This window comes from Liolophura sinensis, chromosome 10, assembly GCF_032854445.1.
Source record: "Liolophura sinensis isolate JHLJ2023 chromosome 10, CUHK_Ljap_v2, whole genome shotgun sequence".
Classification (NCBI taxonomy): Eukaryota; Metazoa; Mollusca; class Polyplacophora; order Chitonida; family Chitonidae; genus Liolophura; species Liolophura sinensis.
This window is the reverse complement of record NC_088304.1, coordinates 18,853,594-18,997,772: the sequence shown is the minus strand read 5'-3', so window position 1 is coordinate 18,997,772 and position 144,179 is coordinate 18,853,594. Positions and strand designations below refer to the sequence as shown.

General features: G+C 39.7%; 8 protein-coding genes and 1 long non-coding RNA gene across 9 annotated transcripts; 5 read left to right on the top strand and 4 right to left on the bottom strand.

The window, feature by feature from the left end:
* Positions 1–6,665: 6,665 nt before the first annotated feature.
* Positions 6,666–9,054, bottom strand: LOC135477255 (heat shock protein 70 B2-like). The gene has a single exon (XM_064757439.1). The coding sequence runs from the start codon at positions 9,003–9,005 to the stop codon at positions 7,092–7,094; it is 1,914 nt and encodes a 637-aa protein (XP_064613509.1). The 5' UTR covers positions 9,006–9,054; the 3' UTR covers positions 6,666–7,091.
* Positions 9,055–11,912: 2,858 nt separating this feature from the next.
* On the bottom strand, positions 11,913–14,427 carry LOC135476153 (heat shock protein 70 B2-like). The gene has a single exon (XM_064756076.1). It carries the CDS (start codon positions 14,250–14,252, stop codon positions 12,339–12,341), a length of 1,914 nt encoding a protein of 637 aa, XP_064612146.1. The 5' UTR covers positions 14,253–14,427; the 3' UTR covers positions 11,913–12,338.
* Positions 14,428–17,835: 3,408 nt separating this feature from the next.
* On the top strand, positions 17,836–39,247 carry LOC135476957 (glycosyltransferase 1 domain-containing protein 1-like). Its single transcript, XM_064757104.1, has 12 exons — positions 17,836–17,901; positions 19,232–19,464; positions 22,788–22,936; positions 23,752–23,857; positions 26,170–26,230; positions 26,651–26,690; positions 27,197–27,442; positions 30,830–30,882; positions 32,309–32,352; positions 34,667–34,787; positions 35,966–36,064; positions 36,401–39,247. Exons 2-12 carry the CDS (start codon positions 19,316–19,318, stop codon positions 36,548–36,550), a joined length of 1,218 nt encoding a protein of 405 aa, XP_064613174.1. The 5' UTR covers positions 17,836–17,901; positions 19,232–19,315; the 3' UTR covers positions 36,551–39,247.
* Positions 39,248–72,305: 33,058 nt separating this feature from the next.
* LOC135476956 (alpha-2A adrenergic receptor-like) lies at positions 72,306–73,544 on the top strand. Its single transcript, XM_064757103.1, has one exon. The coding sequence runs from the start codon at positions 72,306–72,308 to the stop codon at positions 73,542–73,544; it is 1,239 nt and encodes a 412-aa protein (XP_064613173.1).
* A 7,324-nt stretch (positions 73,545–80,868) lies between these two features.
* LOC135476567 (uncharacterized) lies at positions 80,869–91,034 on the bottom strand. The gene is made up of 6 exons (XM_064756631.1): positions 90,787–91,034; positions 88,484–88,630; positions 86,437–86,505; positions 84,152–84,346; positions 83,795–83,938; positions 80,869–82,625 (listed from the first exon to the last, which is right to left on the bottom strand). Exons 1-6 carry the CDS (start codon positions 90,988–90,990, stop codon positions 82,404–82,406), a joined length of 981 nt encoding a protein of 326 aa, XP_064612701.1. The 5' UTR covers positions 90,991–91,034; the 3' UTR covers positions 80,869–82,403.
* A 2,205-nt stretch (positions 91,035–93,239) lies between these two features.
* On the bottom strand, positions 93,240–102,834 carry LOC135476955 (splicing factor ESS-2 homolog). The gene is made up of 8 exons (XM_064757102.1): positions 102,676–102,834; positions 101,143–101,325; positions 99,835–99,973; positions 98,170–98,306; positions 96,980–97,103; positions 96,023–96,381; positions 95,252–95,367; positions 93,240–93,567 (listed from the first exon to the last, which is right to left on the bottom strand). Exons 1-8 carry the CDS (start codon positions 102,778–102,780, stop codon positions 93,240–93,242), a joined length of 1,491 nt encoding a protein of 496 aa, XP_064613172.1. The 5' UTR covers positions 102,781–102,834.
* Positions 102,835–103,185: 351 nt separating this feature from the next.
* LOC135476954 (uncharacterized) lies at positions 103,186–105,453 on the top strand. Its single transcript, XM_064757101.1, has 5 exons — positions 103,186–103,344; positions 103,834–103,968; positions 104,301–104,450; positions 105,119–105,134; positions 105,440–105,453. Exons 1-5 carry the CDS (start codon positions 103,336–103,338, stop codon positions 105,451–105,453), a joined length of 324 nt encoding a protein of 107 aa, XP_064613171.1. The 5' UTR covers positions 103,186–103,335.
* Positions 105,454–105,732: 279 nt separating this feature from the next.
* On the top strand, positions 105,733–117,642 carry LOC135476637 (uncharacterized). Its single transcript, XR_010445118.1, has 3 exons — positions 105,733–105,803; positions 109,574–109,672; positions 115,400–117,642. It is a non-coding gene; the product is annotated as an uncharacterized LOC135476637 (long non-coding RNA).
* A 5,513-nt stretch (positions 117,643–123,155) lies between these two features.
* LOC135476802 (uncharacterized) lies at positions 123,156–127,960 on the top strand. Its single transcript, XM_064756934.1, has 4 exons — positions 123,156–123,613; positions 124,462–124,733; positions 125,891–125,997; positions 126,490–127,960. The coding sequence occupies exons 1-4, from the start codon at positions 123,437–123,439 to the stop codon at positions 126,990–126,992; spliced, it is 1,059 nt and encodes a 352-aa protein (XP_064613004.1). The 5' UTR covers positions 123,156–123,436; the 3' UTR covers positions 126,993–127,960.
* The last annotated feature ends 16,219 nt before the right edge of the window (positions 127,961–144,179 follow it).

Here is a 144,179-nt window from a genome sequence, read left to right as displayed (position 1 = left end):
GGAATAATGAAAATCCTGTTAGCACCTTATTTGTTTATCGTCGTTGGAATAATGAAAATCCTGTTAGCACCGTATTTGTTTATCGTCGTTGGAATAATGAAAATCCTGTTAGCACCGTATTTGTTTATCGTCGTTGAAAAAATGAAAATCCTGTTAGCACCGTATTCGTTTAATGTCGTTGGGATAACAAAAATCTTGTTAACACCGTATTCGTTTATCGTCGTTGGAATAATGAAACTCTTGTTAGCACCAAATTCGAATAAGCGCCTTATTAAGAGATTATAATAACGAAAAACCTGTTTGTATTATATTCGAGTCAGTATACATAAAAAAAACATAAAAAGACATAAATTCAATTAAACGACGAAACGTGCTGAATTCTGTACGTTCAGCAATTTATTTCAGATCTGAATATCGAATTGGGTGCTAGCACGATATATTTGTTATTTGAATAACGAATGCCAAGCTATAGCGGCTAATTCGATATTAATAAGTGCTAAATCAATCAGGTAACCAACTTTCTGTAGAGGTTCTGACGAAAGGATCGGACTGCATAAATGAGAGCATCATCATAGATATATGTGGTGTATTTATTTATTTATTTATTTATTTGGCTGGTGTTTTGCGCCGTACTCAAGAATATTTCACTTATACCAGGGCGAACAGCATTATGGAGGGAGGAAATCGGGAAAACCCACGACCACCCGGAGGTTGTTGGCAGACCTTCACACGTACGGTCGGAGAAGCCAGTATGAGCTGGACTTGAACTCGCAACGACCACATTGGTGAGGGGCTCCTGTGTCATTGCGCCAGGGTGGTGCGCGAAGCATGCACCTCGGTTACGCAGGCCCCATAATTGTTATAATTTTAGGTTATATCTCCTGACGATTTCAGCAAAATATTGGTTGAAACCCACCAGATTTTATGTCCTGATGAAATGTGAATGGATGAGACCTCGTCTCTGGTGTCTTCGGCATGGCGTTCCTGTGAGGCAGCACAATAAATACGTTGCTATACAAGGGGACAACGTCGTGTTATGTCCGAAATAATGTAGAAAGTGGCGCTAAACCTCATCGCGAAAAACAAAAACAATGATCGCTTTTATGAATCACTTGTGTTAGCACTACATGCAGCCGAGAAAATCAGGGAAGTCCCCAAAAGCTGGATTCCATCATCGGAGACTACATGCGTTACATGGCCAATTAAGCCTAAAATATAAAATCACAACAAAACGTTTCGGATAAATCTGATATAAACTGACGTCCAAAAGAAACTTTACAAAGAGTTCAAATCAATTTATTTTGCCAAAGCAAAAAACAGAATAACTGAAGTTTAATATATTGAAAAGACCAAGGGTAAGAACATAATGATGCCTTGTTCACAGGCTATGCGCAGGAGAATGCTACAGTTATCCTAGAAAGCAGAATTTAGCACAAGGAAAGAGCAACGCGGAGAAGAGACTAGGTCACGCTTCCCTAACCCTACACAGCTGTTTTAACATATTCTGGAAGTGATACCGATGTATATACAATAAACATAGTCAAACAATTAACGTTACATAAATAACGAACAAATCATTCACTCTACACACAAAACAGCGGAAAACACATCCTCTCCTTCGTTTTTATCAGTTTTAACTAGCAGTGTTGAGGAGCTGCATCACGGTATGTCACGTTCATCGTACTTTGTCAGTATACTAGTATAAGGCTACTCAGACGAGCAAATGTTTGAATGACATACATTTCCCGATTCTCTCTTTAAGTCTTACAACTTCTTACACACAAGTTTACACTTTCAAATCATTTTTTTCCTTTTTACCGCCCCCCTCCTCCACCCCACCTCCCAAAGAAAAAAAAAACGGTATTAATGCACAAATATTACAAAATATGACACATTCCAAAAAACAGTGTCCTTCTACACAGCATAAAGCGCATGTCCACAGCTTGAATATTTAAAACCATTTAGACAAATCTATCTCAACACACTTACAACTCACTCAAGGACAATGGAGTTTGCCCCAGGCTCTGTCCGGTTTCCTCCCACCATAATTCTGACCGCCAGCGTGAAAGTGAAATATTCTTGAGTACGGCGTAAAACACCAATCAAATAAATAGATAAATCAAGGAAAATGTAGATCTTTTTCACATCACCTTATGACAATATTCACATAGTATTTTTTTTTTGTTTTTTGATACGCAAACAGAGATAATTGTCATTGTACTCACAATACTGTTTCGAACTCTTAACCAAAAATACGACAAAGAGGAGCTGTGTAACACGCCAAACATTCACATACGAGGACGACAGAAAAAGAGACACAGCTGAAAATAATACGCACTGATCACATCAATCGTTATTTGAATCTTGGAAAATACTGACTCTTTCGTCAAATCGTACGAGCCTTCTGCGTATACACGTACTACAAAACAACAAAACGTACCTATCACAACGTTTACAAAGTTGCTGATTACAAACGTATTGTGACCTTACAAAACAGAAAACCTTACCAACCATACCCCTTACCACGTTTCAATTACCGAAGTATTTACCCCAAATAAATTTCAGACCTAAGCACCAAAAATGTTTCACTGAACTCAGTTTTCCCAAAGCTGCAGATTACAGAAGTATTGTAATCTCACAAAACAGAAAACCTTACCACAAAACAGAAAACCGTACCACCCAAATCTTTCCACCAGTTCAGTTGGCGCACAAGTTTGTGGGTACATGTGGGTTTGTGGATAATTACAAAAGTTGACTGCAAACAATAACAAACCTTACCATAGAGGTCCTTCCACGCTTTTTAAAAAGTTTGGTAAAGTTGTTGACTTATTTATTCAGTCAGACGCTATAATTACAAGGCCGTTCTCCTGGTGAACGGTTACCATTACACGTAGCTTATCCATCTCTCCCAAAATCGTGATTGAATAATCAGAAAAACAATCTGCATCTGCATGGAATTTGTTTAGAGTAAAAACTTGGCATTATTTGCGCCTATAATTCTAAGGGAGACTTCAAATGAAGCAGGTCTTGTAAATTTGCCAGAAATGTTTGCAGCTTTTTTGTAATTGTGTTGTATTTTATCAAAGACAATGTCATTTATGATTTCCAAAAAAAAGTATACGAAAATGGCTTTACGAAGTTCTGTATCAGTAGGTCTGGGAATGATACTGGACATCAGTTGTAAAGTTCTCAACGAATACTGGCGTCCAGGAAATTCTGCACAACTCGATCTGTAAGGGGTCTGGCGTTGTCATGCTGGTACAGGACAGCACGTGGCTGCTGTTGAAGGAATGGCAAGGCAACAGGACGTCAAATTTCATCCACGTAAGGTTCCTGTAGATGATGACCAGTGGTGTTCGTTCCTCTCCACAAACCCCACCCCACACCATCACGCTGCTGGAACCAAGCGGTACCACCTCCTGGACGCATGATACAGCCGTTCGTTCGCCTCTTCGACGGTAAACCCGCTGTCTGCCATCGGCTCGGAGCAGACAGAAGCGGCTTTCATCCGTGAAAAAACGACGTTGCCAATCACGTCAAGGCCAACGGCGTACGATTCGAGCCCATCGCAACCTCTGGTGACGATGTTGGGCTGTCAACAACTGCCCTCTGAATGGTCGTTAGGCCCTAATTCCCTGAGCCATGTGTCTCCTGGACACGATCCGCCGACAACCCGTTGACCTAAGGCATTGATTGACGATGACGTCACTGTCAAGAAGCGGTTAATCACGTGTAAGGTACGCATGTACCCGTCTTCTCAGGGCGTAGTTACCGCATGCCTGCCTGTTCTTGGCCTGTCCGATGTCTGCCCTGTCTGTCTGTAACGTTGCATCAAGTTTGACACAGTTACACGAGAGCAGCCGAAGGTCCTTGCAATGTGGGCATGGGTGGCTCCCATGGATACCATACCCAGGGCCCTCTGGTGTTGTTCTGGAGTCAATCGAGGCATTACTATGGTGGTTTTTAGTCAGTGTGCAAGTCCAGCACACTGTGTGTAACGTTTTTATACACTTATTACATGTGAACTTGCAGCCATGCATGGGTAATGTGATTTTTTAACTTTCTTTGTTGTCTCAAAACTAATTCATGTGGGCGTATATGACGCTTGTCGCATATGGGAATATGCTTCGTATAATGTTTTCCTACACTAATTTGGTATTAATTTGCTGAAAAGGCTGGTTAAATTTTATTCACGTTCAATCTTACTCGCAACAACATTGGTGAACGGCTATTTGCATAAGGCAGTCTCTGACACACCGATGAAATTTCTACCTGTGACGCAGAGATATGCACACCATGTTGGTGGAACACAAGTGGTCTTCAACGAACGTTTGACTGTGTAAACGGCCACACAATCGTCGTCGGTAGTTTATTGTCACAGTACACAAGCGTCGTCGACTGGTTATTATCACAGTATGTAAGCGTCGTCGGTCGGTTATTGTCACAGTACACAAGCGTCGTCGGCCCGTTATTGTCACAGTACACAAGAGTTGTCGGCGGTTAACTGTCACCGTACACAAGCGTCGTCGGCCGGTTATTGTCACAGTACATAAGCGTCGTTTGCCGAATATTGTCACAGTACACAAGCGTCGTCGGTCAGTTATTGTCACAGTACATAAGCATCGTCGGTCGGTTATTGTTACAGCACGCAAGCGTAGTCGGTCGGTTATCTTCGGTCGGTTATTGCCACAGTACACAAGCCTCGTCGGTCGGTTATTGTCACAGTACACAAGCGTCGTTTGCCGAATATAGTCATAGTACACAAACGTCGTCGGTCGGTTATTGTCACAGTACACAAGCGTGGTCGACTGGTTACTGTCACAGTACACAGGGGTCGTCCGTCGGTTATTGTCACAGTACATAAGCGTCGTCGGTCGGTTATTGTCACAGTACACAAGCGTTGTTGTCATATTTAATTGGTGTACCGTTTTATGCTGTACAGAAGAAACATTTTACCATTAAATGTATGATGGTTATCACTTTTATGCATGGAGAAAAGTGCCTTAAAACCTGGACAAAACCTATTACCCTACTTCCATGTACTTCAAGGCTTGGCCAAACACTGGTTTTGAACCTGTAGCCATATAAAATTCCAGGGTCAATGACCTCCTAGAAACCATCAGATCCACTGGGCAGATGGAGCCTTCAAAAATCCATGTTATATATGTATGTCAAATGATGCACTGTGATGGATGAGGGGCTAGAGTGTCTGCTGTGTTGGCTGGAGATCAGAGTTCAATCCTTCGTCCATCGAAAGATATGTCAGCCATTTTTGTTTCTCCTTTTTTGGTTCTTTTAAAACTCACTTTGCACATAATATAATTAAGTGACACACCAGTTACTGGTCACACAAGTGTCACGACACTGTTACAGAATGAAGCATCATGTCAGGCGTCTTCTCCATGGTTGTTCAGTGAGGCAGCACTATATTTAATAGATTTACTTATTTCATTGGAGCTTTACACCATACTCAAATGTATTTCACTGATACTATGCCAGCCATTATAATGAATGGAAATTGGGCAGAGCCATCGGCAGGTTGCTAGCAGACCTTCCCACCTATGACTGGAGGCAAAGCCCGCATGACCTGGACTTGAAGTCAAGCCACCACATTGGTGCGGGGACTCCTGAATCATTGTGCTATACCAGCACACTAACCAAGCTAACCGCTCGCCAAAAAAGACTGTTTACTATTTATTGGGTGTCATTATAGCCAACCTGATTTTAGGAGATACTGCTGTGATATCATTGAAATAATATTGAATTGATTTATTTATGTAATTGATTGGTGTTTTATGCCATATGCAAGAATATTTCACTTATATAGCAATGACTAGCATTACTGTAGGAGGAAACCGGGCAAAGAAGGGAAAACCCATGACCATCCGTAAGTTGCCGCCAGATATTCCCTAGAATGTCGAAGTGAAAATAATGTTGAAAGCAGCTGAACAAAAAAAAAATCTTGTTCGAGAACGAAGTGACTTACAAGAGCAGATAAGAAAGATGAGGTTGTGGTCGAGTTGCCAAATTCAAGGAGGCAGTTTTTCTACTGCCAAGTTTAATTTTCCAGTGTACATGTTTATATGTGTCTGAGCTTAGCAGCTGGGAATTTCAACCAGCAATCTCTGGATTACGAATGCACACATCTTCTACTACACTTCTGGGCAGTTCCCTCTTGGAGGTAGAAAGAGTTACATAAACTACCCTGCAATATTCATCTTAATCAGGTGTATACCTGACTCAGGAATATTTCACTTACTGAGAGCTGGTCAGGAGATAGGGTGGAGGAAACCAGCGATGTCAACTTCATGGCAGCTAGTAGATTTGGAGCAGACCCTACTACTTGCAGAAGTTGGTGGTCTGCAGGCAGAAAGCATGAAAATAGATCTCAGCCAACTAAATTCTTCCATCTCTTATCACACAAGGGCTACTCTCATTTCTCAACATTGTGACATACATGTATACAGTGGTATTTTAAGAGATATATCAATTTAAAGCCAAACTGCAACTTCACAACACAACCAAAAGGTATATCATAACACTCTAAAGATACACTTTTCTGCATACTTATATGAAAAAATGTCAAGACACCAAAGAGATGTCAAAGAAAGCTTTGTTCCTTATATACACAAACACAAAAAGGCTTTAGAAATACACACCAACAGTTCTTGTAACTTCATTGAGAATGTTTATTTATTCTCAACAATAAAGTAAATAAATACACACATTTAAACATTTCATATCACAAACAATGAGATCTTTTAGTCCTGGTTCAGTGGCACAACTGGATGGAACTTGAGCTTTTCTTAATACTGAACATAAAAATGCATGATGAACATTTACACATCCACACTAAATACTACAGTAAGTTTAACTTCAACAGTAGCATTTTCATAATGTCTCTTCTACACAATCAAACAACAGACACATGCATCTCATTGTATATTGCACTAAGGAATAACTCTGCCATGTTCTATATGTTCACGCAAAGTTAAATGTAATATCACAATAACATAAAAATTTTACAAAAATATGTAATTCACAAAAACATTAGTTGTGTCTGTAACAAAATGAATTCTCAAATTATATCATTAATCAACTTCCTCTACTGTGGGTCCATTATGTGCAGTGCTACTGTTACCAGGGTTACCAGAATTTGACTCCCCATGTAACTTTGATATGATCGGAGAGCAAACGTTCTGAACCTCCTTAAGTTTGTATTCTAACTCCTCCTTTTCAGCCAAGGAATTACCATCCATCCACTTCAGAGTCTCATCACACGTACTTATCACAGTGTTTCTGTCATTCTCAGAGAGCTTACTGCCATGCTCACTCACCACCTGTTTCACATTGAAGACATATCCCTCCAGCTGATTCCTGGCAGAAACACGTTCTCTGTGTTTTGCATCATCGTCTTTGTATTTCTCTGCCTCAGCCAACATTCTCTCAATGTCCTCTTTACTCAGCCTGCCCTTGTCATTTGTGATGGTGATTTTGTTTTGCTTTCCAGTGCTCTTATCCTGCGCAGACACATTCAAAATGCCATTGGCGTCGATATCAAAGGTAACCTCTATCTGAGGCACCCCTCTTGGTGCAGGTGGGATGCCATTCAACTCGAAGGTGCCAAGTTTGTTGTTGTCCTTGGTCATGGCTCGCTCTCCCTCGTACACCTGGATGGTCACAGCTGGCTGGTTATCTGCATAAGTGGTGAAGATCTGGGAGGTTTTCATCGGGATTCTGGTGTTCCTTTCAATCAGGTTAGTCATGACTCCACCAGCTGTTTCAATTCCCAATGACAATGGCGCCACATCCACAAGTAGGACATCTTTGATCACCTCGCTCTGTTCTCCGGTCAAAATTGCAGCCTGGACAGCAGCGCCATAGGCCACAGCCTCGTCAGGGTTGATCGACTTGTTCAGCTCTTTCCCATTCATAAAGTCCTTCAACAGTTTCTGGATTTTTGGAATCCTGGTAGAGCCCCCAACAAGGACAATTTCGTGGATTTGTGACTTGTCCATCTTGGCATCTCGCAAAGCTTTCTCCACAGGTTCCAGGGTTCCCCTGAACAAATCTGAACACAACTCCTCAAACCTTGCCCGTGTGATTTTGGTGTAATAGTCAATGCCCTCAAACAGGGAGTCGATCTCGATGTTGGCATCGGCACTGCTGGACAGCGTTCTCTTGGCTCGTTCGCATGCCGTACGCAGACGGCGAAGTGAGCGTTTATTACCACTGATGTCTTTGTGGTGTTTTCTCTTGAACTCCTGAACAAAATGGTTCACAAGTCGGTTGTCGAAGTCTTCCCCTCCCAAGTGAGTGTCTCCAGCTGTTGACCGAACCTCAAACATGGATCCTTCGTCTATGGTGAGGATGGACACATCAAACGTTCCACCTCCTAAATCAAAAATAAGTACATTTTTCTCACCTTTAAGGTTTTTATCCAGTCCGTAAGCCAGAGCCGCTGCCGTGGGCTCATTGATAATCCTCAGCACATTAAGGCCTGCGATGGCACCGGCATCTTTGGTGGCTTGTCTCTGGGAATCGTTGAAGTACGCAGGAACTGTTATCACCGCATCCTTCACTTTCTGACCCAGGTAAGCCTCGGCCGTCTCCTTCATTTTGGTGAGCACCATGGAACTGATTTCTTCAGGTGCAAATGTCTTTTCTTCTGATTTGTACTCCACCTGGATCCGTGGCTTGCCCAATTTGTTCACTACAGTAAACGGCCAGTGTTTTTTATCCGCCTGAACGACAGGGTCGTTAAAATCCCGACCGATCAATCGCTTGGCGTCAAACACGGTATTTTTAGGGTTGACAGCCACCTGATTTTTGGCCGCATCGCCGATCAGTCTCTCGCTGTCTGTAAAGGCCACATAACTAGGCGTTGTTCTGTTTCCCTGGTCGTTGGCGATGATTTCCACCTTACCATGCTGGAAAACACCTACACAGGAATATGTTGTGCCCAAATCTATGCCAATGGCTGGTGATTTCGTTGAAACTCCCATATTTTTGTCGCGTTGTTGTTGTACACAGTAAAATTTTCTAGTACTATCGCTGTTAAAGGCGAATAAAGTTTACGAATAATGTGGATTTATCTCTCGCTATGAGCTTGTGTAACGTTGAACTTCTCTGATTCTGACAGGCATTGGCGGTGCGAGTCATATTTATACCCATCTGCAGAAATTTCTCGATTTCATAGAACGTGCTCGATCTGCGCAAACAACGCTGTTGTGGATAGTTGTTTACATCACGTGGTAGAAAACGAGGTCAAATCGTCGTTCGGGAGATTCCGGGACCCGTGGAATGTTCCGGAAAAATACGAGTGGCTATTTTGGAGCACCGTTTAACGCTTTTAAATATACATACATGATCTTCAGGACATCGCGTTTATTCATCAAAAATGCACATACCTGTTGTTTTTATTTTTTTTAGGAAAATATCATGATTTTGTGTAAATATTCAGGCAGGCTTTTGCAGTAAACATGTACATGGAAAAGGGAACTCATTGCACAGCGTGTGTACGTTCACTATCTGTCAGAACTCATCCCGTGCTCAGTTATATTTATGACCGAAACAGATTAGTCACAGTTTTTGTTTGTCGTATTGTTATACCTTTCATTTGCCTGTATTGACTGCGTAGTATAAATACGTGCGGAAGACAACATCCCTTTCTACATTTACCTGTGGTGCGCTAATGATATATTGAACATTTAACCGTAGGCTACATACAAGTACTTAAGTGATTAGACTGTAGACAGATAATGGATTTACAAATATAATGCATCGGCCTACTCATGATGACAGACTTTTCAGTCTTACTGGTAATGATGACAAAGGTGCAAAGATTCGTTTTCAATATACCGTTACGCAGGGTTTATTATGGCCAATACCTGGGCTAGATCCAAAGTTGCTGAAAAACTCCCCATATTACAAATGAAATAATAACATAACAATATAACAGTTTAGGCCTAATGTACCACTTGCATACAAAGTTTGATGAAACTGACTTGGATATTTTTAAATGAAGAAGAGCATAACTTTGACATGGAAATGTAGACATGCATGTGTGAACTAAAGGATAATAACGGGCATCTTAACTGAGTAAAAAAAAAAATTAACCAATAATTTCAGCTTTTTATCGACAACCACCACAACTGCTAGGCATATATGTACTGAATTTCATCTTATATCCACAGTTTTTGGGTACATATAAGTATTGAATTTGAGTTTACATCCACAGCCACTGGGTTTAGCCTATAAGTAAAGGATTCTAGTTACATCCACAGCCGCTGGGTATATGTTGTCTGCTTTATTTCATTGGTGTACCGTTTTATGTTGTACAGAAGAATCATGTTACCGTTAAATGTATAATGGTTGTCACTTTTATGCATGGAGAAAACCGCTTTAAAACCTGGACAATCCACCTTACCGTACTTTCATGTACTTCAAGGCTTGGCCAAACACTGGTTTTGAACCTGCAGCCATATACAATTCCAGGGTCAGTGAGCTGCTAGAAACCATCAGACCCATTGGGCAGGTGAAGCCTTGAAAAATCCATGTTATACATGTATGACAAATGATGCACTGTCATAGTTGAGGGGCTAGTATGTCTGCTTTGTTGGCAGAAGATGAGAGTTCAATCTTTATCTTTCAAGGGAAACTGGGAAGAGCCATCGGCAGGTTGCTAGAAGACCTTCCCACGTACGACTGGAGACAATGCCAGCCTGACCTGGACTTCAAGTCACAGCCACCACATTGGTGAGGGATTCCCGAATCATTGTGCTACACCAGTAAACTAACCAAGCTAACCGCTTGGCCAACAAAGACTGTTTGCTATTATATGGGTCTCATTAAAGCCCACCTGATTTCAGGAGATACTGCTGTGATATCACTGAAATAATGTTGAATTTAGTTACGTATTTAATTGATTGCTGTTTTATGCTGTATGGAAGAATATTTCACTTACACAAAAATGACCAGCATTCTTGTGGGAGGAAACCGGGCAGGGAAGGGCAAACCATGACAATTGGTTACTTGTCACCAGCTTGATAAACCTCAAGAACATATGCCATAAATAAGACATCCACAATAAATACTATGACTATATTGAAGTGACTTATAAGAGTAGATAAGAAAGATGACGCTGTGGTCGAGTTGCCAAATTCAAGGTGCTTGCCTTTCTACTGCCAAGTTTGATTGCCCAGTGTACATGTTTATGTGTCTGAACTTACCAGCTGGCAATTTATACCCGGGATCTCTGGATTACGAATCCACACGTTTTCTGTTACACTACAGGACAGTTTCCTCTTTGAGGTTGATAGTGTTACATAAACTACCCTGCTATATTCATCGTAATGGAGTTTATACTTGACTTATTTCACTTACTTAGAGCTGGTCAGGAAATAGGGTGGAGGAAACCAGCGATGTCAACTTCATGGTAGCTAGTACATCTGGAGCAGACCCTACTACTTGCAGAAGTTGTTTATAATTGACTCCGAATTATTTCACTTACTGAGAGCTGGTCAGGAAATAGAGTGGAGGAAACCAGCGATGTCAACTTCATGGCAGCTAGTACATCTGGAGCAGACCCTACTACTTGTAGAAGTTGGTGGTCTGCAGGCAGAAAGCATGAAAATAGATCTCAGCCAACAAAATTCTTCCATCTCTTATCACACAAGGGCTACTCTCATTTCTCAACATTGTGACATACATGTATACAGTGGTATTTTAAGAGATATATCAATTTAAAGCCAAACTGCAACTTCACAACACAACCAAAAGGTATATCATAACACTCTAAAGATACACTTTTCTGTATATGGAAAAATGTCAAGACACCAAAGAGATGTCAAAGAAAGCTTTGTTCCTTATATACACAAACACAAAAAGGCTTTAGAAATACACACCAACAGTTCTTGTAACTTCATTGAGAATGTTTATTTATTCTCAACAATAAAGTAAATAAATACACACATTTAAACATTTCATATCACAAACAATGAGATCTTTTAGTCCTGGTTCAGTGGCACAACTGGATGGAACTTGAGCTTTTCTTAATACTGAACATAAAAATAAATGATGAACATATACACATCCACACTAAATACTACAGTAAGTTTGACTTAAATAGTAGCATTTTCATAATGTCTCTTCTACACGATCAAACAACAGACACATGCATCTCATTGTATATTGCACTAAGGCATAACTCTGCCATGTTCTATATGTTCACGCAAAGTTAAATGTAATATCACAATAGCATAAAAATTTTACAAAAATATGTAATTCACAAAAACATTAGTTGTGTCTGTAACAAAATGAATTCTCAAATTATATCATTAATCAACTTCTTCTACTGTGGGACCATTATGTGCAGAGCCACTACTACTAGGGTTACCAGATTTTGGCTCCCCATGTAACTTTGACATGATCGGAGAGCAAATGTTCTGAACCTCCTTGAGTTTGTATTCTAACTCCTCCTTTTCAGCCAAGGAATTACCATCCATCCACTTCAGAGTCTCATCACATGTGCTTATCACAGTGTTTCTGTCATTTTCAGAGAGTTTACTGCCATGCTCACTCATCACCTGTTTCACATTGAAGACATATCCCTCCAGCTGATTCCTGGCAGAAACGCGTTCTCTGTGTTTTGCATCATCGTCTTTGTATTTCTCTGCCTCAGCCAACATTCTCTCTATGTCCTCTTTACTCAGCCTGCCCTTGTCATTTGTGATGGTGATTTTGTTTTGCTTTCCAGTGCTCTTATCCTGCGCAGACACGTTCAAAATGCCGTTGGCATCGATATCAAAGGTAACCTCTATCTGAGGCACCCCTCTTGGTGCAGGTGGGATACCATTCAGCTCGAAAGTGCCAAGTTTGTTGTTGTCCTTGGTCATGGCTCGCTCTCCCTCATACACCTGGATGGTCACAGCTGGCTGGTTATCTGCATAAGTGGTGAAGATCTGGGAGGTCTTCATCGGGATTCTGGTGTTCCTTTCAATCAGGTTAGTCATGACTCCACCAGCTGTCTCAATTCCCAATGACAATGGCGCCACATCCACAAGTAGCACATCTTTGATCACCTCGCTCTGTTCTCCGGTCAAAATTGCAGCCTGGACAGCAGCGCCATAAGCCACAGCCTCGTCAGGGTTGATCGACTTGTTCAGCTCCTTTCCATTCATAAAGTCCTTCAACAGTTTCTGGATTTTTGGAATCCTGGTAGAGCCCCCAACAAGGACAATTTCGTGGATTTGTGACTTGTCCATCTTGGCATCTCGCAAAGCTTTCTCCACAGGTTCCAGGGTTCCCCTGAACAAATCTGAACACAACTCCTCAAACCTTGCCCGTGTGATTTTGGTGTAATAGTCAATGCCCTCAAACAGGGAGTCGATCTCGATGTTGGCATCGGCACTGCTGGACAGCGTTCTCTTGGCTCGTTCGCATGCTGTACGCAGACGGCGAAGTGAGCGTTTATTACCACTGATGTCTTTGTGGTGTTTTCTCTTGAACTCCTGGACAAAATGGTTCACAAGTCGGTTGTCGAAGTCTTCCCCTCCCAAGTGAGTGTCTCCAGCTGTTGACCGAACCTCAAACATGGATCCTTCGTCTATGGTGAGGATGGACACATCAAACGTTCCACCTCCTAAATCAAAAATGAGTACATTTTTCTCACCTTTCAGATTTTTATCCAGTCCGTAAGCCAGAGCCGCTGCGGTGGGTTCATTGATAATCCTCAGCACATTAAGTCCTGCGATGGCACCAGCATCTTTGGTGGCTTGTCTCTGGGAATCGTTGAAGTATGCGGGAACTGTTATCACCGCATCCTTCACCTTCTGACCAAGGAAAGCCTCGGCCGTTTCTTTCATTTTGGTGAGCACCATGGAACTGATTTCTTCAGGTGCAAATGTCTTTTCTTCTGATTTGTACTCCACCTGGATCCGTGGCTTGCCCAATTTGTTCACTACAGTAAACGGCCAGTGTTTTTTATCCGCCTGAACGACAGGGTCGTTAAAATCCCGACCGATCAATCGCTTGGCGTCAAACACGGTGTTTTTAGGGTTGAGAGCCACCTGATTTTTGGCCGCATCGCCAATTAGTCTCTCACTGTCTGTAAAGGCCACATAACTTGGCGTTGTTCTGTTTCCCTGGTCGTTGGCGATGATTTCCACCTTACCATGCTGGAAAACACCTACACAGGAATATGTTGTGCCCAAATCTATGCCAATCGCTGGTGATTTCGTTGAAACTCCCATATTTCTGTCGCGTTGTTGTTGTACACAGTCAAATTTTCTAGCACTATCGCTGTTAAAGGCGAATAAAGTTTACGAATAATGTGGATTTATCTCTCGCTATGAGCTTGTGTAACGTTGAACTTCTCTGATTCTGACAGGCATTGGCGGTGCGAGACATATTTATACCCATCTGCAGAAATTTCTCGATTTCATCGAACGTGACCGATCTACGGTGCTGTGGAGAGTTGTTTACATCACGTGGTAGAAAACGAGGTCAAATCGTCGTTCGGGAGATTTCGGGACCCGTGGAATGTTCCGGAAAAATACGAGTGGCTATTTTTGAGCACCGTTTAATGCTTTCAAATACGTACACAAGGTCTTCAGGGCATCGCGTTTATTCATCAAAAAAATGCAGATACCTGTTGTTTTTATTCCTTAGGAAAATATTAAGAATATCGTGTTTTGTGTAAATATTCAGACAGGCTTTTGCAGTAAACATGTACATGGAAAAGGTACCTCAATGCACAGCGTGTTCATGTTCACTATCTGTCAGAACTCATCCAGTGCTCAGTTATATTTGTTACCAAAACAGATCAGTCACAATTTTTGTCTGTCTTATTTTCATACGTGTCATTTGCATGTTTTGATAGCGCAATATAAATACGTGGAGAATAGAGCATCTCCGTCTACGTTTACCTGTGGTGCGCTAATGATATGGTGAAAATTTAACAGTAAGCTTCATAAAGTACTGAAGTTATTAGACTGTAGATAGATAATGGATTTACAAATATATTACATTGACATGATGATGGTATCAGATTTTTTTTGCTTACTGGTAATGATGGCAAAGTTGCAAAGACTAGTTTGCAATCAAGGAGGGTATATTATTAACAATACCTGGGCTATATCCAAAGCCACTGAAAGGCTCCAAAATCGTGCTAAAATTACAGCACAAATTACAAATTATATAATAACATAATAATATAACATTTTAGGCCTAATGTACCACTTGTATACAAAATTTGATGAAACTGACTTGGATATATTTAAATGAAGAAGAGCATAGCTTTAACATGACAGTGTAGACTAACGTGTGAACTAAAGGAGAATTCACAACCACCACAACTGCTGAGCATATATGTACTGAATTTCATGTTATGTTCAGAGCTGTTGGGTATATATATATATGTACTGAATTTAAGCTGATATCCACAGCCACTGGGTTTGGAATATAAGTAATGGACTCTAGTTACATTCATAGCCGCTGGGTATATGTTGTCTGCTTTATTTCATTGGTGTACCGTTTTAATGCTGTAAAGAAGAAACGTTTTACGATTAAATGTATGATGGTTGTCACTTTTATGCATGGAGAAAAGTGCCTTAAAACCTGGACAAACTCCATTACTCTACTTCCATGTACTTCAAGGCTAGACCAAACACTGCTTTTGCGCTTGCAGCCATATACAACTCATGTTATGCATGTATGCTAAATGATGCACTGTGATGGCTGAGGGGCTAGAGTGTCTGCTGTGTTGGCAGGAGATCAGAGTTCAATCCTTAATCCAATCACGGATATGTCAGCCATTTTTGTTTCTCCTTTTTGATTCTTTCAATCGTCGCTTTGCACTTAGCATAATTAAGTGACACACCAGTAATTGGTCACACAAGTGTCACGAGACTGTGACAGAATGAAGCATCATTTCAGGCATCTTCTCCATGGTTGTCCAGTGAGGCAGCACTAAATTTAATTGATTTATTTATTAGATTGGAGCTTTACACTATACTCAAAAGTATTTCACTGATACTGTGCCAGCCATTATAATGGAGGGAAACTAGCCAGAGCCGTCAGCGGGTTGCTAGAAGACCTTCCCATGTACAGCTGGAGAGGAAGCCAGCATGCCCTGGACTTGAAGTCACAGCCACCACAGTGGTGAGGGACTCCCGAATCATTGTGCTACAGCAGCACACTAACCAAGCTAACTGCTCTGCCAAGAAAGATTGTTTACTATTTGTATTTTGTATTACTATTTTAAATAATGTTGAGTTTATTTCTTTCTTTTATTGATTGATATTTCATGCCGCATGCAAGAATATTTCATTGACACGGCAATGACCAGCATTACTGTGGGAGGAAATCGGGCAGAGAAGGGAAAATCGATGACGCTAGATGCAAAACACAGAGAACGTGTGTCTGCCAGGAATCAGCTGGAATGATATGTCTTCATTGTGAAACAGGTGGTGGGTGAGCATGGCAGTAAGCCCTCTGAGAATGACAAAAACACTGTGATAAGCACGTGTGATGAGCCTCTCAAGTGGATGGATGGTAATTCCTTGGCTGAAAAGGAGGAGTTAGGATACAAACAAGGATACATGTCAAAGTTACACGGGAAGTCAAAGTCTGGTAACCGGGGGGAGCAATGGCTCTAAACATGATAGTTCTCCTGTAGAGGAAGGTGATAAATGATGTAACTTGTTACAGACATTTTGGAATTTACATGGAAACTTTTTGTTAATGTAATTTCATGTAATATTATTGTGGAAATCGTGTGAAACAGGTGGAGGAATTCCTGCTGTTTGTCTTTTTCATTTTATGTTAGATTTGTACTCAAGAATAATTCAGTAAAGCTCATGATATTCATGTGGACATGAAGTATTGGAATGTATTAAAAATATCAGGGCTCAAAAGATCTCATAGTGTCTGTGATCTTACAGCTGTAAATTATTGTAAATATTTATATTGTATTGTTATTTGTAAATTGAAAAGTTGTTGAAAATGAATAAAGATTGACAATTGTGTTACATTACAAGACTTGTGTTTATTTCTGTGAAAAGCAGTGTATTGTATTGCTCATCAGGATTGTGTGACCACCTTAATTTCTTGACTTTGTTGCATAATGATGTCATAGTCAGCTAGCAATTTGAAAACCGGTTTTCTTTGAGTGGATCATTACATAGTTTTTGTTTCACTGGCTTATGTAAATCAGACTTTCATTGCATTATCATTTCATTCATTGCAATGATAACTGTGTGTACAGTGATTTATTTATTTTATTTACTGATTTATTTATTTATTAGATTTGTGTTTTACGCCGCACTCAAGAATATTTTACTTATACGGTGGCGGCCAGCATTACGGTGGGTGGAAACCGGGCAGAGCCTGGGGGAAACCCACAACCATCCGCAGGCTGATGCCTGACCTTTCCACGTACGACCGTAGAGGAAGCCAGCATGAGCTGGACGACCTCACAGCGACCTCACTGGTGAGAGGCTCCTGGGTCATTACGCTGCGCTAGCGCGCTAACGAACTGAGCCACGGAGGCCCCCTTGTGCACAGTAAATATATACTGTCAAATAAGTGTAGTCATTTAGGAGGTGTACATGCGTGTATTTTACACCTGCGTTTGTTTGGAAGATATGAGGATTTTCTGGCTGAGCGGTCTGATTAATGCTTTCTGCCTGCAGGGTTGTTATGTGGCCACTGAAAACAGTGCTGCCTTATTGGAAAACTGTGGAGAAGGTAACACACAGGATGCCTCATGCCTTCATGGTATCATCACAATACACAGATAGATAGGTCAAGGGAGTTAATTCTTGCACGTTGCGACTCCGACGAAACATAACGAGCACGTTTTGTAGATGGATTGAAACGATCGGTTGACATGACACGTTCGTAAGTAGGGGAAAACTGTCCTTTCAACATTTCTACCCGTTTGTTTAGGTCATTTTCAAGGATCTGAGGTGACTTATGTTAACTTAACTATTCATTATTTGTAGTTTGTCGGCCTTTGCATTTGTTAAGTTCGCGATGCTGTTGTTGTTGTTGTAGGAAGGTACATGATTATGTGAGAAATCGCTGACAGTTGTACATTTAGACTGTCGTGGGGGAATAATCATTTTGACTTGCCTGCGTCGTTTGAAACCTCCTTTGCTATCCTCATCAGTCGAATGTAATACACCGATTAATACAGATATTCGAAATTAATAAAAAAAACTATCTATTACATGTAGGCCTACCCGGTACATTGATTATAATAGGATTAATGGTTTATATTTGTTACCGTTAGGGTAAGATTATCTAAACGGTGAACGAAACGGTCAGCAGACTTGTGGCTGTTATAACTCTTCTTCTTGTACTTGGCCACAGCAGGTTTAAAGCTGTACTTTAAAGCTGTGTCTTCTTGTACTTGGCCACAGCAGCAAACTATGTTAAGTCCTACACCGTTTCACAAGCCTGATAAGTCATTTGTAAACGATGGCTGCAGTCCACAAAAGGTGTCAACTGTAGGTCATACGTTCAGCCTGCACATATATACACCCTACCCACATATATTTCACTAAGTGTAAATGGCATGACATGGCCCTCACAAAAGCAGCAGCCATTTTTCCTTCATCACAGTCATGACAGTTCCTTGACAGCATGCGCGCTTTAAACCTGATACGTCTAATGGCATTTTTTTTTTTTTCAAATAGTTTACCTTGTCATGAATTTGGGTCTGGTTGGCCATATGCATTCATGTTGAAGGGTACAAGACTCTATAAAGAGCCAAAGTGGCACTTGTTTTGGGCTGGAGACAATGTTTAGAAAGAAGTTTTGTAGCTAGGTGTGAAATAACGTATGGTTTACTGTACGTCAGAGGTTGTCACTGAGTCTGTGATGCTCTGCCAGCGCAGTATGAAGAGATGAGTAGAAATATCTGCCTACGCCTTACAACAGGTGACAGCTCTTTCAGATGCGAATTCTTTACATTTGGTGGTGTGAGTTTCACCAATGTGGTACACATGGGGTAGTTGGTAAGTAACACTGGAAAAGCCAAAAGTTGATGGCTTAAGCCACTCACTCTGGGTTCCTGACATTTGTAACTCAGTTACAGTTTTTGTATGATTGAAACAACAGTCAAATGCAGGAAAAAATAAATGATATGCATAGAAAGTAACATCTCGTCATGGTATCTCGTCGTAAAAAATTTTTTTACACCTGTTTGTGTTTTAACTTATCGAAGGTCCTGTACTATCCAGGTGAAGTTGACTGTGGAAAGACCTGTGACTGTGAATTCAGGATGCGTTGGTCTTAGTGGGCTGTGGTGATGCAGAGGGAGGGAGGGGTGAGTCCAGCCTCCATCAGGGGCCCCCTATCACCCCCACAGTCAGCCATGACACCCAGACGCACTACCATTCTGTTGCTGGCTCCCCTCAAGAAGATGAGTGGGAATTACTCCACAGCTGTGAGGCTCAGGTAAGTGTGGTTGTGTTAGGCTTTAGGAGGTGTGGCTCTATTAGGCTTTGGGAAGTGTGGTTCTGTTAGACTTTGGGAGATGTGGCTCTGTTAGGCTTTGGGAGGTGTGGTTCTGTTAGGCTTTGGGAGATGTGGCTCTGTTAGGCTTTGGGAGGTGTGGCTCTCTTTGGCCTATGGGAGGTGTGGTTCTGTTCGGCTTTGGGAGATGTGGCTCTGTTAGGCTTTGGGAGGTGTGGTTCTGTTCGGCTTTGGGAGATGTGGTTCTGTTAGGCTTTGGGAGGTGTGGTTCTGTTAGGCTTTGGGAGATGTACATGTAGCTATGTTCGGCTTTGGGAGGTTTGGCTCTCTTTGGCCTATGGGGGGTGTGACCCTGTTAGGCTTTGGAAAGTGTGACTCTCTTTGGCCTATGGAGGGTGTGAGTCTGTTAGGCTTTGGGAAGTGTGGCTCTCTTTTGCCTATGGGAGGTGTTGCTCTATTAGGCTTTGGGAAGTGTGGTTCTGTTAGCCTATGGGAGGTGTGGTTCAGTTAGGCTCAGGTAGATATGGTTCTGTTAATTTTTGGTTTTGTTTATCTAGTTATGCACCTTTGCCATTAGGCATAGCGTAGTTTATAGCAATTTTGTCTGTCCACATTTGTGTCCGGGCTATCTCCAGTTGTTTCCCACAGAGTTTTTGAAGTTTGGTGGATACATAGGTACACAAATGACAATGTGTGGCGACTCACCTTTGTTCATTTCTGTGGTTGTTATGGTGACCACATAGCCATTTTCCTTATTTTATAAATGTATAATTAGATACGGTTTCATGCCCGGGCTACAACTCCAACTGTTATTTGCATAAAATTTTAGCTTTTGGTGGATTCATTGATACATAGATACTCCCATAATTTGCCTATTTGAGCGGTTGTCATGGTTACCTGATTGCCATTTTTTTATACACTATATACATGTAAATAGATATGAATTGGTGTCCAGGCTATAAATCAGGGCCCAGTTTCACACAGCGATGTACAACATTTTTTATGGTACATAAGTGGTACCATAGTTTGCACACCACTATTTCTGTACCGTTGTTCTATATGCGTGATTAACGTTCATGTATGACCTCTTTGTGTAACTGGGCCCTGGGCTAGTTTTCATTTTTTGCGGATACATACACAGATGACAACGCTATGCGATTCACATTTGTCCATTTTGGCGGTTGTCATGGTTACTAGATTGCTATTTCCGTATGTATACTACAGTTCCACAAATAATTTTTTGATGACAACCCTACGCGATTCACATTTGTCCATTTTGGCGGTTGTCATGGTTACCAGATTGCTATTTCCATATGTATACTACAGTTCCACAAATAATTTTTTGATGACAACGCTACGCGATTCATATTTGTCCATTTTGGAGGTTGTCATGGTTACCAGATTGCTGTTTCCGTATGTAAACTACAGTTCCACAAATAATTTTTTGATGACAACGCTACGCGATTCACATTTGTCCATTTTGGAGGTTGTCATGGTTACCAGATTGCTATTTCCATATGTATACTACAGTTCCACAAATAATTTTTTGGCAGAGGGAGTACGGTACTCCCAACATTGAACCAAAGGGATGCAAAATACTCAACACTTCAATATTTTGTCCACCAGTAATACACGTTGAAAATGTGAAGTTGATCGAGTGAAAGGTGATGAAGAAAAGATATAGACCTACATGTGCATGCATGTATAGATAGGCCGACATGTACAGAGATTCTTTCCTTTGTAGACAGGACTACCCAGTACACCAGTAGATGTGTCGGTTACTCAAAAACATTCTATAATACTGTAATTTTTTCTGCTCTTCTGCAGGAGGAATGAAATTAATACATTTATTTCGCATCAACCTGTGTGGGGTTTATTAGACAGGTAAATTTTCTTTTACCCGTCTAAAAATTTCTTGGCCCGCACAAACTTATCGTCTTTGGGTCAAAATATGATAAAGCAATTGTTGATATGGGCTAAATCCAAATGTAAGGGCCAACGTTTTCCCGATTGACTGACGATTCTTGGTGAATTGAAATCGGACATTTGGGAGCAATATTAGGATGATTTTGTGCAGCTTTGAAGCAGAACTTGCAGTATAGTAACCAAAAAGACCATTTTTAACCCATTGCTACATCTTCTTCATGGTAAGCACTTGATAATGTCACAAAGACAAATATCATATAGGCAATCTCCACTGCTGTGGGTGGTGGCACAGGAGCTTTTGCTATAGCCTAGAGTGTCTGAAAACACTTCGTCAAAACGTCGAGCACATGGTTCGCTGCGAAGAGTTACTTTTGATTTTGGCAGGGCTATCTACTTTAAATCTTGCACTTACACAAGCTTTCGGAAACTTAGGCGTATACACACAAATCTTCAGGCCTATACAATACGCTCTGTTTTAATTTTAGAAGCATTTCATCAGATTTTTTAAGGGTATTAACGCCTGGACGCCTCTTACCTGTAGCAATGATACTATATAAATAGATATGATTTTGTATCCAGGCTATAACTCCAACAGTTTTCTACATAGGGTTTTAATTTTTGGTGGATACATATATACACAGATGACTATGTGTTGCAACTTACATTTGTCCATTTTCACGGTTGTCCTGGTAACCAGATAGCCATTTTCCTTGTATGCTATATAAATAGATATGATTTTGTGTCTGGGCTACAACTCCAACTATTTTCCATGCAGAGTTTTACTTTTTGGTGGATACATAGATACACAGATGTGTCACAACTCACATTTGTCCATTTCTGCAGTTGTCATGGTAACCAGATAACCATTTTCCTTTTACATGTATATGTATATATATATATATAGAAATGATTTTGTGTCCCGGCTGCAACTCCAACTGTTTTCCATATAAAGTTTTCATTTTTGGTGGACACATTTGTCCACTTATGTGGTTGTCATGGTAACAACATATCCATCAGCAACATCCATGAAGATTCCCCTCAGGGGCTGTACTCACCACATTGCTGCTGGTATTCCTTTATACATTTCAAACAAATGCATTTCATACATGTGATAGGTGTCCAAAGTAATGAAGGAGAAATTTGTATCTAACTTGTTCTGTTTTATGCATGTAAGTATTATTTTTATGCTGTGTGGTTAAATTTGTTGTGAGTTCAGTGGAATCCTGGGTGAAAGTTTTCTCTCACATGACGTCTTATATTTATTTCTTGCGTTTATTTATATTTATTTCAGAAACTATGCTAACCAAGCTAACAACATTTATAACATACCACTATTTCTTAAATTCACTAACTTAAAGAATCTTTTGATCTTTGGACAGATATCACTTTGAGAATGCTGGTTACCAGTGCCTTATGGAAGAGACTAAGACATTTTTGAACAATCAGTCTTTCCAGGAGTACATATCAACCAGACATGTGAAGTTTGTTCTTAGTCTGCATGCCTACCACTCAGGTATCATACTCACAGGTAAGTTATCACATGGAAGTAATAGTGGGATGGATGGGGGTGACATGCTACTGGACTGACTGCAGGGGCCTTACAAAAAACTGTATGTGGTTTAAAGCCATTTTTATGTCCCAAGAAGAAAGTTGAAAACCTTTTTTGTGCTTCTTTAAGTAAGAATACATTCCAAACTGCATATTAATTAAGGGATATACCAGCCTTGCTAGCACAGTTGGTAGAGCATCTGGTTTGGGAGCGGTAGATCCAGGGTAAATCCTGGGTCGAGTCACACCATAGACTTTAAAAGAGGCAGTTGCAGCTTCAGCAGGAAGAAGATAGTACAGCTGCTGGTTGACCCGTATCAGTATAGTGGCTCGGGTGAAGCAGCTCATTTGCCTTAGGTATAGTCATCTCCGTGAAGCAGCACTAGATAAAAGAGCGGTGAAAATCCGTCCTGCAACAAGGAGGTACATTGCATGCATTGTAAGTATTGTTTTGTCAGCATATGACTGAAAAATTGTTAAGTACGATGTTAAACCCAAAGCACACACTCACTCACTAATTAAGGGATAAAATAAACTGCTTCATATATCCTTTAAAACATTAAACTCACAGTTTTGTATTAAAGAAAAATTCTTGAATATTGTTTTACAGTGAGGCAGCAGCACAATTGTCCATGTTGCGGTGATTTGATACAAGAAAACATCCTCGTGATATGACTGAAATCATGTTAAATGCATCACGTTAATTCCCTAAATAAAGAACAGCTGCTAACCAGTTGAATGATTGTCATGATCGTGTATACATTTATCTCCCTTGTGCCTGCGTCTCCCCTTCAGGCTGCCCCGTCCCTTATGCTGTGATTCTGGGAGGTACAGATGTTCATGACTATAGTAAAGATCCAGAGAAGTTTGAGCTGATGAGGACAGTTCTGCATAGAGCCAGGTATGTACCTTAAGTCTTCAATATGATGGCATGTAAAAATAGGGCTAAATCTTCCATGTATGCCCATAGGTGGGAAGGTCTGCCAGCAACCTGCAGATGGTCGTGGGTTTCCCCTGGGTTGTACCCGGTTTCCACCCACCATAATGCTGGCCGCCGTTGTATAAGTGAAATATTTTTGGGTACGGCGTATAACACCAATCAAATCAAAAATCCATGTATGATTTGATTTTTAACATTATATTGGATGCTAGGACAAAAGCCTTCATAAACGCAGGTGAATTGTGTAAAGAGTGAGTGAGTGCTTGGGGTTTAACATACTTAATAATTTTTCAGTCATATGACGACAAAATTGTGTAAAGAAGGCAAGAGTGAACAATGTCACGTCGGTCGCCTTGACAGGGAATACAAACTAGGAATGACTGGCTGTTGACATATAGAGTACTTGTATTTCGGCTCCTCTGTATCAGGTTAGGATGATCTGAGAGGGCTGACTCTCAGCTGTTTACTAAGCTGCAAAACTTTTGTTTTCTGTCCCTCGCAGGTCTGTATTCCAAGACAAAGCGCTTTTTTCTTTTATGGAAAGTGCAGAAAGTGTTAGGGACCGTCTTCAGCCTTCGTTTTCGGTTCAGTCGTGGCACGATGACTGTTAACATGGTAGCACCCTGCACCAGTCGTGCCATGATAGATTGATAAGTCAGCGCTTGACGAGAGTTGGTATACCACCTGCGGCCTTTTTAGTTGACTTCGTTTGTCTTCATGGAGTGTTCAGCAGGAGTGACCACATACAACTGGCGTATTGATATCAGCTGTTGTGGCGAGTCGGACAAATCGTGCCTGAGGTAGTAAACCTCCGATACTGAACGCGTGTTGTAAATTACTGTATTAATATTAGGAATTGTCCCAACAAAATCATAGCACTCTGCGATTGACGTGTTTGATTTAAACTTACACCCAGTCCAGTTACAGTGATAAATATTGAAGATTGTAAAACTTTCCACTTGTCTGCACCTAACGTACTTCCTTCCAGAGCCATGTTTTTCTCGGGCTATCATCATGCGGTTTCTCGTTTCGGCCAGTATTGTAGTTTTATAATTCCCATGCATACAAATAATTAAGTAAGGCAGCAAATAATTCACTTGGCCCGTGGGCGGCCATACTCCACACTAAACAAGCCACTTTATTTAATATTTTCTTTTTGTCAGCTGATGTTGCAGACATCAGTGTGTTACCTTGAAAAGGATATTGGAAGCCAGGAAACAGATGAAGCCATTCCATTTAATGCTTTGCTTTTGTCAGCTATTATTGAATTCTGTTCTCAGAGCTAAAAACTGGCATGGTTTCAACTCCACCCCCTTTTCCTTTAAGGATTCAAATCTTTATTTGGCCACAGTGCCTATCCAAATGTTGTTCTTGCTGAAAGATCGGAACTATTTTTCAGTTTGAGCAAGCCGCGTGGAGTCTAGCCGATTTTCACAGCGGGAGACTACGCTGGACTGCCCAATGTAGGACACCCAGTGACTTACACCCGCCGTGTTGCCATCTTAGGCAAGATATCGCAACCGCGTCTAGCCCTCGAACGATGACTGAATACGGTCCCTTAATAAACCTGACAGTACATATCCAGGCATTCACACCTATATAACTTTGCCTCATCCCAGCCATGTGGTCAACATTGGTTTGTCATCATGCCTTCCTTGTTTACCAATCACCTGATATTTACTCTTTCTTTGTTGTTTGACCTCAAGAAAGATTGTCGCATTTGGAAGGTCTCTTGTGACTGAAGTTCTCAAAAATGGGTAAGATTCTGGTGTAGCTATAAATCCAGGGGTTTGTTAGGTTTTGGGGTGGTTTCTATATACTGTGGGTATCCATGGCTTAGTGCAGGACAGTGACCAAGGAGCCTAGCTCTCTTCAATGCAGTCGCTGTGAGTTCAAATCCAGTTCATGCTGGCTTCGTCTCCATCATACGTAGGAAGGTCTGTGGGCAACCAGTGGATGGTTGTGGGTTTCCCCCGGGCTCTGCCTGGTTTTCTCCCGTCATAATGCTGTGCGCCATTGTAGAATAGAAATATTCTTGAGTATGGCGTAAAAAACTGTAAACCTTCACGGAAGTGAAATATCTTGAGCACAGCAAATTCTTAAAACCAGCAATGAAATAAATACATGTGAATTAATTAAGCACAGCATGAAATACAAATCAAGTGAACTTGGTAAATAAATACCCTAAATGACCTAAAATTTCCCCCACAAAAGTGCATTTTTAGAGGCAAAGAAATGTCTGAAAATGTTATTTTTGGTGCTGAAATTTACAGTTGTCCAGTACAATACCTTCCTATGTTCCAAAGAAACCCTGAAACACCTAAAATCAGTAGAGTAACTGTCAGAATCATGAAAATGAGCAAGTTAGTCCTAGAAGAATTCCCATTTAAAGTATATTATGTACGTATTCTTTGGTGTTATCTATATCCTGGGTTTAAGGAAAAGCATTTTGTCAACTTTTTCAAAACTTTTTATTCAGTTACATGTACCTTACATTTAACAGTGTAACTGTCTGGCAGATCAATGCATGTAAAATGTTGCTTTGAGATTCAAAAGTTCCATAGTAGTTTTTTTTATAAATCTCACATATTGTCCAAAATCCTGCACTGTAGAACCTCTTAAGCCCGAACCATAGTCATATAACTGCTGTCAACTCTCACTGGCTCAGGTTAAGTTAATTATGTGTGTCATTTTTCAAAGTTGTTTTATATATAAAAAAATACTTTGACATTTCTCTTTTCTGTTTTTTGCCAGCCAGAAATTTCTTGTTCAGATATTGCCATTATTCCACAAGGTAAAGCTTTCTCACCTGTACAGTTACTTAGTACATAGCTTCATTATGGCAACAGACATGTACTTTTTTTTGTGAATTAGTGGAATCCATCATTTTTTTTGTTTACTAATCTATGGTTCACAACTACAAAAGTTTCATTTTTGTTTGAAGAAGAATAATGAATTCAGAGAAGTTTACACCTTCAGTAATGTCCATCTCTTATTGGTGGTAATAATGATTTTAGCAATGATATAGCCAATAATCGTCAGGAAAATTGGATCCTGTATTGTACTTGTATCGTGAACATAGTGAACAAAAATCTGATTGTTTTCATGACCATAAATCAATGACACATCCCTGTGTCAAGTTAGAGATCAGATTTGACAAACTTTCACATTGTTTCATACATTTTCTTGGACAGTAATGGCTGTTTTTGTCCTGTCAGCCTGACAACTCTAAAAGGTAGGGAGCTTGTTTTACGGTGTCTCCATAATGCATGAGTAATCAAGCTGTCTTTTTTTTCCCAGCTGTCTGCACCTGCCCATCCAGTTTTTCCCTGCAGAACTACTTCAGGCGTATGGGTGTCATGACCTTCAAGGGTCAAACTGATGTGGTGACCTCTGGAGGTCAGACTGATGTGGTGACCTCTGGAACTCAGACTGATGTGGTGACCTCTGGAGGTCCGACAGGCATCTCAGAGGTCAGCATCTTCCTAGTGGTGGGAGGAATTCGGGCTGTCAAGGACCCTCTGTTTCTGATCCAGGCTTTCTCAGGTAAGGTCAGGTGAGGAGCTTATAGTCTTCATTTCAAACTCCTGTGATGATATGGCTGAAATATTGCCAACTTGGCGTGAAGCGTTAATCATTCATTCATTGATTCATTCTTCTATCTCCACACATGAACAGGGAATTATCTAAGTTACTGTATTTCCCCTCAAGTGAAAATGCACTTTCAGAAGCACACAAAGTCATTGAACGTAAATAAATAAATCAAACTTCAGAGAAAAGCCTTAAGTGCCCTTAAAAGATGTATGAATAAAATCAGATGTATCACCTGAGAAATGTTAAACTTTAGTTGGAATACAGTAAATCAGACTCTTGTATCTGACATATTTGTAGCTTGACTCCACATAGGGAGTGTTGTATGATGATGTGTTTTATTCTTGTGTTACATGGAGTAGGAGGTTTTTTTTTTCTCTCAACATATGGGTGGGATATACCAAAAAAAGTGTATACTTTTGATATGTGTGGTTTTGAATTATTTTTCAGTGATTATCATTTGCCAAATGTTATACATTTTAAGCAACAGCAGTTTTCTACTTCAGAGACTGGTAAAGGTTCATTAGGCTCATCAGCTGTTTTCTGCTTCTGAGGCTGGTAAAGGTTCATTAGGCTCATCAGCAGTTTTCTACTTCAGAGACTGGTAAAGGTTCATTAGGCTCATCAGCAGTTTTCTACTTCAGAGGCTGGTAAAGGTTCATTAGGCTCATCAGCAGTTTTCTGCTTCTGAGACTGGAGAAGGTGCATTAGGCCCATCAGCAGTTTTCTGCTTCTGAGACTGGTAAAGGTTCATTAGGCTCATCAGCAGTTTTCTGCTTCTGAGACTGGTAAAGATTCATTAGGCTCATCAGCAGTTTTCTGCTTCTGAGACTGGTAAAGGTTCATTAGGCTCATCAGCAGTTTTCTGCTTCAGAGACTGGTAAAGGTTCATTAGGCTCATCAGCAGTTTTCTGCTTCTGAAACTGGTAAAGGTTCATTAGGCTCACCAGCAGTTTTTTGCTTCTGAGACTGGTAAAGGTTCATTAGGCTCACCAGCAGTTTTCTGCTTATGAGACTGGTAAAGGTTCATTAGGCTCACCAGCAGTTTTCTACTTCTGAGACTGGTAAAGGTTCATTAGGCTCATCAGCAGTTTTCTGCTTCTGAGACTGGTAAAGGTGCATTAGGCTCACCAGCAGTTTTCTGCTTATGAGACTGGTAAAGGTTCATTAGGCTCACCAGCAGTTTTCTGCTTCTGAGACTGGTAAAGGTTCATTAGGCTCATCAGCAGTTTTCTGCTTATGAGACTGGTAAAGGTTCATTAGGCTCACCAGCAGTTTTCTGCTTCAGAGACTGGTAAAGGTTCATTAGGCTCATCTGCAGTTTTCTGCTTCTGAGACTGGTAAAGGTTCATTAGGCTCACCAGCAGTTTTCTGCTTCAGAGACTGGTAAAGGTTCATTAGACTCATCAGCAGTTTTCTGCTTCAGAGACTGGTAAAGGTTCATTAGGCTCATCAGCAGTTTTCTGCTTCAGAGACTGGTAAAGGTTCATTAGACTCATCAGCAGTTTTCTGCTTCTGAGACTGGTAAAGGTTCATTAGGCTCACCAGCAGTTTTCTGCTTATGAGACTGGTAAAGGTGCATTAGGTTCATCAGCAGTTTTCTGCTTCAGAGACTGGTAAAGGTTCATTAGGCTCATCAGCAGTTTTCTACTTCAGAGACTGGTAAAGGTTCATTAGGCTCACCAGCAGTTTTCTGCTTCAGAGGCTGGTAAAGGTTCATTAGGCTCACCAGCAGTTTTCTGCTTCAGAGACTGGAGAAGGTGCATTAGGCTCATCAGCAGTTTTCTGCTTCTGAGACTGGTAAAGGTTCATTAGGCTCACCAGCAGTTTTCTACTTCAGAGACTGGTAAAGGTGCATTAGGCTCATCAGCAGTTTTCTACTTCAGAGACTGGTAAAGGTTCATTAGGCTCACCAGCAGTTTTCTGCTTCAGAGGCTGGTAAAGGTTCATTAGGCTCACCAGCAGTTTTCTGCTTCTGAGACTGGAGAAGGTGCATTAGGCTCATCAGCAGTTTTCTGCTTCTGAGACTGGTAAAGGTTCATTAGGCTCACCAGCAGTTTTCTGCTTCTGAGACTGGTAAAGGTTCATTAGGCTCACCAGCAGTTTTCTACTTCAGAGACTGGTAAAGGTTCATTAGGCTCATCAGCAGTTTTCTACTTCAGAGACTGGTAAAGGTTCATTAGGCTCACCAGCAGTTTTCTGCTTCAGAGGCTGGTAAAGGTTCATTAGGCTCACCAGCAGTTTTCTGCTTCTGAGACTGGAGAAGGTGCATAAGGCTCATCAGCAGTTTTCTGCTTATGAGACTGGTAAAGGTTCATTAGGCTCATCAGCAGATTTCTGATTCTGAGACTGGAGAAGGTGCATTAGGCCCATCAGCAGTTTTCTGCTTCTGAGACTGGTAAAGGTTCTAGGCTCATCAGCAGTTTTCTGCTTCTGAGACTGGTAAAGGTTCATTAGGCTCATCAGCAGTTTTCTGCTTATGAGACTGGTAAAGGTTCATTAGGCCCATCAGCAGTTTTCTGCTTCAGAGACTGGTAAAGGTTCATTAGGCCCATCAGCAGTTTTCTGCTTATGAGACTGGTAAAGGTTCATTAGGCTCACCAGCAGTTTTCTGCTTATGAGACTGGTAAAGGTTCATTAGGCCCATCAGCAGTTTTCTGCTTCAGAGACTGGTAAAGGTTCATTAGGCTCATCAGCAGTTTTCTACTTCAGAGACTGGTAAAGGTTCATTAGGCCCATCAGCAGTTTTCTGCTTCAGAGACTGGTAAAGGTTCATTAGGCTCATCAGCAGTTTTCTGCTTCTGAGACTGGTAAAGGTGCATAAGGCTCATCAGCAGTTTTCTGCTTCTGAGACTGGTAAAGGTTCATTAGGCTCATCAGCAGTTTTCTGCTTCTGAAACTGGTAAAGGTGCATAAGGCTCATCAGCAGTTTTCTGCTTCTGAGACTGGTAAAGGTTCATTAGGCTCATCAGCAGTTTTCAGCTTCTGAGGCTTTTGAAGGTGCATTAGGCTCATGAACAGAACAAGCTTCAGTTTTCTCAAACTTCTGGATAAAGCATTATTTTTTCCTTTCACTGATCCTAGTCCGGTGTTCACAGCATTATAGAAAACATGTTATAGAACCTGAGAGGTGTTTCTCAGAGCGGTCGTAATGTTACATCGGTCACAATTACCAAGGTGACGTATGCTGTCAGAATGCATCGTCATGGTGATTAGGTCAGCGTAACCTTACAACCCCTTTGAGAAACAGCCCCCGGGCAGACATTATGTCATTGACAGCTTTCAGCTTGCAGTGTTTCAGACGGGCACGTGATTGACAGCTTTCACCTTGCTGTGTTTCAGACTGGCATGTGAACAATGAACAGTCTGCCTACCTGGTTTTCCTTGGTCCTAAGGTATGACTCTAAGAGGGTAAATATTCTGCACTGCTCATGCTCTTGCTTCAGGATGAAATCTTCATGTTCATGTAGAAATTACACTCATACTTGGGCTAGCTCAGATGGTTAAAGCGCTGGCAGGTGTATTTGATACAAGCTCTTCTGTGTTTGACTGACTGGCCCCGATAGCACAGTTGGGAGAGTGTCCACTTCGGGAGCGGTAGATCCAGAGTCAGTGCTGGGTTGAGTCACACCTGAGAGGAAGTTGTAACTTTCTAGCTTGCTGTTCAGCATGAAGGGGACTGGTTGACCCGTATCAGTATAATGGCTCAGGCTGGGCGCCTTGCTTGCCTTCGGTAAGGCATCTCAGAAAGCAGCACTAGATAAAAGAGCAGTGGAAATCTGTCCTGCAACAAGGAGGCACATTACATGCACTCCAAGGATTCCTTCATCGTCATATGACTGATAAATTGTTAAGTATGACGTTAAACCTCAAGCACTAACTCACTCACTGTGTGTTTGACTGTGCTTTAAGTCAGGGGGTTCGTCAGTAACTTGCTGAAGGTCTGTGGTTTACTCCAGACTCTTCCACCTGTTTCTCCCACCTGACTGCTGCCATGTACATATACATTAAAGATTGTCTTCTAACTATGTTTAAAGAATTTTTTGATAAAATCCAACTCTAAATGATGCTTTCCGAGGGCTTTGAAGTCTGTGAGTGAAACTGGGTGGGGTTTCATGTCTAGTGTTTTCAGCATGATTCTTCAGTGGCGACAGTTGCCAGCACTGTGGTGGCAATACACACTATATATACACACACACACCAAATTACTCCTTGTCGTCGTATGGCTGAAAGAATACCCAAGCCTGCATACATACATGCACACATACACGCACACATACATGCACACATACATGCACACATACACGCACACATACATGCACACATACATGCACACATACATGCACACATACAAGCATATGCATGTATTAATATTATTTTCTTACTTTTCTTACTTTTCCGTACTTTTCTTACTTTCCTCTAATAACAACCATAAAAGATTACTGTCTGCAAATTGGTCATTAATTGATTCTTTTGCTCATTGTTCCTGAAACCTATTCAGCGAATTCAGTCCACTACTTCTAGTGCAGTATCCTGTGAAAATATTAAAATGAATTATTTCATATATGCCACACAGTGTAAATGCCGTGCCTCTGTTTCATATTGTATTAATTCCATAGCTACATGTAAGAAAGAAGCCCCCTTTGGAGAATTTAGGTTTTGTAAACGAACAGAGCATGTCAAAAGTAATTCCCAGTGAAAAAGATTTGTGATGTCGCCATTGCCTAATTTACTTCTGACATTTTTTGAAACTTGAACTGTTCTCTTCGTAGTATGCCCAATATTCTCATTAGACTTTCTTATCTCTGACATCCCAAGCAGATTGAGGAGGACTACTGTCAAAAGTTCATTCAGGAAGTTGACAGGTGAGTTCAGTGTTATATTTATTTATAATTGTATGCCATGCTCAGGTTAAGGATATTTCCCTTATATGACAGTGGTCATCCTTTTTAGTGTTAAGAAACCAGGTTCACTGTTATAGATTAGTGTTCTAACATTCCAGTCCCTTATTGCTTTATAAGAACACTCGTGACAAGAATCGTTCTAAAGCAACAAAGTGCGTGAACGAACAGATTTGTATTAATTACAATTAATTTATTTCACATACATGTAAGTATTAAAAGATTGTTGTCATAGGCAAGGAAAAAAATACTTGTGCTCACTGCACTGACTTTATTCTGTATTTTGTAAACATCCAGTAACAGTGTATGGAAATTTGATAACAAACTTCAGGTGGAGGTTAAGCATTTGAAATGTTTCGATTGGATAAAATTTCCTGTTAAGCAACTGGCCAAAATGGATCTGGTAACCGTGCCAATCCAGTGTATGCTCTCTGCTGACCATTCACATATTGAAGTTAAAATTTTAATCAATGAATTTTACGCCTGCAACTACAAAGGAATATCTGTACAAAAGTCAAACTAGTTAGGGGGGAGGGGGGGGGGCATTCAACAAAATCTGAAACTTTGACCTTTGTTGAGGACTTGTTTATATTTCATTTTAGATGACGTACATTTGTTTTTGTGTAAATGTATTTTCGCGTACACGTGTGCACATACATGTATACAAGTACGTGTGTTTTGTTATATACATGTATTCTCACATATTTTGGTGTGTAAGTATACCTGTTGATTACCATACTAATACGCCATCTACAACTTAGCTCTGTTGTTCTCTAAATACATTTACTTATAGAATTTATTTGGTGTCTTTTCCTGTTTCTTTTTTTTGTTTCTGTCTGTTGTCATTATTGACAGTACTTACATGTAGTGTCTCATGGGTGATGATTATGGGGAACTGGAGCATACATGTAGTGTCTCATGGGTGATGATTATGGGGAACTGGAGCATACATGTAGTGTCTCATGGGTGATGATTATGGGGAACTGGAGCATACATGTAGTGTCTCATGGGTGATGATTATGGGGAACTGGAGCATACATGTAGTGCCTCGTGGAGGATGATTATAGGGAACTGGAGCATACATGTAGTGCCTCATGGATGATGATTATGGGGAACTGTAGCATACATGTAGTGCCTCATGGATGATGATTATGGGCAACTGGAGCATACATGTAGTGCCTCATGGATGATGATTATGGGCAACTGGAGCATACATGTAGTGCCTCATGGAGGATGATTATGGGCAACTGGAGCTAACCCATTTTTAACTAACTTTTAATGCACTGTGAGACTTTGCTCCAGCAGGTGGAAAGCTTCTTGTTCTGTCTGCAAAATACCTGAAAATGTGTTAAGTTGATGAACACAGTCACATTTTTTGTAGTGACCATTTGATTTCCAAGGCACAGATATTACATAGGGTCATTAGCTGTAGGTGGTGTGTGTGTGTGTACATTGTCACACTGGCCATGTGAGTTCTTAAGCAGAGACAATACATTAATCGCTAACTAGGTAGTGGGTGTGGTAGCTGTGTGATCAGTGTTAATGGCAAACAGCATGTGAACACTAACAATCTAACACCTCCACAACGCGATCTTCCATTCTTTCTGTATGTCCATGGAACTTGCTCATAATATGATGTAAATGGTCAGATAGGAGACATGGTACTCATTGTGGGAGACATGGCACTTATTGTGGGAGACATGGCACTTATTGTAGGAGACATGGCACTCATTGTGGGAGACATGGCACTTATTGTGGGAGACATGGCACTCATTGTGGGAGACATGGCACTCATTGTGGGAGGCATGGCACTCATTGTGGGAGACATGGCACTCATTGTGGGAGACATGGCACTTATTGTAGGAGACATGGCACTCATTGTGGGAGACATGGCACTCATTGTGGGAGACATGGCACTTATTGTGGGAGACATGGCACTCATTGTAGGAGACATGGCACTCATGTGAAAATGACAAGAAAGTAGTGTTTACTGTATTTCACATATAATTTAGCAGATAATTCCTCAGAGTTTATCCCATGATTACTTGTGTCTGGTTGTGATATGGTACATCTAAGTATGGTTTTGCAAAAATGGTAATATAATATTTGACTGGAGTCCTAGCCTGATTCATTTATCGTGAATCCAGGTAAACTGTTGATGATTTACAGTTGACACTAAATGACATTGTCAGGGTCAGATGCCCTTTTGATATGTCTGTCCATGTGTCTTACTTTGTGGACATTGAGTTAAATTAGTCCTGTACTCTTTTCCTCCCAGGTCCCCAGGTGTGGCATACATTGATGGGGTGCAGTTAGAGGACACCCACGCCGCCATCAGGGATAGTGTAGCACTGGTCAACTCGTCTAGGAGCGAGGGCATGGCGTCCGCCATACTGGAGGTCAGTTCATCACACGTAAAACTCACGAGGCTTCATTAGGTAAACACATGAGGTTTTCATTTTGTTTAAATCTGTGACTAGCTAGTGACCTAATGACTGATCGTTGCACTCACAGAGTATCTACCTCTGTGTACTTGGCGATGCAATCATGAAATGACCCAAGTCATGTTGAAAGTTGGGTTAAAGAAGCTACCAAACGAACTGATCTGATGAATCATTTTGTGACAGGTGTGTTACCTCTACATTGCATATTTGTCCTTGTTGCTGTAAACCTACTCTAGTCATGTAGCAAGCAACCTGCAAGTGGTCATGGGGCCCTGGACTCTGCCTGATTTCCTCCCACTATAATGCTGGCCACTGTCATATAAGTTAAATATTATTCAGTGCTGTGTAAAATGCCAATCAAATGAAAATAAATGAAATCTTCCTGTAAACAAATGTGAAAGCACAGATATGTTTGAGAAGTTTATTTTGGAATTTTTTGGCTGAAATGTTGAGTTAGAGTGGAGCTTTCATCTTCTTGTGAACAGTTATGTAATACCAGAGATTATGTTTTCATGAGGTTACTAGGGCCATATTTAGTCCCTGAAAGCTGGAATCACCTGACATATCATACTCAGAACAAACTAGTATAAAGAAGGCAAATTTATGTATTCTTGAATAAGAACTATGTTTTTTTGAAAGAGATGTTTGTTGTGTGTGTCTTACATATAATAGGATGAAGAAAGTTATGTTTTTTTTGGCTGTAAAATTAGCAGTAAAATTCATCTGGCAGCCCAAGCGGAAATTTCCTTGTACATTGTCTAGCAAAGTCACTGTTTAACAATCAAACAGATCTGCGACAGTGAGACTAATTTTGTTTACAAGTGAAGTTTTCAGATTCATTCATACACGCTTTCACAAACATTCATTCATTCATTCATGTTTGTGAAAGTCTGATTATGTGGATTTATAATTTTTCAACTCTACCAGCTGGGGATTTGAACCAGCGATCTCTGGGTTAGGAGTCCAAGCTTCTACCACTAGGCTAAAGGAAAATTCCCCTTTTTCTCGGGAAATCATAATCTCTGGTATTACGTAACTGTTCACATTCTGCTCCGCACCATCTTTTCCGTCCGCTGTTTTTTTGCCTGTATGACTCTCACCTGTATTTTGTTTACCTGTGGTTGTTGTTGCAGGCCATGGATGTCGGTACAGTTGTAATTGCCCGGGACATACCCGCTAACTGTGACCTAATTGAGCATGGGCATAACGGACTTCTCTTCCACAGTCCACAGGTAACAAGATGGGTGAGTGGTGGGGAATTAAAATAGTGTTTAGTTCACCACCCTCTCTGTTTATATGTATGTGGGTCACACTATGAACAGCCTCTAACACTCTAAATTTATGTAATCTCCAGTCACTGTATTTATCCTTGGGTGTGTGGGCTCATGTTATTCTTCATTCTTTATTGCCATTGTCACTGCCTAAATAACACACAGCCCTTGTTGGGAAATACAGGACTTCCTAATTGGCAATCTAGAGTACCTGATGGGTTTAAACAGTCAGGGTACCACTGTTCAGTTTTATGTGCTAAAGTCTCGTACAGTGCGTCTGCTTGTCTCTGTTGACAGGACTTTGTAAAGCTGGCTGAACTCTTGCTTACTTCCCCTGATGTGAGAGCTCGCTTGACAAAGAGGGCAAAAGAGCAAGTAGTTAGCAGACATTCCATGGCAACTGAGCAATCAGCCTACCTCTCACTGGTGCAGAAATTTGCAGTATAAGTCAAGGAAATTACAAACTCGTAAGAAGAGGGATTAAGAAGGATTAAAGTCCAGAATTTGAAGTGCACATATTTTGTAATTTATTGACAGATGAGACCATAAAATATGCTTGTATTTATCAATGTTCATATTTACTGTTACAATATTTTAAGCGATAAAATTTTTACAAAGTTCTGAAAAAATATGGTGCATATGTTTACACAGATGTATATATTACAATATCTCCACAAATATTTAAGCATGTGAGATGACTGGGTCATGAGGGTTGAAGCCTTTAGTTCCAGAAACACATGCCTTGTTGAAGTGACAAATGAGACTGACAATAATTTTGATCCCAGTTTCAGAGAAATCAAAAATTTGCTATGTTCACATATTGCATGTAAATGTCAGCAAATCTTCATAAACTGTTCACAACATCAGACAGCTTTTTCATGCGAAACAATATCTGTATCACAAGGAAGCTATTGTATTGAAGCATTTCATTGGGGCACACCAAATCAATTACATCAGTTAAATTTTATCAGTCCATATATGATATGAAAGTGATGTTGACATGTTGACTAAGAAAATGATGTTGACATGTTGACTATGAGAACAATTTTGACATGTTGACATGAGCCTCATAAGATCCAGGAAATCCTTATGCTGTGTCTTGATAATAGTCTAGTCTGTTCGAGTTGCATTGTGCCTATTGGCTTATTAACATTATTGTCAAAATGTTGACAGATTTGAAGACTTGTAATCTTTTGAATTCACCTGGAATTTAAGTTTAATTTTCCATCTGGCAATCTGAAAGTCCTTTTATATGTCACATGTCCACAAAATGAAAATACCACTTGTTCCACAGTATTTATTGGTTTTATTTATTTGATTGGTGTTTTATGCCGTGCTCAAGAATATTTCACTTATACGACGGCGGCCAGCATCATGGTGGGTGGAAAGCAGAGCCCGGGAAAACTCATGACCATCCACAGGTTGCTGGCAGAACTTTAAGGGAGCACCTATCTCAGGACAGCATTGCACCTGTGACTGTCCCTAACAAAAAATGTCTTAGACTGAAGGTCACACAGGTGATAATTTTAACCTCTGGAACTCTGGATTTGCAGGTAACAGTGAAGAGTGCCATTTTATCCAATAGAATATTTTTATCAATAACTCAAAAACGTTAGTGTTTACAACAACGACAATATTGCTCATTATCTGGAATGAAAAATATGACAACTTTCACAAATAGGAAAAATCAAACATCTGGAAAAAATGATTTATTTATGTCAAATGAATGAAGAGAAGAAAACTTTCATACATAACATACAAAGCATTTAAAAAATTGGTTCTAATTTGTATAATCTGTTTTCATGGTGCTTTTAAAACTCTAATTTTTTAAAAATTTTCTTGTGCTACTTGGGGCAAAAAATACAGCAAATTCCTGAAAGTATTCAAAATCAAATTTAACCCACCATGATTTCCCACTTCTCTTTTCACTAATGATTTTCTCTTATTGGATAGTTATCGTCCAGAAACGTGATAATTGGTGTTTCACTGTTTGTTCGTGTCAAAAGATAATTGGCTGTTTTATCAGAAAATTTTACTGTCCAGTATTAATATTTGATAGAGTGTTTAATTAAGTTTTTATAATAAGGTCATGGCAAAGAAAGTACAACTCTAAAGTATGTAAAGTTAGTTTAACGTGTAATGTTTTAGAAAATAGGCATGTGCGGATTTTGTTTGAATGGATAAAACAGTGAAATGTGTGATTTGATTTTCCCTGTGATGGGAGTGACTTCAGGCTACTTGCTACAAAGTGCTCAACTCCTGGGGCAGTAGTGGATATTTTGTGACAGGTATCATCCCTAGCTCGTGATGTGGACAATTTCAGTACAGCTGATTCGCAGCGAAAAAAGAGGACAATCTTACAGGCAAAGGTCTTAATAATTTCTTATGGTATTTGTTTACAAATTTGTCTGAGCGGAGGGAGATACTCCACCCATGACGGCCATTTTAAGAGTATCCTCTTTAATACACCTTTGCATTGTTTGGAAAACGTTCATGGCTGCATTTTCATGTCAAAACTTGTGCTACATACCCTGTGATCTTGTCTGTTTTTCTGGATTGCTGTTTGTATTTTTCTTTCCAATTTTGCATCGAAAACGATCCCAAAGACTACTAAAACTGTTTTTTGTTCTGTATATAGACGGGTTGAGTGAGGGACCTTGTTTTCTAGACATTTTGGAGCAATATTGCTCATTATGTTTTTATCAGATTTATTAGATCAACATTTACATACTGTAAGCTCCTTATATTAGTAGAAACTGTGTCTTAACCTGCACTTTTCATACGTCTGCACTGTAAGCCAAATTAATAGTGAAAGTAATTAAAAATACTCATTAAAGTTAATTTGTAGATAATTGTATGATAAGTTAACGGGCAGGTAATGGCTGTGCGTATATTAAGGGGGTTTCTTTGAATGTTCGAATTCCTTTTCGCTGCTCTACTCTTGGGGCCTTCCTGGCAGTAAACGTTCAACATAGCCCATAAGTCTTTACTGTGTAAAACTGATGGTTATTTGATCAGTTAAGCATCTTTGAGGAAACATTGTTGATATGTGAAATATAACACCAATCAATCAGCGATCAATTTTGATCAATCAAAATTGTGAGTTAAAATGTCTAATTAATCGAAACCTGGGAAATATTTCATCATGATGATGGGTACAGTATAGAGCTCAAGCAATTTTTAAATGACCAAGGTCTTATATGAAACTCTAGCTACACGTGTCTCTTTTATTTGTCCTGTCTTTGGTAAGTTGTACAAACGAATGGTTAATATTAAAAAAAAATCAAAACGTTACCAGAAAAAAAATCTTGCTTTTGTTGTAAGTTTTGAACATCAATTTGAACACCAATCAATCTGCGAATTGATCAATCAAAATTATGAGTTAAAATGTCTAATTAATCGAAACCTGGGAAATATTTCATCATGTTAATGGGTACAATATAGAGCTTTTTAAATGACTTTAAGATCTTATATGAAGCTCTAGCAACACGTACCTCTTTTATTTGTCCTGTCTTTGGTAAATTGTTCAAACGAATGGTTAATATTGAGAAAAAAAAATTACTAGAAAAAATGTTGCTTTTGTTGTAAGTTTTGAACATTAAATACTTCGCAGGGCTTTATAAATAATTTTTTGATTTTGTTTTGTTTGAATTGGCACGTTTGTTAAATGTTTAGATGTTGATATGCAAGATCATGTATTTTGTTTTGGATATTTCTACTTCATATGATCGCTCAAGACTTGACTCAAAATATCTAATGTGATAAGCAGAATGTAGAATTTTTATGTATTAGATATAGGCCTAACTATTATTTTGTTAGAAGGTACGCCTGTTACAGTACAATCTATTATTTATTTAAATCAAAATATTACCTGTGGGTCTTTATTATGGTAGCCGTATACATCATATAAGCATGGGTAGGAGATATCCTTGTAATCATGGTACAGATCTATTATTTATAAAAAAACAAAAATATTTAATGTGGAACATAGTCTTGACACTATTATATGGTGCAGTTATATTCTTTGTTTTATTAGAACATATGTATATATGGGTGGGACCGTCGGATGGAGGGAATTTATTTGATTTTATCTAATGACATACAACATGTTCTATTCATTTGTCCCGCTAATACATTTTTTTTTGTCTTGGCGACTTTACTCGGTGTCAGTTTGTTTTGATAGATTTTTAAGGCAGGAATACCGGATGCTTTTTGCATCTTGATGTCTTTCAAAATCCGAAAAACCGGATACATTTTGCATCTGGATGTCTTTCAAAATCCGAAAAACGGGATACGTTTTACATCTTGATGTCTTTCAAAATCCGAAAAACCGGATACGTTTTGCATCTGGATGTCTTTCAAAATCCGAAAAACGGGATACGTTTCGATGTCTTTCAAAGTCGTAAAAAATATATGATGGATAGTTGCTTTGTATGCCTGATACTTTAAAGAATTGCAGACTTTTAAAATCCTCTGAGATTTTCAAGCTGTTTTTAATTGCATGGTTCCTGTTTTGTAAACACTTTGATATTAAATCTGTGTTTTTAAGAAATTTCCTGGGACACCTATGTCACATACGTCATGACTTACATTACCACGTCGGTATTTAACTCCATTATCAGTTTAATCTTTGTCAAACAAGTTGTTGCGGTGTGGATTTTGTCGTCCAACATATAGGTCATCTGAAGCAAAAGTTGTAAGCTGGATAAGTGATTGGACTATGAACACCAGGCATGCAAAGGGCGTTTGTACGAAGCAGTCGCAAATTGCTCTTGGCGTTATTTCCATGGCATTATATAGTGTAAGAGATTTGTGGCCATGGTTAATTGTCTTGACGTAGCTTTGCGACAACCTTGTAACATGGTCTTAAGTCGTTAATTCTGTTCTTTTATTTTGATCAGATCCTTTGTTCTGTGTTACATCCGTTTCTTGTCAAGTGAAAATTGGTACTTTCTGCTTTACATTATGGCAGTATGTACATTATTATAGACAAACATATATTTTATATAGAAGTGTATGGATTTTTACATACAAGTGGATGGATTTTTACAGAAGGTCCCGTTTGATCGACGTCCGATTGTACAATATTACTTATGGTTGTCTTGTATATCCCGTCGAGACATTTAAGAGTAAAGCTGTCACAGTTGAATGACATTATTGTTTGTCGATAACTGAAGTGAAAGGTTTGTGTTCTGGGCATCAGCCTGTCAAGGCGGGCTTCACGTTCGTGGGATTTGTCGTATTGCACCGTGTGAAAGCGACTTAAATGGAGACCGCAACCTGCGCATAGCCGTGGGTTTCACCCGGGTTCTGTCCGGTTTCCTCTCACCATAATGCTGGCTGCCGTCGGATAAGTAAAATATTATTGAGTACAGCGTAAAACACCAATCAAATAAATAAATGGAGACCTGGAATATTTGCAGACTGTCTCTTCCAGGAGAAACTTAGTATATATCTTTAAGACTTGAGTCTGTGCACGATTGGGTTCAGGTATTCTCTGAGACGGATGTCTTGGCATTCCGATTAGAAGACACTTTCATGTAAAAGGACATAAATATATAAGGCTGAAAGCAGCAATTAGAAACGTAGTTGTAAGGAGGCTTATCTTCCTCTGGTGACGTGAGCATGTAGAAACACTGCAGGGAATGATCTGAAAAGGATTTAAGTACTGATAAATTAGAGTTAAAAAAATGTGTAAATGGCACTTATCTACTTGCGCAGGGCTCTTATTCAAACATTTGAAGAATCACAAACGTCGTAAGTGCTCATGAACTCTTAAAAGATTTGTGAATCTTGCGCAAGGCACTCTCTGAAATGAAGGCAGTGTTTGCTATTGTCATTGTGGAAATGGATATGCATGGAATCAAGAAAGAGACATTATCCTGGATACAATTTGAAGTAGATTTTATTGAAATAACACGGGATTATGCGGCCTTCTCTCGCGCCCACGTGCATTTAAATGTGAATCCTGTACTACTTTCCCAGCTGCCGGTTTTCATGCGCAGTTTATACAAACAAAAAGAAGTACGAACAAATGCTATACGAGCATGAAGTGAATATTGATATTATATTTGGTGTTGAACAGAAAGGAAGAATCAATGATCTTTTGTACTTTTAGCGCCGTTAGTCGAATTGCATGCCGATATCGACTTGTTGCCTGGCTTCAACTTCAAAACAGGAAATTGGTGAAATCTTGCTGGGGTCGGGTAACGCCGCCAATCTCCATAACAGATCGTTACTAATCTACTACTGCTGAGAAGGCCGACGGCCACTGCTGATCTATATATCCATACTGGTGTACATTTATCGAGAACTGTTTCACATTTATGGTCAATAATGTTGAAAGAGACATTAATTATAATTAAAGTTGGTTGATTTATACTTTATAACATGGAGTACATTATGTGGCCTGACATCAGAAACTACAATAAAACTTCTCAGCTTTACTTCTTTGGGCATTAAAATGACTTTAAACTACAGTTTTCCTAAGCACAGGCACTCTAAGGATTCCTTCGTCGTCATATAACTGAAACCTCGTTAAGTACAACATTAAACCCCAAGCACTCACTCACTCACTCCTAAGAGCCAGCGTTCAGTCCGAGAATTAAATTGCCTGCTGTGGTGCAATGGCGACGCCAACGGTGATAGCCGTCAGAAAAAACTTTCAATCACAGGGGCACACGAGAATAACCCCCAATTTGGGCAGAGACTCTCGCCCCCAGTTTGTGGTACCCTGTTCACCACAATCGACGACGACGCTCAAGTGGCCGTTTGCGTGTTAAAGCATTGGCCGAAGAGTCTGCCACCAGTATGATCTAGGTATTATTAATCACACGGTCGAAAGCTCTTTATTGGCTTGTCACAGGTCGGGGAGTTTATCCCCGTCCCTCCAGTTCATGCAACCCACGTACGAAACTGATCCCATCATAGAGGTGACCAATTTCTCGACTACGGCGTAAAACACGAATCAAATAAATAAAATAAATTGTAAATCAAAACGTTTGTTAGTGGATTTCCAAGGTCAGAAATTTATTCATACAGTAGGTATGGACACAGCTTTATGGCCACATTCTAAACGAAAATTAAGAAATATTCAGAAAAATATTATGAAAAATATATTGATAAGCGAAGATAACAGGCTATTTCAAGTCTCTCAAAGAACAGGTGTATGACGAAATGGCGGACTGTTCATGTTGAGCTATCCACTGGAAGTTCCTTGTGCTTTTCCTAACAAACTAGCGGCTCCTCGTGGCGCTATATCAGACTGACAACCACTTGGACAATTTTGGGTGGGTTTTAAAGGTGGTTAGTAGGATGATGTTCACGAGCTTTCTGCTCGACTGACACCGCCGATGTCATAGCCAACAGATAGTTGATCTCGCGGGGAGGGGCTCTCGTTGCTAGGAAGTTTTGCCACTTCCGGCGAACTTTGGGATCGTCTACGTTGATGGCGTGGTCAGCCATCATTCGTTTGAATACCTCGTGGAACTCCTGGTTGTGGTGGTAAAAGAGTTGCCGAACCTTCAACGTAGTTCTCATATGTCTCAAGATTGAGGCGTTCCTCTTGCCAACACCTGCAGGGCGGAGAGCCTGCCTGATGGCTAGGACCCCCTTAACCATATAATTGGTCGGGTACTTGTGGAGCTTCTGGTGCCTGTAGCTCTGAAGGCGGTACTTCGGGGACTTGTACGTGTTGGTGGGATTGCGCCTCTGTGCACCAGTCGCCCTGGGGCTATCAGAATAGGTAGGGTGACAATTATCTGGAACAGTATTCTTGGGCTTAGGACCAATGACCTGGTTAATCTTGGAGAGGCATTTCTTGTAAGAATTTCCGGCGTGCTGATCATACAAGCCGTCAAAATGCGGAGGGTTTCCTGGCTGACGGACATACAACACCTTCCATGCAGCCACCTTTGTGGTTCGGCACAACTTGTTCTCCTTGGCTCGCATGTCTGCTATGCTTTTAAGATTATCTCGCCTCTCGAAGGACTGCATGACCGCTTGGATATTGTGCAGATACTCGGAGGTATCCGCTTGGCGCTGCTTGACCCAGTCGGGGCGAGTCACGAATGGAGAGTAGTTGAATGGTATCGACAGCGAGTAAGCGTTATACACCTGGCGCAACCGGTCATCACGCCGGCGCTTGATATCGGCGAGCTGCTCTTTCTGTTTGGAGCTTTTCTCCGTAAACCCGATGACCTGGGCTTTGGGTTGCTTGTCCAGCAGTGGCGTCGCTTGTAAGTAAGCGCTTTTCAGGAGCCGAGAATTCTCCAGGATACGTTGTTTATCCAGACTGGCGATGTCTACAGGTATTTGGGACACGAGGATGACCGGTTTGCGCTTGTCTATGCGGGTCTTCATGGGTCTTTTGGAGCATCTTTCACACATGGCATCGTTGTGCTGAAGAATGGCCGGAGACGGACCGTGAATTACGCATCGCACGACAGACGGCATTGTTCCGGTCTTTGCTTCCCTCACGTGTGATAACCTATGGTGGTCGGATCATTCTTAAACGCCACCTGTATAGACAACAAAGGAGAAATAACTATTAACTGTTATATTTCCATAATCTTAAATCTGTTCTTCCAATGCAGTATTTCGCATTGAAATGCATATGCATGTAGATACTTAGGTAACTCTCATGCAGGTATAAAAGACTCAGACAGGTGAACAATTAAACCGCTTTAAATGATCGATGAAGGTCTGGCAGCAACCTACGGATGGCCGTTGGTTTCCCCCGGGCTCTGCCCAGTTTCCTCCCGTCATGATGCTGGCCGCCGTCGTATAGGTGAAATATTCTTGAGTACTGCGTAAAACAACAGTCAAATAAATAAATAAATAAATGATCGATGATAAAGTTATGGAGAAAAAATCGCCGGAGGTGTATTTCTTATAAATAATGGGGGCACTACACATCATATACGTCATTCCCCGAATCGACCTTGAAACAATTTCATGCAAAAATATGAATGTGACGTCACCGATACCCTTTCGGTCACTACAGACCACTGTATAATCTGATGTTTTAAAACCATTTTACTGGGTTGGAAAAATTCTAAAAACATAAATCGAACTATCTTCCTGGGCTGTGATGAATGGTCTGTTCTGAAACCTACTTCATTGTATAGTGTTTTGTTTACCTCGAAAGAAGACTTTACAGCGTGTAGTCGATAAGAAAAACGTGAAAATGTCCATTTTCTACTGGTAAAAAAAGTTTTGTTTTTTTTTTATTTCGAGCATGACATCCATAGACCATATGCGGTTGGGAAAGTACGGAGATTAATTATTTTCATTAATAATCAATGCTATAATTTCATTAATAATCAATGCTATCATTTCATTAATAATCAATGCTATAGAGGAAAACTATGTTTAATGTATCCGGTATGTAATTCATTTGATCATTAAAAAACAAAGACGACTAAAGAAAAAAGCCTCTGAAGGTTTTTGACGCATGACTGATATACCTGTATTTAAGGTAACGCCCATGCGGATATACCGGACTCATACAGGCGAACAGTTAAACCGTGTGAAGTGATCAATCACAAAATTATAGTGGAAAATCGCCGGAGCTATATTTATTGTACTTGATGGGGATATTATATACACAAGAATATTTCATTTATATGACGTCGGTTAGATTTGTAAGTATGTAGAGAAAATGGTGAATAGTTAAGAGAAGACCTGCCAAATCTCCTGAAAAGGGTATTATATTAGATTGTTAGTGGAGTTTTCTGATCGAACTCTTTTGTCACTAAAACCAAAAACAGCTTTACTGTATCATGTGACTTGTCAAAAATGTTAGGCAATTTTTGTTGACATAATTTTACCGATCACCTGTCTTCTCGTGATCATTACACACAACTAACCTATCTTTCCTCAAGGAATTTTATAAGTGACACACACACCCAGCTCCTACAGATACCCACTTTATACATCATGTAATCAAAAATAGTTGCCTAACATTTTTGGTATGTCACGTGGTACAATAAGACTTTTTTCACCTTCAGCGACTGGAGATCGAACTCGAAAATCCTCTAATGCTCATGTATGGGGCCTTGGTCTCATAAAGTCGTTTGGCAAATACATAACGTCCGTTGAAGAATACTTGCTTTCAACCAACACATGGGCATTATTTGTATTAATCATACGTGAGAAAGTTTGGTAATAAATTGACGAAAGTCGATGAAAGGAAGTAAATAAATTAAAACCACATCTTGCCCTGAGGCATCTTGATTCGAACATGTGGTCTCACGCAGTGTCCTTGAGAACCCATTAGATCTCTCGGTCAGCCAGGGATCAATAACGTGAAGGTGTAAACCGCAGGTTTAAATATATTGGCCAATAAATCACATATAAAATTAAACCCAATTAGGGACAATTTTTATATGAGGCATCGAGTAATTATTTATTTACTAGGTTAAGCATATGCCTATACAGTTTAATTCCTCGAGATTTCCGTATGGATCTCATTATATTTAAGTCATTATCTTTCGCTAAATGTTTCACAACCATTAATCTATATATGGAAGCTCATGAAACTAAACTAATGTACAGATTAAAACAGTTTTCAAGGAAAGGCTTAATTCTTCCGCATTTCACCACATATCATGTAATGTGTATGTATGTCTTGCGATCTTTGTTGTTATGAAATATACTTTAAAGATGTCTAAAATATCAAATTAAAGTTGTAGGCCTGTCTCTGCATTGCTATATATATATATATATATATATATATATATATATATATATATATATATATATATATATATATATATATATATATATATATATATATATATATATATATCGCTGAAAGATATTGCACAGGAGCGGCGCAAAACTAAATTAATGTGGAAAACTAAAGACAAAGAAAAAAAAATAGACCTATAGACATCTGTATGTTCAGGCAAGTGTTCCTTCGGTCACTTATAAGAAGAGACTGTTTCAGATTCATCTTACGAAATGCCACCAGTTAACTCACATGAACCTAATTTTAGTATACTTCCTTTGAGATGGATGGGGTATTATATAGTAGCTTGGAGATTTCAAATCAATCTGGAGATAAAAACAGTTGACGAAAACGCTGTTGCCGCTAACCGCTTGTGTGTAATAAACTACCTATCCCCTGAATGCAATATACACTAGGTATGTCAGACGATGTGTGAATAAGGCCTATAATAAACTTAAATAATATATCTATTTATCAGAGGAAAAAAGAATCTTGCCGAGATAATTATGAACTTTAGACTCTAATCACACATACAAACATTGTTTAAGGCGAGAAGTATGTGTATTAAGGTACGTTGCGCGCTTCAAATTCCACTCAGCAAGTTCCGGTGCTGGTAAAGAAAAATATACTTAACTGGGCTGTTACAGCCTTTGTGATAGGATAGAAGTACTTAGGCCCTCATTTGTTTATCGTGGATTAATGTTCCCTGTACATCGAGTTTTAAAGGTGAATAACAATGTCAATGGCTATATTTTGCAGAGGCTCTCACACGTTGACCCCCACTGTCTTACTATAGCACAAGTTCGAAATCATGAAGTGTAAAAACTTACTGGTGGAGCCGTCCAGAATAGCGGATATTATTGAGCCCTGCCCATCCAGAATATTTTCAGACGATAGAAACGTCAGGCGTTTGTGACGTCAGCGCGATCTGCTTGCACGGACGTAGCCAGGATCGATGACCTCTTGTGTTTTGTGACGTGAAGAGGTCACGTGTAGTAATAGATCTTGTTCTATTGTTACGCTGCGATACATTCGATATGGCCATTTCGAAATCTTCATAATATCACAATATAGTGTGTTTGTAATATATACTCGGATTTATTTATTTATTTATTTATTTATTGGATTGGTGTTTTACGCCGTACTCAAGAATATTTCACTTATACGACGGCGGCCAGCATTATGGTGGGTGAAAACCGGGCAGAGCCCGGGGGAAACCCATGACCATCCACAGGTTGCTGGAAGATCCTTTCGACGTACGGCCAAAGAAGAAGCCAGCAAGAGCTGGACTTGAACTCACAGCGACTGCATTGGTGAGAGACCCCTGGGTCATTACGCTGCGCTAGCGCGCTAACCAACTGAGCCACGGAGGCACCCTACTCGGATAAAAAAAATGCGCTTTGGTTGTGAGTTCGAATCCAGCTCTAACTGCTATTGTAGGGTGGGGTTTTTAACTCGTTTACTTATTGGCGTTTAACTTGTTTGTGACCAGTTTTATCCATTATGCTGTCAATGAAAGTGAAAATGAAAGAAAGAAGGGGAGGGGTGTATTCACCATATGTTGGACCCTTTAATTAAATTGGATTCAGATCTTACCTTACCTGATCGATTATTCAGGTACCACTGTTTATTCTGCAATTCCACTTTTGAACAGAGAGAATAAATTATAAAATACATATATTCATACAATTTATACAATATATATTGCAAAACACATAAATGAAATAAATTAAACAAAATCGATATTTTTTCGGAATCCTATTGTGTTTTTATACACATTATACTTTTATACCTAGTTTTGGGGAAAACGAAAGATGGGATTTTATCTTGGGTTTGGTGAAAAAGGAAGTAGAGATTTATGGCCTCCTGGGTTTGGTGAAAAAGGAAGATGAGATTTATGGCATCCTGGGTTTGGTGAAAAAGGAAGATGAGATATATGGCCTCCTGGGTTTGGTGAAAAAGGAAGATGAGATGTATGGGCTCCAGAATCTCTAGTAAGTATAATTAACCTTTTTTATTATTATTTTAACAAGGAGATGGCCTAAACATCTTTCTTGTGTGAAAAGTTTAGCTCTGCTATAGCGATAATGGTTGGTTTTCATGTCACCTCCAAAGATTTTGAAACGGACATTTTCTCAAAAAATGAATGAATGCTTGGGTTTTTACGTCGAACTTAACAATTTTTCAGTCATCTGAGGACGCAGAGTGTGTGCACATATAATGTGTCTTCTTGTGGCATGGCGAGTCCATGTTGGCAAAATGCTGCCGCCACTGAAGTATCATGCCGAAAACACCAGACTTGATACCCCACCAAGTCATATTATAATGACACCGTGTCAACCCGTCCTGTTTCCTTGCTCTAACCCCACAGTGCTGAGCGCCAAGCTAGGTAGCAAAAAATACCAATTTTAAAATCGTTGGTTCAACCCGACCCGACATCGAAACTGACGCTTTAACAATTAGGCCACGGAAGGGATCGCAAGGTTAAATGAGTCAATAGTATATGAATGCGTTCGTTGGAACTCTGGGTAGAGGTAAAGAAACAGTTTTTCAGCGTGAAATTTAACATCAACCCAATATACATTATATAATAGAATAATTCGTTTCATAGACGTAACTGAAATTTGTTTCATAAGGTGACATACATGGCCAATTGCTACAGTCCTGACTCAAACGTATGCACCGGTATTATTGTAAACTTTGTTGACCCTTTTTCACTGTAACTTCACAGAACATTTGGCAGAAATTGCTTTATGGCTTCTACGCGTCGAACACATTTATGTATGAGGGTCAAATTTATTTTATATGTTTCTTATGACAACCGGATTATCTCCTATCATACTTCATTATGTCGAAATTAACTTGAAAACGATGAGAATGAGTTACACGTGATGGAATAATTCTTTGATGCATAAACATGTTTATGTTTATGCATCTTTATGGGAACGCTAAAAGTGACTAATTGACTAAAATGTGCACGTTTTGTCGGACATGGCCGAGGATCAAAATGGATCCAACAATAACATATTTGAAAGGCGATATTAAGCACAAATGATCTGAAGATCAAGAAATATTTGGAGACGAACATACTGATTACAATTGTAATACGGCTTAAGGATCCCAAATAGTAAGCATTCCTTCGTCGTCATATGACTGACAATTGTTAAGTACGACGTTAAACCCCAAGCACTCACTCACTCCCAAATAGTTAGTGATATTGCACTGGAAATTGGCTTGGGAAAGTCTCCGTGAAACACAAATAATACGTGTTTTGATTTATTTATTTATTTATTTATTTGATTGGTATTTTACGCCGTACTCAAGAATATTTCACTTATACGACGGCGACCAGCATTATGGTGGGTGGAAACCGGGCAGAGCCTGGTGGAAATCCACGACCATTCGCATGCTGCTGGCGGACCTAGGTATGGCCGGAGAGGAAGCCAGCAACCGCATTGGTGAAAGCCTCATGGATCATTACGCTACGCTAGCGTGCTAACCATCTGAGCCACGGAGGCCCCCGACAAGTGGGGTTTTTTTTATGGCATGCTTGAGGTTGTTCTTGGTCAAGAATGACACAAGATTCTAGAACATCGACAGACTAATGGTTTAATCTGTGCCCCTCTTTGTTGCCTTTCAGGAAGGAAACACTATCACAAACGTTCCCGGAACATGTATATGTTTACTTTGCCATTTTGGGTGTCATCACCATAAATATTTGTGTATCGTTGTTGGTCATGTATAATCTTTAGTTTGTCTACCAGATTTCAATCTGGCCTATTGATGTAATGAGCTGGATTCGAACTCACAGCCAAAACGCATTTTTTCCATCCGAGTAGGGGGCCTCCGTGGCTCAGTCGGTTAGCGGGCTAGCACAGCCTAATGACCCAGGAGTCTCTAACCAATGCAATCGCTGTAAGTTCAAGTCCAGCTCTTGCTGGCTTCCTCTTTGGCCGTACGTGGAAAGGTCTGCCAGCAACCTGCGGATGGCCGTGGGTTTCCCCCGGGCACTGCCCGGTTTCCACCCACCATAATGCTGGCCGCCGTCGTATAAGTGAAATATTCTTGAGTACGGCGTAAAACACCAATCAAATAACAAATAAATAGATTTCAGTCCGGCCTATTGATGTAATATGCATAGTGATATGAATTGCTTCCATCAGATATCTGCCGCGACATGTCGAAATAGCTATTTTATAATTAGCATATCTCAAGGTATCTTTATCTCTCGTGCACGACACGACCGATAACAGACCTATGACCCGTTCGTAAATGGTTTTGTGCATGGAGTTGGAACATGGAGTCGGGACATAAGAATTACCATTTTATAATTAGCATATCTCAGGGTATCTTTTGCTAAAATTTTTTTATCATGACCGATACAAGTCATCATTATCGTTATAATTAGGCCGTTCTTACTTGGATTAGTACAAGGGCCGGGAACTTAAGAAGTTCCTTTTAATGATCAGATTGTCTTCGATTGCATGCATGAAATGATTTTTATCCTCGCACTCAATCGTGACTAATAAAATTAGTTTATGCAAAGGGGACCGTGCACGGGAACGTTTTACTAGTTAATACCGAAATACTTTGGTGAAAGAAATTATGTGTACAACTGCTATAGTGACGCAAACAAAAAGTTAGGAAGCTTCAGATCAGGGTAATTATCTCTTCCGCTAAGAAAGCCAACAGTATGGATAGGCTATACCCCTTGTGTTTCAATTACAGGTCAAGCATTTCAGCTATTGGCCGAGCCATCAGCATTTCAGCTGTTTGCCACACCCTCAGCATTTCGGCTATTGGCCAATCTCTCAGCATTTCAGCCATGGGTCGAGTCCTCAGCATTTCCGCTACAGGCCGACTCATCACTTTTCATCTACAGACCAAGTCCTCAGTCAAAATTTGAAATAGGACTTTACAGTAAAAGTTTGGCTACGATTTAAATGTCATCTTAAAACACATGTGTGAAAATGTCAATATTCAGTACCGAAATTTAAGTATTGTGACGAGATTTTAACATTTTTCCTGTGCTGTGCTTGGTTTTTCAAGCACTTAATAGGTATGAGTTAAATCTCAAGATGTTTAATAAATGACAAGCCAGCATACCGCTTATCGACTAATCCTTCGGCGTTTAAGCTATAGGCTAACCCTTCAGTATTTCAGTTATCGGGCAATTATCTAAAGTATTTCAGCTATCAACTGAGTCATGAGCGTTTCAGTAGGCAGGAGGTCGTATTTCATCGGTTACATGCAACTATTTGCCAGCTATCAGAATGTTGTTGCTGCTCTGACCTTTTGCTCTATGCTGTATGTCTTAACTATAATCTATATGTTTATCTACCAACATTTCATTCATGGGCTGTACAATATCCTCGGCATCTCATCTATATACCAAGACCTCAGCATTTTAGCTATATGCCAAATAAGGACCGATTACACAAAGGTTGCTTTGACCTAAATTTTGAAATGTAATTTAAATGCTTATTTTCATCCCATATGGTTTAAAATTCGTCACACTTAACAAGTGACATGTCATGCAAAAGTTATCAAACTGCCGGCTTCTGTGGCAATAGACATATTAAACTGGGATTTGACATTAAGCCAAAAACTGCCACAAAGCCATTTCTTATGTAAGTGAATATTTCAAATAAGATTTTTCATCTTACTTTTGGTTCATAGATATTAACATTTGACTCATTAAATTTTAAGACAAATGCTTCGAACTGTTGGATTCGGTTAAAAGTCGCTTACTGGAATCGGGTTAAGTATCATATTATAATAACAGAATACATTCCCGTATCACTTTGACAACAGACTTTTTGTTAAATTCAGCAGATTAATTTTTTGAGTTTATTATGTAACTGTCAGTATTTTATCTACAGGCCAATCAATCAGAATGTTATCTGTATAGCAAGCCCTCCGCACACTGTCTGTAGGCTAAGCACCCAGTGTTATGTGCAAATACCGAGTCCTCAGCGGTTTATCTACAGGTCAAGTCTTAAGCATTCAGCTTTAGGCCATTTCTTCAGCCTTTCAGACCGGCCCGGATAGCACAGTTGGTAGAGCGTCCGCTTCGGGACCGGTAGATCCAGGATCAATCCTTGATCGAGTCACACCTAAGACTTTAAAAGAGGAAGTTGTAAATTCCTCGCTTGGCGTTCAGCATGAAGGGGATAGTGCAACGACTGGTTGACCCGTATCAGTATAATGGCTCGGGCGGGGCGGCTTGCTTGCCTTCGGTAAGTCGTCTCAGTGAGGTAGCACTAAATAAAAGAGCGGTGGAAATCCGTCCTGCATCAAGGAGGCACATTACACGTACATGCACCCTAATGATTCCTTCGTCGTCATATGACTGAAAAATTGTTGAGTACGACGTTAAACCCCAAGCACTCACTCACTCACTCAGCCTTTCAGAAATAGGCCAAGCCTTCAGCACTTCATCTACAGACCAAGTCTTCAGCATTTCAGCCACTGGATAAGATTCCAACATTTCATTCATAACCTAAGGCCTTAGCATTTCAAGTCACCAGAAAAAGATGTCTACCAAACATTATCAATAGTTGAAACCCTCAGGATTTTGTGGCCATATGGACTTGTCCCGGTGATTTGTCATTAGCTCTTTGTTCACAAACAATATCAACGTCTACAATGACAAGGATTGATTGCCCATAAATGTATTCACTGAGTTACTCGAACTGGGATTCTGGCAATACGTCAATCCACCAAGCGACGAACCAGTGCACTATGGCATCACCCAATGCCCGTATATTGTTTAGGAGAGAATTCTGCCTCTGGCACACACAATACTCTGACAACGCACCAGTCTGTGTTATCTTTTTATGAAAATTTATTATTATGAATACAGTAAAAAATGAATATAAGTCAGTCAATGCACACTTGTACTGTCCCAATTTTTTGTTGAAACATTTCTAAATCTGTTCAGTATTGAAATATATACAAATTGTCCCTTGTTGACTCATTGCAATGAAACAAAAATTGTACTTCTCTAACAACAAATCCAAACGCACCATTTAAAATGGAACCATTTTAACAACGTGTTTTACCACTAGTTCCCTTCACAGTTATACTTTGTGTCAACTAGCTATTCTGATAGCCCTTCACCACTTGACGATTCCGTTTGTTTTAGAGAAGTGTGTTCCAGTGCTGAAGCTCTCAACTGGATTGTGGAGCCGTGGTTGTACTGTCTTGATGGGCATCACCGGAAATATCTGGAACAGCCTCTGTATCAAGTCCTTGGGGCGGCTCATATGCCACAGATGTTTTACTGATGGACTGATCTGAGTCCGTGTTGTCAGAGGGAGGTTCAACAAAAATCTTTGGAAGTTTAACATTGTCAACCGAAGGATAACACTCGTCCAAGACCGGTTCTATGTAAATTTTCGGAACTGTCGTTTTGTCAAGCAAAGAAGAGCTGTCAGAATGACCTGACCTTGACCTGGGGTCACTAAGAGAACGCTGGGTACCGCCTTGAAGGTGAACATCTTTACCTTTTGATTTCCTCTCAGCAATTTGCTTCAGAACGCCTAAGACGATTTTATTGACCAGTTCATCTTCGTCGAAAGAGGGGCCACTCTGTGCATCACTGAATGAACTTATAAGAGATTCAATACTGGCATCTTCAGTTCGCTGTTCAGTTATTTGTTGAAGTACATGAATGGGGATTTCATCTGCAAGATCGTCAACGTTGTAAGACGTGCAACTCTTCACAAGTATTCCCTGGGATGTTGCGTCGTTAGGGGGCAAGGTATTTAAATCTTCCGTCCTGCCACCTTCACTTCGTGACTCGGTAATTCGCTTGAGTACGTCTGAAACGATTCTTTCGACGAATATGTTTATCGAATACTTCCCTTTTACACGGTTGTGAAGTGAATTACAGCTGTCTGAGTGACCCGATTCTGATAGTGTGTCATTTAAAGGATGCTGTGTACCACCTTTCGTGTAAATATCTTTAGGTTTTGATTCTTGCTCGGTAAGCTGCTTTAGAACATTTGAGACAATTCTTGACGCCAGTCTATCATCGTCCAAAGAGGCGCTACTCTCTACTAGGTTCCTTTGGGTCGCTGCACCTGTGAATGAACGGGCAAGGATTTCAACAAAGTCATCTTTACTTTGCTGTCCAACTATTTGCTTAAGAACATGAATTGTGATTTTGTGTGCAAGTTCATCTATTGTGCATGACGTGTCACTCGTGACAAGATCTTTTAACGATGTTGCGATATCTTCACTTTGTGGCCCGGCAATTCTTTTGAGCACGTCTGACACGATTCTTTCTACAAAGATGTTGCTCAAAGACTCACGTTTTAAACTCTGGTAGTGCGAAACAGACCTGTCGGATTTTGATTTCGTGTCACTAAGAGAAGTATGAGTGGCGCCTTGAAGATAATCATCAAGTTTCCTTAGGATCCTTGAGACGACCTTATTGGCCAGTTCATTTTCGTCAAGAGAGGCGGAGCACTGTGTTTGATTCTGTTGGGACGCTGCATCACTTAATTCCCCGAGAAGAGATTCAACAATTTCATCTTTACTTTGCTGTCCAGCAATTTGTTTAAGTACATGCATGGTGATTTTGTCTGCGAGTTCGTCTACGTCATAAGACGTGTCACCCTTCGGGAGATCTTCCTGGGATGTTGCCACTTCTTCGCTTGTTGACTTGGTAATTCGTTTGAGCACGTCTGAGACTATTCTTTCCACAAGAATGTTTTTTGAGGAATCGCTTTTAAAATACCGAAAAAGAGAAAAAGAGTTGTCCGAGTGAGATTTCGTGTCACTAAGAGAACTTTGTGTAACGCCTTGAAGGTAAACATCAAGTTGTCTTAGAATATCCGAGACGACCTTGCTCGCCAGTTCTTCTTCGTTTATTTGGGATGCTGTATCACTGGATGAGCTACCTAGGGACTGAACTACCGCATCTTTACTTTGCTGTTCTGATATGCGTTTCAGTACGTACATGACAATATTGTCTGCAAGATCATCATCGCTGAAATGCGTGTCACTCTTCACATAATCCCTTTGAGTTGTTGCGTCACTGAAGGACACGGTTTTTAAACTCGTTGATCGCTGATCGTTGATTCTCTTCAAGACGTCTGAGACGACTCTTTCCGCGATATTTCCTACAGACATTGTCTCACTGAGAGCGCCTTGAGGGTAAACATCTTCAACAACATCATCCTGGGATGGTTCGGTAATTCGTTTGAGCACATCTGAGACGATTCTTTCTACGATTTCCGATTTGTCTATGTAGTGCCAGCTTAATGTAGTATCGCTGAAGGAGCCCTTGACTAACCCTTCATCTAGCTTCCTGTAAACGTTCGCCACAATCTCTTTGGCCACAGCAACTCTCTCTAGCGAAATGGAACCGTCTGAACGATGCGCAGCTGATGACATCTTGGCTAGCGACTGCTGGTCTTCCTCCGTTGATGGCATGATTACCGTGATCGTCTTCTCTGCTTTTTTGGCCTTACTACTTTCATCTTCCTCTTCGGACTCTGGTATAACTTCGGTCTGCCTGCGCGTCTTGATTTTCTTATCTCTGGTAATTTCTATGATGTTTTCCTTTATTTTCGCAATGTCCCTCTTTGCATTTCTAATAGCTTCTTTCAGGTTTTCACACACGTCGCAATCAGGTACATGCTGTCCGCATTTAAGCTCAGGGCATATATCTAATGCACAGTTCAGAGCCATAATATCGCCAGCTTTCTCGGTTGGCTTCCTTGTCATCAAGAATTTTGTCCATCTTCTCCGCATGGTTGAATTGTCTAGGTTATTTGCGTGTTCCATCAGAAAGAGCTTCAGCTGTTCACGAAACTCTTCACGATAAGAGTAAAACAGCTTCCTGACAATATAAACTGTTCGCAAATGCTTGTTTATGGCGAAGTTTCTCCTACCCTTCCGGTGTGATTTCAACGCTTGGTTCATTCGTTCGATGGCTTTTACCATATATGGGATAGAGTACATGTGAGTCTTTTGCCATCGATAGGCCTTCAGTCTAAAGATCTTAGCTTTCTGCTTGTCGCTGCAATATCGCCTATTCCTGCAAAAAGTACACTTTGAGGAAACAGTTGCCTTTGGCCGGGGGCCAGAAAGCTCCTCAATTTTTTTCCTACAAACCATGAAAGAGGCTCTGGCGTCCGAATCTCGCAGAATATCCAATGACGGCATGATGCCATCTTGAATGTGTAAAGCCTTCCATGCTGCAATCTTGGTCGTTCTGTAGAATGTGTCTCTCTTGGCTCTCATGTCTGCGAGTGATTTCAAATTATCCCTTCTCTCCAGCGATTGGACAACAGCCTGGACATTGTGCAGGTATTCATCCATGTCTGGTTGGCTTTGCCTTAGACAGAATAAGTGACTGAGAAAAGGTCTGTAGAGGTAGGGCCGTGAAAGGTCATAGGCACGGCAAATATCATTCATCGGCTTTCACGTTTAAGCATCATCCGGGCAATTTCGTTTTTCCGTCTCAACCTCGACTCGCGTTCTTTTACTAGAGTCTCTATAGTCTTAGAAAGTTTCACTGGCACAACAGATACTTGCAAATAAGCACTCGTTGTTTCCTTCGCGATGACCAGTTGTTGCTTTTTGGCCGGGTAAGCGGCGGACGGGCCATCTGTCTTTTTTGACACAGGTTCTTGCCTATCCATCCTAGTTTTCACCGGTCTTTTGATGCACCTGTCACATTTTTAACTGACCATTTTGAACACTTGCAGTTGAGGGTCCATGTACCAGGCATGAAATATTAGACTGTCTCTCCACTGAAGACACTGTGGCCCATGCTGATGCCATCGTGCCGGTATCCGTCGTCGGGTAAGATCCACTTGTTTTACTGGAACCTCTGTAAATATCTGAACTACTGCCAGCGATAGAACGCCTACTTTTAGTCGTGCTACTCGTACCATACGTCAAGGAAGATGCATATGTTTTACTGGAACCACCGTCACTATCTGAACTACTGACAGTTGTAGAACCCATGCTTTTAGTAGTATTACTGCTACTACAAATCAGAGCAGATCTACTTGTTTTACTGGAACCGCTGTAAATCTCTGAAATACTACCAACTGTGGAACCTCCACTTCTACTAGAATCAGTTGTCTCGATCGGCAAGAGCTAGCGGTTTCCGTCAAAGACATCTGAAAAGAAAATAGGAAATATTAGCAAGTTTCCACGAAAAGATTATGTGCTTCGATAAAGTGTCCCACAAAAAGCCAAAAAAAAAACAAAACAAAAAAAACAAACGGAAAGCATACTCAAGTTTTTGATGTCAAGCTTTGAAATCTTACTTTATCTGTTAGGATTAGTATTTTTGGCCAATTCTAGAGGAAAATGATAAGTTTGTGCCCGATAACTTTAGAGGTAATTCAGTCACGTGATTATGTGGCCATATTGGATTTTAATGAAAACCCTTTAAAGTGATACTTGTCCAAAACGGTCGCATCTACTGAAATCAAATTAGTGCAGATGTTTTCTCCAAGGCCTTCCCCCAATTTTATCTTTTTTTCTTCTGATTTTAATAGAAATAGTAAGCCAAGCCGAATAAGTACCAGCTGGCTGCTACACTGTTACCTCAGGAATACGAATCTTCATATGTTACTTCGCTGTTACGCGTAGTTTTGGCGTAAAAAAAAGCAGTTAGAAAACTTCAAAAAATTCTCATCTGATTTGCGTAGCACTGTATGAAACTTGCTCAGTTAAGGGGCGGATACACAGAAATTATGTTCGCATCTTGCTGAGGGGCCATAGGGAGCGCGCTTGGAAGACCTGAATAGTCATTCAGCACGACAGTTTGTGGCCCAATGACTTGCAAATTTACGTTTTCTGTAGCTGTATCATATTGCTTTTGTTATTGTGATGGTTTTCTATTTCTTTTGCTTCAACGGACAAGACACCACCTGACTAAAACATATTTCAGTCGAAAGCAGGGTAGTCAAGCTTCCTGAAAAGTACCATACTTTATTATTAAACTGAGATTTCACCGAATAACATGTAGAACAAAATGGCAATATTGCCAAAATGGCTGGTGTAAAATCCAGGCAGCCATCTTAAGAATTTTATCCAATCAAACATGTTACTCTCAGACTGCGTGGCCTAAACTGTGACGCAGAGATACAACAAAATGACAGTACTGCACAAATGGCTGGTGTGAATCGAGGCAACCATCTGGAGAATTTTATCCAAGCAAACACGTTGCTATCATTGCACGGCTTAAGCTATGACGTCACCTTTACCCGTTCACTCCGTGGAGTGACATATGATTACACAAAACTACTGCCTAAGACATCATTTTGAGATCGTTCACAACGTGTATTTACGTTAGCTGAAGGGACATTTTACACAGCGTCGTGGGACAGGTATGTACGGACCACCACATACGTAAAATCAGTTGATATAGAAGCCGTGTAATATTTAACGACCATGTCACAAATGATGTCAAACACTACCATCTCGGCCCAAAACCGTATTCATCTCCCCTTAGACCATAGGCCTACTCAGACCGTATAGATATATATGGAAGGAGAAACAACTCGCCCAGTCAGCCCAGCCAGGCGGCAGATATATCCGATGTGCTTTTTTTCTCTGAATGGACCTTCTCGCGGACAGACAGCCTTTCTTGTTCAGTGTACGATACAGCCCCTCAGTGGAGCGTGAATTGCTTTGAATAAAGAGCGTGAACTCCAGATTCTGCGCACAACAAAGATGCAGTCATGTCATACTTGTGCGTCAAAGTGGGGCATCTTAATCGCATCTATAGGGCTATTGTATTGGAAGATACAGTATGTAAAGGACAGGGATATGTATTGAGCTATCAGAAAGATTTAAAAATTTTTTTTTCACTATTTTCCGGCTTACATAGTGCGATAAAATTACGCTTCGTATATAGTAGCATTAGCTTGTGCCATTTGCTCGGTGCTGACGGATTATGGGCCCCGCGGCTCCTTTTTTTTTTCAAAATGATGATTGAAAATTGAGAAAATTGGACATTTTAAATGCATGGGCCTTTTCAAAACTATCCAAAACTTGTCATGTTTGAGTTCCATAAACTCACATTTCCACACAACTAATGATCTATATATTAGAAAAATAAGATCGGAGAAATACTTAAAGTGCCACTCTGGTCAGAATACCAATTGCGTAGAAATATTACAGTGAAATGAAAGAAATCCTACAGAGTAAGCATAACACTATGTTTCAATAGGATTTTGATGAATAACACTGTTTGAAATAATAATAATTTGATGAATAAACTGTTTGAAAGGGCAGCAACATTTGTGGATATACGCCAGCGATTTGATGATGTTATGTGTTCATGGGTGACGTCACACCAGGTAAAGTGGAAGGGACAGAAATATTTTGCTTCCGTATATTGCTTTTCTTAACAAGCTTGATTTTTATAAACACTACATTCCTGTATTTCTCTAAAACCACTGGTGGTCGATATAGGTGCGCATGCGCAATGCCCGCAGATTTTACAAATATAACTCACTGAAAAGGATTACCTGCTGTGAATACACGCCTCTACTGAACGTTTTTTAGCTTCTGCTAAAGTTTGTCGATATATGCCTTATGGAGACTCTTGGCAAATCCATCCCCCATCGGATGGGAATGTCGTCCTTGTCTAAACCTCCACAATTATTATATATATATATATATTATATATACTATATATATATATATATATATATATATATATATATATATATATATATATATTTTGCCGGCATGTTATTTTATTATTATTTAAACATGACTCTTTATAGTGAAATCTAATAAACGAAAAATCCAATTAACGACAAGAAGCTGAGTTTTTCTCTGCATGAGTAACTGTATCAGACGACATGCCTATATTTTATCCAGGTGAAACGGTCCAAGACCAATTTACGGACTCCAAATTATCGTCAGGGATACGGAAAATATGGGACAAAAATTGCCATAATTTTGTCGAAAATGAAGACGAAGCAGACGGAAATTCGAACGTGATTTGTATGTCATGGTGAAACAATGCATCACATTTCAATTCACTGCACTGAATCACTGTGATAAAAAAAAAAATGTCCGGAAACTTATTCTTGTCCGTTACCGGAAGGGGACTAAAGACTAATGACTAATATTTGTTACTTCGCAACTGCATGCTGACTAAACGCAAACATGAACGACAAAAAAAATGTATTTACATAATTTGAACAGCGTGTCTAAGCATGGATTTATTTATTTATTTATTTACTTGAATGGTGTTTTTACGCCGTACTCAAGAATATTTCACTTATTCGACGGCGGTCAGCATTACAGTGGGTGGAAACCGGGCAGAGCCCGGGGGAATCCCACGACCATCCATGGGTTACATGTGAGTAACACCATTTGATATTCCATGCAAGACAAAGCTGATTCAACTAGAAATGACGTTATCGTTACCAGAGGAACAGCTTGAATTCTAGGAGAAACAACTTGATCACCCAGGAGGAACAGCTTGAACCCCCAGACGAACAGCTTGAACCCCAAGAGGAACAGCTTGAACCACAGAAGGAACAGCTTAAACCCCCAGAGGAATAGCTTGAACCTCAGAGGAACAGCTTTAACCCCCAGGAGGAACAGCTTTAACCCCCGGTGGAACGGCTTGAACACCCAGAGGAACAGCTTTAACCCCCGGTGGAACGGCTTGAACACCCAGTTTCTAAAAATCGTGATTATTTTCTGATGATTCCAAGCTCAAGTCAAAGTAAACAAAATCGCGCACAGTGAAAAAAATCGAATCTGCCACTATGCTGTAAATTTAACCAATCATGGCAGGAGTTATTTCTATAACGCGAGAACGCAGATGTTTCCTCTGGGGCCCTGTTCGGCCTTTTAGCCATATGAGGCAACATTGTGTTTCCGGTTTTTTCTAACATGGCGTATCAATGGACTAGTATGAATCCGCATTGAAAGTTGATATATAAAATTATCAAGCACATCACAACAAGCTAAAGTTACATGTAGGTCTGTTTTCAACTCTCTCCCGAAATAACTGGGGCTAAATTATTTGTTGTCTTTTTCTGAAACAGACAGAAATGCGGAAAATAACAGAAATAATTTAGGATGCAAATTACCCCCCTGCAGATCAATGTACATATTATAACCCAAAGCTCGGCTGATAACAAAAAAGGACTTACATTTTCTGAAACAGATGTATTAGTTTTTGCTGAGTCACTGGACGTTGAGGCATTTCCACCTCGCGAAGAACGCGTCAAGACGTTTTTCAGAAAGGTCATCTGCATAAGAAAAAGGAGAAGGTGCTAGTTAAGCAAGTTTATCTCTGTATTTCATTGGAGTCTTTGTTTCACTTAGAATACGCCAGTCGTGCTTTGGAGTGAGGCGTAAAACAAGATAAAACACCGATGAATCACGTCATCGCGTTAAGTGCATGATGCGCTTCCTTGATGTAAATCTTCGGCTTACCAAGATTAAGCTTAACTGATATGAAAGAAAATGAAAACGAGTAGCAATCCCATCATGCTTTTTTTCTGGATGGGAACGTTCAGAGTTCACTTTCTCAAATCAGTATTAGCAGTTAAGTCCATTATTATTTTTCCCATTTGATTTGTATCCAGAGGTGATTGAGTGAGTATAGATTGGAACGGAATAGTACTCAGTTATTGTAAATTTGTAACATAAGTTTCAAACTTTTTGTGTACCATTGACGACCGCACAAAGAAAGCCTGTGAAAACGTTAGCATATGTTATTGTGATGTAAACGTTAATGAATCACCATGGACACTGATGAAAGGTTGAACCATCACATGTCCATTAAATGAAACACTGGAATTATAACATTCCACTGACGAAACACTGAATCATCACATTTCCATTGATGAAACACTGGATGACCACATGCTCATTGATGAAACATTGAATTAGCCCAGTTTCAATGATGAAATATTGAATCATCACATGCCCAATGACGAAACGTTGAATCATCATATTTCCATTGATGAAACATTTGAATCATCACATGTTCATGGATGAAACGTTGAATCATCCCTTGCCCATTGAGGAAACACTGAATCATCGCATGTCCATTGATGAAACATTCAATTGATTCATGACCGGCCCATTAATGAAACACTAGATTCATCACATGGCACGTGCCATTGATGACAGTATACATGTTTGTTTTTATTAGCCATGGTCTGAGCTAGTTCTGTCACAGTGGGTCTGAAAGGTTAACATGTAGTAGAAAAAAACGCACATTATCTGTCTTCAAACATGGTTCATATACTCAAAGAGCCGCCATGGGGCGCAATAAAGAGAATCATGGCTGAGCTACATGGAAATTCATGAAAATTTAGTAGTGTTAGACAAAACCTTACTGAGTTGGGTTTGCTAGGTGCTGTGGCTGTCTCAATCCATGGAAAACGATTGCCGTACCAGCGGCTGGACAGACTTGCATGTTCTTTTTGATACGGGGCTTATCTTTCTTGGAGAAAGGCTTCCCATATTGGTTCGGCCTGAGTTTCTGTCTGATACAGGATTGCTCCTTACACAATGGTTGTTATCTGAAGCCTGGACTGCATCAAAGGTTCCATTCCGTTGGGGACTACTTTTCTTGGAGAACGGTTGATATACGACGGTCGGGAAGATTTGAAAGTTCTAGGCGGTCTTGGAGTTCTGGTTCGTGGAGAACGCTGCGATTTACAGGCTCTTCCGGTCCAGGGCTACTGTTTCGTGGAGAACGGTTGATGTGCGACGGCCGGGCAGATTTACAGGCTCTTTCCGGTCCTGGGCTACAGGTTCGTGGAGAACGGTTGATGTGCGACGGCCGGGCAGATTTGGAAGTCCTAGGCAGTCTAGTTCGTGGAGAACGGTTGCCCGGCCATACAGATTTACAGGTTCTTTCCGGTCCTGGGCTACAGGTTCGTGGAGAACGGTTGATGTTCCATGGCCCAGGCAGATTTACAGGTTCTTTCAGGTCCGGGACTTCTGGTTCGTAGAGAATGGTTGCCCTTCGATGGCTGGGCAGATTTGCAGGTTCTGTGTGTTCGTAATTTCTCTTTCTTGGAGATCGGCTGCCGCTGAGGATGATTTGCTCGATCGGCGGAGTCCGGATTTACTCTTTCTTCGTGGCTTTTTGTCATCCTGGAGACAGGTCGATTTAGTATCTCTGTCTGGACTTGCTGAGTTATCTATTTCACAATTTTACCCAACTGTGAGGCGTATAAGACGGGTCCGGCCCTGAAGAAATCTGGAGTTGTCTTGAGGGTTAAGCTTTTAGTAAGTTCGCTACCCTTACTTCATCACTCTGTCGGGATGAACTCGCCATTTTTACAGAGGTCCTTGCTCCTGAAGAAGTTAGAATCCTTGATGGACCCCTTAGTTCAGAGTCTAGAGCGACTCTTAACCTGTTTGGAGTCTCTGGTGTCGCCCCATACCATATCCGGGCTAAACAGAACGAAACGATAGTGATTAATGACATAGAAAAAGGCTAAACCTATCTTAAGAGAATAGAATGCTTTTAAAGTCAGAAGTCCTACATAAATTACTGGATTTTTTTTACTGAATGCTTATATCTGCCAGGTTTAAGTGCACGCATGTCGATGGAAGCCTGAAGTTAAGCTAATGCCATAGCCTAAGGAGTTACTCCCTTGTTAAAAAGTTGCCTGCAGGTGGCACAATGCTTTTCACATTACATGTATGTATTAGCTTATTAGACTGTAAGACTACATCCTACTTTCACGCTGCACATGTATGTATTGGCTTATAAAACTGTAACCACTAAACCATTCTTTCACATTCCGCAGGTATGCGTTATCTTCTCTGACCTTGACACTGTGTCAAACTTTCATATGAAGGGGCCTACATGTATTAATTCATTCCACTGCAGCACTACATCCTACTTTCACACTACACCTGCAAGTATTAGCTTATTAGACTGTAACACTACAATCCTGCTTTAACACTACTCCTGTAAGTATTAGCTTATTAGACTGAAAGACTACATCCTACTTCACGCTGCACATGTTTGTATTGTTGGTTTATTAACTGTAAGACAACATCTTGTTTTCACACTACGCGTGTTATGTACCGCTTACTAGACTGTAAGACTACATCCTACTTTCACATTACACATGTATGTATTGGGGCTTATTAGACTAATACTACATTCTACTTTCACACTACACATGTTTGTATTAGCTTAATAGACTGTAAGACTACATCCTACTTTTAACACTAAAGATGTATGTATAAGCTCATTATACTGTAACGCTACATCCTACTTTCAACACTTTACATGTTTGTATTAGCTATTAGACTGTAACACCACATCCTACTTTCACACTGCACATGTTTGTATTAGCTTATTAGGCTGTAACACCACATCCTACTTTTTACACTACATGTGTAAGTATTAACTTATTAGACTGTAAGACTTACATCTTTCTTTCACACTACACGTGTATGTATTAGCTTATTAGACTAACAACACTACATCCTACTTTTACACTACACGTGTATGTATTAGCTTATTAGACTGTGAGACTATAATCTTACTTTCACACTACACGTGTATGTATTAGCTTATTAGACTGTAACACGACATCGTACTTTCACACATTTGTATGTATTATATCATCAGACTGTAAAGTATACCTGTACATCATGTGTTCATTTTACTAACTGTAAAAGTGCATCCTACTTTCACACTCTCAAAAAAGATCCTTTTCTTTAACAATACCTCCACATGTATAAGCCTATGTATTAGCTTATCAGAATGTAATACTACGTCCAACTTTCACACTGCACGTGTGTAAATACATAGGCTTATTAACTTAAATCCCATTATAGTACGACGCCCTCCTTTTACATAGCACACAGGCCTATGCGTTGTTTTGTTTACACTTAGGGCTAAACCCTACTTTTACAGTGCCTAGGTATCTATTCTCTTCACCGACAATAAAACTACGCCCAAGTTTCAGACGACAGATGTACATGTATACATGTGTATGTATGCCTATTTGCTTATCGCACGACGTAAAACTCCAAGCTTACAACATTCTCAGCGTCACATTTAATGCCCTACAGTATCCAACCATCACATTACATATGCATGTGTTCGCTTATTTCTGATGCTGTCGATGTGTTAGCTGCCCCGATATTGATCCCTAAATCTACTATCTTGTCCCCCAGCTGCCAGGATACCGTTATAATATATGGCGTATCAGGTTGTAATTCATGCCACATGCATATAAGCGAAAGAGGTTTTATCTCTGGCAGACAAGCATCCTACGTTACGTGAAGCAATAGTTTACTTCACCCCAAAGACTAGAGTTTTTCGTAATTACTAATCACAACCGTTGTCACACAAATAGCATAAGCTACATCTCAAAGTACGAACTAAAAAACCCTCACATCCCATTGTAAACCTACCTTATTTGTGTCGCTTTACGTCAGTTTTGCACATATCTTACGTCGACATGTTTACTGTGCACTGTCAATGCCTAAACGTCAGCTGTTTGTGACGTCATTTGATACACGTGACACCCGCGGCGCGCTCGATCAAGAGCAGTAACTCTGCAAGTGTTCTTTGACGTCACGTACACTGTCGAACGTTAGGTAACGTTGCTTATGGCATGTAATTTGAGGACGTTCTTTTGGGTTACAATTATACTGTCGACGTCAACTTTGTGGTACAGCTGCATGTACTGTGCCACTGAAAACCCTACAACAGCCTACAAAACCTGTTCCTTTATAGATTTTTGTCACACGACTTATTAATAAACTCAATAGCTGCATGTTCGATTTGCTTGAACTCCACTAGTTTTTACTGTTTATTATTTCCACCATATTAGTTTGCCTGTATATCCCCCACCTTTCTTTTTTTTATTTTTTTTTTATTTTTGATCTTTGCAAGTACAACCATATTCATGACAGACTAAGCGTAAGATCGTCGTAATTCCCCAATGAGAAACAGACTACTAATAAAGTTTCATTCTCCCCAGCATACCTTTCACTGCAAGCCAATCTGGGAACATGGCGAACCGATCTCCAAACTAGCAAAGAGCACTGCGTTGAGACCCACATCCAAACTCAAATGGATGCCAGTTCAACGATGTGAACAGTCACACACCATACATATTATAAGCCCTTCATGGGATGCTATTTAGACAGCATTTTGAAACTGACCTGTTTCTGTTGAATCACATGGGTTTTGGAATTACGGTAGCATAATTTGAATAGTATCAGCTAACAAAAAAGATACAAATTAAAGTGCATTGGAGTACCGGCAGATTTTCCTCTCACAATAGATGGCGCTAGTGTGAATTAGGACTAGTGTGAACGTCAGAAGTCTTTTGTTGCGCGACGCAAAACATGTTGCGTTCTGCGGTTTCATCTGTGGTGTAGTTGTCACGTCGCGCTGTTAACACTGCAGTGGAATGGCCAGCGTCACTGAAATGACGTAATACGTCCCACTTCGGGCTTCTGCTGGCATACGTACGTACGTACGTTACCACGAGTGCTGCGTAGGCATATACGGTAACATGACTAGTTGTTATGCTTTGGCCGGTAACGTTGAAATGAAAACAATTGTTTTTACTGCTGTTTCTTTCAAAATTTGATGAAATATCATTATATTTCAGATTCCCAAGCTCCCAATCAACCCATTCAGTAATTAAATGCAGAAACATTGATCGATTAGTTAATAGCTGGATTTCGGTGAAGAACCTTTTGGCCTAGACCTGTGGGCACGTAATTACACATGAAGAGGATTGATTATTTTTCATTAATGTTTTACCAAATTACAATTAATTTTTGTGAACACATTAACTTGTCATTTATAGGACACCTGTACGTTATGTGTCTTGCCAAATATTCGGAGCGCTTTGTTCCTTTTTCTTAATCAATGTTATAGAATTACCTTTTCGTCTGAGCTGATATGCTCTTCTTCAAGATATAGCTGACTTTGTCACCTGTGTGGATTTTAGGATTTTTAATTCCGTTTAATCCACTTGTTATCGGAATGTTTACCCGAGTTAAGGATGATTTAGAGAAATTGCACAAACCACGTAAGGCTTCTTCAATGAGAGCAAACTTGTTTATGTATATAGGTTTGGGCGTTCTTCAAGAACGGTCAGAGTGCTAAGTATAGAGATATATGTACATGCACGATCACGTGTCTATCTTAGCTGGATAGAGACATGCACACGTAATGGTGTATCTTACAACAAAAATAAACAGTGACAGTGTAGGTGTAGCCGGGGTCTCCGTGACAGAGGGAGTTAGCACGATAGCACGGCGCTATGACCTAGGAGCCTCTGAACAATGCGGTCACTCAAGTCCAGCTACTGCTGGCTTCCCCTCTAGCCGTACGTGGGCAGGCCTCCAGCAACGTGCGGATGGCCGTGAATTTCCCCCGTGATCTGCCCGGTTTCCTCCCACAATAGCGCTGAGCGCTGTCGTAAAATATTACATAAGTGAAATGTTCTTGAGTAAGGAGTAAAACACCTGATTTTTTCATAACTGGTCTTACTACTTCTATCTTTGCATTCATGTTACTGGATTCGTTAATTTCTCTCTGATGTAACTATACAGGGTGTCCAAGAAGTCGTGCACCATCCTGATTTTCATTTTTTCTTCTGTGTTTCAGATTTTATACTGATTTAAATTTTTTTTCTCCTTTCCAGAGTTAATTATGGCTAATAAACTAACAGTAAAAGAAAGATTTGAATTGGTTTTTATGTTTGGAAGAGATGGGGCAACACACCGCTCTGTAGCTCAAGCACTCAACCTCAACCAGGATGGTGCGCGACCTCTGGGACACCCTGTATAACACATACAGCATTATGACCAGATGTACGTATCAGTTACCACTGTGTCAACGCTGCTTCATCGGTTATTTGTGACCAAATGCCAATAAACACACAGTACTCGCTTGTCCATCGGTTATATGTGAATAGTTACCAATTACCACTGTGTCATCGCTGCTTCATGGGTTATGTGTGACCAGTTACCTATTACCACACAGTATTCACTTGTCCATTTGTTATATTTGACCAAATTCCAATTACCACACCCTCCATTTTTTGTTTTTTAATATCTGCGTGGCATCTCCACTCACGACTTAGCTTAATGATTTTAGGCATAGACAAAATACTTTTAGACCTATTTTCAGCACACATGAATATGGGTATTAGAACAGGCCTGTTATAAGGAGATACAGAATAATCCCTACGTTAAAGCTCGAACAGAACAAACAGACTTGTCTGCTTTAAGTATTTAAAGGATTCCTGCACTTTCTCTAAAATTCTGTCCATGCAGACTTAATTAATCACACATTAATCAATGTTCGCCTTTCTTTCGTACCGATTTATTGTGAATCGATTCATCCGGGTATGTCTCAAAGAACGAACCCTGATTAGCTTTTGTTTGTCTTAAGATGTGTCCACGCGTTATAATATTTACAAATTAAAGTAGGATTGCACGCGGGGACACTGTTAATGTTTGTCCCTCGTCAGATGTTGAACATCAAGAGAGTGGCACCAAAACGATACGCAGGGAGAATTAAGTGCTTTTCCTGTAAAAGCCCACTCCTGAAGGCGTCTAATGATGCTCTCTTCATCAGCGAATGGTATCAACGGCATTAGTTTAATCCTTAATCAGCAGTACTGAACCTCTGCTAGTCTCTCGGGCCACGCGTCCATGTACTAGCATGCAAAGTCTGCGTGAACAACCATTTGCTTGATCTTAAAACCATAGACCACCATGTGAATGACTGACGTCTAAGAATAATAAGAATGGATGACGTCTAAGATAATAAAAGGGGAGAAACAACCGTATTGTGGTATTTGTGCTTATATTTCTTCATATAACTGTTTTCGTTCTTATATAGGATCTAGAGGATCAGTAAAAGAAATTAATTATTGTCTTCAAATTTTTGTTGGAGTCCATACGTCCCGCGTCGAGAAGTTTGTCATTAAGCCTGTCTTGCCTAGGTCTATGGTTACCATTTACCCCATGCCCTTCGGTTTCCTCCACCGATAAAATTCACTGTCATCTTGTAAAAATATATCATTTATATGAGAGTATCCATAGTCCTGTCTAACAGGACGGTAAAAAAGCCTTGAACTTTTTTTAGAGCTTCTTCATTCATCCAGAGAAGCCTGGATTGGAAGACGCCAACGTTTAGTCAAGGTGCTGCTTGTGATATGTAGCTAGAACTCATCAAACCATTCAACCAACGAAGACAACTTTTGTACCGTTGAGGGTGTGAACATTTGCCAACTATCCCACTACCGTCACTGTTCTGGTTTTAATAACTGTGGTGTAATCTAATGTATTCAACGTTTTTCCCCCGAAGGAAAGAAAACAAAATTGACAAAAACATAAGTAAGTATGTAAATATGTAAATAATTATAATGAATAAATTGATACTCAATGTATACAGGGTGTCCAGTTCTTCCTTTCTGGCCCAGTGTCTTGTAAGGTTAACATGTAAACCGATAATCACACTCTACTCCAATACTACCACTATACTTACACGACGTTCATTAATTAATTAAGTAATTGTTTTTTTTTAATAATTAATTAATTTGGTTGTTACTTAACACCCAATATTGTTGGGAGACACTGTTAGAGTTTACTGATTACTGTATATGTCTTAAACATATTGTGTAAATGTTTACCTTTTATAGCAAACTGTCTTCGTTTATACGGTGAACTAAGGTATTTTTACTCGAATATTTTACACTGCAATGGTAACACAGAGTATAAACATGAACATGTTCAGTTACGGGTATATCCCACTCTTCACAAAAACAGCTGAACGTTTACATTCGGTCATGTAAGACACTTGTGTTTCTTTTTAAATCATCTATGTTAAATCATCACTTTCCCAAGGCAAGTATGCCTATAGGCCTACTGTAGCATGCATGACTGAGGACCACAAATGTAGACTGCATACTTCTGAGTAACTGTTTCAGTGAAAGTTTACTCACGGCAAATAAAAGTTTACCACGATTAATGTTAACTTTTACGCTATAACAGTAACCGTATACTTTTTATATGAAGTGAAACTTTACTGAATGGCAGCCCAGCTGCACTTTTCTCAGTAAATGTTTACCAGAAAAAGTTAACAGTGCATGTGGTGTTGTGCGACAATTAGACTTTGCAAATATCATGTGAACGTCGTCGAATGATTCTTGTCACATATATCAGCCTCAGGAACAGTGAGAATTGGATTTGAATTTGGCGATTTCCAGAACTTAATATTGCCCCGCCTATTTATCAATCCATAAAATACATTAAAACCATGCAACAAATAAGGTGTTATTTTTATCCTACAATCAATTAAGATAATGCAGAAGGGTCGGAAGGGTTTTGTTTCCTTTCATACTAGGAAACATTTCTTATTCTCTGTCCGTTTTAAATGTGCGGGTATTGGAAAAATGCCAACATTAATCCAGCTGCTAAAAGAGACGCCATACAGAAAAACATATGTAATATCTGAAAATGGCAGCAGTTAAGAAATGCCTGAATGTGAATGATTACAGTCATATGAAAGGCAAAAATATATACAATAGATAAAGTGATCAAGCCACCAGGTCTCTAATGGCGTATAATTGTTCTTAAATCTGATTCTGACTCCTTTAACTTTGCTCAAGGGTATTACCTAAAAACGTCACCACTTGTGACCGTCATGTTGACAGTTTGAGTCTCCTTGACTACCATCGGTTGTATTATAACGTTGGCAGATTTTATATGGCCTTCTGCAATTGACACTGTCGGTTTGACTAAGACTATCAACGATCACCACAGTAGTCGCATTTACAGGCATATATACGTACGAGCGCAGAGTGGAAAGCTTCCGACGAGGATCTATTTGATCTATTCGCTTTGCGCTGAGTTGTAACCCCAAACGATCTGTATCATATCATGATTAACTGTTTAAAAGCCCGATGCGTAGTAACCAACCAATTGGCTCTTTCGGCCAACTCTTTGTCTTAATTACTGGAACTTCCTTATAACTGGAGAATTGTTACAGTTCGCACGTGCCCCACAAGCCAATAGGATTCTCAGGAGTTGCTTGCCTTCGCAGTTTTGTACGCCCAGGTTGTTACAGGTACAGGTTGGGCACCAAAGATGGCATTCAAGAACAGCAAAGGTGTCTTTCTCGGTGTGTCCATCACCTGACGCTTAAGTGTTCAAGACTTGCCCATCACTGAGCTAATAGGTATTCAAGATTTTTGGTAAGGGCATTTACATACGTGTACAAACCTGTGAATATGAAATTGTGATTATAGTAGCCTGTCAAGCTGTAATGATGACATAAATTTGTGATCACGGTGTAAATTAGTCAGTATCGACGGCTAAAAGTGAAAAATCTGTGACCTGGACATGCGAATGGAACCAGTTCTCAACCACTGGTAAACTGAAGTGGTCAGAAAGGGAATAAATTATAGACGTCAATCGGTTCACCGACTAGGTACGGCAATGGAGAAAAATCAAAACTTTTCCGTCAACAACAGTTGGCTTGGCAATATCTGGAACTCCTCAGTTGCCGAAGACAACGAGTTGCCGCCATACACTCTCGCTTTCTGGACGCTTGGACAAAAAGTTGGAATCGTTGCTGGTTTCGGGCTGCTCATCGCACTCACCATACTCGGGAACATGACGATCATCGTGGCCGTCCTCAAGGACCCTGTTCTCAAGTCCTCCGTCACCAATCTGTTCTACGTGAGCTTGGCTTTGGCAGACGTCTTAGTTGGATTTCTGGTCGTTCCGTTGATGTTGTTGTTCGTCTACCTCGGATATTGGCCTCTCGGTTACGCCTTTTGCGACGCCTGGCTCTCTGTAGATTTCCTCTGTTGCACTGCGTCTTTCTACACCCTGACGGCCATTTCTTGGGACCGGTACCGGGCTGTGTCATGCCCACTGAATCATCTCACCACACGATCTCGCCGTCGAGTCATCCTCACCCTTGTTGGTGTCTGGGTCGCGGCTGCCTTAGTCTGGGTTCCCGCCATTTCTGTTGTAAGGTACTTGTCCGGTCTGTACGTGGATTATTACTGTCTGTTCGTCACCAGTCCAGAATACGTCATGGTCTCGTGCATTATTGCCTACTACATCCCCGCCGCGGCAATGGTGATTCTATACGCCTTGATTTATAAAAACGTCCGCCATGCTCTCAACAGCCCAGTGAACACGGATGCCACTAACTGCCACAACAACACAGGATTTCCCTCCCAGAAAATTGATTACGGCAACACGACGAGGAGCCAAGAAGGCAAAATGTTCGCTGATTCTTACGGGAAACTCTACAGGAACGAATCCGGAAGCGAGGTCAGTGTATCAATTGTATCTTTATCCATGACCAACACCGCAGCGTCCGTTTCGCAGACGTCCATGAGCGATTGCGGCGAGACGAAATCAAAGAGCAGACGACACATCAGAGAGCGCGAAAGTCGGTCGGAGAAGCAGCGCCGCACTATGGTCACTCTGGGCGTGGTGATGGCGGTTTTCCTGGTGAGTTGGTGTCCTTGGATGGTCATCTGGCCGGTGGCGTCATACTGGCCTGACAATGTCCCTCAGTGGCTGTACGATCTGTCGGCCATGGCCGCTTACATCAACTCTCTCCTCAACCCGTTCCTCTACGTTTTTAGTAACCCTGCATTTCGGGCTGCCGTGAAAAGAATTCTGACAGGCAGAAAAAACTTCGACCAAACATTTTAATTATTTGCTTGGGTTTTCTTGACGTCGGCTTTAACATCATTCTGGTCATATTTCGACAGTGTCTCATATTAAAACTATGTGCATCGAAACAGACATTCGTATAGGCCTACCAACCATCAACCAAAATGGACTTTCCAGCTCAATTATCACAAGGCCAATTCGCAAAAAGACGTTTAACACAAACCACCAAAACAACCCAGAAAATATAGAAAGCACTAAATTTAGACGGAATCATGCAAAGAGAAGCATTGTAGCCAGCTGGTTTTAAAGATGATGGACAGACACAAGGAATGTTCGAGGTGAATAAATCCACGGATAGGAAAGAGACTGTACCACTAAGCTTGCCAGGATGACAAATTCAACAGTCTGTCTTCATACAGTCAAGTTTCAGTCCATAGATGTAAATCATTTTATGTTGTGAATCTGACCACGCAATTTCAGACATGCGTGGATAGGTCGGCATGCAGTGGTTCAGTCAAATACAGGGGAAAGCGACTTTTTATTCGTGGCCAAAATACATGTTCTGCTAGTTTTAATTTGCTCAGATTATGCTCTTGTGGTATTCTAAAGACGTTTTCAAGCCTGTATCAAAGACACCACACATGATATAAACGATTTACATCAAAGAGAGTAAAATCAGAAGAGCGGTGACAGTATGATAATTGGTAATTGGTCATATATAGGCCTGTAAAATACGGCCTCTTGTCAGTCTACCTCAGTTAGAGTTTTAATGAAGCTGTTCATGTAAATGCTTAAATAGCAGCAAAATACACGCCTCCTATAGTACCATGGCTTAAGCAGAATTAGTAATAAAAATGTGAAGTGATGTTAATTGACATGACTGGTTTAGAATTGATCAAAATGCTGTATTGGCATGGCACAATCGGCACTTGCCTTTTAACCCCTTATGATGAATGAGGAGCCAGAAAGCTCCTTTTCCCCTTTACGACGCTGATGTTTTAGAATCAGAAGTCTGTGGTACCAGCTCTCCTCTAGAGTTAAGTCCAATTTCCAATTTTGACTTTATCGCTTTTGTTATTTTTGTTGTTGTTGTTGTTGTTGAAACGATGCCATTTGTCGTATTGACTGGTTGAATGAAAATAGTAATCACTATTGATGTGTTTATGTGATAAACTTGCGGCTTGTGAAATCGAACTTTTTCTCTTGCCTTTTGACTATTATCGATACGATAAATCACACTGCCAGTGCGGCTTGAAAGTTTTTATTCTTCAGCATGCTTGGATGTAGCATATACTGGCATTTATTTTGTTTTATCCATAATCGTGTGTTTATTAAAGTATAAATTTACGAGCTGTTAAAACGGAATACAATTGTTTGTATGAGGAAAACGAACGTTTAGAAATGTAAACAAAATGTATCACGTATAAACCATTTGATATCTGTGCATGTTTTGCTTGCTTTTATTCACTGCTAATATTTTCAAATTTTCATACCTTTTTTTTTCACTTTTACTGATGGGAAATATCCCATTTAAATTAAATGCGATAAGAAAATATTGCTGCCTTCAAAATTCTATGAGCCGAAACGACTTGTTCGGTATCGATTTGTCGTATATTCCGTATTGTCATACACAAAATGACCGAAATGGCGCACACTGGATTGTTCAGCGCTAACATACCATGTGCGGAATTGTAGAGTGTGTAACTCTAGAGATATATAACTCTATATAACTCTATCCAACAGGGCTCCGTGGCCGAGGTCGTCAGCGTGTCAGTGCGGCTCAATGACCCAGGAGCCTCTCATCAATGCTGTCGCTGGGAGTTAAGTCCCGTGCCTGTTGGCCTCCTCTCTGGCCGTACGTTAGAAGGCCCTCCAGCAACATGCAAATGGTTGTGGGCTTCCCCCGGGCTCTTCCCGGTTTCCTCCCACCATAATGCTGGTCGCCGTCGTGTACATGAAATATTCTTGAGTAAGGCGTAAAAACACCAATCAAATAAATATAAACTATGGCGAATTGTCGCACCTGTACACCAAATTGTGGCGTGCCCAATTACCACATCCTAAATTGTGGAACATGCAGAAATATTGTTTTTCGACTGAATTGTTATGTGAAATACATCGAAATAGTCCTTTCGCATGCCGAACACCGTTTTATACAACAATCCTTCTGAACACTGTCGCCACAAAGTATTAGCTGGAATGCGCTATTGTACGCGTGGTTCTGATTTGCCATAGAACATTCTTCTTTGCACAAACAGTCCTATCTTAACATTGAATATTATACCCGGGTCGGGTCATACCAAAGACGTTAAAAGTGGTACTTGGTGCTGCTTCGATTGCCGCTGAGAGGTTCGAGCAAGGAAACAGGACTGGTTTGCTCGATGTCAGTATAATGTGACTGGGTGGCGCCTCATGTCTGGTGTCTTCGGCATGGTACATGTACTTCAGTGACGGCAGCACTTTTGCGGCATGCACTCGCCCTGCCACAAGAAGACACAATATATGTACACACATCTAATGAATTCTCGTCGTCATATGACTGAAAAATCGTTAACTACGACGTTAATTCCTAAGCATACATATACATACACTGACTATTATACGCTTTATGGCAGTTTAATTAAATGAGCAGTTCATCCGAGACATACAACACAGGACGTTTGAACTAAATTTATAATGCACAGAACCTATTCTTTCTGCAATAAACCCCCAAAAAAAAAATCAAAACACAAAAAAAAACACTGTGTATTAGGCCTAGAAAGGGTCTTTAAAAGGAGACCTTTATATTCTTTTTCTTTTACACTGCTTTATAACAATTTTTTTTGAACACCGTTTGTCTCTACTAACTAGTTACACATGCACAACGCGTACATCTGAGCTGCCCTTCAACTGTGCATATACCTGAATGGTAACACTGCCTCGATGTTTTATATGTAAATATCTCTCTATCTATCTCTATCTCTCTCTCTCTCTCTCTCTGTCTGTCTGTCTGTCTGTCTGTCTGTCTCTCTCTGTCTGTCTGTCTCTCTCTCTGTCTCTCTCTCTCTGTCTGTCTGTCTGTCTGTCTCTCTCTCTCTCTCTCTCTCTCTCTCTCTCTCTCTCTCTCTCTCTCTCTCTCTCTATGCAGTTGCATATAACTGCAATCCTAATACAAACAAGGTCAAAAAATTAATCACCCACACATATCGTTTGAATTTGATATCGATTAACCCAAGTAATTGTGCATAAGATCCGCGCAAATATACGGAAAATGTTTATGGCACGCTATGACTGTCGCAAATCCTCGACATTATTTGATCAGACCTTTCAGCACCAGACATATTTCCAGGTGGAATATCTGTTGATAATTTTAATAAATAATCAAATTTGTTTCCATATGGCGTTTTGGAACACGCACTGAGCATAGTATATTACAGGTCTGTGTAAACACAGGCATGAAAGTAGATCTGAGACACTACATTTGTGATTATTTTGAACAATTAATTATGTATGCCATTTGTCCCACTGTGGTCCTCATAGAGATAACTTATAGAAGTAAAGATAATGGATTCAGCAGCCTTATACCGTTATTCAAAGAGATCAAGCGTGCGTATAGTTTTGTACTGCTTTCGATTACCATGAAAATGAACGTCTTATAAATTATTAAATACATTGACTATATTTTATTCTTACCCTTCAAAAGATACTTTCTTGTACTGTCTGTCTGTGTCGGAAACTTGTGAGCACGAAGTAAGATACACTAGCAGCAATACTATACACTTACCTCTCCTGCCGATAGGCTCTACGGATAGAGAGCTATACAGAGTGAGAACTAATAAAATTGGGCTGGTAACTCAGCAGTTCCACCGTCCACCATAGGTGGAACTGTGAGTGAGTGAGTGAGTGAAAGTTTTAACGTCGCTTTCAACAATATTTCAGTTTTATCGCGACCTGTGAAGTGAACAAGCATGGACAAATAAAAACTTATGTTTCCAATAAACCCATGTCTTGGATCGACTTTCAACTTATAGTTTTTCATGTTTTAAGCCAATCTTGGACGATTAAAAGCCATCAAAAGGCATCTTTAACCACTCATCAGTTTGGATTGTATTATCATGGAAACGAGAAATTTCATCGACTTAATGGTAAGTGGTTTGAATATTAATCTTTTAGTTGTTTATTTGATTGGTGTTTAACGCCGTACTCAAGGATATTTTAAATATACGACAATGGTCAGCATTTTGGTGGGAGGAAACTGGGCAGAACCCGGGGGACGCCCACGACTGGTTACTACCATCCAACGTACGACCGGAGGGGAAGCCAACATGAGCTGAACTCTCAACTATTGCATTATTTTGGTGAGAGGCTTGAAGGCCATTGTACTGTGTTAGCACATAAATAATTTCGTTTACCTCTTATTGAACATAGACCAAATATGAACTTCCAACCATTATTTCAAACTGAAATTATACCATCTGATTATACCGTTTAGCTTCTATTGCTAACACGTCACACAAAGTAACACATAAGAGTTGGTTACCACGAAATAACCTGTTAAAATAAAATTCAACCTCAAGTGCATGAATATATGGCCAAATCTGAATTTCCTTCTTGACGCGGATTGGCATTTATTTCGAGCACATCATCCAAATAAACATTTCAAAGTTGTTACCATGTAAAAACAGAAATGTAACCAAAATAACCCTAGTTTTTGTATGGATCTAATTTATCCTCAACAGAACACATCTGCCAGATTTGAAGTTCCGTTTTAGAGGCGGTTTGGCTCCTATCTCGAGCACGTCTTCCAAATTAACATTTTAGAATCGTTGCCATAGAATCCAGAAATCAAATCGAAATGACCTCGGAATTTACATGTCAAGTTCAACTTCTACTAAACATAAACATATACACGTGTACCAAATTTGAAATTCAAACAAGTTGCGGTTTTTACCTTTTTACCTATTACGCGCAAGGAGCCGAGATTAAAATTTTGTAAATGGTTGTACGTTATATAAACAAGAAATTCAATCGAAATGACCCCAGTTCATACAGGACTGCGTGTACTGGTAACTCATCTTCAGCTGAACATATATACCACATTTCTCCCTCTATATGTGGTATGGCCTCTATGAATGGATGGACAGACGGGCTGCATGAAAACATAACCTTTTCTGGATATTATGCCAATCACATTAAAAAGTGTCATGATAGAAGCAGAAAGTTATAGTCTACCTCTTTTCGAGTTGCATTAACGGTTTGTTACGTGACACTAACAAAAAGCACCTTTGGTAGCGAGTGTGACTGATTTTAAAGACAGCTGAATATAGGCGACTCTTAAAGAAATAAACTATAGTTCTGATATTAAAATGACCAAAATTGTGCAATTCCATGGGTCGTATTACTATCCAATGACACTGTATTCTTGGAATTCAGGTCCTGCTTCTGTTGTTGGACATCGTTAAATATGCCTAGTTTCTCAGGAATGTGTCGAGTTAGCCGCGTGTGTTGCTTCAGGCACTGTTTGGTTTTCACCGTCACATAAATAATCCATAAAGCTTTCTGGTATGAACGTTACACTGTCGAGTGCGGCCAGTGACGCACGTTATTGAATTCATCATCCAATAAAACATCGGACATTTCAGCCTGTATTGTCCCAAGCCATACGTTATATCCACGAGAAAACTAAGGCTGTTTAGTCAATGTATCAATGGGGAATCTGTCTTGCCTGGCAAACTGGTAACGGTATAGTACTCCTATATTACGAGAGAAGTGTCAATCCAGATTGGACCCAAATGACTATTGCGCTGAGAAATGTACCACAGTAATGAACGCCCGACAAGTATTTCGAACATTAGTCAGGCTGTAAGGTTCTGCCTGTTCCATTTTAATCCTATCTAGGTCCAGTTTTGAGCACACTGATGTTATATCGATCAGGAGGTGCGATTTCGTATCCTCACTTGATTCAAACCATAGATTCACGTGAACTGTATTGGGAATAACGGGTCATACAACAGGTCCTTCTCACAACCTGCTTGTAAGTTGGGACAATCGAACAAATGGCTGTATTTCTCAAGGATTAACGTACTTGTAGTTGTTAAGTTGTACCACGACGTTGTTTCCTTCAGGCTAGTCCCATTATCAACACATATCTGGTGCTGTCTCACTGGGACATGGTGCCTGCACCTGGCTAGGAAGAGCGAAGAACAAAGATTTTCTGAATTTTTCACGCCTGAGATGTGACTCGTTAAAGCCTGTTCACGGCGAAAAACAAAATTATTACAAAAATACTCAAGAAAATCAACCTTCGGCAGAAAAAAATCATTGTCTGTTTATTTCTATCAAACATTCCCATTTCAATTTAAGATTTACGGCAAAATCATTCTTTCTGTTTCATTACAACAAATATTCCAAACATTTCATTTCATAGTCCATACAAAAGTGGAACACTATATATTCCATAGTACTACATGCAATTGTCCATAACATAGTACAGTAGGAAGCCAGCGTAAAGCATCCATTATCTAACTATACCACTAAAACTACTTGGTGAGGGCAATACATTTTCATAAATTCATGTATACATTCTCATGCTCACGTATCATTATTGGTGAATCCCAATGTGATTCACGTTAGAGCAGACAACAGTGCTCTGAAAACAGGCATTAAAAGACCTTAAAAACGTTAGTGTACTGACTACGTAGTGTATTATGTAAGCCTATGTAAATTACAAATTATACTATACCATGTAAATATCTATATTTACAAAATTACCTTTAATTACTGAAACCGCTTCAGGTAAAGTATCATTTTTACTTGGTTTGTGTAGGTACAGGTTATTAGGTTCTATGTATGCATTGCACATGTACACAAGGCAATGATGAGACAAATACGAAAAACACAGATAAAAGAAATACGATACAAAACAATGGACAGAAACATCGTGTAGAATTCGTTTCTTGAAAGTCCTAAAATGTTAAAAATTTATTAAGCAGTAAGAATCCTAGAAAAGCTCATCAAAGAATAAGAAACAATGTTTGTCCTTAGAAGACATTTGGCTTGAATTGGCAAAATTTATTACGAAGAACATCAATAAAGATTTTAACTTCAGAAAATTTATTTTGACGAAATTACAGTATGTCCACAAAACCAAATACAAACAATTCATACTGTAGCAGTGAGAGTGAGCGAGTGATTGGAGTTTAACCTACTTAACAATATTTCAGTCATATGACGACGACAGCAGCAGTGAGACGTTATAGGTCTGTGATCGGTTGGCCATGTTCCAACTTAGCATCTACATTAACCGTTCTGAATGCTTATACTCACTGACCAACTGGTAAGAATGAAACAGCTCTCAGATCTACATGTATGTCAGATATACTCCTGCAATGTGAAATCATGAGTCTCAAATTCAAGTTTCTTCAAAAGCGATAGGACTGACAGTCTATCTGATAACATGCAATTCAGAGGTCAAAATGTTTTATAGTTTGAGCTCATTCATAAAAACGTCAATAAAACTGAGGGTCATCCAAGGTCGAAGGGTTCAAAGATGTGAACTGCCTTTAGAGACATTGTAGCCAGGTGAAAATGAGATAGATTACAGCAATCATTTATGGGTGTGAAATCATGAATACTTGGGTGATTCTTTGTGATGGCATGAACTCAATTTGAGGTCAAATCCTGCATCTCAAATGATTGTTATCTTAAGGTCTTAAAAACGAGTGAATGGCCAAACATTTTGATTCCTGGTAAATTTTTCCCTAAAAGAATGATTTTGTTTCACAGTTTTCCCAGCCACAGTAAATCTTACATCACAACATGCACACACTATTATGGCTTGATGCTTTAGAACATAACAAACACTATTAGGAGTAACCAAATGAAGAACTTGTACCAGAGTTTCTGTATAAGGGGCACAACCTTTAACCTGCGCACACCAAATTTCATGAAAATCATACAGGTATGATGACGATAAATGTTGGTAAAACTACTGGTGTAACAGAAAGCAAGACTTTACAGTAAAGCTTCATGAAAAATACTTTCTTTGTATAGAATACACAAGCCAAACAGAACTTGCATATTTTTAGATTTGATTAAAATCCCTGCTGATGTTACAAAAAGGAAAGGAGATCTGCCATAAACAGGATAAAAAACAGCAAAATCATCAATATAAAAATTCCACCATGATTAACAGGTGTTCAGGATTTAAAGTTCACTCCTTGGGGAAAATATCAACAACAACAACAACAAAATTAATGTATATGGGATACAGTAAATTCTTAACACGTTGAAATATGTTCTAAAACACTTTAAAAAGGTGATAATCTAAAACAGCACCAATGTGCTTTCCCTAGCAGTTAAGACAAAGGGTGATGGCAGTGTAAAATGGTACAACAATCAATAAACATGGTACTACACTTCAATTCGAATTTACACTTCCACAAATTCCACACTTCAACAGGCTTAAAGCAATGTACAATGATTTTAGTTTCAAAGAGGCTACAAATAAAAATACTCCTTCAGAATTACACAAGACTGGTTATGCAATCTTATTTTCAACTGCGGGGGCCTGGAAAATTACTTTCAATTTCGAGGCTTCGCATGGTTTTCAAGGCTCAGTACGCACCCAGAAGTCAGTAATAACAGTGTTCAAAACACTGATTTAGTTTCAAACACTCGAGTATTTCAAGCTGCTCTGAGACAACAGAACAATGATCAAACCACTTAGTATCAATCACTTCACAACGGAAAATTTTTCAGCTGATTGTAAAACATTTCCAAAAGACTGTTCATTTTCCAAACACGATACCAAATATAAAAATTTTCTTCACTGAGAATCAACAACTTTGTGTAAAATTTGAAAGCCTACACTCTACTGAAGATAATGAAGACATTGTACAAGATGAGCTCATTACTTCTCTAATAGCCTGTCTTAGATCTGGTGTAGTATGAGCTGTAGGAGGAGCCTGAATAGCGGTTAGAGTTGCCTCCCCTTCCCCAGCCTGTGAGGCTTACAAGCAGTCCCAGAAGACAAGGCAACACGTTCAGGAAGAGGCCACACGAGGCAAGCAGTTCCTTCTTGTTGAACAAGTCCTCGTATATGAAGTTATAGCCCAGGCATATAGCGATCAGTACATGAGCCTGGAAGTAACAAAAAAGTGTGCAAAAGTGTTATCTGTCTGTTTGCCTCTTTGAGTGGGATACACTGTAAAATTCATGTAATGCAAGACAAGAATTTCCTTCAAAATAATAGGAGTGACAAGTTAACAGGTGTGTAAAAGATTTCATGATTTTGCTTTGCATGTACATATATTTATTTATTGGATTGAGGTTTACACCTCACAGATGAATATTTCACTCATACTCCAGCAACCAGGATTATGGTTGGAGGAAACCCACAACCATTTAATTGCTGGTTGACCCTCTGATATACAACCAGAGAGGAAGCCAAGATGAGCTATATAGAGTGGTGTTATATGCCCTCATCAACAACATGGGTAAGAATGCTTGAGCTGGAACAGGTCAAAATGATTCAGCGTGTCTTTGTCCAGCTCATAATAATATGGTGTACAGTATGTAGTCTAACTGGCAGATACTGGATTTGTTCACATCTCCTCACTGGTCAGTGCAACAAACACTTCAGCTAAAAAGATTAGAAAATTTTACATCTTTACATTCTTTATCTTGCTATTCCCAAGAATGTATCAATATATTCTAGTCATAAATTTGATGAGACATAAATCAACTATGGTACTGACCAAGTAACTGACCCAACTTTCCAATGAGTGAAGTTCAGATATGCACACATACATGTATTTATTTATTTGATTGGTGTTTTACGCCATACTCAAGAATATTTCACCTATACGATGGCCACCAACATTATGGTGGGAAGAAACCGGGCAGAGTCCGGAGGAAACCCACGACCATCTGCAGGTTGCTGCCAGATCTTCCCTGGTGGAAGACAAGAAGCCTTCAATGAACATTAGACTACATACATTGCCACATGAGAGTCATTTGTCACTAATGGTTGCCAATGTCCCCACTAACAACGACAGTTCTTCTGGGGAATACACAAATTCCCTGTCCAAGCAGTTGAAACGCAAGCACCTAGACCCCTCAGACAAGGTCTGGCTGCACGATAACAGAGACGAAAAGGCTTGTACTTTGAATAAATAGCATTCATCCACACTACGTCTTCTTTAACAACTTTGCTCTGCAAGCATGCAAGACATGTATTTAATTAAAATTAACAGAATCCAGTTTTGAACTATTGACCACAAAGCGGAGAGGTTACCATATTAACTCACCAGTATCCTGCTGATAAAGAAAGCATTCCTGTCCTTGTCATATCGGAAGACAATGGCCTGCTGGGCCTGAAACGCCACCAGACCAATCCTCAAAATGCCCACCATGCGCAACAGAAAACGGTGAAACAATTGGGCTCTGCGGACCTACATTAGGTAACATGAAAATAATGGGATTGATAAGACTGGCGCTAAAGTCTGTACTTAGTTTCACTTATACGTCAGATTTATGGATCACTGGACTTGTCATATTGGATCAGTGCTCAAATTGTAACATGTATGACACAAAAATTATACAAGAGGGCTAAAAAAGTGAAAGTGTAAAAGTATTAAGGCTGTGTATAGCTTGGAACCATTTACCTGGAAGCCGAGCAACCATCCCGGGTAGGCAATGTGAGCGAGTCCAAACACAAATGAGACCAGGAACTCGAATCTGAGGGACCATGTGACCAAGCCGCCCTTCTCCACACCTCCCAGGGGGCTGACGTAGCGCAGTAGCTGTACCACGCTGGATACTAGCCACACCACTGTCCCCAACAACACGAAGGAGAATTGCTGTGCAGAAAGGTAAATCATCACACCATATACATGGACAACAGCTAAGATTTACAATATCTGACATCACAGAAGGGACATAATTTACTCTAAAGTATTTCACTTAACGTAAAAAAAAAAGCTAAAATATGAAGTAAGGTTCATCATACAGGCAACTGAAAACTATGCATAAAAATACTTTCATTTAGTTTTCAGTTTTGTTGAAAGGCATTCAAATAGTTGAATACCATAGTGAGCCATACTGACGGTATCTAGGAACTCTGACGTCATATCACCTTTTCCCCCCAATAATCACCAGAAGGAAGGAATTTTTGAGGACATTATTTCAGTAATCTTTTACTCATAAGTGAAAAAAGTTATTCCAACATTCAGTGTCGTGATTAGAGTTGGATAAACTTCCAGTGACGTCAGAGTTCCTAACCTTTGGTGGTATGGTCCATAAAGCCTACTTTAAAATTCAAAGCCTTCAAAGCCCCGTCCAGAGCATCCAGCATTGTTCACCTCTTGTTGACTCAACAGCAATCTGCTACGGGTGTGGTAGATCCACGGTCAATTCTGGATCAGGTCACACCTAAGACCTTAAAAGAGGAAGTTGTAACTTCCTGGCTTGGCGTTCAGCATGAAATTGATAGTGCAACGACTGGCTGACCCGTATCAGTATAATGGCTCAGGCGGGGTGGCTTACTTGCTTTCGGTAAGGCTTCTCAGTGAAGCAGCACTAGAAAAAAAGAGCAGTGGAAATGCATCCTGCAACAATGAGGCACATTACATGCATTCTAAGGATTCCTTCGTCGTCAAATGACTAAAAAATTTTTTAAATGCAACGTTAAACCCCAAGCACTCACTCCCTCAAGAGCAAGTTGAATACTTTGAGGTAAGCTGAGAGTCTTGTCCACACTACAAAACAGATAGGTCAACATTGCCCAACACTGTTGTCGTGTGTTGAGCTGTATTTTTTTTAACAAACTTTCGATAAATTGGAGGGAAATTTCCATCTTTCTCTCCAAAGCATGGGACACAATGATTTCCTTTTGTCCCTTTTTATGTAACCTTTAGAGAGAGTGTACAGGGAAAGGTATTTTTCATACCCCTGCATCAACGAAAATGCGTCATCGTGAGACCAGTGTTACGACCCAAACTGCCTCTATTATAAAGAGATGGCTTGTTCGAAATACACGACAGTTTAGCCGCACAAAAAAAGTAACCAAAGCCAGCAGATTTTATTTTACAACAAATCTTCAAGAATTTTCTTATTCTAGAAAATTCCACCAGTCTATATAAGACCTATGAAAGCAGGTCAAAGGAGGAGAAAGGAGAATTGTTGAGAGTTTGGATGCTTTTGCTGTGTGTTACTTTAGTAGGCCTTTTGTGCTGGATTTTGGTGTCTTTATAGCCTCTGTCTTTGTTATATCATATCTCTACCGAGCACAGTCTGAACTTGTATATTTAATTTGTGCTCTTGTGTACACAGTGCTTATTAGTACACGGACCCTGTCTGTGGAATTTTGTGTATATTTCGTCATACACTCAGTTATACTGTGGATTTTCTCTCTTATTTGTGCATTTATGCCTGTATGGTTTTCAGCATTGTGGAATATATGCATCCGTTTGGACTTTACACCGTTGTACATGTAAGTACTTTAGTATCTGTATAGATACTACTATCCTTTCTTGTTAAACTTAAGTACTTTAGTATTTGTAAAAGTCTTGTTATCTGTTCTTGTTAAACCTAAAAAATTGTTGAAAAATAAAATCTGCTGGTTTTGGTTACTTTTTTGTGCAGCTAAACTGTCGTGTATTTCGAACAAGCCATCTCTTTATAATACAGACAGTTTGGGTCGTAACACCAGTTTCTCTCTTTCACCTTTGGTGCCACCATTTTGCCCAGGTCATGTGCCTCAAAACGGTCATGTTATTTCTACATGCCCGGCAATTGGCTACATCCAAAGTTGGATGGCGTTAAGGTGGCCCAAGATGATAGGCTAAAGACTGCCTGTGCTGTGAACTCTACATAAGATTTGTTAAAGACAACATGTCCATCTCATGATAACCCTGAACAAAAGCTAATGATATATAATGTGAATTCTCACCTCTGCCCTCAGATAAAACTTTGGGGTCAAGCGTATATAAATCCCAAACATCAACATCAACGAGACTGTCTGGAAAGACAAAGCATTTCAGGGAATTATCCCAATATTTAATTCTAACACTGTACAAAAAAATATTTATCTGGATCTAGATGGTTGAATCCAAACTCATAAAAAAAACCAACCGTTTATGTCAGATGCCTGACACCAATTTTCTAACTTCATTTATTTATTTATTTGATTGGTGTTTTACGCCGTACTTGAGAATATTTCACTTATACGACGGCAGCCAGCATTATGGAGGGACGAAACCTGACAGAGCCCTGGGAAAACTCACGACCATACCGCAAGTTGCTGCCAAGACCTTCCCACTTACGATTTTCTAACTTTAAGTGCAGCATTTGAAATATTTTCAAGCTTGAGCCAAAGACATGGGTACAGGTAAAGAACTCAGTCTTTCAGAAAAATTGACATGTACATGTGTTTCCACTATTTAAAATGAGGCTGGCAACATTGTGGCATTGTAATGATCTTTTCCAAACCTGAAATTCACGTATATATAGCCACATGCACTGTGCTGGAGACTATTAATTATCTTAAGAATGCATGTTCTAATGAATGAGGAATAGCAGATGTATAGTAGACTCTCACAAAGCCGACACCTTCATTAACTGATATCTTGTCAAAACCGACAACATTTCGTGGTTCATTTTCTGCTCCATTTGACAGTAATGTTAACTGCCTTCAGTAAACCGACTCTTGTTTATTCTGAATATCGACAGTGGTTTGTAGTACAAACATTTTCCAGTGAGTGTTAATCTGTCTTGTCTAATCCGACGCAGCGGACAGAGTCTGAGTTTGGCTTCAACTTGCTTGCTCGCCAGGTGAATGAAGATCACTGGGAAGGGAGATAATCAGCTTATGTACACTTTTGCCTACTTCAGCAGTTGGTGATCTCCTGTCTTGACACTGTACCATACCTCCTATGGAGATCAGAGTTTAATCACTCTGTGAGTGAAAGGAGTTTGACACTGAGTAGCTCAGTGACTGAATAAAAATGCCTCAAACAACAGCCGCCGTCACAATTTCCCCTGCTATTGCACTGACAACATCCGACCATGGCTACTAGACCAGATGAGCTTTGCCGCGTGGAAATGAACTTGGGTGATAAAGTTTTTATGCGTATGTACTCAAGTTAAGCACAGATCAGCTTCTTTCCATAGTTTGTTGCTATGCATCACTGTGCTCTTTAACAAGTTTAATTAAACGTCTATGTATTTACAATACATATGTTGTTGTTGTAGGCTACTTGCCCCATGTTTAATACACCGACATCTTGTCTAAGCCGACATTTTTGTTCGGTCCGGTGTACAGTCGGTTTACAGAGAGTCTACTGTACATCTGAAGCATCACCATGACCTTACAACTAACGCTGGAATTTAGTACAGTAAAATTCCATACATAGTGTTCACCTTACTTACGGGATTCAATAATACAGTAGCTCTGTAAATCAACTACGTGTATAATTTCATGGAATTTTTCACCAACCGCTCTGCTGTACAGGATGTAGCGCAGAAGATGCGATTAGCTGGTGAATAGTTTCAGTGATCACTGCTGATGCACTGTAAATCACACAAAATGTGAGATGATTTTTTACCATTTTTTTAAATGCCATACCCAAGAATTTTTAACATTTACTATGGCAGTCAGTTTTACAGGTGGAGGCACTTTGAGATTGGCTCAGCGTGTGGCCTGAAATTATTGGGATGCATTATCATTAAGTTTTAAACTACAATGTACAACAAAACAACTCAATGCCACGAGTTTGCATAGAGCTACTTTGCACACTCAATTACTTGCTGTACATACAATATTGTAACTCAATATTTCCAGCGATCCGAATGCAGTTGATTTTCTTAATTTCTTTTTTATTTCATTGGTGTCTTTCTCAACAATGTTTCTCGTAAACGATGTCAGTCAGTGGGCAAACCACTAACCTTTGCCAAATTATTGAAGAACCTGAACAAAACACACAGAACAACTATCTTACCAGAACCCTGCCCCAAACCAAACTTGATATGGTTGTATGATCGCGGGATTTACGGACGTAAAACCTGTACGCTGCATCTGCGAGTAGATTACAGCAGAACACCTGTACTAGGTAACACTGCAGATTGTCGATGTCGTCCTCAGCAATCTGAAACAGGTAACGAAAAGGTGCTTATTAGAACACAGTAATAGTGGCTGAAAACAATATTTATTTATTTAATTGGGGTTTTATGACAATGGCCAGCATTATGGTGGGAGGATACATATGGCCATCCGCAGGTTGCTGGCACATCTTCCCAATTACACCCACAGAGAAATCCAGCTGAGCATGAGCTGGACATGAACTCACAGTGACTGCATTGGTAAGAGGCTTCTGGTTCATTATTCTGTGATAGCATGTTAACAACCAGGCCTCAGAGGCCCCTAGAACATAATATTATTATTCCTGATTTATCTTGATAAGATTTCTTTGCTACGTAATTTAAGGTACCCTCAAGCAGGAGATCACTACTCATGGCAAGAGGCTGTGAGTGATCATGAATTCAGCCCCCTCAACTCTCCACGGCAACTGCTAATTGTCAAGGTCAATGTACAGTGTAAACCACTAGTCACAGCAACCATATTACCAAAAACATTGCTGGTCATACAAAATGTATATGTATCGTCAAGAACTTCAGTCACGTCTCACCTATCCCATAATACCATAAAAGTCATATTACGGGATAGAATGATTAGAAAGCAATGGTCATGTGCCAGGGAATTGATAAATCTAAGTGCAGTCACTCCCTCGAACACCCTTTATCGTGGCATAATCGCTGAATACTGTGTAAGTTTTCTGCTATTTCACTCCAGTTAATAGAAATAACAGACTTGACTCAAGGGCTATTATTTATTTATTTGATTGGTGGTTTACGTCTACTCAAGAATATTTCAGTTATACGACGGCAACCAGCATTATGGTGGAAGGAAACTGGGCAGAGCGCAAGGGGAAGCACACAACCTTCCAAAGGTTATTAAAAATGACCTGAAGTAACAATAATTTGAAATACAACCAATGCTGTTTAATGTTCAAGCGCATATCGATGCTATATTTTGTACCAGAATCTGTCTACGTGACTGTTTATGTCACTTTATAACAATAATGCACGTGTTAAAGAGATCCGATTGAAGTCCGTTTTGTTCTTTTTAAATGCCCAGACTTGTCCAGAATAGGCCATGGCTTTTAATTGGTTGCGGTTTTAAACTAACCAGAAATGTCTGGTCATGTATGCCAATGATCAAATAATTCACATATTATAAATTCATTCAGGTCAGACGAGCTATATGCAGAAAATCTGATAAATTCTTGACTTTTCTCTCTTCAAAATCGCTGTGTGCAAGCACAACGAATTGGGTGCATCCAAAATCCGGAATGTGTCAAAGGCCAAGGGCAGAGAACATGGATAATGAAGAAGAAACGTAGACAATAGCTGCAAGCCATGACGAGAATCTTTAGTATTCATTTCTCTCGCCCAAATGACTGGCAAATTGCTCTTTCCTTTCTACATGAATGATGATTGATGAAATCACCGCTAAACAGTGACAGTGTGGCATTCTTAGGCTCTGTGATTTTAGTACACCCGACTTGCCGTGACGGCAAAAAGTTACGTTGACAAGCAGCAAGGAAATATTTCATTGGATTTGAACAACATTTTGACTATGGAGTGGATAAACACTTGCAAGAGTGGTAATAGAGGTCCTATTATCTTTAATGCATGTACCAGAAATTGGCGTGTGCAGCCGTTTTAAAGTAAACTTAAAGGCCCACTTCATTTTGCAAAAATCCTTGTGGAATGGACTGACTTATACGGTTATTTCACTTATATGGCCGCCAGCATTATGGTGGGAGGAAACCGGGCAGAGTGCAGGGGAAACCCACGACCATCCGCAGGTTGCTGCCATGTTGAACATGTACCTAATTTCATTGGACTATACTGTATGTAAGAGAAAGGTGTTCGGAGGCCGAATGAAACGTACAGAATTTGGAGAAACATGCGGTTTTCATACACAAAAAGGACTATAAAGTAAGAGTGCACACCATTACTGGGCGCGCAAACATCAGATCGAGCTCGCCAGTAGTTTAACACAGTATCCAAACCACTTCTGGACAAAATCTTGTTCTTGTATCTTATTTTGCATTCGGCTCAGCTTGGAACATACAGTAAAAGCTTCCATGACTAAAAAGTATGTTAGTATAAGTAATATTAGCATGTAAAAAGTCAAAACAGTAACTTTACTGTTGTCTGGATGCAGAACAGTACGTACGTAATTTTTGATGTAAATATGCGGATAGAACAAATGGAAAGCACCCATTAGGAAGCTACCGATGATGTCCGCCAAAAGCCACGTCCTTCGGTCGTAAAATGTCATGCAAAAAAACATGATGATGACTGCAACAGACCGGATGTAATCAAAGAGGTTAAGCCCGGCCAATTCTGGCACGCTATCGGTTGCATTGATTGAAGCCATCTTCTCTGATCTGACACAAAATATGACAACAGATCAAGGCAAATAACGACAATTTCAACTGGCGCGCGTACCCACGCCTTGGAGTACTTAGCAGTGCCCTCTGTCGACTACACGTTGATCAACACAACGGGAGGTAACTCTCATCTCATGTACCCTTCACATTCGGCTACTTTTCACAAATGCTATGCTCTTCAGCTTCTTCTTTAACTTTGTCGTTCAGGCTTAATTTATTTATTCAAGCATGCAAGCAATAACTCGATAGAGCGAAAGTTAGAAATCAAAATATTTGTCTTACTTTGCCTGATACTCTAAAGATATTTTTGAACAGATAGGGCAAACAAAAAAAAACAAACTTTTTTTTTCGTTCTCCTCCAAGTATCGTCCATTATTTTCATAATGTAATTCACTTTTGGATTTCACAGTGGATAATGAACAACAACCACATTTATGTGTCTGCTATTATGAGTATTTCCATAATACAAAGTCTGCGGTGGCTGTGAGTTCAAGTCCAGCTCATGCTGGCTTCCTCTCCGGCCATAAGTTGGAAGGTCTGCCAGCAACCTCCGGATGGTCGTAGGTTTCCACCCACCATAATTCTGGACACCGTCGTATAAGTGAAATAATCTTGAGTACGGCGTAAAACACCAATCAAATAAATCAATAAATAAATAATACAAAAACATCTTTGTGATGAGTTGAGCTTAATTTGAGGTCACCATTTTTATTCTTCTTAAAAAAGACTGAATGACCAAACATTTTGACCCCTGCTCAGCTTGCTAGAGGGCCCCTTACATGCACTATGTAGGGCTACCTGCTTGCAACTAGAATATTCTATGTGCCCCAGTTTGTGCGGAGCCACCAAATACCCCATTTCTTCTCAAATTTGGGACACCTGGTCTGTTCATTTAGAACATGTAATGAACAACATATTCATATCTTGTTTTTTCCCAAAGGGCTGGTAAAGAAATGTAATATTCTACTGTCAACACTACTAATATCTGTCCCAAGTTTTAGAAGAAATAGGGTAGTTAAAGAGGCTATATCAGAGATTTTTTGGGACAAAAAAAATTATCAGCACAAATCCAACTGATTTATGTTGTTATTCTAGAATAACCCAAATAATTACCTTTCACAAAATATCATCCTCGCCTATGCACATGTTACCGTTAAAAATTGGTGAAAAAAAGTTCTAAAAAAGTGCAAAAGGGGTCTCATTGTGACTTCTTAAAATATTAGAATCATTGACAAGCTGAAAAATTCTGCAAGTGTGAGTATGGTATTTTTAATATGAGCTATTTCTTAGTGAAAAAAACAAACATTTCATTTTGGTTAGTGAATAAGGATTTTTTGCAAAGAATCTCTGGTATAACCTTTTTAGACTACACAAATAAAATAACACAAAATGGAAAATCCATGTAATTAATGTCAACCTATAATGTTTTTCACCATCAGTGTACACAGTAGAGCATTATACATTAACATCAGATCATATTTAAATCAAAAATAACTGCACACACATGTAGTTTCCCATTAATATAGTTCGCTGTGTTAGTTAACATGTGAAATGACAGCCTGATATTCTACAGATGTTCTCATGAGTTTAAGTCCAGCTCATGCTGGCTTCCCTTCTGGCCGTACGTGGAAAGGCCTGCCAGTAACCTGCGGATGGCCGTGGGTTTCCACCGGGCTCTGCCCGGTTTCCTCCCACAATAAGGCTGGGTGCCGTTGTATATGTGAAATATTCTTGAGCACAGCGTAAAAAAACAATCAAATAAATAGATACAGATGTTTTCAGGCTTGAAGTTCATCATTACATTTGGTAGCTGAGGTAATGCTGAGATTTAAATGGACTGCTATAATATTTGACGTCGTCTAACATAAAGTTCCAGGTAGGAACTACCATGATGTGTATGCCGTCCCTGTTTATCTGCATGTCAGACAAATGGAATACACATGCTACAGCTTTATGCACACCAGGGACCATCCAAGCTTCTCTTGTCACAGTGGCTGACCATACAAACTGGTAATAGTGTTTAAAAGTCCTTTCTGTTTTGTTTGATGTAAGCCACACATCTACAATCTATTTCACTAGCAGCAAACTTAGTATATGGAGCTGTTAGATCTGACTTTAGTAAGACTCATGTCAGCACCCACTTTATCTTACACAACAAGGCGTAACCTATAAAATATCACAGAGGTTCACGAATTAAAAAAAAAAAAACAAAAACAAAAAAACAACAAAAAAAAAATCAGAAAAATTCTGCTGCCCTGGGTCTTTTGGGTAGATTTAACAGATTGTCTGTGAGTGACGTCATATCACTCCCAGGCCGCCGTAACGTTCGTTCACTTGTGCTGCCTGGTGTCCGCACAGATTTGGGGGTTGACCCAGGGGAGGTAAGCATGACTGGCGTCTTCTGTCCTGGTAATCTGTGTGATGGGGAAGGAGTGTAACTAGCTCGCAATGCTTTGTCCGCCGAGGATGAACGAATCCCCAGTTTTGAGCTGGCCAATCGTTGAGCAGCTGGGGACATGTTGTTGATCCTATCTGAGGTACTCATGCCAAACTTGGGGGCAGGACTGAAACAATACAGGACAGACATTAATACATATATAGGATATATAAACTTAGGGGCAGGACTGAAACAATATAGGACACACATTAATACATTTATGGCATATATTAACTTAGGGGCAGGACTGAAACAATATAGGACAAACATTAATACATATATGGCATATGTAAACTTAGGGGCAGGACTGAAACAATACAGGACACACATTAATACATATATGGCATATATAAACTTAGGGGCAGGACTGAAACAATACAGGACAGACATTAATACATTTATGGCATATATAAGCTTAGGGGCAGGACTGAAACAATACAGGACACACATTAATACATATATGGCATATATAAACTTAGGGGCAGGACTGAAACAATACAGGACACGCATTAATACATTTATGGCATATATAAGCTTAGGGGCAGGACTGAAACAATACAGGACACACATTAATACATATATGGCATATATAAACTTAGGGGCAGGACTGAAACAATACAGGACACACATTAATACATATATGGCATATATAAACTTAGGGGCAGGACTGAAACAATACAGGACACACATTAATACATATGGCATATATAAACTTACGGGCAGGACTGAAACAATATAGGACAGACATTAGTACATATATGGCATATATAAACTTACGGGCAGGACTGACACAATACAGAACAGACATTAATACATATATGGCATATATAAACTTAGGGGCAGGACTGAAACAACACAGAACAGACATTAATACATTATATGGCATATATAAACTTAGGGGCAGGACTGAAACAACACAGAACAGACATTAATACATATATGGCATATATAAACTTAGGGGCAGGACTGAAACAACACAGAACAGACATTAATACATATATGGAACACAGTCTAGGATGTTAGTTAGTTGGTTAAAGAGCAAATCATGATATTTTCGACAACCAAGTGGAAAACTGCTCCAATCTTAACTCTTCAACAATATATCAAACAACACTATTGCTGTTTCCAGATGGCATATGTTGAATAAATTTAAGACAAACTCTAAGCAATTCCTCATAATTTTTTTAGCCTGTTACATCTTAATTTGTCTTTAAATTAGTTCTAAGACTGGTTAATAAAAAATCTGATGGAAAATAACATCATTATAAACATTACATTAAAATGTATTCATCATGCATACTTAAGAAACTGGGCAGAGGCCTGGAGAAAACCACGATCATTCGCAAGTTGCTGGCAGACATTCCTACATGCAACCCGTCAGAAAGCCATCATGAGCTGGACTTGAGCTCACAACTAATGCGTTCGTGAGAGGATTCTGAGTCATGATTATGCTGTGGTAACACACTAACCACTCAGCCATGGAGGCCTCTGTTAATTTACTGATTTGATGGATATATTTAACTATATGCAGGGATATTTCACATATACCATTGCAGTCAAGCCCTTGAATAACGGACACGCAGTAGAGTCTGAAGGAAACCCAGTAGAGTCAGAAGGAAACCTCGCAGAGCCCAAAGGTAATCCAACGGCACCCAAAGGAAACCCAGCAGTGCCTGAAAGAAACCCAGAAACACCTGAAGGAAACCCAACAGAGCCTTTGGGAAACTCAGCAGAATGTGGACAAAACCTCCTCACTAACTTGTCTGAGCTCTTGGAAAAACCAACAGATCCTGGATCATTGCATACGCTACCTTGACAGACTGGCTGTAACCCTTTTCAGCGCTTCTTGTTTCTTGTGTCTGTGTTGTTTGCTAGCCTTCTCTGCCAATTCCAGAGCTATTCTATCCCGCTTTGGCACAGCTGGTATCTGTGAAAAAGATTAGAAATAAACAGGGAGTTGTGTCATGTTGCTATCTTGAATCCAACTATATGTGGCTCTGTGTTTTCATGGCAACATATGATGAAAGGTGAAGTAATCAAACTGACCAAAAACACAGAAATGACTTCCGCATAAAACCTTTACCTTTTTTACCTTTTAAAACATTCATTTCATATTTCATATTTCACATTATTATAATGGCAGTCCATTTAAGGGTGATCGAATCCAGAATGGCCTGTGTCAATCACAAAAACTTTACTTACAATCTTTCCCAGATATGCTCAGTATACTGGTGAAACACAAGAGGTCTTCAATCAAGTGGTCACATGAGCGTCACTGAACGTTAGAGCAATGAAATCTACAAATGCCCCCATCAAAGGATGGCTTTGAACCTGCACTTAGTGTGTCTTAGCAAATGAAAAGCAAGCATGTCCAGTCATCCTGGGCCCACCCCCTGTGATAAGACGAGGAAAAACTGCAATGTGCCTGGGACAAAATTGCTGAACCACATCTACATGTAAAAATACATGTACTTCATGCACCTCCTTGAATCTCATAAGACAAAGTTCCAGCAAAGCTATGTGGAAAAAGTCAATCAGAAAGTACTGCTTTGAGGCTTGTTTTTACATGTCCATGTGCTCACCTTGAATGATGGCCCTGCAGACTTGGGGATGGGCGTGTCACTGGCATCCAGCCTGAAAGGGGTCCCCTCAATCTCTCCCCACGTCATCAGAGGGGAGGCATCTACTCCAGGGGCCGGCGATGGCGTGCCTACGAACCCATAACCGTTCACGCATGGAGACGGCATTGGTAGGATTTCCTTCCCATCAGCCCCTATTCTGCCCTGTTGATTCAGCGCCTGCACAGACGCAGCGTCTCGCAGGATCTGTTTGTTCCTCTCTGAGTCAAAGGGTGACTGTTGGAAGCGAGTGTTTTGGTGTAGAATCTCCCGTGGTTTGATCTTCTGTAGCTCCACCAGCTCTTTACTACTGAACTCCTCACCTAATAATGAAATTTGCATAATTGTTAATCTTATGTTTTATTGAACTTTGACATTTGAAGATTACCTTGCGCTCACTGCATATAGGGCAACAATCAGTAGCCCAGGACGCTTGTGCAGCTGTTCATTAGAGACCTCTTATCTTGCACCAATATCTGCATATCTGTACGTCAAATTTAGGAAAATCGGTGGTGATTTATGCATGGCCCTTCAAACCGACTGTCATTGACTAAGTGAAAAATTCTTGAGTATGGTGAGTATACATCAAGTTTTATTTATTTGGTTATTCAATTATTCATCTCATGATATGGTTTTTCACATATGAAGAAAACTTATATCAATTCAATTATTCATCTCATGATATGGTTTTTCACATATGAAGAAAACTTATATCAATTCAATTATTCATCTCATGATATGGTTTTTCACATATTAAGAAAACTAATATCAATTCAATTTTATCATGAAACAATGATTTACAACTATTACCTGTATTCAAAATACAGCTTAGACTCCAGTTACTTTAGATGAGAAAGGTTTCCCACTTAAAGTGGATATAACACTTAGCCAAATATGTCCAAAAAAGTGATCAGGCATTACCTTCGGGAACGTACATCAGGTGATTTCTGGCCTTGTATTGCCAGGTTTGGACACCAGAGGGAACTGTCAGCTCAATGGCTGCCTGCTCCTCCATGCTGGGTAAAGCCAGTTTCTTCTCCTGCTCCTAGAAATGATAAGAAAACATACAGAGGGGATTCCTTTATAATAACTTGTTTTCATTACTTTCATTACATAAAAAACGAAGTAGGCAGATTTATAGCTTTTAGAATGACAATATTTCACTGCATTTTATTCAGAAAGCCATTTCAGCCAGCTCCCGGCGACTACAGATCAGTGATCAGTGACGTCAAGTGCCTCATCAGGCACCTGCTGAATCTTGGTTTACTCTGACGATTCCTTCACCCATAAACTTGACCGCTGTCACGTTAGTGAAAAATTCTCCCGTTTACTGACGATTCCTTCACCCATAAACTTGACCGCTGTCACGTTAGTGAAAAATTCTCCCGTTTACTGACGATTCCTTCACCCATAAACTTGACCGCTGTCATGTTAGTGAAAAATTCTCCCGTTTACTCTGACGATTCCTTCACCCATAAACTTGACCACTGTCACATTAGTGAAAAATTCTCCCGTTTACTCTGACGATTCCTTCACCCATAAACTTGACCGCTGTCACGTTAGTGAAAAATTCTCCCGTTTACTGACGATTCCTTCACCCATAAACTTGACCACTGTCACGTTAGTGAAAAATTCTCCCGTTTACTCTGACGATTCCTTCACCCATAAACTTGACCACTGTCACGTTAGTGAAAAATTCTCCCGTTTACTCTGACGATTCCTTCACCCATAAACTTGACCACTGTCAGGTTAGTGAAAAATTCTCCCGTTTACTCTGACGATTCCTTCACCCATAAACTTGACCGCTGTCACGTTAGTGAAAAATTCTCCCGTTTACTCTGACGATTCCTTCACCCATAAACTTGACCACTGTCATGTTAGTGAAAAATTCTCCCGTTTACTCTGACGATTCCTTCACCCATAAACTTGACCACTGTCACGTTAGTGAAAAATTCTCCAGCATGGCAGTAAACACCAATCACAGAAATAAATAAACTTGTTAAAAAAAAAAAAAACATGTTGAGGTAGTTTTCACTGTTCTATCCACTGATGCTTGTGTCTTGTTTGTTTTATTTAACTTCATAAAAGTTGCGGATCTATCCAGTGTTTACCTGTTTCCTGTCATTCTCTCGCTCAAACATCCAGGCGTTTTTCTCCCTCAGCTTTACATCAGATTCCTGGAGGATCTGTGTGAAAGAAGCGTTGTCCTCACTCGTGGCTTTGGAGAAGAATTTATCGAGTCCAACCTCTGTAAACAAAGACAGGTGCCACGGTAAAGATATTCCACAGTAGTGTTCATAATCAGGGAAACAAAACAATGGTTGTACATATATATACCTGTTTCTGTACTAAAAAGCCTTAATGTATAATGAACACATTGAAGGTGGTTTTTGCAAAATGGATTTCATAAAATTTTATAGGAAAAAAAGTTATGTAGGAATATAGATAGCATTTGTGTACATACTGATATTGGGCTAAGTGCCAATCAGTTGTATTTTGGCGGCTATCCACTTGGGAATAATTCTTCACCAAGGGACAAGAGTGTAGAGTTTTGTCTCTTTTTTTGTAGTGTGGTAATTTGTACATTTAGCTACGGTGGAGGTTTTATGGCTTCCATATGTCGTTCTCACAATTTCATTTCATTTATTTGAAAGGTTCATGGGTAGAGGAAACTTTTGACAGTTGTCAGGGGGGAAACAACCACACATCACCAGGTACCTGACAAAATTTACTGACTCAAAGCTGCAGCTGAATCAGAGGAAGCACGAAATGCACCTCCTTGATAAATGGAGGGTTTCATGGATTCTAACTGCTCCAGCTCATCTCTAACTGTCCCCTAGCTACTGTGTAGTTCATACTAATGTTTTATTATGCTTGAGGGCTGGGGTGTGAGAGCTCAGCAGGTTATGTTCCCAAAGGGCAATCATTAAGGCCTTCAAAAATATGTTTCCTGACGGTAACCTCTCCAGCACTCCAAAAAAGTTTTTATTGGGCATTTTATGGAAATTTTTTTACATTTTTCTCTCAATGTAAATTTTGTAAAAATCCCGCTTTCATTAGCCCAAACAGGTCCACGAATAATGACCCTATTTCTTCTGATAGGATTGTGTTATCACTAATACAGAATTTGTTAAGGATGGCCTAACTATTGTGTGTTAAGTCATGACATGTCAATGTTTCCTGCATTGGAGAGAATACTACAGGGCAAATACTGTTTGGTAGAGGTTTACTGGGTTCTGACTCTCACAAGAGTCTCTGGCTCATCTCTATGAGAAAGCTGTCCCTAACTAACCTCTTTATCAGAGCACTGAGGTGGGTGGTTCTATGGGCGAGTGGTAGTTTGGGGTACATACTGTTTGGTAGAGCTTTACTGGATTCTGACTCTCACCTGACTCTCTGGCTCATCTATATGAGAAAGCTGTCCCTAACTAACCTCTTTATCAGAGCACTGAGGTGGGTGGTTCTATGGGCGAGTGGTAGTTTGGGGTACATACTGTTTGGTAGAGCTTTACTGGATTCTGACTCTCACCTGACTCTCTGGCTCATCTATATGAGAAAGCTGTCCCTAACTAACCTCTTTATCAGAGTACTGAGGTGGGTGGTTCTATGGGCGAGTGGTAGTTTGGGGTACATACTGTTTGGTAGAGGTTTACTGGATTCTGACTCTCACAAGAGTCTCTGGCTCATCTATATGAGAAAGCTGTCCCTAACTAACCTCTTTATCAGAGCACTGAGGTGGGTGGTTCTATGGGCGAGTGGTAGTTTGGGGTACATACTGTTTGGTAGAGGTTTTTCTGGATTCTGACTCTCAGAAGAGGAGGTTTCTGGCTCATCTCGATCAGGCTTATCGTCCTTCCTTACTGGAGAATGTGTGCTACCTGGTTCTGGGGTTTCAAATGTTGCTGGGGTGTTTATCTGAAAAAAGTAAAACAATTCAATCAAACATACCAGTATATAAAAGTTTCCAAGTTTAGGATTAAAACAACTGATGAGATGTTAATGTTAATTTATTACGTGTAATTCTCTATTGGCAACTTTGTTGTTAGTGATCAAGAAATACTGTAAATGACCTAATATTTGCTGAACGGTAAAATTACTCATTTTCCTTGATTCTGAGAATTCTGTTATTTTAGACAGGTGTTTTGAGATTTTCTTGGAATGTTGGATCATGTCCTACTAGAAAAATGTAAGATTCTCCACTAAAAGTAACATTTTATGGCCTTTATTTGCCTATAAAGATGGGAAGTTTTGTGGCAGATCTGATAAAGTGACTGTTCACTGTGATTTGAAGATAATTCTCCAAATAGCTGATAACACTCTGGAATCAGTAACTGGAATGTGTATTTACATTGCTCTATTTTTTTAAAAAGATTAGTTTTTTTATTTTTTAAATCAAATATGACTGATCGTAAGTGGCAAACTGATGTCACATTTTATCACTTTTTATTTCTCAATAAATGATCAACTTTTTCCAATAACTTTTCCAGATAATTTTGTCTTTACATGTGTTTGATCTGGGTTTTAAATACACAACGCATATGCATGGAGTTTAGGAAAAATTCCATTTAGGAATGATTTTACGTATGTGACCAGTAATCAGATCTACATGTGGAGGAAAACAGGCTCTAAAACACCTGTTACTGGATTTGAACACGCGAACTCACTCATCAAAAGCTATCAGTAAGAATGAGTACCGTCAGCTGAGCACTCACAAGATTAACCATTTGTGTTTATTACAATGCATTTTGTATACAACATTCTCACCTTAAACCTAGTCAAATAAGTTTCATCCTTCTGTACTCAACTGTGAGAATCCTTTACATTATGGCTATGAATATCAACAGTTTGTTTATCCATTTCGGTCTTTTCCAGGTGCTTACACAATCATGTCCCGCATTTAGTGATACGTTATGACACTTCCTTCAATGGTGGATTTAGCCTTTGGTTTGGTTTCTAAGTTAAATTCTCATCCCAGTTTGTTGTCTTGTCCACCAAATAGTGACACATCATATACATTTTCAGCTGTGGATTTTGTCTTCAGATAGTTTCTGAGGAAAATTTCCACTACGGTTTAAATGTAACACAGTGGAAAACAGCATCTTACACAATGATGGCGTGTTGGTCCCTGGTCGTTTAGGCCCATACTTTATTTGAATTTCTCGTAACTTCACCAGATCATTCTTCTCCACTGCTTCCAGATACTCGGCTTGTGCCTGTAGCTTTGGCAGGTCTGGGAAAAAGTCTCTCTGGATGATCTTTTCGATATTCTGCAAGAACCAAAATCAGTTGGTGGATGAAACAATGCTACACTTACATTCAATTACTTGGTTATTTATTTATTTATTTATTTGATTGGTGTTTTACGGCGTACTCAAGAATATTTCACTTATACGACGGCGGCCAGCATTATGGTGGAAGGAAACTGAGCAGAACCTTAGGGAAAACCACAACCATCTGCAGGTTGCTGAGAGATCTTCCCACATACAGTTGGAGAGGAGGCCAGCATGAGCTGGACTTGAACTCACTGCGACTGCATTGGTGAGATGCTTATTGGTCATTGCACCACACTAACACGCCAACCACGTGTCGGCCAATGAGATCCCCAATCCAATTATTTCGTCAATTCTTTCAGAGGTTTCACAATTAATAACACACAAACTTATAACCTTTTTGAACAAGCTGTGGTAAAGAAGGGTATTAGTTGGTGACACTTTAGTTGAAACACTGGCAACTGTCTGTGTCTCTACCTGCCTTGGTGAAGTTTTAAGTTGCTTTCCAGCAATAACTGCTCTCGAATACAAGTTGAAGTGGTTTTCTCAATCAGCTGATCATGTAGCATTTCATCATGGGAATCACTGCAAGAACATGTAGCGGCCAAATCACGTAACACAGCAATACACGTCTTACATTCTCACCTGGTAACTGGGTGCGAGCATGGATTTCTTGTCGCTTGGCTTGTATGTTGACAGCAGGCTTGAAGTAACCCTCCAATGTTTTCATAGTTTTAATGTACACATTGTCATTGTAATTACCAATCTCCGGTAAAGCGAAGAAAATGCACTGAGCTTCCACTCTATCAGAATGCAAAAGTAGAAGCAAGGCTGGCCCGGTGTAGGAAAAAGCGGTACTAGTGCAGAAATCTGTAAAGTTATCTCAGGAGATGCAATTCATGATGTAATGGATGAAGTGGTAGCCATCCACCACGAAAAACTGTCCCATAAGGTAGCTGGGAACCCTCATTGCCAAATTAAGACAGCGTGTAGAAGAGTAACTCAATGCAGAAGTATATACCAAGGTTTCCAAGGCATGTATTGTTACATCTAGCATCCAGCCCTAGATAAGGCTTTTTCACCTAAACACAACACCATGTGTGTAGGACACAACATCTTGGACACGCCGTGTGTCACACGTGGGAAAGTACTACAGTCACAAGCCAAAGGTGGGTGGTTTACACTGGGCACTCAGGTTTCGTCCACCCATGACACTAACGGTCATTGTATAAGTAAAAATGTTGAGAATGGCGTTAAACATGAATGAAATAGATCAACACTAGCATAGTTTACGCAGTCCACAGAGACATAGCAGAAATTGTTTATCATGTTGTGACGTTGACTTACCTCTGTGTAGGATTCTTCATCGAGTATTTTCTTTTTAACTTTTGAAGCAGGTATATGTTGTGTGACTGTGGCCACAACCTTGTCGTCGGATTTCACCACTGACATATCAAAATACGATTTGAGATCTACACTACTACACAATATTTATTTCAACGAACTTAAAACGTTGATGTTGCACCGCCGGAAGTGGAAAGCTAGTAAATTTTTATCACCAAAGCAGAAGAGCTCTCCTGGAAACAAGACGCAACCTGCATCATGGATTCTCGGAGACAGTAAAGTTTTCTTTTCATGCAGTTTTATTTTTATGTTTGTGTTTGATGAATTTGTGTTATATGCGTTGTACATTTCTTGGAAACGAACCATGCACACGGTGCATAAAATATAAAGCGTAAGCGTCAAGTTTAAATTATTGTTGTTGTTGTTTCGAATGCTTTGCCGCGTTTGGTTGACGTTAAGCTGGAAATGAATGCTTGCTAACATTTTACCATGATTTGAACAGGTGAAATCATGTGTATACATGGTCGGATTCCACTTTACTCCTAAGCTATCTAACCAAGCTATCTAGGTGGTGACGAGATACTCCACTGATGTTTGATAGAGCCAGGCAGGTTCAGCTCTAACTGCAATTTGATTAGAGTTTATTGTACACCAAACTGCAACATGTCAGATGTAAGTATTTTGTTTCTTGGTTTTTATCGTTGTTATTTTATTAGTACAGCTATTATGCAAACATTATCGAAGATTTTTATGTGACAATATTCTTAGCCCAACCAAAATTGATTTGATTTTGTGTATATGTCAAGGGATGTAAATGTACGTATGTATGCCAACTTTTTGTTACCCATTTCATATCTGTGTTTTCGTATTAGCATTACTTCTGTGATGTAAATAAACATGAAGAGGATTGTTTGCTATGGGCCTGGTCGCCTCCAGGACATTTTCATGAAAATGTATGTGACTTGAAGTTAGAGTGCCAGATGAGAAATACTTAATGACTATAGAGGAGTTATCCTTTGATAGCTAAGAGACACCTGTAATGCTCAATGGAAGTGGAACTTTTGTCAAGAATATTGTAGAATGGATTATATTATAACAATGAAGTTAAAATAATAATTAAAATTATTTGCATAACAAGCTTCTATCATTTTTTTGTTGCAGACTATTCCTGCGATACCCACTCAGACCCCGGTAGCTAGCTCTACCCAGTTACCCACTGCGGCCATTGTGTGCATAGCTGTAGGTGGCTATGTGGTGCTGGTAGTTATCATTTTGGTGCTAAGACAGTGTTGTTTGGTAAGTAGAACCCAAAAGTACACAGTGTGCACTGGTATCAGACAGCGACGATTTACTTATAGGTTTTTCTTGCCAAAACTTTGGTACTGGGATGAATTAGTAAATGTATATTCAGCGTATTAGCTGGGATTTTTAAATGCCAGTCTTGAGCACATTATTTAGGTATGAGTTTGTTGGACAGGGGAAGGTGGAATTGTCACATTTTAGTATCAGAATGTAGTTCATCTCATGGTGGAAAGCTTTATATCATTTAACTTCTATATGACCATGACAGTTGCCATATTGTCACTCAGTTCTTAGTGTTGACCACATGTATTTCCTGTGCCCTGCAGGCGCGTGGTATGTGTGGGCAGTGGGAATTGTGTGGAAAGGAGGAACAGCCCCAGTGCTGTGAATGCTGCATCAGCCTGTCTGAGTCATGTGACTGCTGCAAGAGCCCCAGTGTAACCAGTTGCCTGGACTCGGTCTGTCCTAACAGAAAGGTAATGTAATGTGGTGCTGAGGTTAGCCTCAAACATTCTTTGTTGGGTACAAAATTATCCTTTCTGAAAAACTAGTGTTTGTCATTTGGGAACTGTGTTCTATATATATATTTTTTCTTTTGACTAATTAAAATAAAAGTGTTAAATTTGCCTACATGTCCACAGGGAGACGGTACAGGGCTTTATTTTCAAGAAAATTTTATGAAAATCTAGGAATCTCATTAAAGGCTTGACTCTGTGATAGATTCTGCTTTGATTGATTCTCGAAAATAATTTTCCAAATGACCTTTTCTTCTCAAATTTCCAATTCCTATCTGCTTTGCTTTCTTTTGCCTGTACATATAATGGTATGAAAGTACAGAAATGGTATAGAAATACAGAAATTTAATGACTGATTTTTAAATATGTGGACATGAGAGATTCAAATCATTAAAGTGAACACTTGTAACATGGAATCACAAAATCTGTTTTGGTCACCAATCATGTCGTGATGAAAATATAGATCTGTCATCCAAATATACAGCAAGTAGAGGTTTACTACACTGATAAACAGCAAGTAGAGGTTTACTACACTGATAAACATGACTGATGTCTCATAAGTAAAAAAAATTCTAGTATGACTTTCCACATGCATAGTTTAATGAGTCAAGAAATCATTTGTATTTCAGGATGCCCAAGCTTGTTGTAAGGTACAAATGTATTATATTCAGTGTTATCCAAGTTCTGGCTGTTTTATGTGATATTTCATTTGTTTTTGTTGCCGGATTTTCAAGTGCATGCAAACTTGTCCAAGATTTTTGTATTTGAATATATAGCTATATACCTTCTCTTCTGTTTGTCGTATGAACATGTTGAACTGTAGTTTATTAGTTCTTATTGAACACCACGTGAATATAGTGTTATGGAATGTTTATATGTTGTCATCGATAATAATAAAATGTAAACAAGTTTAGAATTTTAATGGCTGATTTTGTTGTTCACTTTTGTAGTGTTCTGTAACTGAGTATCCATCAATAATTTCAGTTAGATTTTTATCTAGCATGGAGATTTATTAAAGCTGAATTGTTTAGCATGGAGATCTATTAAAGCTGAATTGTTTAGCATGGAGATATGTTAAGGCTGAATTGTCTTAGTTTTGCTGAAATGGTGACGTCATATTTCATTTATGGTAAGTGTACAATAATGTCACTGATTTTCACAATCACCTTGTTATTTAAGAAAAAAATAACTGTGTTATCTGTGTGTAACTTATTTCAGCAATTTTGTTTTTTTGTTTTGTTTCAGCAATTTACTTGTGTGGATATCATCCTCTGTCAATGCTGCGCGGGCCCAGGGTCAAATGGCTCTTGTGATGTGAGTTATCTCCCTTTGATCTCGTCTTTTTTTAAGGCCTCTCAATCCAGCTTTATTAAAACACATTTGATTGTAGCACCCTTTTGATCTATTTACAGCCTGTACATATAATGGCTAGAATTGTCTGTAAACTTCTAACAAACTTAATTACAGTTTTTGTTTTAGAAAAGTGTCTCCACACAGCTTGGTACATGTAGCTCTTGTAAACTGATCACTAGACTTGTTAGTTTTGTCAGTCTCTAAGACTGATGAATAGTTAGTTACCTGTAACATTTGTAGTGTATTTTAGTGCAGCTGTTGACAATCACAACAGATATTCTGTTACTTTTAACTTAACTATATTCATTTTCAGACATTTAAAGCCAACATTGATCCATGGAGCAATCTCTTTCTTATGCTTGTCTAGCAGAGTTGCTTCCCTTGGAAATCTTGGACACTGTGTTCAATAAATTTTGTATGAAGAAAGTTAAAATGTAATCACACAATATTCATTCATTACATTTTTAAAAATTTGTTATAATCATTAAGAGTATAACCTTATATTGAAGATTCTTTTTGTTGAAAAAACAGAATCATCCTGACAGGCTACAAACACAGAAAATGTTCAAAAATCATGCTAAATCTGAAGCTGACAAATTTCCTTTCATCTCTTCACAGCATTAATGGTATGAAAAATTTTGGTTCATTCCTTTCATGATTTGTCCAAAGGAAGCAGCTCTTGTACTTGTGAAAATTTGACCGGTGTTATTCTTCAGCCTTTCCTCATGTTTATCATGTTTTTTAGGCATATTTTGAAGACATTGTCCATAATACAATGATAAAATAATATATTTTTTTTTTACGTGTAAACCTGAAGCTCAAACATCTGAGCTGATGAATCCAGTCAGTGTAGTTTTCTCTACATCATCAAGTTATTAAGATGGATTAAGTAGCTGGCAAAATTGGTATAAAAATAAGAGTTGTACTATGATATAATAGTACTGTGCATTTATTCTTATTCCTCACCTTTTTGCCCGTAGCATAAAAGGGCCATTTTCCTGCTGTTTATGTTATCGTTTATAACTTGAACTGGGTTTTGAGCCAAGAGGTATGCACAGAACTGTACTGAGTGATACACAGACACTCAAAAATATGCCTGAGTAAAAGCAGTGTAAACAAAACAGAATTACAAGCGGTAACTTCTCCTGATGTCTCTTGAGATTGTCTACATGTAGGTGCTCTCTAAAAAATGAAAAAGGTTGTTTAGTATGTCTCACATTATGGTTTCATTTTGTGCATGTGTGTGTACATGTATGTGAATATTAAAACCCTGTAGGTTAGATGCAAGTCTACTCCTTATCTCTCCTTATATAAACACAGCTGTGTAACAGTTTATTAAAGTAAATGTTTTAATCTACTAATGCTAGATTTCAAGCAGCCTGTCAGCTACTAACTACTAATGAGTGCTACTTACGGAACTACCATGGCAACGTAATATCTACAATACTGATTGCAATACATGCATGTAACGTTGCATACGCTTTGTGAAACGGGTCCCATGGCTTCAGTATTAAGCCAGCCAGCCTCTTAAAACCTGCACGGTGCTTTAGCCAGTAGACAGAAGGCTCATATCTGACTGATTGGAAACACATCCATTTTCATCAGTGTACCATGTTATGCTACTTTATCCACTTTCCAGATTTAGTAACTGTTGTTCACACAGAATGTGTTTTGGCTTCCAAGGTGGATCACAACATGTGATTATTGTACCTGTATATAAGTCTTAAAGGAGAAGAAAACTTAAAAACATGACACTATAGACTCAAAAGAGCACATTTGTTTATATCTGGTGGTGACTGTTGGATGATTTTGTCATCTTTCCTTGCCATACATGTAAAGCCTGAAAACAGCAGAGCTGGCATAAATCGTTGAGTCTGTCACGTCCTCCATCTTGAACACCCTGTAATTTAAGCTGTGGGTGTGTTGCCTCTCAGCCAGTGAGAATCGTTAAAACTGTTAAAGACTTGTTTGTGTAAACTCGGAACCTACGTCCAACATTCCAGTTTCCTGAGCGTCAAACGAAAAATGATCTGCACTGTTCGCTACCTTCTGGGAAGAAGAGTTCTACCAGAAATGTACAAACTGCATTTCGGCAGTTTCTGACGGTAATTCTCCTCCTAACCCAGAAGACTTCAGGACTAGTTCTTAGGCAAAATGGAGTCGCCCACAGCAGATTTTGCCGCTGACTTTATTTATTATTTATCAACTTGAGGTACATATTAGAATTTTTTTTATGGCATGCACCTGCGAGGAAAAGCATACTCTTTTCAATGGTATTTGATTGATATTTAAATTTTCTTCTCCTTTAATATTGATTAAGGCATAATGCATAGATGTATATGCAACGTTGGCTGCCGTCGTGTAAATGAAATAATTTTTAGTACGGCGTAAAACACCTCTCAAATAAATGAACCCTGTATGTTTAAAAAATGAGACCATCATAACTCCAATATTCAGAGCTACCCTAATTCCTCAACCTTTCGCATATGAAAAACTTTCATTGCAATTTATACATGTTTCTAATTTGATTTTGAAGACAAAACTACATTGAGTGGATTGGCCAATTTCAGGGCTTCACAAGAAGTATAATTTTATCAGCTTACACAGATGAATGCCCTCAGAACACCTTACAAACATGTGAAAAGGTGGAAGAATTACAGCACCTGTACATGCATACGCACTATTATTTTGTATAGAAAACAGAGGACTTCAAACTATTTCCTTATCATTTTGATAACATTCTAATTTTTCACCATATCTTTTTAGTTGCCTATGTAAATAGCCCACAATAGTGTACCTGTCCTGTTTTGTTGGTCAAGTCAACCACATTCTATGAAGGACTAGAATTGGGTGTTTTAGGAGTTTGTGTTCTGGTCCATTATCTGAAGGCTTTAATCTATTGTCAGAACCTAATGTATATGTAAGTCATGTGTCTAATCATGCAGGTCACACAGAGGTTGGTTTGATTTTTTTGTCTGTGCGTACTCCAAAAACAGCTGGTGGAGACTCAAATGATGTATCCTGAAATTTGGTTCTCCCAGAATTGAACCTGAAGTTCATTACCCATTTAACCATGCAGAGGTCAAATAGCTGTGAAATTGTTACATTTGTTTGTTCTTGTTTTGTTTCGTTTTACACAATTACTCCCAGCTTATCAGTTAGTGTAACCCATGCTTCTCCTTTATTTTAAACAAATAGGGAAAAAAGTTTTTTATTGGGTCAGTAAATTATCAACCATTCCAGTTGTCCAGCGTTAGGCAGACAAATTAGATGACAAATGCTTAAAATGTTAGAAAAGGTACACATGATACTAAAGACCAAAAAAGCATAAATGTGAGAGAAAAAAAAAACACTTAAAAATATTCATTTGGTGTATTGCTTAGGAAATAACTTCACCATTACTAAACATTAAAAGTCTGATTGAACCATTTTTTTCGTTTTTGATAAAAGGTCATTATTTATTTTAACATGTATTTACTCATTTTTTGTTTGTTTAAAGAACTGGTTTATCTGACTTTTCATTACTGCTGATGTTGTGTTATGTTTGTGTGTGTGTGTGTGTGTGTGAAGTGTGGCCCCTTTTATCCCAAGCCAGTTGATGGCACAGTGCCTTAGTCAGGCGTTTTTCCCTCCACCTCCCCCACCCTGTCGCCCACCCCTGTGATTTCTCATGTTAGTCTGTGACTGTATATGATGTACCATCTGAGCAGAGGTGTTTTTGTTTTGCCTAGTGTACACAATGTGGAATGACCTTGACCCAGCAACCCACTCTTCAGGCGTAACCTATCTGTGCAGTGTCGTGTAGGCCTTAGTTAGGTGGTATCAGTTCAGTAAGTATCTGTGTCTTTACTCTGATCTCTATATACACCTAGTCAGCACTCCACAAAGTTGTTTTATTAGATTGAGCTTTATGTGCACACACAGTGTTTAATTAAGGCCATAAAAGACGGTATGCACTTGGACACTCCCCGTTTTACAGGTGTCAGTAAATGCAAAACTGCATATTTTTTTTACATGTTTTAATGCAAAACTGCATGTTTTACATGTTTTAATGCAAAACTGCATACATTGGGGAGGAGAGTCTCAGGTACTTGTGATTTGTAAGGGTTGTTACTTTACATTAAACTGATGCTTAACCTAGGTTACATTATCTCGAATAAAAACTTGTGAAAGCATATTTAAGTTAAACTAATGCATAGTTTGAAATCAAACACACACATGTTCACTTTTCTTATTACAACTTCCCCAGACTGTTCAAACAATAAAAGAGAGATATGCATATCTGAAAAGTCGTATTCCAGTCCTCATTTGGGACATTTGCGTCAGCAAACTGGGCAACAGACCATTCACATGATTGGGTAGGGGGTCCAAATATTAGTCCCTGGGGAATACATGTATGTGGATTATACCCTGAAGGCTAACCACCATCATACGTTATTGCAGTTGTCCAGTTGTTTCAGTGATACCATGTCAGTGACATCTGGTGCATGCTGATGTCATAAGCTTGGCAGGATACTGACATCACCACAAACAAGATCATATGTGTCATGTTGTTCAGTGGGCAGGCAGAAGTCAGCTAGGCCTATACACCTACAGCAGTTGAACAATTTCCATATTATGTTATAAGAACAGCAACGCTTATTCATGTCACGATCAAAGCACTTCTGTAGATGAAATATAGGGTGCACACTGTCTGTTAGTTCATGATGTAGAGCTTTCTGTGCACTATTTTAATCACACTGATACTGTCATGACTGTTCAGCATAAAAATCACACAAAGCACCCAGCAATGCCAGTTGAAATAAAGCACTGATGTTAGTGTGATGATTTTTCTGTTGTTCCAATGTGTCTGCTCAAGTTTGACTCCTCAGTAATGTTATCTTGGTCAGGATGTTTGGTTTGTCATGATTGAACTGTTAGATTGTCATGGTTGAACTGTTTGATTGTCATGGTTGAACTGTTTGATTGTCATGATTGAACTGTTTGATTGTCATGATTGAACTGTTCGATTGTCATGGTTGAACGGTATTGTTTGTCCTGATTGAACTGTTTGATTGTCATGATTGAACTGCATGAACCGCACTGAACATGGAAGTGCACTTCACTGCAGACAGATAATTTGTTTTTGTCTGCTGTTAAATGTTAAACATAATACATTTTGCAAATAGTCAGAACCTTGTTTTATAATCAAAATTATTTTTTTTTTTTGTCGTAGTAATAATTATCATGACAGCTTATTGTTCAGCCTGTTAGACAGCTGTTGTACAGCTTGTTGTGCATGAGCTTTTGTGAATGCTGTGACCAAATCTCTGCATTCTTGATTAATGTTCCATGTACCTCAGAATGTATTTTTGGTGATCAGCATTCTTTTGACACTGCACAGACAAAAATAATGTTTCTGGGTGAAAAATGTTTTTATTTTGACGGGAAGGATTTGTGTGGATATCCGTGTCTTCTGTGTAGTGTTATATCTATTGTGGCCAGATGAGTAGATACCATCCTTCTTATATCTATTGTGGCCAGATGAGTAGATACCATCCTTCTTATATCTATTGTGGCTGGATGAGTAGATACCATCCTTCTTATATCTATTGTGGCCAGATGAGTAGATACCATCCTTCTTATATCTATTGTGGCTGGATGAGTAAATACCATCCTCCTTATGTCTATTGTGGCTGGATGAGTAGATACCATCCTTCTTATATCTATTGTGGCCAGATGAGTAGATACCATCCTTCTTATATCTATTGTGGCCAGATGAGTAGATACCATCCTTCTTATATCTATTGTGGCCAGATGAGTAGATACCATCCTTCTTATATCTATTGTGGCCAGATGAGTAGATACCATCCTTCTTATATCTATTGTGGCTGGATGAGTAAATACCATTCTTCTTATATCTATTGTGGCTGGATGAGTAAATACCATCCTCCTTATGTCTATTGTGGCTGGATGAGTAGATACCATTCTTCTTATATCTATTGTGGCTGGATGAGTAAATACCATCCTCCTTATGTCTATTGTGGCTGGATGAGTAGATACCATCCTCCTTATGTCTATTGTGGCTGGATGAGTAAATAACAGCCTCCTTATATCTGTTGTGGCTGGATGAGTAAATACCATCCTCCTTATGTCTATTGTAGCTGGATGAGTAGATACCATCCTCCTTATATCTATTGTGGCTAGATGAGGAAATACCATCCTTCTTATATCTGTTGTGGCTGGATGAGTAAATACCATCCTCCTTATGTCTATTGTGGCTAGATGAGTAGATACCATCCTTCTTATGTCTATTGTGGCTAGATGAGTAGATACCATCCTTCTTATGTCTATTGTGGCTGGATGAGTAAATAACAGCCTCCTTATATCTATTGTGGCTGGATGAGTAAATACCATCTATTGTGGCTGGAGGAGTAAATACCATTCTTCAAGTTCAAGAACATAGTGCAAGCCCTCCTCAGAAAGATTGAAAAAAAAAAAAACAAATGGCATTAGTGAAAAGAAATGGCTAAATCCTGGAGAAAAAAAAATCTTGGAAACTTTGTTCACAGACTTAAGATGGAATTAGCTACTGTTGTTTTGAAGTGAAAATAAAGAGGAAAGTTCTGAATATGTCGTCCAGCTTGTCTTCTCGTACCCTGAAACCCACTCCAGTGTGTTCACTGTCCTGATATTAGGGCACAAGTATACCTGTAACTTGCTAGCTCTCAACAAAAGCTGCATGGCCTCATGGTGTGTGGGCTTTACTGTTGTCATCGTCATGTCCACGTGGAATAAAATCTGTCTTGGTCACGAAAGAAGCTTTCTACGTTCACTCAGACAAAGATTTTATGGCAGTGGCTGGTTAATTCTTTTTCTGTCCTCCCTGTGATGCCTGAATTTCTTTTTTAATGACTCAGAACATCCTGAATAGCTTTGTGCTCAGAGTTTATACATCCATCCGGCTGATAAAAGCCATCTGCTGTAATTCATGGAAGTGGGTCTAGTGAGTAAGTCTTCCTGGAGCTAAAACAGATTAAAACAATGGATAAATTATACCTAACAAGCATTCAAATAACTCAAATGACCAAATGAGTGTTTCTCTTACTGGTTTGGGGTTTTTCCTGTAAAGCTTTGGGTTTTTCACATGGTTGTGTTGATTAACCTATCATGTTGGCAGCTGTCATTTATCTGCAGGATATACACATAAGTGTTAGTGTAGACATGTGCGTGGTATTACATGTATGTATACAACTGTGATAGTGGAAACAGGAACCGTTATCTTTACAAATTTACCCCTAAAGACAAATCTTGTCAGCCCATAATGGATTCACTTGAGTGCAGAGCAGGGATACACAGAAAAATGCTGCCCTTGTCATAAAGTGTTTCTTCTGCACAGTGAATCATCAAAGTATCATGACATCAAGAGTGCATTCACACCCATCAATAAAGTGTGAATAATGGTTTATAGTTGGCTTAGTTGAGTCTGTCTCTTGGTGGATTTGGGTGACTCACGGAGAGTTTTGGGTGATTCATTTGGTTGTTCTGGATGATTTAGTTGTTTTTTTGTTTTTTGTTTTTTTTTTGAGCTGATTCACTCAGTGTTTAGAGTGAATGACAGTTGTTAGTGCTTCTATAACAGTGTATAATCTGTTATAAACAATAGTTTATAATTCGGTGTTGGTCTTTTCTTGATATTAAAAACTATCTTTGTGAGTTGACAAAACAGGTTATGCACCAGTTTTGTCAGAGGTTCAGATTTCTTGTTTGGGAGGGGCCAGTTGTGTCAAGTTGTTTAAATAAAAACCTTTCTACCTGTCTTGTTGCAAATTGAGCATTAGTGAAAAATAACATTAAAGGAAAGCTCATATTGTAAAACGGCGTTAAACACTGGGTTTCAGAACGTAATCATTGTTAGGTTGGTTTGAGTGATGTTTTTGTGTGGAATGATCATTGCATGGCACCTGCAAGTATGATTTTCAGGAGTATGCATTTTTGTTTGTTCCAAATGTACATATTTTTGTATGTGAATTGCTTCAGCTCCATGCTTGTTACAGGGTGAACAATTCTGTTTAAATTCATAGCGTAAAACCCTGTAGACTTGTCAGGGTAGTTAACTGTGTATTAAAATGGACAATGTGTAGGACTACATGTAGCTAAATGATATGATAACTGATAGTATGCAGTTCCCAAGTTGTAATGTAACAAAAGACTTACGCCCCTTTGTTTCTGGGCATGCAGTGTGAAAATCGGTCAAACAAAAAATAACCCCAGGAAATAAAATGTTTTTTTTGTGTCACGTGTGAAGCAGTTGTTGTGGCATCATGCACGTGTCTGGTGATGGGTTTTGCAGTACCAGGATTAAAAGGGGTCTTACACTAACTAAAGTCCTTTGAAAACTATATCTTTTTGTTTACTTTATGATTATGATATGACACATCATAAATACATTGTACACCTATATTATATGATCTTGCCAACATATTTGTACTGTAATATCTCAAAATGTGATATTTTAATACACCATTTCTTCTAAGTTTTAACAAGGAAATTTGAAATTAATATTACCATCTAATTTAGTGGAGAAAAAAATTCAAAGTGGAACATTCATCAGATTTGTCTACTGTGTTATATTAAAAGCTTTTGTGTCCCTTTAAAGCATGGTATATTTTGCATGGTGCATGTGTTTATAGTCTGGGGAGAATAACAGTAAATCCTTGCATAATCATGGCATGAAATGAGGCCGAGATACACAGTATTGTAACGTAAAATTTGTAACACAGTCTGAGATGAGTTATTCTCAAGATAACCGTACTACTGAACCATTAATGTTTAAACAAACTGATAAATTGTTGCTACTGAAGAGGTATAAACAATAAGAAAATGATTGGTTTCTGAGTAATCTCCCCTGTTTTCTGACATTAGCTGTGGTGGTGTTTTCTTTTTCTAAACTTTTAGAACCTGAACTTTTGTCACATCTTTTTTTAGTTGTGAAAATTAAATCTTTTTTTTGGAACAGCTCCTTACCTTTCATAAATGCATCAGTTGTGAACCCATTAGACAGTGTAATAGTACATGTAACTGAATCTTAAGTCACAATAAATAAGTCCCCTTTGGTTATATGCCTAACCCAGTAGGGAGTCTGATAGCCAAGAGTGCTTTCCCTTGCTCACCAGATGTCACCATTGTGTCCGAGTGGGCAAATGATGCTGTGTCATCTTTAAATGTGATGTCTCCACATTTTACATGACATTTAGACACAACAATGCGGTATGGTGTTACTTATCTTGCTGTAACAGTGGAGATATCTGATCAGCCATGTTGAGGCACTCTTGGTCTTTGAATCATTTTGAGAACTTCTTAAAGATGTGCCTATAGTGGGTTTGGACCTGACTACATCATCTTGACAGAGGAATGGGTTGTCAGTCATGTTGGAGAAAAGTTATTATGGGTTGACATACCAGCATTGTACCAATATGGCTACCAAAAACATAAGTCATCCAAACCCTCTATAGCAGATATGTGGGCATTGTTGTTGGAAATTTGACTTGAGTTTCAATGTTTTCTTTGCTTTGTAGTGTGGCACATGTCAGTGTAGTTGTGGCTGTAACACAGATTGCGAGTATCTCAACTGTTGCTGTTTTCAAGTCCGCATGGCATCCACCACCCCCAGACCCACACCCAGAACTCTACCCACCTCTGCAAACTCTGCCCGTTTGGATCACACCGGATCCCTACAGCAAACTCAGTCCCTGGAGTCTCCCAATCACAGGAGTCAGAATTCGTCGCACTTGGAAACATGGTCACGTCAACAAGCAAGAGGAAGGCCACAGCAAGGCCTCCAACAGTCTCAGAAAAAAACCAGATCACAGACTCAACATGCAAGAAAACAGCCTGGTGTTCATCATACCTCAGGCGTGTCGTCAAGACGTACAAATGATGTCTCTGGTAGTAGAGTTCCATCAACGAGGCGTCCTGTGCCCAGATTACCTATGTCTGCAATATCATGATCCTCAGTGATCAGTACCGAAATCCTCAGTGAGGAGTATCAAGATCCTCAGTGATTGATAACCTGATCCTCAGTGAGCAGTATCAAGATCCTCAGTGATTGATAACCTGATCCTCAGTGAGCAGTATCAAGATCCTCAGTTATTTCTTTCTGCTGATTCTCGAGGATTTCTTTTGATTCTCAGTGGTGGCGATAAAATAAACAGTTGTGGTGATGATGAGATGAAAATTTGGCTACAGAAAAGTGTCTTGTGGAAATTTGGATGAGTTGATTCCTGACACATGCTTGATGTGGAGTCTTGGAAGAACCCATGAAGTGACCTGTGGAGTGAGATTTCTGGGTGAATTGTAGCGTGTCTGTTACCCTGAAAAACACTGTGTGGACTGTACATTTTAGCTGGTCTGTTGACTTTCTGGCGACAGGGTCAGTGTCATACTCATCGATCCTGAGACAATTTGGACTTCTGAAAACATATCATGAGATTAAGGGATCAATACAGACTGTGATATAGTTTTATATTTACGTTAAATGTTCATATTTGTCCAGATGCTTCTTGATTGGACACCTCTGACCCAAAGACATTGATCAGCTTTGTGCATGTGTGTAAATTACGCCAGGTAAATGCGATAACATATCTCTTATCAGTGTCTTTTTTTGTTAGTTTGTGGATTTTCCAAAACGCTATTAGAGAAATGTAATATTCTACTGTCTTCACTGCTAATATCTGTCTCAAAAGAATTAGGATATTGATGTAAATTTAACTTCTTTCAAAAGCATGGCGTGGAATTTGTCTAAATTGAGTTTTGGCTTGCAACTGAAAAACTTAGGCAAGTCGAAAAGTCATACCAGAAGTTTTTGGCAGCTTAATAAATGCACGCAGTTACTTTTTAAAACTGAAAATAGCAAAGTTGATAATTGCCCATTTGAGGAAAAAGTGAATAATGAAATTGTTTCACGAGTCAGAAAGAAACATTTTTATCAAACTGAGAGAGAGGAGAAATCCCACATAAGTCCCTCAAGAAAGGAATAAAAAGGAGAAAAAATTATCTATACTGGGTAGAGAAGAAGTGTGAAAAAAATGTACCCTCAAAAATGTTAATATACAATGTAGTAGTAATGCGGCAGACTACGGTGTGACTCCAGCTTTTGAAATTGATCAACCTGGTACCTTTGTAAATGGATGTGAGAAGTTCTGTATGCCTACTTTGGTTATCTTCAGTAAAGACTTCTATATTTTGAAGGAAACTTCATTGAAAGATAAGGAGGCATATGTATAAACGTATTTGATTTTTTGACATCTTTCATTTGAATTTCTTCATTTCTGTATTCGTAAAAGTTAAGGAAAGTTTCACCTGTGAAACTGACAGGGATATCCGTCCTTAGACCATTAAAATAAAAGAAAGCTAAAATATGCAGTAAGGTTCATCATAAAGACAAGTGAAAACTGTGAGTAACAATACTTTCACTTATTTTTTCAGATTTTTTTGAGAGTGTTGAAAGGCCTTCAAATATTTGAAAACTATGCTGGGGTTTATGAGCCATATTACTACCACACCTCCGTCTTGTTCCATTAGCTTACCTTGAACACCTCTGTACTTCCCTTGCTGGCTTTAATCTACTACTGCTGGGCACCAAATAATTTGTCTGTCCGTAGTCATAGTATCAGCTCTCAATTCCATGTAGGAGTTCCCATGTGTCATCACTATTAAATCCACATGATCATGAAACTAGTGGAAACTGGATAAATTCCATGTTTGAATGTTTGAAGCAGTAGTAGATTAAAGCCAGCAAGGGAAGTACAGAGGTGTTCAAGGTAAGCTAATGGAACAAGACGGAGGTGTGGTAGTATACGTAGTCACAGCCCAACAAGACTACGAAGAACTCTGACGTCATATCACCATTTTTTTTCCTAATGTTCACCAGAAGGAAGGAATTTTTTGGAACATTATTTCAGTGATCTTCCACTTACGGGTATAAAGAGTTATTCCAACATTCAATGTCGTGAATAAAATTGGATAAACTTCCTGTGACGTCAGAGTTCTTAACCTCGGATAGCATGGTCCATACCGTCCACCTTAGAAGTCAATTGTTTGAGCACCTTTAATTCTTTTCATAAAAATCTACAAAAATAAATGAAAGTATATTTATGCATAGTTTTAAGTGGTGTACTTAGTGATGCTGCCTTCGATTTTTAGAGGTATTTTCTTTTAAGATATTGGAATGTCTCGTGTTGATAATACTGTATGTTAAAATGGTTGTCCTCTTTTCTGACTGCCCTGTCACGTAATGTGTGAGGTGTGTACTTTAAATAGGTTACCAAAGATTCCGTCCAGTTTGTCTCCACATTGAACTTATACCGTCCCAAGTTAGAATGTATTGTTTGTATGATATGTACAAAAATAATGATGCGCAAAAATACATTTTGGCTTTTCATTACGAAACTTTGTGTGCTGTTTTAATGAATGGACTCTGTTTTCTCTTGATTGTCACAACTGTTGTCGCATTGTTGGAGCTTTGCTGGTAATAATTGGTCGACTGTCTGGAGTGTGCTTGTGATGGCCTTACGTGAAGTTTTGGTGTAGACCGCAGGCTTTTCAACCAATTTGGCGTTTAGTGGGAAAATATGTGCATCACGTGTTGTGATGTCCGGCAATTATACACTTAAAAACTGACAGCCACCGATTAAGGGAGATATTATTGCAGGCGTTATGCCTGCAAATAAAAGAAATAAATTTAATCACTGGAAAGAGAGCATTGCTCAAACCAGTACATATAGGTGTATCTCGTCGATAAGGTCTGTATGTTGGGTTACAATTTGAAGTACTAATTTTGTGCAAAAAGGCTAACTTTTTTAACATTCGCCTGTATTAAGCTAACAGTAAAATAACACCCGCTAACTACCGATATTGCCCTTTGCCAGCGGCATGTAACACCACAAACTATATATGTGTATGTCCACATTGTAATGCTGTTTAAATATTTTTTTCTAATTCAATATTTTGAACTTTTTGAGTTCCAAGACTCCATTGTCTCAGGTAATCGTGACGTCATAATTATTCAAATATAAATAACATTACAACTAAACCCAACAGGAAACAGGAAATAGATTCGTAGATTCACCCTCTTTCATGGTTCGTTGAAACCTTGGCGTCAATAAGTGTTCGACGGCTCTCATAGTGCCTTTTTGGCAGTCTTTAACGCTTCAAGATTGTGTGCCTTCACAATTTATTCATTTTATAGGTTGTTTACAAAGCAAATGCAGAGCTATTAAATCTAACGCCTTAAATAACGAAATAAGTTTTCACACTAGCTTCATGTAGGAATGTATAAACTGACGGCCAAAAGAAACTTTAACATAGATTCAATGACCCAAATTTGTAATAACACAAAATAATAGATACTGGAAATGTATTATACTGAAACAACAATATGTTGAGGTCATCCAGGTCCAAAGTAAGGAAATGTACAGCAGCCCATATAGCCATCACATATGCCCAACTGGGATTGGGGTGAAAAAAAAATCGACAGTTCAGTTTGAAGACCAATCAGGTGAGTAAGGAAAAAGTTGTTCAGTTTGATGAAGTCGCCTCATCAGTACCTTGTGTGGCTACCTCTTGCTTCAATGCATGCAAAACTTCCCCGACGCATAGAGAAAGTCATTCGTTTGATGGGGTCACGTGAGATACGATGCCATTCTTCGTCAAGAGCCCGTGTCGGTTCCTGCTGGTTAGGTGGAAGTTGTGCTCGGTGTCTTGCGAGGCGATTCAGGGCGTCCCAGAGGTGCCCTATGGGAGATATGTTTGGGGAACGTGCAGGCCATGGTAAGACGTTGGCGTCGTTGGCGTCAAGGAAGTTCTGCGCGACTCGAGCTGTATGGGCGTTGTCATGCTGGTAAGGGACACCACATGGATGCTGGCGAAGGAAGGGCAGAACAATCGGACGTAAAATGTCATTCACGTAACGCCGAGCTGTTAAGTTCCCATCGATAATGACCAGTGGTGTCCGTTCTTGTCCATGAATCCCTCCCCATACCATCACTCCCTCACCACCATACGGTACCACCTCCTGAAGGCAAGCTAGGGCGGGTATACACGCTGTCTTCCATCAGCTCTGAACAGACAAAAGCGGCTTTCATCTGTGAAGACGACCCGTTGACAATCACGTCACAGCCTACGTCGTGCAGTTATGGCAGACCTTAACCTCTGACTACGATGTTGTGTAGTCCATAACTGCCCTCTGAATAGTCGATAAGCCCGGATTCCATGATCTCCTTTACACTCTCTGCCGACTGAGCCGATGACCTAACGTATTCAGCTCAGATGACATCACAGTCAGGAAGCGATTTCGCAGATGCAAGGCAGGCAAGTGCCGGTCTTCGCTGGGCGTGGTTACCCTAGGTCTGCCTGTTCTTGGCCTGTCTGAGATCCGTCCTGTCTGCCTGTAACTCTGCATCAGATCTGTAACGGTTACACGAGAACGCCAAAAGTTCTTGCAATGTCAGCATGACTACGGTGTATTTCAAAAGTCTGTTTTTTGACAAGTCTGACGTACTGGCTTTAACGTTTTATACACTTTTTGACCTTGCGGTTTCGGCCCGTCCACGGGTCATGTGGTTTTAAAACTTTTCTCTTTCTGTTGCAGCAGATTGGTATGGGCTTACATATAGCTTTCCCCATATGGGAATATGCTTGGAGCCAGATTTTTATTGGGTTAAGCAGACCTAATTCGCTGAGAATGTTGGTTAAATTTCAATTTATGAGTGGTAAAGTTTCTTTTGCCGTCTCGTCATATGACTGAAAAAATTGTTGAGCACGATGTTAAATCCCGAGCACTCACTCACTCTTTTGCCGTCAGTTTATATTTGAAACCGCTAGCTTGAAATTCATTAATATCCAGATGGGGAGTTCCCAGTTCGAACTCCTCTCGCTAAAGACAGAAACGCCGAAATGTACGATGTGACCCGTCAGAAATGACAAGCAACTAATTTTTGTGACTCTATGACCTGGAAATCGGAAAAATGTTGCATAAAACGTTATTTACAGGAGACAAACGTAAGGCTGGAGAAAACCAATGAGCAAAACGTTTGTGAACTCAAGAAGTTCTTTGGAACGTGGAGAGACCAGTAAGTTCATGACTAGCTTGCCAAACATTTTGGATAAGTCACATAATACATTTGTTTTTACCTTCTGAGTCAGAATTCAAGACTTTCCAAAGGCAGCGAGTTTGTGGCATTCTCCTGATAGCTGGTCCCGGAAAATCCTCCTCAATGGAACCAATGGAACTTTGACAAATAAACCATTAGACAATGAATCTTTCAACAACTGACCTTTGGTCGTTGATCATTAGGCTTTTGACCAATGGACCTTTGACCAATGGATCTTGGACCAATGAATCTTTGACCAATGCACTTTGACCAATGGATCTTTGATAAATGAACCACTAACCAGGCCTTGGGCATTCTATTCATCTCGCCATTTATGGGGACTTGGGTGACAACAAACAGTCGACGATTTTCGTGTGACAGTTTGCGCATTCGAGAGTTCGTCGAGGACCGCGTGACTTCCACCTGTTATATGTGTACACCTATATTACATAATTCATAACGCTACTTGTATGTCAAAGTCCAGAACAAAAAGACGAACGGCAGTGATTTTGTCTAAAATGTATGAAAACTACAACCTGATCTTGCCATGGTGAAGCCATGCACCAGGTGTTAATTTGTTACGAAGAATTCTGGACAAACGTTCCTTGACAAACTGACACATGTAGTCCAAACTTATAATCAAACCCCCAACCCCACCCCACCGCCGCCACACACACACACACGCACACCCATCCAGCCGGTACAGGTAGGAGACTAATAAATGAGTCAATCCAAAATCTATATAAATATAAAAGATAACATGCAACATACATTTCTTTGAATATCATAATATAGCTGCTACTCGATTTGTCTTTGAAGTCATTTTCAATCCCCGTTACTTAGGCAATACACTCTTCGATTCTAAAGTGTTCAACTATTTTATTAAATATCTTTTCTCTTTAGACGTAACAATCTTTATAGTTTGGAAATTAACCTTTTTTATCGAATATATATAGAGAGTGTTTATTATTGTTTTTTCGTTGGCTATTTGTAGAATTACTGTAGCAATGTTGATGCTACACTAAAAACTTGCCTTCCTGCATTAGCCACCTTTCAAAAGATTACCGGAATATTTTAACTTTTTTTCACACTGGAAAAATTAATGTTCAATGATTTATTTTTCTTTGTTACAGAGATCACAAACATTGTCAATTTTTTTTTTTAAGATAAGATTTTGCAGGTAAAAAAAATGTAGGACTAAATGTCTCCTTAGATACTCAGGAGACCTGTTGTTTGCTTTCAGTCTTGCAAAAATTGCAAGGGTAACCATGGTTTGGGTTAATTGGCCTAAAGAAAAGCCTGGTGCAATGGAAATAAAACCAAATAGGCTGGGATTGTAATAATTGTATAGTGACATACAAACAGGCGTCTTTGAAGTTTCGGCAAGGTAGCAATGTTTTACTAGGGCGATGAAGTTATCTAAGAAGTTTATTTAAAGGTATTTGGTATACGAAGTGATTCGTCCGGGTTTATCGAAGAGGTAGCCAACCCTTGTCTACATTTCTCAGTCGCACTGGCTCCAGTAAGTCAAATATGATCATTTCGAAGCTGTGATGAAGGTACCGTACCAACCACGTCCTGTCATCTTCAAATATAACACATTGTGTCCATGTCTTGTCATCTATTGTATCCAAAATAAACTAATGTGTCGTTAACTTGCAATGATACGTTGTGTTCACTAAGTAAATCAATAGACAATAGTGCATAAACGTATGCACCAGGATATCACCAGGTTCATCGCCCGATTGCTATTTTTGGCAGACTCTGGCTAAATTTAAGTTTTTCCGCATAAAAAATGTTGATGTAATGACGATTGAATTGTTACCCATTTGGCTAGTAGAAAGAAGATGTTTGAGCAAGACAAGCTATTCAAATTAGCGGAACAATAAGTGACACGTTCTCGTAAAATATCTTACTCATCGCATCCACTAGTTGCGGGTACCGGTTAGTTGGCGTTCACACAGACCCGCGCTAGGCCTGGATTAGCTTTCAAGTAATACTGGGAACAAAGTATCAGAGAGATGTAAATTCCTGGTGAAATCTTACCATTGTCAGGAAGGCATTCCGGGTCAGACCCCGGTTACCTGGTTAGAATCACTATGAAGCCAGGGCGCAGGTATATAAAGACCCCAGGCCTCCTTCCCAGGTAACCCATGCTTACCATTGGGTAGTCAGTCACAGGCACAGATTCAACATCGTAACAGTTTTATTTCAAAGACAGCATCCAATCGTCGTATCAACTTACCACCGAGACAGCTTGTTTTGTAGGGATTTTTACAGTCACAGCACTATCATTTAGATGCTGTTGTTCAGTCAGTTTCCCCACTTACCATCATTTCAGTTTCGTTCAGTTGTCTTTTGCAACTGAGTGTCATCGTAAGAGTTTCGTTTGCACGGCATCGCCAAATCGTCGCCTCCACTTAGCTACGTAACATCAGTTTCAGGAAAGGGTATAAAACAACAATGGTTACAGTAACAGTCACGGTGTTTCCTGTGATACTGTGGACTCTCCTCTTCCCCTCTGGTACAGATGGTCACGGACGTTTGGTAGATCCTCCAAATCGAGGAACCATGTGGAGATTCGGCTTCGACAACCCTCCTGATTTCCAAGATCACGAGCTCAACTGTGGAGGACAGAAGGTAAAACAAAGTTAAATTCCGTCATATTCTCTTTTTAAACAATTACACAACAGTCTTGCCAATTCGTTATCAATGGGGATATTGTAGACTCTAATCTAAACCATATCTCAATGGTTCAGCTTTGTAGTTAAGTGAAGAGATTTGTCAAGTATTTACCAGAGGTCGCTAGGCTCTACCGGGTGTCCTTCACTCTTAAATCCTGATCACTGTCGCATAATGTGAACAATACTTTTTTTTTGCCGGTAGAGCTTTTATTTATTTCACTATATAACATATCTTATCATGATGTTTAAACTGTTACTATAAAATTGCACGAAAAATACGCATCCATGTACTTTTGTGTTCAAGACTACCTGTCAGATTACGTTTAGTATTACAAAAACGAAGTCTTCTTAAAACGTAGTCTTTGATTTCTTAAAATGGTCATTTAAGTGACTTTCACAGTATACGATCTATGCTTTCATTGTATACGACCTATTTTTTCACATTATACGACCTATGCTTTCACAGTATTCGACCTGTGCTTTCACAGTATACGACGTATGCTTTCATAGTATACGACCTATGCGTTCACAGTGTACGACCTATGCATACACAGGATACGACCTATGCTTACACAGTATACGACCTATGCTTTCACAGTATACCACCTATACATACGCCGACCAATTTGTCTAATCATCTCACTGTATATTGACTAACATATACATTCACATCTGACTGAGATAAAGTTAGAAGTCCCTTTGAGAGTTAATTCCTAAAGTTTTCCGTCACACCTAGTACCCAAACACCACACATACAAACCTAAAGGGCTCTTCATTAATTGTGCCTTTCTTCGCCTGTTTTAGCATCAGTGGGAGAAGCAGAATGGGCGGTGTGGGGTGTGCGGGGACCCATATGACATCTTCCCGAGACCCCACGAAGCGAAGGGTCGCTTCGCGAACGGCATTATTGTCGACACGTACGAGGAAGGCGCTACAATTACCATTACGCTGGACATCACAGCCCCGCACAAAGGCTGGTTCCAGTTTAAGCTTTGTCCTGTTAACAACAAGAAGGTTCGAGCCACGCAATCCTGCTTGGACAGATATCCACTCAAGTTCTCCAACGGAGATTCAATGTGAGTATGTTTGTAAACAAAGTGACGAATCCACCATATAGACAATGTGGATCATTGCCCGCTGAAAAGAAGTCCATCGAAGCAATCGACTCTCTTTGGTTTTTCTGTGGTACGTCACTGTTTCTGCTTAGTTGGGCTCTTAAAGCAAATAGGTAGTTCATAAGCACTACAGCTTAACAACACAAACAGGAACCGGTTTGTGTAGGAGGGAAATGTCGAACGATGGCGGCAATTGCGGCCTATCGCAATAACACATCTGCTTAGTCAATCTTACACGTTTTTCGTCACTTCCAGCACACTGAGTTGACAAATTATGCTCCCGTTAGCTTCTTTTCAGTTAAAGAAAGGCAAGATAAAAAGATCCTAAGATCATTGTTGCACTGGATCTTACGTAAAAAAGACGGTTAAATCTCAGCAAGGACCATTGTGAAAACTAAGATTAGAAGGTAACCAATATTCTTTCTGCGCCACATCAAAATTCAAACTACACCATCTTCTCTCTTTTCCCACTCCTGTCTCACATTTTGTTCCGTTCCAAAATTTCTTAAATTTAAGGATATGATGGTTGATTTCAGTGATGTGGAACAGCAACACACATGGTATACCTGTGCTGTCAATGCCAGTGTGCCAGACTGACGTCTTATGATTTAGACATTGTTCTGTTCTTAAAGAAACTAATTAGACTTTTTGTACAAAAAAGTAAATTGTTTTCATTCAACATAGAAATATATTACCTCTACACAAACACGTGTTAAATAAATGTGAACTATACGTGTTTGTGTTACAAAATAACAAAACGCAAACTTGCGTTGGACCAAAATCCGGTAATTTATGCAATAGAGCAAAAACGTGTATATTTTTTCGACAAGTATTGTGTATAACATCCAACACATCTTGTGTTCAATTCTTTCAACACTACCACAAGATGGAGTTGTTCAAATATTTTACAAGACTTTTGTTGGAAAGAACACAAGTTTGTCTTCATACAACACCGGTGTTTTTTGTGTGTACACCACATTATAGTGCATGTAAACGTTATAGTGCGTGTACGTGTACACACTGGGGTATGGGAAAATTAATCATTGACGTCATAAAAAGAACATTTAATCCATGAGTCCTATCTTTTAGGTATAAAGTACTCTCATTTCCACACACAGGTATTTCCTGCCTAAGAATTTTAAGCCGATGAACGTAACGGTGAGAGCAGTTCTCCCGGCGGGCCTCACGTGCTCTCAGTGTGTGCTACAGTGGAAATATCACACCGGTAAGTATTAGTAAAACGCCATCTGATTACAACTCTTGTTATGTTTATTCACCTGTTGACTGACCCCGCATTCGAGATTAGGGCTTACTTTACCTTTATGACGAACCGAGGTTAATGCAAAGAGGAAAACCAGCGAGAGGTAGATTCGAACTTGTCACCTCAAAGGGTGGAGCACTTCAGGTCTTGACAAACGAGGGCTCACCGCATTTGTTATACCTAGGTACTGCGTAAATATTCTGAAAAAGTCTAGGTACTTATAACAGCTCCTCCTTAGTAAATTTTAGATATTGGTATAGCACTGTGAAAGCGCTAAAATAATAATACGTATCATACGATCACGGACAATGATGTTTCAATAACATTCTGGTTGTATATTATGGTGTCCATAAATAAATAAATTCATTCAAGAATGTAGCATCTAATAGGAAGAACTTGTTAAAGACAAAAAAGGTGAGTTTGAATTTGACACCTGAGATTTTTCTTTGCCTGCAGGTAAGGACTGGGGATGCGACAAACCCGATAAACCAGATAGTTGTTGTGTTGGCTGCGGTCCTCAGGAAGAGTTCTACGGATGCTCTGACGTGGCTATCGTGAAGAGAGGTGGAAGAAGACCGATATTTACCACAAAGAGACCGACATTTAGAACAGTAAAACCCACATTTACAAAGAAACCAACGTTTAAAACCACAAGGAGGCCCGTACGGACCATCCGACCAGCAACCTCTCGTCCTGTAACTGCAAGACCCATCAGAACAACAACCCAACGTCGAACAACTCCAAAAAGAACCTTTATCTGGCAGAGGACAACGCGACCCTGGACTAAACCCCGCCCCTCTTCTACCTCCAAGGTAATCAGCTGGTGGAAGCGTCCCACAACGCGCCGACCCTACTACACGCGCCGGCCAACGACGCGTGCCCCTCAACAAGGGAAATATCCATCTTGGGAGTGGAAACGACCGACAACCACAACCAAAAAGCACTGGTGGCAATACTGAGTGGATGTGAAGTAAGCGACGAAAAGACAATGTTTTTGGAACTGGATTATCAACACGTGATGCCAAGAACAGTGAGGTGTATGTATGTATTATAGAGATTAACATAAAACCTGCGAAGTCACTTTCCATTTCAGAGCTGGAGCCTGTTCTTTGGTATGGGACTGATTTGGGAATATGGTTCAGACGTTATGAATCCCGATTTTGCCATCATGTATTTCTGTTGCAGTGATTTAAATGGATTTGAAATCTATTTAGGATGTTAAGTATATATAAGAAGTCTTTCCACGAATGCACATGTAGTTGTATTTTTGCTAAACTACTTCAATTACGTTCTTTGTAAAATGGCGTGTATAGCACGCTAAAACATTCTCTTACAAATTTTTAAATTCGGAATCCACATTACCAGTTAGAGGAATTCGCAATGAGCTCTTAATCCTTTAACAGTTGTCACTTTGGTGACATATAAAAATGTCTGTAGCTTCTCTTCAAAAAGAAGGTGAAAAAGTTTTAGAAAAAGGTAAGAAAAGTCGAGATTTTTGAATGCACTCAGCTGAAAGTGCCCGAAAAGAATTAGACCAAGGTTGGTGGGTTAATATCGATGTACAAACTGTGTAACAATAAAAGTACGGAATTTTAACCCGTAACTGGAATCCAGCTCTGATTTCACAGTACTAATTCACCACTCAGGCCAAATGGTCAATCACTCACCGAATATCATATAAATATTGAACGATTTTCCTGAGATGGGATCTTTATATGTTTTCCTTTATTCAACATCGAGTTCTTGTAGTTATTGTTTAAAAAAAAGACACCTGTGCATACAAAGTTGTGCCATTGTTGGGCTACGTATGTCTCCTCACTAATTATAACACGCTATTTTCCCGTGGCATAATTTATTCATATTGCTAGCTTTTTTAGTTCAGATAAACTCTTACCAATCTTTTTATTCCATCAATCACAGAACAATACATATGGCTGATTTAAATGCTGTTAAATATTTATGATTAGTTTTAATATTTTCTCCTCATGACACGTTTAAAGTATGTGTTTTCCTTTTCAACCTTAAGCATCAAAACTAATAAATATATGTACTTTTAAAAATTTGATGAATTGATCCTAAAAGTGTTATTACGTATTATTAAGCATTGTATATTCCCCTGAAATTATCGTATTTTTGAAAGTTAATAATATTTATTTTTTGTATTAATTAAGCCCATACAGCTTGTTTGCTTTCATCTCTTTTTCCCAAAAGCCTTCACATCTGAACATCGAGAATGTATACACCTGTTTCTGGAATGACGTCACAGTGATCATATACATACGTCATATTTTTCTAAGGTGTACGTAGCGTTAGGTTATGTTGGTAGTATTCTAAGTACAATTACGTTTGTACTTAAAATCCCTCATGGCTTTGAGTATGTAATGCAACTGAAGACAGAATAAAAAAATATATTGGTCCAATTTGATTCCCTTAGTAAAAGAGTTTATTTGTTATGGATGTTCTGAGTTCTGTATAGCTTGAGTTTAATATTATATTTTAGAACTTGTGGTTGGAACGATTTTAGTCTACCTTTGCAGGGTATCATATTTACTGACTACAATACATTTTGCTATTTTGATTCTAATCGAAGTTTACGTGTGTTTCCCCGGTTTCCTCACACCATGAAATATGGCCACCGTTCTATAAGTGAAATATTCTTGAAAAACATCATTGAAGTAAATAATTTTTAAGCCAAATAAGAGCAATGTAATGTCAGACAACTGAAAAACTTTCTCAAATAAAATCCCGGGAGTGTAACAGTGGAAAATGGTTTTGAACGCATGACCCTATCGGTCGTGGCTAGGAATCTGGAGTGTGACCATTCATAACCACTATTCATAAAACTGTCTGAAAATCGGATAACTACGGGTCGATTCGGATATAGTTATTTACATATGTAATTGATAAAAAGTCATTTGGCGGAAAAATACATAATTAATTTTGTATTATTGTGATTTATTGAAGCAATTGGACACTAGTAGTCCGTGTAATGTTGATGGCGATGATGAGAATAATGACAAATTATATGCTTATTATCATTTCGATATTATCATCTCACGTCGTGAGTTCGAACCCAACATAGGCTGCCAGTGACATACAAGGAGTTTAGTGAGGTATATATAAGTCTACCGTACGTTTCAGATGACGTCGTCTTAACCGGGCTGTATGCAGACTGAAAGATGAAAGTCGTTTGAGACACATTAGCTGACTCTATAGCTGTTATCCTTGCTGCGCTCATTCCCAGAGCCTTTTATTTGCTTTTCACACTTGGCCGCCAGGGCTTCGCCTTAATCCGTCCTTACAAATGTATCTTAGCGGGTGATTTCGGCTTCAAGGGCCGGCTTTGTTCAATGAGTCAGTAGGTATGCCAAGTTCAGCCTGGAAAAATCCCATGCGAAGCCTTTACGTAAATTCGGGAGGCTCAGGTGAGCTCTGTTCATAGGTGGGAAAACTGCAGGGACGGTCCAATGATGATCTCCTGCCTCGCCCATGCGTGTCTTTACGTTAGGCAGTCAGACTTACTACACAGAGCTTTTTGATTTATGCATTTATTTACCTGTGGAGATTTGTGTAATTTGTAAACGAGTGTATTGTCGCATAACATCAGCCAAACCAGCGTGACCAGGGATAGACCTCGTTGGCCAGGGACCAGTTTTTAATTTTTTTTTTAAATTCAAATACACATTTAAAGATGAAACGTAACAAAAAAAAAAAAAACAAACAAACAAAAAAACCTTACTAGAGGGAATATTTCACCGGTGACATGTGACCATTTGGCATTGTCGTCACTGCTCTGGTTTTGCTCGTATAGCAAGTAAACGACACTATTATTTATTTTACAGTTACAATTTCATTTTCGATGCTCGCGAATTTAATATATTTGATTTTTTTGAAAAAAATTTTGTTGAAACGCCATGCATACATTACACAAAAATGCCGACAAAATCCAGCATCTTTGTACAATATTTAACTATTAATGTAAGTGGTGTTCAAAGCAACCACCGGCAGTCATGTTAATGTATGGGAGAATACTTCCCGGCCCTGTCAGGAGAGAATCCCTTCTCTCCCACTTGGTACCTGATGAGTTTCTGACAGATCTGCAGGGAATTTGTGCATTCCCCTGCTTTCACTGCTGTTCGGGCCTTGGTGACAATAAAACGATCAACTACCCCCGCACGACGTTCGTGCGGACCATATGTCTGGTGTACGGCATGTATAGGTGGAAATTGAGTGGAAGATCGCCTTGATTGGTGTTTTACCCTGTGAACTCCGATTTCCTCCTTCAATAAAACTGTCCATGATCGTATATTAAAGTCAATAAATTCTTGTGTGTGGTGTCAGACAACGGCTGTGAAAAAAAAACCCAGTTGGCTGTGCTGAGGCTGAGGCTTGGTGCGATTTCGTTGCGAATAAAACCTAATTTACGCAGTCGTTGTAAAATACGTAAACCTGAAGTTAAACACGAAAAGGTAAATCACGTCTGCAAAACGCCACACTACGTTGAGACTACAAACTAACTAATATTTATTTCGATTGGTAATGACGGCAATTGGACACTTATGTCTGCAGCAACCTGCAGATGTTCGTGGGTATCCTCTGGGCTAAAACGGCATGAAACACCGAACAAATAAATAAATAAATAAATTACACACAATGTATGAAGTAAAGCATTTTTACATTACCTCAATTAAATTTATTTATTTGACTGGTGTTTTACACCGACCTCAAAAAAAGAAACATGCTAAAATCATTGAAATTGAAATGACCACTACATGCATATAAACAACTTTCAGGTATAAAGGCCTTACACTTTATATTGACAGGTCTGTTTGAGAAAGTAGAAATAACAATAAGCTCATTGCTTATTTCCTTATTCCAAGAAGTTCAAATACTATAACAGAGTTTTTCTCCTGCATTTAATCTCAGGCCAACATTGAAGGTCAATGATTCTGAAAATTGTCATACCAAGCCTTTTTTTTCACAGCGGGTGTTGCTCCTATGTTCCTATTTAATCCAATATACTGTGTCATACTGAAAATCTTTAAATGCGATAATTTCATTTAATTTCAGTGCATTCAACCATTCAGGCCTGTATAGAAACAAATATTCTTGAATTTACAATACAGTGGGGCATTAAGGCAACCATGTTGGTAAAATTAATGCATTATTGAGAGGTTTGAACAGAGAATAAAGAATCTTGTCAAATTCCTTTGATTTACAACATTTACAAAGGGGATCATTCAGGTAACTTTCAGGCAAACATGTTTGACTCACAGAGAACAATTCTCTGATAATCAATAATCCATTTAAATCAATTTACAACTTCCACAAGGCATATTATGTTGTGAGTTCAAGTCCAGTTACTTCCCTGGACTATTCCCAGCTCGTATTGTGTAGGGCCCACTTGACCTTACTGTACTGCATAGCGAGTAAAGGTAATATACACTGACAGAATAAACAAACATGACGAATTCATTCAATTTACTTTTGTTACATTTCAGTTTCAACTTTCATTCAAGTAATTTTGTGCAGATTGCATGCAGCTTTTCATCTCCCACATAGAGCTTTGTAGGGAGCCAAAAAAAAAAAAAGGGATTTGGATGCATACCTTACATGTGAAATAAAATTAACCCGGTATGGGAAGACTTGAGCAGTGAATGAAAGAAAGGTGATAAATTAGTGCACTAGTACTGAGCGATTTTGCTAATATCAGAAAAATAATGTGACAAATGTCAACTAATTATGACTTTTGCCGTAGCCACAGACGGGGTCCTAAGACTCTCAAAGCCAAGTTCAGACACCTCATTAGTGGGAGACCAGAGAACTCTGTATATCCACTAGGGCAGGGGATGCCCCTGCATGGCTTAAATTTTAGTGTATGATTAGCAATTGGATTTGAGAATAGCTTCCAGTCAGGTATTTAGCTGTTCTTCACATTCATAATTACGTTGAATGTGTCCTAAAAATGTGATAAGCAATACATACCGTATATGAAGTAGAGCAGCCAGATTTACTGAACAGAAAAAAAGAAAGATATGGTAAACTTGTAATTATTACTCCGCATCCATTACTTTGGCATGATACTTTTCAAAACAAACCACACACAAATTTATCCCACATATGGCACATCCATAGATAGATTCCTTGTGCAGTTTGTCTATCAAGCACTGTTTAAATCTGTCACGTTTTGACATGAGAACTGGCTAGTGAGACCTGCCATTACTGCCCACTTCAGTCAAGGAGTACATGCGTTTCTGTCGAAATTGTCCTATAAGAAGACGCGCCAGATTTCTACGAAACTCAACTTGTACCCAGTACGAGTAGTGTGGCGATGATTTGGTGATTCACCCATAAGTACAAAGGCGCAAGCTATAGCAGTATCAGTTAAAAACCAAAACAGATATTCCCAAAAAGTTTTGGACCGTCTTCCTGATGGGTACTGAAGTCGAAGTTGATCGCTATGATCGACACCAGTCATGTTTTCTGAATAATTTACAACAACTTCAGGTGCTGGAATGTTCAGTATTGAACCGTCTTTCTGTTTCCTCTTCATTTTCACCATATTAGTTGGATCACATTGTGTTGACAAAAAGTTCACCTGTCTTTTATCAAACCAACATGTAGCAACTAAATTATCTTTCTGCAGGCTCAGGCTTACTCCCTTTTCTTTCTGAAGGCATCTGGAGCGTAATTTCTCTGGCCAACCTTTCCTGTTCACGCGGCATGTACCAGTTGCATAAATGTTATCGGCTGACAGCTTCACAAACAGTTTAGGACTTGTACAAAAATTATCCATGTAAACATTTTGATTTTTACCAATTAAACATCGAGTCAGATCTTTGACAACTCTAGATGCAAGTCCCTCTTCTCGTGTTCCATTTTCAGACCTTCTTGTATACGCCTGCATCTTATACACATACCCATTATAACTATCAGGAAGTTCCCAAACCTTTATTCCAAATTTACATGGTTTGGCTCGAAGATATTGCCTAAAACTAAGGCAGCCTCTAAAGGGTATCATAGCCTCATCCACACATACAGATTTGTGGAGACTGTAATTGTCCTGTAAATTCTGCCGGACATCAAATATTGGCCTGACATGGTGAATAGGACCATGACCTGGATCTCCACGTGTAGGATTCCCCACATCATTACAATGGAAGTATTGTAAGATTTTCTCAAATCTCAGTCGTGTCTCTATTTTGGCCAAGGCTGGAATTTCACAAAGACTGTCCCTCGTCCAGTAATCCTTGTATGCTGTCAAATGGAATGACAGACATCAAAATATGAAGACCAATGAAGGCTTGGATCTCGCCTGCATTTACTGCAGTCCATTTTGAATCAGGTTTGACATCTTGACACTTCCGTAGGCCTTCATATAAATTCGTTTGATCTGCTATATTCTGGTAAGTGTTATCAGGAAATATTAAATGAAAAAGGTCTTTGTCATTCTTATCATTACTCAAAATGTGTACTGGTCCAACCGGTTGATTGAAAGAAAGTACATCGATTGTCGACAGGGTACTACAACACCTGGATTTCACACCACTTGTGCTTGTGCCGTGTGCATAAGTTGTTGTTGTTGTTGTCAAATCTCCAGAATCACTTCGGGGCCGTTTTGGGGAAATGGTGGACAAAGGTAAACAGCCCTTCAAAGGGTATTCGTCGGAGTCACAATTTAGTTCGTTCCTCCAGGTGTCAGTGTGAAGGCTAAACTGAACTTCAGGTGTCAGGGTTAGGTTGGCCTCTAGGTGTCTGGGTCAGGGTTAGATAGGCCTCTAGGTGTCGGGGTCAGGGTTAGATAGGCCTCTAGGTGTCTGGGCCAGAGCTAGATTGAACACCAGGTCCATGAGTCAGGGCTAGATTGGCCACCAAGTGTCTGAGTCAGGGTTAGATTGGTCTCTAGGTGTCTTGGTCAGGGTTAGATGGTCCTCTAGGTGTCTTGGTCAGGGTTAAATTGACTTCCAGGTGTCTGGGTAAGGACTAGATTGGCTTCCAAGTGTCTGGGTCAGGGATAAACTGACCTCTAGGTGTCAGGGTTAGATTGGCCTCCAAGTGTCTGGGTCAGGGCTAGAATGACCTCAAGGTGTCAGGGTCAGGGATAGATTGGCCCCCAGGACTCTGGGTCAGGGCTTGACTGGCCTTGAGGTGTATGGATCATTGCCAGAATGGCCACCAAGTGTCTGGGTCAGGGCTAGATTGACCTCCCCGTATTTGAATCAGGCCTAGACTGGTCTCCAGGTGTCTTGGTCAGGGTTAGATTGGCAGGCAAATGTCTGGGTCAGGGCTGGATAGACAAACAACCGGTGTCTGTCAGGGTTAAATTGGCCGCCAAGTGTCTGGGTTAGGATTACATTGGTCACAATGTATGTCTCTGGGCTGGTAATAACAGTAGTTTACAAATTACATATCAATTTTATTAAAATCACAAGATATTTCCGGGTGCACTCCAGTTTCCTCCACCCACCATGTTGCATGTCGGAATTTTATTCCTTCGTTGATTCTGTTTCATTGATCTTCAGGTAAAATATCTAAAGCCCCTTGTGGTTTCCGAAAAGCCCCTTGTGGTTTCCGAAAAGCCCCTTGTGGTGTCCGAAACATCAGGCGAATGTACAACGTCTTAGAGTGTGACGAGGGGACTGAGATCTACATAACGGAGATCATCTATTACATCCGGGGTCAAAGCTCCTGGAATTGTCCTGAGCAAATTCCGGCATCTGAAGAGTGCAGCGTATGCAACTGGAAAGAAACTGGGGCTAATAATGGACGCCTGGAGTTGCAGAGGCAATGTTCTGGTAAGAGCATCTGTGACCTACATGCCGGAAGTTTGCCGATCAGACGGGAGCCGTGTAAAGACCACACTTACCCACTTTCTCTCACCATTATCAGGTCAACCTCATATACCTGTAATTCTACCGGTAAGTATTTTAAATATATTTTGTTATGCAGACAGCAAAAATGGAAACCTTTATTATGTCACCATGCCAGAATAAAAGCACTAGATTGACATCTTTTATCTCTTGTTTAATTAACTCAATATATGTATTTGGGTATACGTGAATCCTGTGAGATGACAAATACGTAAAAAAGTACGTGAAGGCTGAGTTCCCACATATCTATGTTCTGGGGTATACGTGGATTATGTGTGATCACATGTAAGTAGAGCGGTAGGCCTGTATGAAGCCCGAGTGACCACGTATACATGTACAGGGGTATACGTGGATTATGTGTGATCACATGTAAGTAGAGCGGTAGGCCTGTATGAAGCCCGAGTGACCACGTATACATGTACAGGAGTATACGTGGATTTTGTGTGATCACATGTAAGTAGAGCGGTAGGCCTGTATGAAGCCCGAGTGACCACGTATACATGTACAGGGGTATACGTGGATTTTGTGTGATCACATGTAAGTAGAGCGGTAGGCCTGTATGAAGCCCGAGTGACCACGTATACATGTACAGGAGTATACGTGGATTTTGTGTGATCACATGTAAGTAGAGCGGTAGGCCTGTATGAAGCCCGAGTGACAACATATACATGTCGTTTTGAATATCCATGCTTTAGAATAATATCACAATTGTCTTATTGCATAAATTATCCAGCATGCTACCACGATCATGAAGCGATCGGAAGAATTCACTCAAATTTCATCACTCAACCAAATTTCATTTAGACTTATTCTACAGTTGGCTGTCTTTTTGTCCTGTGACTGGTTAACAGCCTGAAAACATGGCGTCAAATGTAAACAGACTAGAAATTTACAGAAAGCTCACAGCTCACAGGAACACTGCAAAAGGAGAATAAAACATTAAAAAAAATGATGCGAAGCTCAGGGGGAAAGGTGTGAAAAGTTTTTTGTAAATAAGGTGTTAAATATTTCATTCGATTTGTCTTTAACGAGAAGGAGAGATTTGAAAATAGTATTTGTATGGTGGATATTAACAAAATGTTTGTTATAAATAAAAGGATATTTGATACCATCTCTTGGCATATATTGTTTTTACCTGTGTCAGTGATTAACAAAGTACAGTTACAGTTACAACGTTCTGTTACAGTACTTCAAAGTACAATGCCGGCAACAACATCTGTTAGTAATTCTCAAAACAGTTCAGTACATGGAACAACTAAGAAGACAACAGCGGGTGCTACCACAACAACAGAAGACTTTCCCGCCACCACGCCAACAGCATCTTCGTTACTAGCCACTGACTACATCTTAATTATCGTCGTGCCTGCCGTGATTATTATTGTAGTAATTAATGTCGGTGTAATCGTCTTCATGAGGTGGGTGGTTTTGTCCTGTCAACTGTAACTATTTAGGTTAGTGTGAGGCACATTTTAGTCTATGTATATTTTGCATCTTTTCTTGGTTATTAGTTTATCATCTCGCTCCATCTATACTCTATTTCTTTTAGCCAGCCGTCTATTTTCAGCTGTCTGTAAAATCAGCCATATTCGCTACCAAAATCACCTTCCCATGAGTCACACGAAACAACACAAGCCCTACACATTGATATTTATTCATTTATTTATATGATTGGTGTTTTACGCCGTACTCAGTTAATATTTCACTTATACGACGGCGGCCAGCATTTTGGTGGGAGGAAACCGGGCAGAGCCTGGGCCCAGGGGAAACCCGCGATCTTCCGCAGGTTGCTGGGAGACCTTCCCACGTACGGCCGGAGAGGAAGCCAGCATGAGCTGGACTTGAACTCACAGCGACCGCATTGGTGAGAGGCTCCTGGGTCATTACGCTGCGCTAGCGCGCTAACCAACTGAGCCACGGAGGCCCCCACATTAATATGTGTGTACGTCTATATTATTGCAAGGAAAATACAGTTATAATAATTTTTCGAATTTATAACGTTACAATGTAAAATAGGCCTGGTTTCAACACCAAGAACGCCTTGCCTCGAGGGACGTCATAATTATTCAGCAAAAAAGTGGCATGTTGGGCAATGTGCATGGAGAGTGATTTGTTTTACTATAGCTACACATAAAATGCGGTTAGAACTAACTCCACGCTACTACTACTGTCTCAGCGAACAGACTACATGCAACTCTAAAAACATATTACTGTGAGGTCATATACTACAAACAAGGTTTAAATTAAAGTCGATAGGAGTTTTGGTAACTAGTGTCGCCTTTGGTATCCATCATGCCATTGGTTTCTGGATAATGATGACGTCACCCGAGGTAATGGCTTCTTGGTATCGAAACAAGGCTTATGGAGTTTAAAATTATAAATTACAAAAAGTGTTCTAACTTTATTTTCTTTATAAGAGTATGGACTCATATCCACGTGTAGAGCTTGTGTTGTTACGTGTCACTGACTAAAGGCACTTTTGGTTGCGACTATGACTGATTTTATAGACAATTGAATATAGCCGAGCGCCTAAAAGAAATAAACTATAGTTTCCTTCATTACACTCTTCTTCAATTATTTCGTCTTCATATAACAGACAAAAGATAACAATCTCCTAAAAAGATCTTGGCTTCTTCAAAGAATTCTTTAATATTTATTTTTTTTGTCTTATTGGCGCTTTAAAATATTAAAGACAATACAAGTACTTATCAGTGGAAAGACCACTGAAAACGATTTCCAAAAGTAAATTTTCGTGTCCCCCTCCCCTTCCCAGCAATTGCTTTGAAGGAAAGGCAAGGAATAATATAACCTTAGTAAGTTTGGAAGAGAGATGAAAACAGGCCTGGACCAACACAGTCATTTCGTTCAGCCATGTTTGGTAACTCTGTAAATGGACCTTTTGTATGGAATCCTTACTAAGTCACGTGATACGCCATGTTAGAGAACTAGAAACACGATCACCTGTTCCCACGCTTATACGCCTAAATGACAGGATTCGCCACCCACTCGAGTCCTTCCCTCCGCAAAGTTATTTTGACCTTTGGAAAAATTGTAATTTAAAGGCATTTTTAGGCCCCTAAGAAACTTTTTTGCACGTTTCATATATTATGACTTATCGTAAACTCTATATTTAAAATAAAACCCACGTATTTCATATATTATTTACCGAAAAGACACCACTGAACCTGCGATATTCGGAATCAGTAGTCGTCTACTGAGCCGAAAAACTGTTGAACAACTACGTAATTTTTATTTTTCATTTGGTTGTTAGAAGGAGATTAAAAAGAGGGAGAACCACAGAAGTTCCGGTTGTTACTGGTCCACACACTGTACCAAACAGGACTCCTCATCAAGAGAGCTTCGAATCCCAGTTCAACATGGCGCCATACAGACAACGAAATCAGGGGTAAATTTGTCTCTCACTTATAGTTTTTTCCATAACTGTTATTTCCTGTGGCCAAATTTCTCTCCTTATTCCACTGTCCCATTTATTTTTCCTAGACACAGAATGCAAATTAATAAATAAACTGGACGGCTGTTTGTCAAAGGAAACAACTTCTATTTTTTAGGAGAGGTTGAGATTGCGGCACATATGTACAACATATGTACCTTCACTTCTCTTCAAAACTTTACTTGAATAGAATTAAAGGCAAGCATTTAAATGCTTCAAATTATTTTAGTTAATTGCTAATCTCGATGACGTCACAAACTTTTTATTCTGAGCTTGTCTAAACCATGCTTTTACTGCCAGCGAGTTTTATTTACATTATAAATAATAGACTGTACAAGAATTGTCCTAACACCATGATGTTTTCCAGTAAAAAAAATTCCCTTGATATCAACGGATTCCAACAATATGAAGTCAACCTGAAATTACAAGTGCTTAATTCCATGCCGGAAAAAGATTTTAATATAGCGATGGTGTTTTAGATACAGATTTTAGTGATGTGAAGGGGTAAACTCTTTTGTTGCTGCTTTTTTCCATTCTCATTCAACCAGCCCCGCTAGCACAGTTGGTAGAGCGCCCGCTTCGGGAGCGGTAGATCCAGGGTTAATCCTAGGTCGAGTCAAATCTAAGACTTTAAAAGAGGAAGTTGCAGATTCCTGACTTGGCGCTCAGCGTGAATGGGATAGTGCAACTACTGGCTGACCCGTACCAGTATAATGGCTCGGGCGGGTCGACTTACTTCCCTTCGGTAAGGCGTCTCAGTGACGCAGCACTAGATAAAAGAGCGGTGGAAATCCGTCCTGCAACAAGGAGGTACATTACATGCATTCTAAGGATTCTTTCGTCGTCATATGACCGAAAAATTGTTAAGTACGACGTTAAACCCCAAGCGCTCACTCACTCAATTCTCATTCAAGCTAAGGTGGTAAAGTAGGGGATTCATGTTAATTCATACGTATAAACAGAGTTATTCCCGAACTCATACTCTTATCTCCGTTTTGGTATGTCTCACGCGTACCTTAAAGTCCGTACTACTGATGGAATAGAGTGATTGCAGTAAACTAGCTAACTGTGTCGCTCAGTTTTACTTAGTTATGACCACTTATACCCATTACCAATTAGCAGGTTCGAATCCAGCTCTGGCCGACTGAGAATGTGTTTCCGTTTTTATTTTATTTTATTGCAATTTAGCCCAGTTTCCTTCACGACTAACCTGACCGTCGTAATATCAGAGGAATATTGCAGAGTTTGATTTAAAATACAAATCAAATAAGTAAAAGAAACAAATGTTTGTGATGAACTAAAACAGCAATGAATCGATGAAACAAATGCCGAATAATTCTAGCGCCTGCTAATTATAGTTATCTAGCTGTAACACTATATATATTCACGCTTACAGAATGAGAGAAACAGATCTTCAAACGCTGGCATTCCGAGTCCCGGACATGGATAACCCTTGTGTTCCTACGACTTCGACCCCAAACTCTGGATAATCCGAATTATAGCTATATGACATCGGCGACGAACGTGGATAACTCATTTAGCACTTTGGCATTGGTCACAAACGTGAATAATCCCTATACCTCCATGACCTCGGCCACAAAACATGGATGACGATTATACCCCTATGACTCTGAGTTCAAATCTGACCAATGCAGACAGCCGCGGTGTGAAGGATGATACCATGGCAGGAGCCTATTACAACATTGAGTCCGACGAAAACCATTCCTACGTTGAACTGCTGTAGAACCTTTAGCCGACTATTAATATTTGTCATATTCTGTAAGGCGGTCCGAAATTTGGAGATCACGTGATCGCCCTAGTGTGAGCGAAAACAAAATGGCCACCCCATGTTGACGGATAGGGAAAAAGTCCCATGTTTTTCACTCCGTCAGCGATTGCTGAGCAGTGGTTATACAAGAAAACGTCACTTAAGCTCTACAGAACTACCCAAACTATCTAGAGAACTGAAAATTATACGAATCCAACGAATATACTGTCCCTGACAGCGATTTCAAAGTAGCCATTTTCCTACGCTGTGACATTAAGAGGACATTTTTTCAACCACACTGTTATTAAGAAGATCAGGTGGTCCTTCACGCGTCCGGGGCGTCTTACATGTTTGCTGTACGTCATGTTAAGGGGCCACTGACGAACCACGTGACGTTTTAACAGTTACCTTCATACTAGCCTATACTCGTCTCTCCCGCGGTTTTTTCAGTCTCTTATCGCTTCTTCCTCATAAAAAAGTTTGCACTGGTCACCTTCCATGGCAGTAGCACCTTTCCCTTATGTGCTACAGGCTTCATGTAAATCTTATTCTCTCAGCTTCCCGTCATCGAGTCTGTCCGCCGTTACTCATGACTCTGGTGACATGACCGTGACGTTGAACTGATTGATCTATAACTTAAAGGTAATTTCTATGTCGTATAGAGCTCAGATAAACGTAGGATCTGGCCTCTGTCCATGTGGATATCCACAGTCTGAGTTCACGTGATTCTGAGATGTTCAGGTTTCGTGGGGAAAAAATATCACCTGTAAGCTTTCGGCTAAAAGTTACTGCAAGTCGACAGTCATATCGGATTGGCTCGGTGACAGGGAGCTGAGAGATTGGGGTTTCCCATGAACTCAGTGTCTAGCACCTGCCATTGACGGACCATGACGTCTGAACAATTACCTCCCCACTGGCCCATACTCGTTTCTCACACAGGTCTTCCGTTGTCTCCTATCATTTCTTCTACACAGGGAAGTCACAGTAACAGTATCAGTAACTTTGCACAGTCATGACATCTTGGCATAAGGTGTTAGAATGAACGTCTCAACAAAAACAGATGTGTCTATTATATCCCAGGACAAAGTTTAATGCACTGGATGTCACAGTACAATTTTACCGACAAAAGCTGATTGTAAAACTCATTTCGAGCACATTTGCCCCAGGATCACTTCATATCTCTGCCACCACTACCAAATTTTGTGCAATAATCTTAATCAACGCCGAGGTCACTGAGGTCACGTTGCATGATGAAGTTGAACTGTGTCTCAAAGTTTTCTAGCAGTGCATGTACTTTATACACATTCATTCTTTTTATCTCCAACATATGCGCAAGACGAGTCTAACCAACATCTAAAATGTTTTTATTGATGATTTCGGATTAAATAGTTCCGCGCGAGGACAGCAGTAATGAGGCTCAGCCTAAGGGTTACACATGCGCAATTCGAGCAGTAGGGTCTAAGATTTGGTATGTGGCAGTATTACTCAAGCTGAAGAGTGAAGGAGTTGTGATTGGATAATATTGCCACACAGACATTTTTGTGTGTGGATGCCCTATAAATTTCTGCTCTGTTAGTTTGCGCCTAATTAAAATATATCAGAATTTTGGATATAACTGAAACTTTTTTGCCGATGTTACTCCCCCCCCCTCTCCCCACTCCGGAGGATACCAAGGTAACATAATACTGTGACTCCACTTCCAACAACAGCAGTTCAAAAAGTGGTGGTCATGCTAGGTCAATTTTTCGATATGTTGTAGAGAAAAATGCCAGCCGCATGTGGTGGTATGGCATTGTACCACGCGAAAGTTAGCGGATATATATTTTTCAAGTTGACAAATTTATTACATAAATAGTAAGGGAAATCAATGCGGTAGTGTTACGTATACAAGCCTTCTTACTCCGCACAGGTTCTATAGGTCAAGCAGTTATGTGAAGTAAGCGTAGAGAGCGGCACATGCGCTGTAAAGAGTAGGCATATCAACAACTTCCAGCTAGAACTACCTTAAAGTCAGCATGACTATACTGCTTGAAATACATATAATACACCGCTCTAAAAAAACACACCTTACTTAAGTACTAAACTTACACGTACAATAGTGATAGAGTCTGCTGACCACGAAAATCATCCGTTATAACGTACCTGTTAGCTTTGCACAATTCGTAGTCGAACGCGTAACTTTACCATATTAGTTTCCTCTTCTGTCGTTAGCGGGAAGGTCTTCCAGCAACTTGCGGATGGCCGATCCGATCTCTGACCGGTTTCCTCCCACCATAATATAGGCCACCGTCGTATCAGAGATATATTCTTCTGTGCGGCGTAAAACACTAATCAATTAAAGGAATAAATCAAATCATTTTAAGAACTGATATTGTTTAATCTGATAGCTTGTAAACTAACGATACGCAAACTATCCGTTCCTAACAAAGCTAGTTTGTGTACCCTCGCTGAACAAGTGATATAATAAATTCCGTCGTAGGTCCACTAAGGAGGACTTAAGGAGGGCTTTCACTGAGTCCGTTAGGGTTTTAATTCTGGAGATTTGCATTACCTTACGGTGGGATAATAGTGAAAAAAAAAATGAACAAATAAGTGAATAAATATAGCTGTGTATTATTTGTGTGAATAGTCCGCGTCAAGGATGCTGCTCTACAAATATTGTGCACCATGCCTACATCCTTTCGTTATCAGTAAATATTGTGTACCATGCCTACATCCTTTCGTTATCAGTAAATATTGTGTACCATGCCTGAATCCTTTCGTTGTCAGTAAATGTTGTGTACCATGCCTACATCCTTTCGTTGTCAGTAAATATTGTGTACCATGCCTACATCCTTTCGTTGTCAGTAAATATTGTGTACCATGCCTGCATCCTTTCGTTGTCAGTAAATATTGTGTACCATGCCTGCATCCTTTCGTTGTCAGTAAATATTGTGTACCATGCCTGAATCCTTTCGTTGTCAGTAAATATTGTGTATCAAGCCTGCATCCTTTCGTTGTCAGTAAATATTGTGTACCATGCCTGCATCCTTTCGTTGTCAGTAAATATTGTGTACCATGCCTGAATCCTTTCGTTGTCAGTAAATGTTGTTTACCATGCCTTAATCCATTCGTTGTCAGTAAATGTTGTGTACCATGCCTGAATCCATTCGTTGTCAGTAAATGTTGTGTACCATGCCTGAATCCATTCGTTGTCAGTAAATGTTGTGTACCATGCCTGCATCATTTTGTTGTCAGTAAATATTGTGTATCATGTCTGCATCCTTTCGTTATCAGTAAATATTGTGTACCATGCCTGAATCCTTTCGCTCTCAGTAAATGTTGTGTACCATGCCTCAATTCTTTCGTTGTCAGTAAATGTTGTGTACCATGCCTGCATCCTTTCGTTCTCAGTAAATGTTGTGTACCATGCCTGAATCCTTTCGTTGTCAGTAAATGTTGTGCACCATGTCTGAATCCTTTCGTTGTCAGTAAATGTTGTGTACCATGCCTGCATCCTTTCGTTCTCAGTAAATGTTGTGTACCATGCCTCAATCCTTTCGTTGTCAGTAAAAACTTTTGTCTGGTGAAATTGTAAGTGTATATGATAAGTTGTGAAGATGTCCGTTAATTCTGACGATAAATCTCTGTGTTCTTGCACCGAGATTCTTGCTTTATGCAGAATGTTTTCTTGGACTCTTTGATAAGATTCCTCGACGAATGTAACAATGATATCCACTTTTTGTACGTGATTATTATTTACTGAGCAAAACAAAGATCATATATTTATATAATAAAGGTATGCAGTTCAGCGTCTACAGTCGAAAAGGTTTCTGGGCCGATCAATGCTAGGTATGTGTGAATTAGCTCCTGAAATTAAAAAGTGAAGGAAATCGCAGATACAGTGTTAACGCCATTGAAAAGCAAAACATCACAAGGGACGTTACTCTGTAGAGTATTTGTTGTTGGAATGCATTTTCACCAGGCTTTCGTGCCAGTGGTATAGACATATAACGTTACACATGCGCATTTCGTGAAATCGGGTCCAAGGTTTGCCTAACTGATAACTTCGGGGAACTGA

Excerpts from the sequence above, each read along its gene's own strand:
- LOC135477255 (XM_064757439.1), bottom strand. The coding sequence starts at position 9,005 with ATGGGAGTTTCAACGAAATCACCAGCCATTGGCATAGATTTGGGCACA.
- LOC135476954 (XM_064757101.1), top strand. Across the intron at positions 103,969-104,300 it reads TGCTAAGACAGTGTTGTTTG|GCGCGTGGTATGTGTGGGCA; the intron begins GTAAGTAGAACC and ends TGTGCCCTGCAG.
- LOC135476956 (XM_064757103.1), top strand. The coding sequence starts at position 72,306 with ATGGAGAAAAATCAAAACTTTTCCGTCAACAACAGTTGGCTTGGCAAT.
- LOC135476567 (XM_064756631.1), bottom strand. The coding sequence starts at position 90,990 with ATGGCTTCAATCAATGCAACCGATAGCGTGCCAGAATTGGCCGGGCTT. Across the intron at positions 86,506-88,483 it reads TGGTTTGGGGCAGGGTTCTG|ACAGTCTCGTTGATGTTGAT; the intron begins GTAAGATAGTTG and ends TTGTCTTTCCAG. Across the intron at positions 83,939-84,151 it reads GATGGTTGCTCGGCTTCCAG|GTCCGCAGAGCCCAATTGTT; the intron begins GTAAATGGTTCC and ends TACCTAATGTAG.
- LOC135476153 (XM_064756076.1), bottom strand. The coding sequence starts at position 14,252 with ATGGGAGTTTCAACGAAATCACCAGCGATTGGCATAGATTTGGGCACA.
- LOC135476802 (XM_064756934.1), top strand. The coding sequence starts at position 123,437 with ATGGTTACAGTAACAGTCACGGTGTTTCCTGTGATACTGTGGACTCTC. Across the intron at positions 124,734-125,890 it reads TTCTCCAACGGAGATTCAAT|GTATTTCCTGCCTAAGAATT; the intron begins GTGAGTATGTTT and ends TTCCACACACAG. Across the intron at positions 125,998-126,489 it reads ACAGTGGAAATATCACACCG|GTAAGGACTGGGGATGCGAC; the intron begins GTAAGTATTAGT and ends CTTTGCCTGCAG.
- LOC135476955 (XM_064757102.1), bottom strand. The coding sequence starts at position 102,780 with ATGTCAGTGGTGAAATCCGACGACAAGGTTGTGGCCACAGTCACACAA. Across the intron at positions 99,974-101,142 it reads GTAAGATGCTGTTTTCCACT|ATAAACACCCCAGCAACATT; the intron begins GTGTTACATTTA and ends TACTTTTTTCAG. Across the intron at positions 95,368-96,022 it reads CTGCAGGGCCATCATTCAAG|ATACCAGCTGTGCCAAAGCG; the intron begins GTGAGCACATGG and ends TCTTTTTCACAG.
- LOC135476957 (XM_064757104.1), top strand. The coding sequence starts at position 19,316 with ATGCAGAGGGAGGGAGGGGTGAGTCCAGCCTCCATCAGGGGCCCCCTA. Across the intron at positions 23,858-26,169 it reads ACAGTTCTGCATAGAGCCAG|TTGTCCAGTACAATACCTTC; the intron begins GTATGTACCTTA and ends TGAAATTTACAG. Across the intron at positions 36,065-36,400 it reads TTCTCTTCCACAGTCCACAG|GACTTTGTAAAGCTGGCTGA; the intron begins GTAACAAGATGG and ends CTCTGTTGACAG.